Source organism: Phalacrocorax aristotelis, chromosome 7, assembly GCF_949628215.1.
Source record: "Phalacrocorax aristotelis chromosome 7, bGulAri2.1, whole genome shotgun sequence".
NCBI lineage: Eukaryota > Metazoa > Chordata > Aves > Suliformes > Phalacrocoracidae > Phalacrocorax > Phalacrocorax aristotelis.
In genome coordinates this window covers 23,151,142-23,295,320 of record NC_134282.1, presented here as the reverse complement: position 1 = coordinate 23,295,320, position 144,179 = coordinate 23,151,142, and the positions used below count along the sequence as shown (strand labels likewise).

Genomic DNA, 144,179 nt, shown 5'->3' with positions numbered 1-144,179 from the left:
AAGCCCGTAGAAGCATTATATGTAGCTTCATTTCTCTGTTGCAAAACCGGATACATTGAAATAAAAAACTGTTAAACCATAGAGGAACAAACAGCTCATCTCTACTTCTGCAGTAGAAGATTTAGAATTATTGCATATATAACACAACACAGTAAAGTTTAAGGAGTTTCTGAAAAAGTAATCTTGCTTTGTTCTCCCAAATTCATAGGCTAGACCAATACATAAGTGATTTAATAACAGTGCACATAGCTTCACTAACATATTTATGGACAGCTCAAAGAGTAAAGGAGACAAAACTTATTTCTAAGATCCATTTTAATACGCTACTTCTGGCTTTAAAGCATGCAGGCAAAGAGTGTATGTGTAAGCTCAACTAGAGACGGACAGAAGAGAGCTGGCACCATTTTTTTCACTGCCAAAGAGAAAATGGATGGAAACATTACCTCTGCAACTATATTTGAATTTTGGATTCTAGATGAGAAATTGTTGAGTCCACTCATGTGACACCAAAATTGCTGCTAACCCCAGTGACTGTAAGCCAACCTACCTCAGAAGCTCTCCCCTCTTTAGCTTTCTCATTCATTCTTGCAGTTGTCAAAAGACTGGTAATTCAGATTATTATTTAACTTTGTGTAGTACGTGTGGCTTCTCACAACCTGAACCAATAGCAGAACATTGTGGCGCAGGCAGAAAATTGTTTATCTAAATAACAAATAAAATATCCGTTATTCATCAATAAGCCAGCACTGAAGGATGAATACTCTATTACTCCAGTACTGAAACCAACTTCGAGGCTTTTGAGCCTGAGCATCTGTTGTGTGTTGTATTTTAATTGGAGCTGCATAAAATCTGGCTGGTTTGATTCCCAAGCACATGAGCAAATTTTTTTTCTTATTTAGGTTCAGACAGTTTCTCAGACAATGTAGGATTCATTGCAAATTCTTTTAACAACAAAAAATTGACATAGGATTATATTTTGAAGATATCTGCAGGTGTCCTTTGTAATTTACTATTTATAATACTTGTCACAGTTAACGAGATTAGTATATACGTTGGTTTTGTTTGAATAAGAGCCCACCATCCCAATACCCACAGAAAAATTATAAAAAATCTCTGACACTTGTCTTCTACTACACAGTGAAATTAAGACCAGAGATAGTAAATGGCAACCAAGCCAAACGTTCAGGGCTTTTTAGGAAATTTTGACTACATGTCAAGATTGAGGCTACATGAAACCATTTTCATTTTACAGACTGAGAACCTGAGGGAGAGAAGCTGACAACAGGACATCAGAGGTGGGATAAGAATACAGACTTTCCTCCTCTTAAACAAAAACTACCACAATAGGATCATAGCAAACACATCTTGTACATCTCCTCACGTACATATTTCCACAGGAGTAAGTAGAGAAGCCATGTAAATATATGAGGCATGCACAAAGTTCTGAATACAACAACAGGGGTGGAAAAGAACTTCTAACCCAGATTTATTCCAACAGCTAGTTATCCATCTATTCAGTTACAGCACCACTGTTTTACTATGTCTACACCTTAGAATTCCTGAGACCAATGTTCTGAATGTAACTGAGTGTTTTTCTAAGTTTTTCACAGTACCTCTGAAAGTAGCTTATGATCAGTCCTTTTCATGCAAACAGCATATTTCCTACATTCATTCAGGCAAGCAAAATACATACCATTCCTCAAAGTAGCCACTACAGACCATTTCAAGCTTCAGATCTTCCAGCTAATTTAGAGACACAATTAAAAAAGCTACAATGAGGACTAAATGTATGGCTATTTAGAGATCAGAAAAAAAAAAGGCTACAATGAGGGCTACATGTATGGCTATATATATGGCTATACCCTTGACTCCTGTGCAGTCAACACATAGCTAGACCAAGAAACCAATTATATTTCTTCAACTATAAAGCTTTTATTAATTTATGTCTGAACAAAATTCTGACACTAGTACTCTAAATACAGATGCAGCCTTAACATTTGTCTGGTGGATTCTGGGATAGTATAAGCAAGTTGCTAAGAAGTAAAGTATAGTTTCCTTCTTTTCTCCTTTCCAGAATAGTTTGCAAAAGAACCTGTTCAAACAGTAATTGGTTGTACAAAATGCAAGAAAATTTTGAGATAATTTGTGCCGTGTGACACTTCCCTTCTGAAGTGAGAGACATGCAGTATTCTGGGTGCTATTTTTTAATTAGAGCCGAAGAGCAATCTTGATAGATTTTTCTTCCAGTAATGTACAAGTCATCACCCACAACAAAGTGCTATGAACTAATTACCTCTTAGACAACAAGCAACTCCCAACTATGAGTACGATATGCACTTCTTCACTGCAAAACATGAATAGGATATGATTGATGGAAATATCTTTTAAGACAGTATTTTTCTCATCTCAGTAGAAAGAACTAGGTCTCTTCTTTCCTTCCCTTTCTTTTTTCCTATCTCTGAAGTTAAGCTGTTGAAATTCTATGTCAAGCACATATTATATAGGGGATCCTATACTACCTCTACTCTGCACAGAATGAAAACTCTGTGAGGAGGTTTATGATCATAATGCCCTGTTTAGCTTATTAGGCATTACTCTTATGAGAGTCTTGTACAAAACGGAAAAGCAAATCTGTTCTGGTTAGTTAGAATAAGACACTACACAGAAATAATAAAAAAAAACCCCTATTAGTTCAACTCATGTTTCTGTAACATCTAGCATGGCTTGAACTACAAAATTTTTGCAACAGCAAGGATAAGAACTCACCATAACCACATCAGCACACAAATTTTGCCAAAATGAAAGGTGGAATGCTTTCAACAGCTTTGCTGGATTGAAAACTGTTCTATAACATTTAGTATAACAGTCAACTTTTTCTTTCATTTCGACTTCCTGAACCCACTGGGGTTGTAAACTGGAATGCATGTGGATACAAGGCAAAAAATAGGCCAATGGCTTTGTGACATTTTTCTTCTATTCAGAGCTAATCCAGTGCTTCGAGTGTGTATGCTCTTTACTGAATCAGGACAACAACGAAGTCTGTATAAAGACTTAGAAAACAAATATAATGGGAAGAGAATTTATGATGAGCAGAATAACCATAAGGTAGATTTTCATTAGGATCTGTGTAGATAGTGAGCTAAGTCTCAGATTTTTTTCTTAACTTTCCATTCCAGAATTTCCCCTCAGCTGAGAGGTATTCTGTCCAGAAACTGCACACAAAACAGAATGATAGCCACAGTGAGAGCACTGCCTAATTTTTTATTGGTTTCAAGTCAATACCTTATCCTTAAAGCCAAAGTCAAGTTACCTACACTGCTTTGTATCTGCTGAAACGTTTCTCTCCTCAGCTTGAAACCTAGAAGATGACTCCAAAGAATGATACCTCATGTGATCTCAAAGGAGCCAAGTTGGGAAATACACCTTCTTTGACCACATGGCCAAGAAATACCGAAGAGACATGCTGATGAGCCAACACTGCAGTCTGCTGGAATTTGATAATGAAAATGGTGCTGTCAGACGCTGATGAACAGCCATTTAAATGAAAGGCAAAATCAGTAATTTTACAGAGACTTTTGTACTCAGGAAAAGGGATCATCAATAGCTTTCATTCTTTTCTTTTAATGTTTTGCTTTAATAATTGGTGTGTTTAGGACCTGTACCTCTCCCTGCATTTTTATTTCCAGCAGTAACAGGCGGTAACTTATTCCTTGTGCACCACTGTGCAAGGACAAAAAGTCAGACACAGCTCTTGTGACTTGTAAAAAGCATTTCCTTTTTTGATTCTTCTACAATTCATAATTGGTAACTGTCTCTTACATGACTGGAGGACTTTACACAAATAAAATTGAGGTCAGGTTTCACTCCTGTCTTTCAAATGGTCTATTTGGGAATCAGGTATACCAGTGCTCATCTATTACTATCAGGATATAAGCTAGTTGCTGTCATTTAGCAAGCTATTAAGAATTATACTTCAGCTTTACTTCAGTTGTTCTATCAGAAAGCCAGCCAGCCATCAACACAGAACCAATTGGTGATATTGATGCTGTTGATCTAAGGAGGTGGGAACAGAACCAGCAGCCAAGATCTATCTATACTATCATAACTTGCTCTAGGACATGAAGATTGACAGTTTATCCTGCTGGACCGTGGTCTCATTTGTTCATCCTAAGTTTCTTGGGGCAGACGTCATACAGGTGGTGCTCCACTGTTACCTATGTTAGACTTGCAGATCACCTTCCCTTCTAAGACTGTCTGCTTGTTTAGGTCTTTTTCATCAAATTCCTTCTTCAACAAGTAGAAGCTCTATTGCCTTTAGAGCTTTTTCCAGTTTTGACTGCATTCTTCAGGACCAGACCCTTTGCAACATTACTCACATAGGCCTAACAAACAGATACATGGTCCTAGCAGAGAAATGTTTCCCAAGCTTTAACGTGTTTCAGTCAGTCAGGACACAAGTGACACATCAAGGATGTGTTTGCCTTTGCTAAAAAGCAGTGACTGCCCCTGAGCAATTAGGATATTCCATCTGAAAGCTCCATACCCAAAGTGCTACTCCTCTTGCTGGAGTGGATGTCACTCTGAGCGTGTTCTACTGGCACTTTTGTATGATATCTCACAAACCTTCGAACTAACCTTGAAATTTGCATACGAACTTTTTTTTCATTTTATGTTTTTAATCTTCCTGATGTTCTTTATATAGCTGCTATAACAGACTTTGATTTGAAACGGTAAATTTTTTTGAGTTTTATTAATTATCACACTCTGCTTTATCTTTATTGGACATTTTAAAGACTCAACTGGACAGGGTGCTAAGCCATCTTGTCAAGACTGTGCTCTTACCTAGAAAGGTTGGACTAGATGATCCCTGAGGTTCCATCCAACCTGTGTTTCTGGGATTCTGTGATGTCTAAATGCACTGTGCAGAAGGAGAAGAACTGTCAACAGATTTCAGATGCTTCCAGTGTTGAACCGCAGCTAAGGGAAGACATAAAACATCTGTGTACTTTACTGCATCTAACTGTCACCATTCAGCGCATGACTCTCTTAATTTTGCTCTCTAGTCTGTCCTGCTGATAGAAGCCAACAAAAGGTAACAATAATTCTTGCAACAACAGCTGTAGCTTTTTATGTCTCGCCTCCTCTGCATTTGCTGCCCTGGGGATTTTAGAACTGTACATGGCCCTCTGACTACCAAAGTAGAAAACAGAAACTACATGTAAATTCAGTTATGAAGAGATTATCTGATTTTTATGCTGAATGGTTATCTTCTGACCTTCATGCTAGAAGAAAGCATTTAGAACAGTTTTTGTCAGGTACTTGAATTATAAAAACAAGGCAAGAAGAACAAAGGAAAAAATAGAAAAGAACAGAGGAAAAAAAAATCATTGTCATGAGCAAACCACTAGAACTTGGGTCTAGTACTTTCTGAAATCAAAGCAGTAACGGTTTACTTATACATTAGAAAAAAAAAAACGTTTGGAATGTTTAACATAAACATGATGGTGTACATGGAATAATCGGTGCAACATTGCAGACATATTTCCTGTAAAATTTTCCTTAAAATCTGGACTCTAGTTAAGGAAGATGGAGACAGTAGTGGAGACTAACACATGATGTATCTGGCTGGCTGTAACACATGAAAAACTTTTATTTGCCTAAGAAAAAAAAAACCTGCACAGATTTTGGGTAATTTCAGACACAGATGGTGACTTATATGTGTATTGTGACTGCAGCATGATTTTTATCCTATGCATACTTGTGTTAACTGCAGCTACAGACTACCCACCACTGCAGAGGCATATTTACATTTGTAATTGTTTGTGTACAATATTGAAAATCTGGACCCATAAATGCCTATCCTTCTTAAGAGTAATGGAAAGAGGATTTTGCTTTACTTTGTTAACATATCAGAACACAAAGTTGCAGCTTAGAGAGCGAAAACATTGACAAATGAAAGAATAAGCAATGACATGTCACTTCAGAAGAAAATTGGCCAGAGAGGATTCTATTTCATTTCTGTTTCATTTTTTTTTTTATTTCATTTTCCACTTAAAAAAATTAAATATAGGTAGTATTTGATTTCACTGAGAAGAAAAAAATAAAAAGGCAAAGAGGGAGGAAGACTAAGAAAAATTCTCCAGTGCTTAATTTCTCAATATGAAATATATGAGGTAGAGGGGGAAAAAGTCACTGGAAAAGTACTTGATTCTTACAGGCTGTTCAACACTTCTGGGAGATCAGACCTTTACTGGATGCTTAAGTAGGACACCTGAAATGAACAAATTTGAAAATCTGGGCTTGTGTGCTTATTCTAGCAAATTTCTGTTTTCCTCTGATATTAAGGAATGTATGATATTGGATGCAGAAAAAGAAAATCCCAAAATCCTCTGTGTTATAAAATACACAATAATAGACCAGAGCTATTACAAACACAGGGAAACTTCAGATAGATGAAGGGTAAAAAATGGGTAAATATTGCAACAGTAATTAATAATAAATTAGATCCCAGACAAGACACTTGCTTTTCTACCTTATGAGCAACACACACATTTGTAGAAATTCTAATAATTTGATAACACTGGGAACTTGTTTAAATTAAATTGCCTTTGTAAACAAAGAAAGAATTAAGTGACAGCTTTAGAAGGAAAAGCTTTCAGTTGTGTTGCTATTTGACCATATGTCTAGTAATAGAGAATTACCAGCAAAAGTGAATTAGAGAATATGTACAAGAAAACAATATAAATCTTTAGTTCCAAGTTTTAAGGAATTTTATGGGTCATCAGCAGAGAGTCATCATTCACGTCCATATCGCCAAGAACATTTACAGATGAGTGATGAGTTTGGGCTTTGTTACTTGTCAATAACACCTATCCAGGAAATAGAATCATCTGTAATTTTTAAGGTTCACATTGCAAAGAGGAAAAAAAATGTCTAATAGTTTGCCTCTGACATAGAATAAATTAGAGACAAGTCGGTTAAAATGTATTTAGAGGGGGAAAAGAGTTTTCTGATAAACATAGAGGTAGATAAATAAAAATAATAAAACCTCCAGTCTGGTCGCTTAGCTCTGCTTGAGGTACATTTTCTATTCTGGAGCCAGAGTTAGAATTGAATCTGATTCTAGGGCTGATATCACCTAATCTGACATCACACGGGGGCAAATTCACACAGTCTCCTTTTTGGAAAAATGGCTGGTAACTCAGGAGTGTGAGCTTAATCAGTTTGTGTGAAAAAAAGAGCCTAAACTGTCTGAGATGTTGTTTTGTCCAAAACTTGTAACACTGAGAAAGACAATCATCGGCAATGTTAAGCTGTAACAGAGACACTTTTGAAACATATGAGAAATCAGCTTGAAAGAACTATAAAAGAAGCAAGGAAATATTTAACAGGGTGGAGAGAGAAAAGGAAAGAGAACAGCATCAAAACTTGGTCTGAAAACACCAACAGTTGCTCCGTTGTCCTTGCCACTTCTGTAAATTGCTTGGATTAGTTATAGAAGGATGTTGAGAAATCTGTGTCTATTAACATTCTGTAAGCATCTCACATTATGGTTTATTATGCTGTATTTCTGATACTGATCCTGAATATACACTTCATTAATTGCTGGTTAATTATGGTCATTAATAAATCATTTAACTACTTTGATCTTGATTTGATTAAAACTTAAAAACTGAGCAGTTTTCCTCCTCTATTGGCTCTGGTAAAATATAACACATCTTCAAATCTGGTTATTTTTCTTCTCACTCTACATAAATCCCCAAAACTACATCTGCAGAGAAGCATTGGTAAAAATACTGGCTTTCCAGCTCTGATCCCATATCAGACTTGCAAGGAAATCATTATGCCAGCTTTACATGAGGAGCTGATTGTGCTTTGCTGGGATGCATGTATAACACAGCAAAGATCACCATAATGGGTGTATATAAGACTCGATGGGCTAGGGATGCAAGTCATTGGTGAATAAGTTTTACCATCTTTCTGGAAATACTGTAACAAACCAGCTTGATTTTCAGGAAGTGAAACAAATTACTCTTCACAGGTAATTTGATTTATTGCCCCAGGTCAATTTGTTGGTTCTTTTGCATTGTGTAGATTTGTATGTTGTTTAGAATGTCCTTTCTGTAAACCTCAAATTATCAGATTCTTCTCAACTGACATTCACTGAGCAGTAGACTGAGGACCAGAGCATCACAAAACCCCCTTTCCCTGCTCATTTACTGTTTATAAAACAAATTTTCTGAACCACTGTAGGACTACATTATGCCAGTGATATTCTGTAGGGTACTAGAAAAAAAATCCCTCTTTTTGATTCTTCATTATTACTAGTGTCACGATATTGACTTGCTCTTTCCATCCACTCTGATAAAGGCTGATTATTTGCCTTCAATAAATCATGTCTATTTGCAAGGCTGGCAACTTGATGCTGACTGCTACCTGTGATCCAGCAGTTCACGATTACCAAACCAAACTATTTTCTTCTCATCTCTCTCTGAAATGTACCAATAAAATTACATCATGGGTCAAAAACTAAACAAAAGGACGACTAGCCTTTACTATTACTTTATCTAATAAATAACCTTATCTGTTTTCAATATAGTTTTGAGTTAAAGACTGACACCAAAACTAAATTTGTTATCCTGAGTTTATTATAAACCACATCCCCATAAGATTTAATATCAGGTTTTTTCTACATAGTAATAAGATTTGCTTACAGATAACAAGAGGTCTTTTAGAAATGCAGTTATCCTGATTTCACAGAATAATAAAAGTTTGCTTCATATAGAAATATAATTTTGAAATTTGTTCAGTGTGTCAGCAGTATTTTCTAAAGAAAGAGAGATCATTTCTCTTCCTATAACAGTAGCGTTGCCATTTCACTGACATCTGGAGAACTTCATTGAGTCATGTTTTCGACCTTGTTACAAATGTCTCTGCTGAGCATTTGAATGAATTGAATTGTTTGTAAGAAAACAACAAAGATGAAGTTTTACTGTTCTAAGGGACAGACATATTTTAGAACATAAATACTTAGAAGAAAGAGAGATGGAGAGAAAGGATTATAATGTTCTAAGAGCTATAAAAGCTATAATGATTGAAGAACTAATCAAGAATGCTAACAAGTTGCTCTGCTAGATGAATAAAAATTCAGTCACTATTCCATTAAAAACTGTTGAATAAAGACTGAAAAGTGATCTTTGTTGTATCACAGAGTGAGTTACATTTCAAGTAACAGCTGCATTTAAGAATTCCCATGGTACAGAAAACATTTTTCACAGGTGGGTAAAAGTAAAATAGCAGGCTGATTTGTTAGTTGGGGTAAGTTAATATGGCCTCACTGACAAAACCAGACAAAGTCTAAGTCACTGAGTGAGAGATTTGGTGCAAGTCATGGGAAAAAAATGAACTGTGCAGTTTTACAGAAGCATCACAAGACCAGCACAAGTAGGAATAACTGTTTCAGTTTTTTCTTACAGATTTCCCTTTCTGTAACTGCCATCTGGGAACCTGCATCCTTCATCAGACACGTCATATGTATTACTTTGGTCAGGTAGTGGTGGCTGAAGTTGTCAGGTGTGGCAAGAGGAAGGGCGGGCTATACAGAGCACAGCAGCAACAAACGGGAATGCTGGAAGATAGGTGCCTCAGTATTATATTGTATCTGCTTATTCTACACTCATTCCTTAAGGAGACAAGTGCTGAACTCTATCCACATGGCAGTAGATACTGCTTGCACCAGGAAACTTCTAATCTCTGCCACCTTCTAGAAATCTTTTCCATGGCCTGATGTGAATTTCCTAAAAGACCTTTCACTCTCTGCTTGCTATGTCTTCATACACAGGTATGCAACAAAAGTCACAGGAGGCAATTTGCCCAAGTGTAAAGTTTAGCTAAGATCAACTTTATGGACGTTGCTGCCTAGTATCCACTGGTTCACTAGAATATCTCACTGTTCACAAGTTATACTAGAATCCTTTCAGAACCTGGAAAAGGCATTTAAGCACATACATAGGTTGCAGAAATCTAAGGATCTAGCAGAAATTCTCTCAACACAAAATCATACAGACATTTTCAAGAGCTAGAAATATTTTAAAAAGTGAAATTTGGAGCTAATTCTTCACCAGGTAATAACAAATAACAAATGCCTTTGTTCCTGCATCCTACAATTTTAGATTGCACATTCTGGGGTTTTTTACAATGAAGAGAAAATAAAACAGCTTAATTTGTCACAGAAATGCTTAGTTAAGCACTTCAACACATGGGTGAGAGAGAAATATCAGTAAAATGGGATGCAAAGTAAAGAAAGAGAATGGCAGCTCAGATGATGTAAAGTATTAATTATCAAAACAAAAGTACAGAGATAATGGGAATAAATCTCAGAACCAGAAAGGTTTTTACCAGAAGGTAAAGTGAAAACAGAAAGTTTTCCTTGCTCCTCAACCAAAAAAATTTGCAGCAGACCTACACTGAAGCCAAGTATGAAGTGATACAAAAAGAAGCAACAAGGAGGAAGGAGTATTTTAATCTGAATGAGTTGAGCGAAATGAAATTTGGGAGAGAGAGTAGAATTAAATAATTCCATAGGTAACAGATATTTTATTTTCTTAGGTGCAAAGGAGGTGCACGTATGTCCTGGGTTGTGCATGCATCTTTATTTCATATGCCAGTTGACAGGGGCATATGAGAACTATGCAGCTTCTGCTACTTAAAATTGAATTACCAGAATGACTTGAGGATGAAAGAATGGTGGTAGGGGAATAGGGCAAGGAGACATGGATAAGATTCAAATCCTGTGGTATCACTTTGTTAAACAGTATATGTCCTTCCACCTTTTTTTTTTTACGCGGAGAACATGAGGCGTCTTCTCAGGAATACAGTCCGAGGCATTGTGAAAGGGGACTACACTTTGTAGTATAGAAGGTTAATATGAACCTGTCTAAAAATGAAATGTGGCAGGTGTAATCAGTCAGCATCCAGACACGGCTATGCAGCAACTTGGACAGAATTTTCTCCAGCAGCCCACGCACACCCAGCACACTGCACGTGATGAATACAAAAATCAGTGTAGCTGAAGATCAAGTGCTTGTCCCTTCCTACGCCACCATGTGGCACAGCACAGCTGCATGCAACACTATACAGTTCAATGTGTGTTAAGCCGCCAGTGCTCTTAATTGAATTACTGAATTCAATGACATGCTGAAGTACCATTCCCTGAGCTATAACAGTCTTTCTTACAGTCTAAGATGGCTCTGTGTTCATAGTTGCAAAATTAAAGTCTGTTCTTTGGGAATGTGAAATGTGTACAGAGGATAGGAAAAAAAGAGTCCTCCTGCCTGTGTTTAGGAATTGTGGGTATGAATGTACACACAATGATAAGATCACACTTCTGTTTTCAAACAGGTCTGCCTGTATCTGCCATTCTGTCATTGACTATCCCATTACACCTGCAATAATTTCAGCCTGTGGGTGGACTGGAGATGAAAGACCCTGCACCCACAATGTGAAGAACCAACTTTAACCCTTCCAACTCACAAGTTTGTCAGATTTCTTGGAAACAATTGAGAGAAATCAGTGCTGCCTTAATATTTTTCTGTTTTAAAAGAGAGTAACAAAATGTTTTCAGTCCTTAACTATAACTGAAATTAATTTTTCAACTGAAGTGACTTGTGGATTTCCTTTGTAGTATATTATATCCCCAGTCCAAAACAGGGACTGGCTGGAGATCACAGTTCCCTCACAGCCATTCCCTGGGGAAACTACATGATCAGAGGATGATGCCTGAATGTGGCAGGACAACCCCCAAAATACAGTTCAGAGGGAGTTAGGTCTTCCAGTTTAATTGTAGCTGAGACCACTGTCAGTCCCAAGATGAGGTCCCAGGCACAATATAAATTATCATGTAATATCCATGCCTTCAGTGCAGGCCCATAACTTGGTTTAGAGTAGGATGCTGTGTCAAACATTTTTGAAAACTGTTCTGCCTCTCTTTCCATGCATTTTAGCAATCTTTCTTCTCCATATCTTTCTAATCTGTTTTTCTCACCTTCACCTGAAAGGTGACTGCTTTGGAGGGATGAATGATGAGATCTCTGTGGTGTCTGAAGACTATTTTGATGAAAGATGTTGCAGGAATACAAGTCATTGCCAGTACTGTATTTCTCTGTATTCTGGTGGTTTAGCCCTATTATATTGTCTGCTTTTTTCTTTGCCAGCCATTTGCATGTGTGATCTCTTCTTTCAGTCAAGTCCCTCTTCTCTACTTGTGTTTATGCTGCAATCAATCAATCAATCTCTTCACTACTCATTTCCTTCTTAAAAATCCACTGTGTTTCATGGTGATATAAACTGACAGTAATGAGGACAAGTCTCTAACTATGATCTGCAAGAGAAAACCCTTTGGTATTTATGAACATTTATAATACAGGGATCGCTTAGAGCAAAGAAGAGTAAAATATACAAGTATAATAGGTGTGGAACCAGGATGCCACCTACAAATAGAGTCATCACCTAGGGAGTGGTGTCACATGAAATAATTAGCTTTCATTTAAATTTTTTCCGGGTGACTGAAGATCATAATTGGTGTTGGAGCTCCAGTTCTGTGCCCAACACAAAAACCTTGTTCAAGATGTAATGGACAAGATACAGAGCAGAAGTAGTTCTCAACTCAAATTCTAAGGATCCTCATTTGAAAAGAAGGAGGCTTGGTTAGTTCTCAGCATAACAGATAGAACTATTTCCATATCTTAATCCAATGATGGATATGTGTTAGCACCAGAACCAATATATTCACTAATAGGTATGACCACTGTTCAATTTGAAACAATACCCATGACAGTCACCAAAACCACAAGGACCCTATTCCTTTCCAGGGGCATTTATTAACCACTTTATTTTTTCCTGTCTTCCACACCCACAAATGAGTATTATGAGACTTTCCTTGAAAAATATGCTATTTGTCATTTAGGCTCAATGTAGCAATCTTAATTATCTTTTATTAATTATTTGCTTGGTATCCTAAAAACTTGGAAATCTGATAATAAAGGCTCAGAGTGGAGGGAACAAAAAAAATCTGCAAGAGAAATATTTTTTTCTTCAACTCTAAGTATTTTGTCATCATCAACTTCCAATACAAAATACAGCACTATTGATGGAAATCTTCTGACCTACTCTCCTGGCTCTGCATCACAAGTGTATTTATGACTCCATATAGCCCCTAGATTTGCCCTAGATTTGGGCAAACTGTCAAGCATTCCTGGAGATAGTCTCCTTTGGAAATGTAGGGGAAACAGAATTTAACTCTATCTTTAAAGAACAGTGAAGCACACACACATTTACCAACTGTGGAGGAAGCCAGTTGGAAGAGAGTGTAGGCTAGAAGGCAGGAGGTAGATGCAGCAGGACATATATTTTCTTGTTACAATAAACAAGAAGAACAGTTTCTTCCTACACTGCATTAGATGCACATTTTAATGCAGCTGAACACTTTTTTCCCCCTTGCCTTCTTATTTAAGCAGTTTCTTTAGTTTTTGATGACATATTACAAATATTCAGAAGGGAAAACTTAAAATGCCATGACGAACAGATGATGGCTTTTGGGCTTTATTTCAATCCATTTCATCAGGTTAAAAACAAAACACAATCAGAAGGGAGAAAACACCACTTTCCTCAAAATCAGTGTTTCTCACTCTGGCCTCCTTACAGGTTTTCCCCGCCTTTTGCTGAAGCATTTGATGTCGGTCACTGCTGGCAAGGGCGTGCTGCGCTAGACGAATGACTGGTTTGATGCAATATGTCAGTTCCTATGCTCCCAAGTGATATAGTCAAGAAAGCAACAGGAGCTCTTGCACTCACAAATAAGATTGTACTCAAATAAACAATTCATTTTAATCCAGCTGCTAACTTCTCACTGCTAAAAAACACCTTCTTCCCTCAAACTGCCCTCAAAAGTTACGCATTTATGAAGATTGTAATAATCCTTTTCATATCACAAAGCTCCAATTGTACCAGATGATTTTAAAGGGGGCTGTGTGCCTCTCCTTAAATTAACAAATATTGCTGTTAGAGAGGAGGGATGAACATACAAGTAATCCTAATCTCACTTTAGGCTTAGGGTAGAGTACAAATTTCCTGTTTCTGTGTAGCTGTACACAAGTGAGCTCACTCCGTACTGCTGCTGCAACACTGTAGGTACTGCTCCCAGCAGTACACAAATCACTCTCTTGTATCTTGCTCTTCACATATCACTCCTCTGTAGATTGCCATAGGCTGAGCTTCACTCATGCATGGCAGTGCTGCATCCAGCTCTAGAAATATATCCCTGCTTTACGCATGAAGAAAAAAGAATAGTGAGGAGGGTAAGCCAGGAGAAGAGAACACACAGGAAGACTGAGCAGCAGGTGAGCTCTAGATGCAAGATACCTTAGCTTGAAAAACAAAGGAGGAACATGTGATAATGCTCTGTACTCTGCTGCTATCACCTGTAACCGATGTGTTTCACTGCCAAATGACTTCTGTAAGATGATAATTTTATCCCAGTGTTCACTGCAATTATGCCAAAGCATCCTTGACATAGGAAGGTGTCTGGTTTATAAAACGCTGTGACTGGAACCTATTTTTAACTGTCTAAAAGAATACGGAGCTTACCAAAACAACAACAATAAAAAAGTCCTGCAAACATCTTGTCTGAAAAGTTTCATCCTAATAGCTAGAGTTGGAGCTGATGCTTAACAAGGGATGATTTTGACAAGGCTTTGCTTTTCTGCACGCTGGGCAGGAAATCCATTAGAGGTTTTCTTTTCTTTTTTTAAAAATAAAAATTCAAAGAACAAGTAATCTCTGTTTTAGTGAATACTGCCATTTTGAAAGAGAATTGTAGTGTAGATAAAACATTGCAATCAGACCCGGAAGCCGGTGATAAAAGGAATAAAACCACCACAGCAACTGGCTTCTTTCAGGATACTGGGTAAACCATGTATCCCCTCAACACAGAAGTCTTCAGAGCTATGGTAGCTCTTAAATATAGCTTTCCCAACTATTTTAATTGAGTAATAAACGTTCCTCCCCTCCACTTCTTGCTTAGGTTATGAAATCCTCAGGACTGGCCCAGGTTGCACATTCATACAGTGCTTAGTCTATGTGGACATTTTCTTCTCATGATTTTGGGAGCAGAAACCTTGTACAGCAGGGCAATTTTAAAGAGTCTAAATACTCACAGATCTAACTTCTATTAAATGCAATTGTTTTACTCAATTTCTTGTGGTTCTTTTTGAGTACAGTGGCTGCAGAAAATATAAGTATTGACTTTGGGAATGAACAGGGGAATGGCCGGGCACTTGGACTATATGGTCATGTAGTTCCCTTCCAAATGAACTGTTCTATTTTATCTATTAGAATAATAAATTGGAATAAAATGTAGGTGGCGTCTAATTGCATTCTTATGAGCAGGCAAGATACCTGAATACCGAAACATTTTTATTGGACTAAGTAATGTACTAATTCATTGTTTCAGATAGATAATGGAAGCAAAGGCACAGATACAAAATAAAGAATTCCAAAGACATTATTTTTGTATTAGAGTTTTGTTTTCCAGCAGAGAAAGAGATGGAAAAATGTTAAGCTTTACAAGGCTCCTAGAAAATATGTATAAAACACACACACACATATGGGAGAGTATATTAATATTTTGATACACAAACATAATGATAATGCATATATTTACTTCATATGCCATAAAGGATACCTTTCTTCTGCTTTGACTGAAGCAGCATCATATTTTGCTAAAAATGAAATAGCCTTGTACTTTCACCTCCACACCATTAATCAAATAAATGAAGATGCACATTGATCTTTTTGAAGAATTGGGAAAGGGACCACTGTAATATTTCCAGAGGCTTTGGACAAAAGTGGACACACACAGGGCTTTGAAACACATTCACTTAGTGTGCCTCGGAGTCCCAATTGCCTTAAAGTATGAGATATACGGTTTTTTTTAAATACGATTTAGTAGCCACAAAAAAAAAAGAATGGCTTTTTTTGGAAATACAGTTCTTACAACTGACTTCCAGTTCTCATCTACTACTAAATCTTTTACTCTTTTAGTTCGTGTTTTTTACTACATAAGTAAAAACACCTAATTGAATGGCGTTTTCAGTCTTAAGAATCCTACACCACTTCATCCAGAGACCCTGTTTTCCAAATCAGTTTCATCTTCTCTTCCTTCTCACGTATTAATCTTGGTTCAAAAACCAAACTATCAGCCCTAGCTGTTCTTGCCTAGGTTCTCCTCCGCTCTCACTAAGAATTCTTTCTATCTTGTTCCCTTAATGCTTCTAAATACGTATAGCTCTCTACCATCCCAACTTCCATGGCATGTGGGCATTTTAAACCACAGTGTCTCAGTGCACCTTTGAACTCAAGCGCTTGTGAGCTGTCCTTCAAATGCAATACAGGAGCTGTGAGAGAAATATTCCATTGGGACAGTTTATCAGAGAAAACAAACCTCAAACTGATCCAGTACTTTGAGAAATTCTAGACTAAAATATAGTCAATTTCACGGTAAAAGTGCAATGACATGCTAATGTAGCAGTGATACAAAACAATCTCCAGAACTCAAACAAATCCATGTTTAAGTTGGAAGCTACAGGGAACTTCACTGTCTCACCACCAGGAGATCACATATTAGTCTCTAGCTAGCATGAATTCACCTGCTATGTGCTAGACAAGAAGAAAGTAAAGGAGAGTAAAAAAATCACCGCCACCAAAAAACTCCAAAACACCCCAGTAACAATTTACATTGTAGCTGGGTCATCTGTGGTATCTTAGCAGTACAAAATAACTAGACATATACTCTTTTTAAACAGCTGCTAGCTACATGTGCTTCCCTTCAAGAAAGTGACTGAACTGAACACAAAGCTGTCAAGTCCTGAGCATGGATACCATAGGAACACAGACAGAATAAAAAGGTTTCACGCATTTTACTTTCATTTTTGTTTGTGAGCTATGACACCTACTGTTTCTAATCCATCTTTCCTCTTACCCAGAAACTTATTCAGTGTATAGATACACACACACTCATGTAATCACAGTAATTATCTTTAAAAACTGAATAGATGTCCTTGAAATGGAGAGCTTTCATCTTTGTTTCATTGAACTGGGACTTTAGATAAGCAACTTCACATACCTTTTAATTTTCTTTAGGCAAACCATATTCCTTTGCAAAAGTTTTTCTTTAGACAACAAAGCTGTGAGGAAGCAGGCAAAGAATTGTGTGTGACTTTTTTCTGAGTTTTGTATTATTTTGAAAAGCCTCAGAGGAATTGCCGGGAAGGAAGGGAATAGCAAACAACAACAATATAATATTATAATGTCATTAAGGATATCTGAAATGACATTGTCAGTGTTAAGGAAATGTCTCAGAAGTGTGTTTTTAAAGTCTTATAATTTAGGAATGCCACTGATAAATTCTCATAACTAAATGGTACTGCAGATACAGCACTTTCCAGCTAGTCTGTGCACAAACTTTGCACCAATTGAAATTTGTTTTTGATACAATAGATTTAATTAGGCAGACAGAAACTATTGTGTACCCGTGAATAAATCTTCGTAATAGTGACTTTACATTGATCTTTTTTACACAGGCAAGAAATCAGGTTATGCTACATTGGTATAAATCAAATTATAGTGAAAGTCTTGGAAAATTCATCAATGGGTATGATCGATTTTTTTGTAAAAGTACATCTCTGTGGTGCAAATTTGAGCATCTTAGTTCAAACTGTTCATCAAAGAACATGTTAGAAATCATTCTGATTTCTTTCTTTACTTTTTCCTGTCCTGTCCTGGTTTCAGCTGGGATAGAGTTAATTTTCTTCCTAGTAGCTGGTACAGTGCAGTGTTCAGGATTTAAGATGAGAATAATGTTGATAACACATCAATGTTTTAGTTATTGTTACTTAATTCTTACACTAATCAAGGACTTTTCAGCTTCTCACACCGCCCTGCCAGCAAGGAGGCTGGAAGTGCACAAGAAGCTGGGAGGGGACACAGCTGGGACAGCAGACCCCAACTGACCCAAGGGATATTCCATACCATATGATGTCATGCTCAGCATATAAATCTGGGGGAAGAAGAAGGAAGGGGGAGACTTTCTGTGTAATGGCATTTGTCTTCCCAAGTAACCATTACGCATGATGGAGCCCTGCTTTCCTGAAGATGGCTGAGCACCTGCCTGCTGATGGGAAGTACGGAAAGAATTCCTTGTTTGCTTTGCGTGTGCACGCAGCTTTTGCTTTACCTACTAAACTGTCTTTATCTCAACCCATGAGCCTTCTCACTTTTACTCTTCCGGTTCTCTCTCCCATCCCACCAGGGGGGAGTGAGTGAGCAGCTGTGTGGGGTTTAGTTGCAGGCTGGGGTTAAACCATGGCATCTCAATAATCTTTCCCCCAAAAAATTATGGAACTCATGGAAGTCATATGTCAAGAGTACTATGATGTCAGTGCTGAATTAAAAACATTTTGCATTTTCTGTTCTAGTGTACTTGGTTGTATCTGACAGTATGTATTTTTTGGTATGTAGTGTTTTATGTCACCTCCATTTTGTGTTTCTTATACAAAACTTATATTTAAATCTTGCAAGCCTTCACCTTGCAAGGAACAAAAACAGATTACCAGATCTATTGTGGCCTCCAATTCACAAAACTCTGTAGATGTACGTTATTGTTAATAAAATCCTTATTGTTGTGCTGCCACTAGAGGAAACAAGTAGGGGCACAAGGTAACAGAAAGGGGCAGAAGGGTTACAAATACATGGCAAGAGCTAAAGGAACACAGTTTTCTTAGAGAATAAAAGGTGCATCTCTGTGTGATCTATCTGTTCCTCCTGCTGTCACCACAAGATGACCTCTGTGCTTTCTTTTCATAGTAAATATGCTCCAGCTAGGTTGATGTTATATGTCCGTCTGCAGGCCTCCCACTGAAACATTAGTTACAAAAGGCAACTCAAAACAGTAGGAATATTTTCTAAAACTACTGAGACAAAAACTGGGCTAGGAAGCAGACAACCAAGTTTTCACCTTGAGGTTTTGGCTGCAGCTAGATATTAATTACAGAGGGTTGAAAGATGTTATCATTTTTTTTCATTCTTTTCATTGCTACAATCTTTTGTTACTATATGTTAGTTCTGAGGTAAGGAAAAAAAACCCAAACCTAAACACTTCTCATTACTGTGCTATGCAAATGTTATAGAGAATGTGCTGCTTAGATAAGAAATGCTTGGGCTAGGCAGAATACATTGTGGGCAGCCACAGACTGCACAATGTATGTCTAGAAGAGTTAACACTTCCACTTTTCTATCTTATTCCTGCTACTCTGCATAGATGGGAAAAAAAGGTTTATTTCCTCAAACTAAGATTAAACACATCTTGTTTCTTTAACTGGGAAGTCCACAGAGTCTTCAATTTCTCAGACCCCGTATTACAACTCTAGGTAATCTCTTTGCCTTTACTTTCTCCTGGCAGTACAGCTCTGCCTTCGCCAGTTAACTTCACTGTCTATGGTAGTTTTTAATGAGGCAGAGGACTTGAATGTTCTTGTTAAGCCTGAAAAAGAGCACTTGGCAAGTCCATCGGTTTTAATGGAGCATGTCTTTGCAACCGTCTATTTCTACTCATCTGGCACATGCTGGAATTGTTCAGCATAAAAGCAGTATTTACTCTCTGCCAAAACAAAATTAAGTGGTACACTGTGATCTGACCCATAGTGAGGGATTTATGGTACAAGGCATTGTACAAAAAAAGAATAAATGACAAGACTGGAAAATTTACAAAGTAAAGAGACAAGATGAGCTAAGAAGTGAAGGAAGTGAAAGCATGTGTTGGGAAAGATTCAGGGGTCTACTATGGGATATTGAAACTGAATTGCCAATGCTTTAACAGTATTTCAAACTTTGCTCTCTGGCATCAAAACTGTTACTTCTCCACCTTTTTCTATTCTTTATGCATTCCCCTAAAGGGGATGATGATTTTTTAGCTATTAGGATAAGACATTTTGCTGAGAAACTCAGTTGTTTACACTTGCATTAACAAAAAATATTCTTCAGGTTAGGCCGTTTAACATATTCCACTTTCAGCAGCAGCAATCTGGCAAACTGTACATAATCATCCTCACCTGACCTTGGGAAAGGGATCTGATCGTTGAATCTTGACTTCTTCTCCTGAAATGCTTTCCACGTGGGTGGAATAGGATTCACATAAAAACCTAATAATTTCCATGGGGAACAGGTTGTAGCATTGTGCCCTTTGCCAATTTATAAGCAATTAGCCACTGCAGTGACCCAAGGTTATATCTATGCTCTGTTTGTTACACGTGAAATATTTACATATGGATGTACAGGAATTAACTGAATTAGAGGAATTTTTTTGACTGATCAGTTCATTTTTACTGAAAAAAAATAGTAAGAGATAAGTAGAGACAAAAAAGTATTTTTAAGAAACAGTCCACAGTGCAGGGCAGAAGGAAATAACCTAGAGAAAAAATAATTTGATAATGTGTATCAACAGTATTTTTCTCTTGACAAATGTTAATTGACTACTCAGAACAAGCTCTTCCAAGTTATTTCTCAACTTAAACAAATTGCTTCAGAGTAAGTTTACTCACCAGAACATGTTCCTGGTTTTGTTTTCTTTTTTATTATTATTAAATTTAATATGCCTAGATGATGTCCTTGTGAGAGTCTTTCTTACCCTTTCTGTGCCACTCTCCCTTAGAAAAGTGAAGGTATTAAAATGCTTGTATTTCTTATTTTAGCAAGAGCTGACAAGCTTTTATTTCCTTCCTTACATTCTGTCTTCTGAAATAAAAAATGGACAACTTTAATGAAAAAGAAACCAAAGCAAAACCAAGCTGTCTTCAAGGGTTTGAGTTCCAGGGCTAGGGTGGGGTAGCAACTGATGGATTCAAATAGGTGGACAGATGCAGTGAAAGAAGTTTGCCAAACACTGACATTCATTCCCTTCCTTTGGGGGAAGATGTGATATTCTAAAGAGAGTTAATGAACAAACATCATGGTTATGAAAAGAAAAGTTCTTTCATCAGCCCATAAGAGAAAAACTTGAGTGTTAGGAAGACAGTGACCGAAGAGTAACAAGCAAAAGTTGTATTATATGGGAGCAAAGAAAGTATGCTGAAAAGAAGAGAAACTACACTCTAAAATATTACCTTGCTCTAATTATACTGAAACCTGAAAGAGGAAGTGTTTGTTCTTTTGCTAATTTCTTCAGAAATCTCTAATAGATGTGGAACAGGTATCTGCTTCTATCATCCAAACATTACAATTAATGCACCGGTCAGTCTGAGAACACACCACAACGGGAATAATTCAGTAATGTCTGTGAAAGGGTAGCAGACAAGTGTCCCAGGATTATGCCAAACAGACCTTGCAAGTATCTAAAGTCAAATGAGCTTATCATACCGAAACCCAAAACAGAGCAACAAGTATTGTCCAGGAGTAATTCCATCAAAGAGGTGAACGGCAATTATTTCAGAAAATCTGCTTGTTACAGCAATGGCATGGAAGTAAAGAAATGTGGAGACGTTTTCAAATTATTTTTATGCTCTAACCTCTATTACTCATATTGTGACATAGTTTCTTCATGCACTGTATGCTGTATTAACTTTGTTGTCATAGAGATAAGTGATAATCCAGAGAAGAAAATGTGTACAGTCTGCTGTCACCTTCTAGATTACTCTACATGACGAGGTCTAATGACTCCAGAGGTATGTCATCGATTATGGACAAGGATAGGATAATGTGAACATTTCGCACTTTGGGTTTAAAATGAACCAGATTTAAACTAATCTTTACTTCATAACTCACTGCATATGTAGTATAAGATAAAAAATAATGTCTCACATCACCTTCATTCAAGATATTATTGAAGCCTTATACTCTTTTTACAGACATGCAGCTTTCTTCTGTGTACAAAACAATGGTTACAGACAGCAATTGCAATAAAAATGTCATCTTCTGTAAAAAGTTACAACACTTTTACTACTCGAAATACCAGAAGTTACAGTTTTCAGAGTCACTGAAATCCATAAATACTTTAAGATTTGTTATGTATTTCTAAGATATTTGGTATTTATGAAGTTTATCACACTAATAACTCTGAAAAATAGAATGTTCTATCCATGTATCCTTTTTCTTCTCCCCCACACCATAATGTGACTTAAAATATTTGGAACAAAATAGACTTTAAAAAAATATATTTCCATTATACAGATACGTATGCTTATACATATATGTGTGCCATGTGCAAAGAATTAATTTTAAATCTATAAATAGTATTTCACTGGGGTTTTTAAAGTAATTTATAACCTTATATCTTAATAGTTGCCGTGAAAAGGAATATGATACAGTATTTAATTTCCTTTGCCTCTAGTTTCCTACAAATCTTTCAGGTGGCTCTTCGGTTAGCTGAATGAGGTAGCAAGAGGTTGACAGATGGTTTCTTCCTTCCAGTCTTTTGAGATACTTCATTGCCAGGTTCCTATTTCTGAAAAGAATTATTCTGATTTTGCTCTAGTTTGATGGCTAGCTTTCATTCTGGGTATTCGCTGCAAACCACAGTATGGTCTTTAAGACAGTTATTAGGATACCAAAAGAGTAAATCTGGGAATTATCAGTTTTGCTGCCAAAACAAGAGAGAGGTGTGTATAACTTGGTATTTCAGAATGATGCCTACCAACAGGAATAGTGATTCTTCATTTACTTTACTGGGTAACGTCATATTGGCATACCAGTGAGATGATCTTGCCCAGACTCACTGTTCAGTGCCAGAAGTGATTTGAGACAGTGTAAAAGAGGGATGAGGAAAGTGTTAGTACGTGATCTGGTTCAGTAAGAGACAGGTCTACCCTCTGGTGATTGGGTAGCAGCTGTTCAAGCCTGGAAGTAAAACTAATTAAAATATTGTGACAAAATGAGGAGTTCAGTGTATGTTGTTGATGTTCATAAGAGTAAAGGTATGTTAAAAATAACACACAAAAGAAGAATTCATTAAAAGAAAGTGTGTTCATAAAGGAGGAAATTTCCAATGAAAGGCTGTGATATAGCTAATACCGTAGTCACAAGTAGACCTGACAGTGTCACTACCAGCAGAGCAGTTAAATCCCTCTTCACTGCAAAGAAAGACTGCAGTTACTATGCAGACCTTAAACCCAAATGTAAAAACTTACGTAGTTATTTCTTTGCAAGAGATTTCAAGCCAGACTTTGGATAATACTGAGGCACACAGGATTCATCACACACACACCACCATGCCTCTTCACCACTACCCCAGATAGGTACTCCAATGTACAGTTCCCCACATTTTACTAGACAAAAACAGCTACAGCCAGTATGCAAGGAGAGGAGTTAAATATCCTGAGATTAGTAATACTCCAAGATCCAGTCTCTCTCTTTACATAAAAATCCATTTTTTGGTTTGCCATGCCTTATGACTGGCAATGCTATTCCCAGATATTTAAACCTCACTCTTTCCCTAAAATTTCTAGAAAAGGCTTCAGTTTCTATGGACTATAGACACTATAAACACTATAAACTGCAGTCAAGATGAAGAGTCCAGCTTAGATATTGTGGGATCTGCGTCTATGCTTCTATGCTTCTATTTTAGAAACTGTTATGAAATACACTGCAGTTCACCTGCCTCTTTATATCATATTCAGGAGCCAAGGAATCACTAGTGTCAGAAATATGAAGTTGTTTCACCACTGAAGCAAAGAAATAGCTTTCTCGAGATCCACTGCAGTTGCCTACCACCTGTAGTGTTTATATATTTAGACTATAAATTCTTTGGAAGAAGGCCTGCCTTCCTGTTAGTAACAAAACTGGCAAAATTGGTCCAGCCTAGACTCATGTAAACAGACTGATAAGTTTGCTTCTTCACATGAAAAGAAGAGGAGTCTGAGGGGAGACCTTGTTGCTCTCTACAACTACCTGAAAGGACATTGTAGTGAGGTGGGTGTTGGTCTCTTCTCCCAGGTTACTACCAATAGAACGAGAGGAAATGGCCTCAAGCTGCATCAGGGGAGGTTTAGATTGGATATTAGGAAAAATTTCTTCACTGAAAGAGTGGTCAGGCATTGGAAGAGGCTGCCCAGAGAGGTGGTGGAGTCACCATCCCTGGAGGAGTTAAAAAAACATGTAGACATGGCACTTCATGGCACTTCAGGACATGGTTTAGGAGTCCTGGTGGTGTTGGGATGATAGTTGGACTTGATGATCATAGGGTCTTTTCCAACCTTAATGATTCTATGAAAAGCCTTCACAATAATTTTCTCTGCATCTTCCTAAGAAAAACCAAAAAAAAAAAGTTTCAGCCAAAATAAGAAGTCAAAATATTCTTGAAAACAAAGTAAGCTTTCATTCTAATCTCATTTTCCTTGCATTGTAATATTAGAAGTGTGTAGACAGCATTTTGGGGGAAGATATTTTTTGTTTATACAGCAACAAGAATTTATCAATCATGTGATCTATCCCTGAACTTTGCAAACTTAGCACAGCTTCTGAATGAAAAAAGATTGCAGTGATTCATCAAGAATAAATACAACATATGACACTGGCCATGTTAAAGTCTTCTACGACCCACTTTATTTGCTAGTTCTTCAAAAATTTGTTTTTGTTAATTCATTATCAACTTAAATTACTTCCAGTGGTGAATTATCTTCAGGTTCATACAATGTCCTAGTCTATGCCAGGACTCCCTAGACTGTCTCGTAGTATAGTTACTCATAACAGCTACTTACACAAAACAAATTGCTTTGTGCTTCACAGTTGCTTACACTGCCTTAGAGGATACATCCTACTGTAAAGTGGGACTAAGTGCTAAGCTGCCTGACATAAGCAGTATTTGGTGTCTTTAAAAAACAGGTCACCTGTTTGCTCTTACTTGGAATAAAGTAATATCAGATTTTTTAATAATGCATTAAGTGGAAATATTGCAACAGAAAAGAGGAGTTCAGAAGAGGGAAACCAAACTGTAGACAGAAGCTGAGAGAGCAGGAGGGACCTGCAACTTATTTGTTAAATGTAATCATGCATTGCCATAAAATAACAAAATGAGAAAACATGTAGATGTACGGATACTGTACGTGGAAGATGAGGATTCAAACTAAGACTTCTTTATGGAATGGGAAATAATGACAGATTTTAAAACATTCCCTAGGAGCAGCCTTCAATCTCCTCATAAGGTTGTCTGAAAACAGTTTAGGAAAGTAGTATGGTCTGTTGGTTTCATTCTATTGAGAATGGCATTAATTCTCAATTTATATTTGCTTTCCCCTTTCTTTATTCAATTTGGGGCCATTCTCCAAACATTTGTATTTATAGACATACCTCAGGACAATAAAGTTACTATATATGGTTGGCAGACAGTTCCAGAGGCTAAACACTGTAGAAACCTGTGTTAAATTTTCTGCCCCTTTCTGTTAAAGTTTCTCAGCCTTATGTAAACTAAAAGGCAGACAATTAAGATCTAAGAAGTAAGTTTTAAATATGATGGAGAACCACCTGTCAGTGAGGCCAAGGAGAACAGTTTTGGAAGCAGCGATTTTCCTGGAGTGGAGGCAAATAGTCAAGTCCCAACTTGTAATCACACACTACCTTAACAGAAGCCTGTGATGTCACCACAGCTCACACTTGAGCACTTATGCTGATTTAGCAGGGCTCTTCAAACCTATGTCCCCAACTAAAGAGTCAATTACACAGAAGCCAGTAGAGAACTTACATTTTTTTTTTAATTGACTTGCTAAATCAAACAACATGCATTTGTATTCTTGCTCTAAGCACTGACAAGTCTGACCCATAATCCAGCATTTAACCTATTAGCATTTACTAGTCATGAAAGATCAGAATACTGGTACGACACATTCAATACGGTGGGAAAATATTATTCTCTTAAGTTCCTTTCTTTTTCCATGTGTTAATAGTTTTTGTCAGCCATGTACCAAGAAGGGCAAACCACTGTGGCCCCAGTCTCAAGACAACATAATTACAGGGGTAAATACATAGAATTGTAAAATCATTAAGGTTGGAAAAGACCTCTAGGATGATCAAGTCCAACCATCAACCCAACACTACCATACCTCCTAAACCATGTCCCGAGGTACCATGTCAATACATTTTTTTAACTCCTCCAGGGATGGTGACTCCACCACCTCTCTGGGCAGCCTCTTCCAATGCCTGACCACTCTTTCAGTGAAGAAATTTTTCCTAATATCCAATCTAAACCTCCCCTGATGCAGCTTGAGGCCATTTCCTCTCGTTCTATTGGTAGTAACCTGGGAGAAGAGACCAACACCCACCTCACTACAATGTCCTTTCAGGTAGTTGTAGAGAGCGACAAGGTCTCCCCTCAGACTCCTCTTCTCCAGGCTGAACACCCACAGCTCCCTCACCTGCTCTTCATAAGACTTGCTCTCTAAACAATTTCTAAATATACAATTTCTAAACTTTTATACAATTTCTAAATAATCAATTTCCTTGGTGTCTAATTGCCTGAGAAAATAAGAAAACACTAGCAGGGCAAGCACTCTTCCTTTTTTACTTCTACAGTGAACAGATTTAACTGCCTGATCAACTGTGCCAACTACTGAAGTGAATATTCCTGTCAAGGATTTGAGACACAAAGTCCTATAAAGATCACATTTTTATTCTGAGTAGAGGCCTGATCATTGCAACTTCATGAGAACTTTTTTGTGCAAATTAGCTCCTGTCAAACAGATTCACTTTCACTAAATCACAATTCGCTGATGTTTCTGGCATATAGCTTTTATGCACACCAGTATTCTCACGTGAAATAAAAAGAAACACATATGTTTTGATTCACCTTCAGTTCTCTCTGCCATATGATCTTGTATTCTTGCAACAAAATGCTTTTAATGAAGAGAAAGTGTTGAAATCTATTTGCAAAAATCGGTCAAAAGTAATATAGTAAACCCAGATTGGGACTAAAGATAATAATACAAACATTACAGTTCTATATGAATTAACATATTTTGCTTTATTCTGTAACACGGGTTTCCATAAAGATACTTCTGCTCTAAAAATTCATTTTGCTTTCTTGTTCTGCAAGCTTGACAGAGATGAAATGAAAGAAACAGGTCTTGGTGATGTCAGGAACTTATTTTAAATACTGCTTTACCAACAGCTCAAGGGCGACTACTTCTTAGAGAGCCTAGAAAAAGATTTTTGTTTCAATTAATAAAATATTAGCTTTTCAATACGCTAACTACTTTTTTTTTGCAAGTAGTAGGTGAGCCTGCCCCCTAATTTCACTATCTTTTTTTCCTCTAACAGAAGGCTGAAAATAAGTGTCAGATTTTATCACAGACTTGTCATGAATTAGTGACACATACACTTTTCTGAAGTAGAACATAAAATGAGTCTATATTCTTAAATTGTAACTCCACAGAAATTAGCAGCACATCTACATACTCTGCAGAGAAAGAAGACAAGCTAGTATGCCTTTCCTGAGTAATATATACATTTTTGTAAGAGACTTACTGTGTTTTTTCAAATGAAATTATACAGTGAGCAGAACAATATAAAATTGCCATATATAATTCTAAGCTTTAAAAGCACTGTTTCTGACTGCTTCTCTACAGACTCTGCAACACAATTTCCAATTCACTGTACAATCAGTTTATATAGGAAAGTGCTGGACTGTAGAAGTTACTCCAAACTATTGCAATTTGAACAACTCTGTCACTTTAATACCTTGCTTTACAGTGACAGTTGCATTTCAGAGTAGGCAAAACCCACTAGTTTCTGTTCAGAGTCACCCCAGAAGCAGGTCTGCAGAATAGAAGTAAAGGTGATGTTAACTTGCCATTTTTATTCAAGGCACATTTTGAAAAAAATCACATTTACCCATTTGTAAGTTCAATAGACTGTAATCATAGTCTGAACCTCCAATAGATTACTCGAGTTAAAAAGATGATTGTAACTGGTGTCTGAGTTTTTTAGGCAGACCTGATTAATTTTCTGAGTGTGTTAGCAAAAACTTTGCTTTCAAATTTTCAAGAGAAACCACAGCAGAAAACAAAAGCACAAAGAAAGACTTCTTAGAAATAAATGAAGGTAGGTTCATATGATTGACATTGGTCTGATTTTTCATCTGCTGCTATTTAGATGGAGGAATACTCCACCATAATGTTCCTCTTTGTAAGGCTGACTCTTAGAGTATTTACATTTTTATGTGGAAAGGCAACCTTTTTCTTCACAAATCTCAAGATACTTCATTAAGATAATTTTAATAAAAAAAAGTCTGGTTAGGACAAAGGAAGAATTATGTTAATTCCTTCCTAGGGACAAATACACACTACTAAATGAGAATTAAGACAAAACCCTGATCTGACATCTGCTTATTAGTCAAGCTTTAGTACCATACAAACTGCAATTCTGGGGCAGTAACTTGCCTTGTTCAACATCACATTTTCTCACCGTCACATGTACATGGCAAACGAAGCACTCCCTTAACACAGAAAGAAGTGTCTTCCTGACAATATCCAGACTTACGCTCTGCACAAAAAGGGCTCACAATTTTACCAAAACTATCCTTACCCCATTGAACACAAAGAATGTCTTTGGTGATCCTCCCACTCCGTGGGGAGTTTGCAGGAACTTGGTTATAACTAATAAGGAATTTATTTCCATTAGGTACAACAACTTTTATTCCCCCAAAAAACAAAAGCTTTTACCTAATAAAAGTGAAGTTATACAAGGAAAGATAGGGAGGACTTCAATAAAATAAAACTAGCTGCAATTAACCAGAGTAATTTATAAGTAGTGAAGATCTCCAGTGTACAGTGCCATAGTGCTCAAAGACCAGCGAGGAAAGAATCCAGCTGAAAATACAGAAGAAAGTGTATCTTCTATTAACTAGGACTAACTGTGCTAGGGATGAAACTGACTATCAAAACATACTCTACTGCTTGTATCTTACTCAAAAGATCTGAATACCCAGTTTTATATCAGGTCTGCAAATAAAATGATTGAATACTTCAGTTCATAGTAATCATCATCATTCATTATCATGTAGCAGGAAAAGAGATCTTCCTTGCCTATTGTACTCTGCAGCATACAGCAACTTTTTGCTATTAATCCCTTTTCGCTTGATCTCCACTCTGTTGTTGTTGGTTGATGGGTTTTTTCAGATCAGCCAGTGAACATGAAAAAAGTTGGCCAGTAGCTACTTTGTGTAAGAACACAGGAGCAGGTTCACAAGCAATGAGATTATTTTTTCCTATTTGAAACAAAATGATTTATACCAGCTTTCATACTCTGTTCCTTCAAGATTCCAGTCATCAGCCAAATTTTTTATTAGAATTATATGGCAACAAGATAAAAACTGATTGAAAGAAAAAGCCAGCTGAAGGAAGACAAGTGAAAAACAATCATCATTGCTGGAATGGAAGGGTCAGATATTGGTCATGGAAAGGAACTGAGATATATGATACCTACCTAAATAAATACCTGAATAAAACTTAGCTCCTTAACTCACATAGGTTTGGCTTGGGCCCAAAACTATGTTGTGTTTTTTTTTTTCTTATTTAATAATGGGATTATGAAAAAAAAACCTTAAAGATTACAGGGACAAAACAAATGAAGTCACACAATTTTGTATGGCATTTCAAGAGCATAAAGTAAAGCTACAAAACACCGCAGTATAATACTGAGCCACATTTCCATTATTAATAACAAAATAATGAGATGCAGCCTCCTATGAGACTAATTGTTAATTCAAAAAAGGAAAACGTCAGGCTAGCCAAGCAATATCCCACGTACACACAGCCACAGAAAGACCTAGATTTGTGACATCTTAAAGTTTCAGTCTACTACTTCAAGCAAAGCATCCTGCATTGGACTATCAGTATTCTATTGCAGGATGCTCCGGTACCACTGAAAGCACTACAGCCTCCTCTGGGGATCATCTGGAAAACAACATGTGCATCTCAGGAGGTGAGCTCAGTGCCTAACATCTTCATTAAATGGAACAACTTCCAGCATTCATTGTTTAGCAAAAAAAAAAAAAAAAAAGTACGATTCAACATAAGGAAATCTCATTGCTTAATTTACTAAACTAGCCCTTTACATCTATATAGACCTAGGTCAAAGAATTTTGAAGAAGCTAAAGTATTAAAAATTAAGCCTTGCAACCAATATCTTAAAAGAAAGTTATGAACCAAATCTACTGCACAGCAAGGTTAAGATACTTGCTGCGGGCCACAGATCAAACTGCAGTTTGTTTTTCCATTGCTCACTTTGAACTACTGAGCAGCTAACCATAAGAGGATAGAGGAATTATTGACCATTGTTTAATATTGTGTTCATTTATAATACAACTGTTAGTACAGTACACTTTCTTTAAATGCCTCAGCTATACACTATTCTTTCTACTCAAGAAGCTCTGTAACAGCTTAATCTCTCTCACTGTTTGATACAGTTATTTTTAACCTAAAAACTATTTCATGCTGGTATGTTTTCCTGTGTCAGTTCTTCTGTCTCAGTGTCATGATTATGCTTTGGAACAGACTGCTCTCATAGTAAAATATTGCAGACAGTACTGAGACCAAAAGAAACCCAAATTCATTCCATTGTCATAATCTTAATAAGTCAACATATTTAAGAAGCCATATCTTTTAGCACTGCTATTTCAGTAAGAAGGTGGTAGCAATCAGGAAAACTGTCATGATGGGTCTGCAAATACAAGAACTAAATGCAGAGCTAAATGAAAATTTATTTTACATAGCATTTGTAGTTTACCCACTGTTTTAGAAATGCCCCCTTTTGTATCAGAACAGGTTCCTGTGTAAGCCAGACTGTATGCTACTGATCACTTAAATTTATTTAGAAAATTGAAAATTCATTTTCCTACTTGGAAAGTTTTATCATTCAGACCGAGAAGAGACAGGGAGAGAAAAAACTATGACTTAAGTGACACATTATGTATTCCCACAAGTAGTGCCTGCTGTAAGTGAACTGCCTGTAGACATAGTACACACTGAAGTTCACCATGCAAGTATTTCAGCAAATTCTTATAAATTCATTTGAAGAAAAAAGGATTTGTTCTATAAAGTTTCTTAAATGGAAAGCGTACTATGTTTATTTACACCAAGGAATGTGGATATATTAGTAAAAAGTCTTTCAGAAAATATGCTTAATTTTTTGCTAGATACTTCTGAGTATTTACCAAGAGATGGATGTTCAGCTTTTAGATCCCAGCCTCTGAACCTGGTGAGCATGGCTATGCCTTGAAGTACCATTTTATTCTGATAAAACAGTCCCTAGAATATGCCAACAGGTGGAAGTTTTTATTTCTTGGTGCTAAACTACCTTGCTACAGCATGAATAATATTATCCTTCTATTTGAAGGAGCTATAAGCTAAAATTCCCCAAAATCAACAGCAACCACCACCAAACTGAAAGGTCCACGATGTCTATGGAGCAGGTGCTGAGGCAGGCATGGACCACACTAACGAGTAGTTACATAGTATTTTCTGCAGCCAACAATGAAACAGCAAATAAAGTTAATTCCATTCTGATCACCTCTAACTGTAAATCCAATGATTGCAGATGCTGCATCATTTTCCACTTACAACACCACAGCTGCATTTGGGTCCCCTACTGCAATACAACAATAAAAACACTTTAGGAAAAAAATAATTTAAATAGTTGGTATAGCAGCTTAAGTATTTAGGCAGAAGCATTCACTCTCTAAATCCCTGAATGAAACATCATCAACAATGGAAAACTTTCTTCTCTCCTGTTGTGATATATTAAGTAGGACACAGGACATGTAAAGAGGGTCCTATGCATTTCCAAACACCAGACAGAAATATCCAAATCTTAAACTGGGAACAGAAGAAACAGCATAAGGAACAGTCTGTAATGCTACAAAATGTGGGACTTCCAGTGAGAAATACTATTCATCAGACTTGGGCATCCTTAACCTTGCTACTGATGAGAAAACTGGTAGAAATGAGCCTCATGCAATTACACAAACTTTTCTCTGGTTTTCGCATAGAACAGATGTATTCGGTTTCTGTGGCAAGGTTTTGGCAGTGCGGGAGGGGCGAGCTACAGGGATGGCTTCTGTCAGAGGCTGCTAGAAGCTTCCCCCATATCCAATACAGCCAATGCCAGCCGGCTCCAAGATGGACCCGCTACTGGCCAAGACTGAGCCAGTCAGCGACAGTGGTAGCACCTCTGGGATAACATACTGAAAAAGGGGGGGGGGGAAATGCCTGCCCAAGAGAAACTGCAGTGACAGAGAGAGCGAGAATATGTGAGAGCAACAGCTCTGCAGACACCAAGGTCAGTGAAGAAGGAGGGGAGGAGGTGCTCTAGGCACCCAAGCAGAGATCCCCCTGCAGCCCATGGTGAAGACCACGGTGAGGCAGGCTGTCCCCTGCAGCCCTGGGAAGTTAGCGGTGGAGCAGATATCCACCTGCAGCCCGTGGAGGACCCCATGGCAGAGCAGGTGGATGTGCCTGAAGGAGGCTGTGACCCCGTGGGAAGCCCACACTGGAGCAGGCTCCTGTCAGGACCTGTGGATGCGTGGAGAGAGGAGCCAATGCTGGAGCAGGTTTGCTGGCAGGACTTGTGACCCCGTGGGGGACCCACGCTGGAGCAGTCTGTTGCTGAAGGACTGTGCCCCATGAAAGGGACCCACGCTGGAGCAGTTCATGAAGAACTGTCTGCTGTGGGAAGGATCCACGTTGGAGAATTTGTGGAGGACTGTCTCCCGTGGGAGGGAGCCTGTGCTGGAGCAGGGGAAGAGTGTGAGGAGTCCTGCCCCTGAGGAGGAAGGAGCAGCAGAGACAACGTGTGATGAACTGACCACAACCCCCATTCCTCCTCCCTCTGCGCTGCTTGTGTGGGAGGAGGCAGACAAAATTGGGAGTGAAGTTGAGCCCAGGAAGAGGGGAGGGGTGGGGGAAAGGTGTTTTAAATTTAGGGGGTTTTTTTCCTCATTATCCTACTCTTATTTTTTTGGTAATGAATTCAGTTTTCGTGTGAGGGTAATTGGTGAGTGATCTCTCCCTGTCCTTATCTCGACCCATGAGCCTTTTGTTATATTGTCTCTCCCCTGTCCTGCTGAGGAGGGGAAGTGATAGAATGGCTTTGCTGGGCACCTGGCACCCAGCCAAGGTTAGCCCACCACAAGGGGTAAGCATACAGCAAGCACTGGGGCAGAAAGAAGAGTAAAAATCAGAGAGTTGCTAACTTGAAAGTACAACTGAAAGTTAACAGTCAATGGCACAATAGTTCCAGCACTCGTTCAAGTGCAAGCTTAGACACAGACAAGCAACTTTGCTCGAGAAGCTTCCTCACCTTTGCCGTGCATGTAGGCAGGCATATTCCCCATCATCTCTGAAGGCGTATACAAGCAGCAGGCACTGTCTTTATGTTTCAGTTAAAGATTGAATTAAAGTGTTTACACTTGTTGTTTTCCTTGCTGGGAGCCCATTTTTCAGAAGTTCTAAAAAGCACTTATTTTATTTTTCTTTTACATATATTATAAACCTTCTCAACCGGTGAGAAAGGGAAACTTCTAGGGTGAAGGGAAAAATTAACTCCTTCCCTGATTGCAGCAAACTTCTGCTTACCACAGATTTAATTCCCTATGCTATCCACTGCCTAAATCTATAAAGCCTTTTCTCTCACCTCCACCTACTTCATTTGTATTTTTCCCTCTTCCCCTAGGCAGTGCAAGTGATAGAGTGAATTTTATTTTTTTTTCATTTTTTTTCCTTTTAACCAGAGCCAAGTTTTTAACACATATTTCACTGCTCAGCTGGACCTCCTAAGCTAGTTACTGCTTAGAGCCAGGCTAATCAGGAGAGGAGTCAGGATGTCCAGCAGAGAACCAACACAAGAATGAAAAATAGACTAAAAAGTGAGGCTGAAGCTAGGTACTATGGTCAGGAAAGCAGATACACCAACGGAGCAGCCTGAAGGAGAGCAAGTGCCTAATCATGAACTCACCTAATCGCTGCAGACCAGGACAAAGATTTGGCATTAACAAGATTGGTACTATTAATTTACAGTTTTGTAGCAGGAAAGGATTTTTTATTTTTAAAAAAAAAAAACAAAGTCAAAGAAGTTTGGCTGGTTTGTAACCACAGACAGTTGTTTTACATGCAGTCCAGCACCTCTTAACGTAGTATGGCCTTAAATTTTAAAAGTGTTGTTTTGCAGCTGCTACATTTGTTCTGACTAACACTGCTTTAGCTGAAGTGCCCAGGCTAAAACATTTGAATCTCTCCTCTGTAGTCTCAATAACAGCACAGACACACTCACAGAGATTAACACCCTTACTCTGGAAATGAGCTCAGAAAGTCAGAGCCTAAAGAAAAAGCACCCAGACAGGGGGTGTGAGGGGAACGGAGAGTGAGCCAATCCAGCAACAAAAACAGTTCAGCCAGAGGAAATGCGTGCAGCCACCAGGACGAGGACAAAGCACATGAGGGTTGGAGTGGAATCAGACAGAGACAGATAATACATACCTAGTATTTCCAATCATTCCGTAAAATGCCCAAACTTTTATTTGTTCCAAACAATGACAGGTCTTATATTGTGACACTAATACATAGGCAACAAGGCTTCACATAGCAGGAATAAGAAATAGGTTGTGAAAGACCATGCACGCAGACCCATAGTGACAGTATGCTGTTGTAGTTTCTTAATATCTATGACAAATAAATCCTCTAAAGTATTTTGTATTCACTTAATACCTTTGAGATCTGTGCAAAGGGGCATGAAATGTTGTGATTTCTCTGGCACGCAAGCACTAGAAAGTCCTTGTTTTGTGGGAAATGTCTCACCCAAGATGAGATTAGATTTTCTTCTAAACTGTGTAATCTTAAATATCATTCAGTCCAGTATCTTTACCAACACTGTTCATCTGTATTCAAAAACTAATTCCTAAAACTACTGTGAATATTTCAGATATTTCTCTATATTCCTTGGTGAAGTTTATTAGACTCTTATATTTTGAAAATATCAGGTTTATTTAAGTGTGGTACAGCTTTTTTTTGTATATACACACACACACACACTAAACCATTCTTAGCTATATATTTCTGGTGCTAATTGTGTTACTATGTGATCTCAGTTAAATTTTTTAATAAAGAAATTTTTTAAAAATCATTAGTGAGTCCTTTTCTTTGGTATTGTCTGCTATTAGTTTGCCCTCTGGCTCAAATAATATACTCCCCAAATACAATATTTCTCATTACCAGTCAGTCATAACTGTTGTAATTTTTGTAGTGTATAGCACTTAGAAGTACTTCTGAAGTCAAAGAGAGTTTGAATGACTATAAAATCCACATTAGTATTACCTAGTCAAGGGAGTGACTACATAAATAAATCAGATTATACTCTCTTGTATATATAAGCAAAAAGTGGTAAAAGAAAATTTATTATCACTTTCCCTCCATTTGTTAATCCGTTGGTAAAGGCATATGGAGCTCAGTGTAATATATGTCATATAAAGCTTTAGAGCAATGAAAAAGCCCTAAGTTTACCATGTGTTTGGTGCTTTCTTGCTTTACCAGCTGCTAATCTTGATAGAAAACCATCATCCCAGATCTGTTCTGGCTGCTGTCTCCAGTGTGTCTCCACAGTAGCTAAACCATCTCAAACCTTCTACTCAGAAGAGGTGGAAAGCAACTATGGAGATTTGTATATCAACTCTGCCTTTTTTCAACAGAGCCATCAAAATATTTCTGCTACTTGAAACTTAAGGGTAGCCATTTAGCTGCAGGCAAAGGGTTGAGTGAAAGAGGAACAATGAAGCTCATGAAAACAAGAAAAAATGAATACTGTAAACCCCACTATTTCCCAGGCATTCCCATCACTAGGAAGTTGCCCTCTAACCTGTTTTGAAGTGATGGTGAAAACAAAGAACTAGAAACATAGATTTTTCTTATTAAGAAAGGACAGTGATGTTTTTTCCTTTCTCTTGCTAGTTACTGTAGGCAAGCCACAGCTAGCCAGAAATAATTATTTCAGAAGCAGCTCTCAATTGTGAATGCATCAATTTTGGGTTGTACCATGTCAGGCTTCTCATATTTCATTCTAAACCTTCCCCCCAAACCAGATATTTCTATGTGCTGCAGTCAGTTAATCTCTTAAGTCACTGCAATTTATTGAAAGAACTACTGTATCCTTTAGAAAGCTAATCTTGCTGAACTACATGATTTTATAGGAAGGGTCATTCCTTCCTCATCCTAAGGGTGATAACAGTTCCTCTTCCTTCTCTCCCTGAATAAGAAGCTTATCTTACACTTTGAGAAGCACTTGAAGGCAGCAGCAGATTTTTTCCTGGTTTTCTACATAGTAACATACAGAATGAACACGCTAAAAGAAATCTTTGGTACCATTAGCAGACACAGAAAAGAACAATGGAGTCAGGTATTACTTTCCTGTGTTAGAAGTACCGAATACAGAGAAAAAACTGTGAAATATTTTCATTAGTTTCTGTCTCTAATTTAAGGATGTCATCATGGCCTATGTAAATATGGAAAGAAAAAGGACTTTTATAAATAATAATTCCATGATTTATGTAGTGTTACTACATACACTAGTCAAGGATTAAGCCACTGATAGCATATGGTGTTTCCTCAAGCTTCTTTCTGCACATTACTAATCATTGTGCAACCTCAAATTTGTGGTAGAAATATCACTATTAGAAATATCGGTGAGGTATCTGGAGGCAGAGCAAAAAGGGGAAGAAAGAAGAAAAAGACAAAAATCTTAGCTTATCTTACAAAATAGAACAGAACAGGATAAATCGCCAAGTAGAAATTATTATACTGAGGTATTTATTAACTAATGGAGGAACAGCATAAATAACCATACCTAGATAATTCAAAGTCATTTCAACTGAACCTGTGTCCTCACCGCACTGTGCTTTTCTTTCTCTCATGGTTGGGTTTTTTTTTTATCTCAACACCCTGCAGGGTCAAGCCTATTTGTAGGTGAAGTCAACCACATCACAGCCTGGCTACCATGAGAACTATGACAAAAATGACAAAAATCAGATCAAACCACAACAGAGGCATGTGGGAACATGTTTGCAAACACTATTAAAAGTCTGTCAGTTTGGTTGAAGCTGTTGCATCTAATTAAGTTTCTCAGGCAGCCAGTCTGATCTTATCTCTCAATCTCTGCTAGAGAATAAACATATTAATGAAATAGGACCATCTCAGAACGGGCTGCATGCCTACAGGGAGTAACAGAGAGGGCCACCTATATTGGGAGCAACACAGGAATGAGGTTGTCAATGAAAGTAGTTTTGGTAAAGCAAAAACTGGAGCACTAAAAAGAGCAGAAAATAAGTTATGGGAATTATATGGGACAGAAGACAAAGTTGTCCAAGACTCAGTGAAAAAACAGAATTCACAGAGAACCCAAGGAAAAGAAATGTGTTGCTAAGTACGATACACGCACAAGTTAGTATTAAGCTCTGTATTATGTCAAAATGGAAAAGTGCGTCCAGGTGCACGTGGTCCAGGTGCACACGTGGCACACAAGACATACTTTTTGTTTCTTTCCTTACTCCCAGACCTTTCTTTCCTCAAAAAACCCCACAAGTATTCATGAATGTTTTGCAAAAGAAAAGCAGATAAGCATCACAAGATATATTTTTTCTAATGACTGGATTCAAAAGCCTTTCAATATCTCAAAATTAAATATGCACAATAAAAAAGCATTACTATTGATTAAACTGTAAATACAAACGGAAGAAATAACATCAATTAAAGGTCCAGGTTATACTATGGAAAGCTGTTCAGCACACAGATCTAGTACTTATGCATGAAAATCCAATTGGCAAAATAGGCTATAACATCCCAAAGAACCTATTATAGCCCATCATGTAAATGATTACATATAATGACACAGACATTATGGTCTTTAGGGCTCTGGATCAGTGAATTAAAATTTCTCTAGATAGAACAGACTTTGAGCAAATAGACTCAAAGGAGCTGTTACAATAAACTATGTCAAGATCTATCTTAGTAACTCCCAATTATATATTAACCCATTAACACAAGTTGAATTGGTAAATTTTGGAAGAATTTAGTTACCTACAATACAGAAGCCAGCATTAAAAGTTAATATTCTTAATATATACAATATAGATATCACTGCCCATTAGAGTTTCAAGTAAGAGAATAAGTTTTTCAGATGTCAGCTGCAGAGAACTCTTAGAGTAGATTTACTGTTTTAGAATCATAGGATCATTTAGTTTGGAAAAGACCTTTAAGATTGATTCCAACTGCTTACATATAGGCACTATAGTAAGCATGCAATATTGAAAAGCTCATGTATAATTTACATGAAATTTGTTTCTATTTAATATTATCATATCTATAAGTAGGTAAAAGATATTATACTGGAATAAATCTATTACATGAAAGAAAAAAGTGCCTAATACAAAGTAACTAAAGAATAACAGAAATAATAAGTCTGATATTGCATTTATCCTAGTGGCCAGCTTAAGAAACAGCAACACACTCAGTGGGAAAAGAGGCAGGTCCACAGCAAATGAACAATAGTACTGTACCTATGACCCAAGTCTAGTTATTTCTTCGAGCCTTGGGGGAATGAATGCCATACATTGTTCAAAAGTATAAACAGTGGCAGACAAGGGATTAAAATAATTAAGACAGCTACAAGGATATACTTAAAGATGCATCTCAAATATAAGGTTCTTTCATGTGTGCTAGTTACACTTAAAATCTTATAGACGCCTGATGAAAAACCTCTCACTGTCACTGGGTAGGGCCTGATTCAGGTGGTTTGCTTACAGCACCCAGCTGAGCCAACAAAATGCCTATGAAGTGTGTGGTCTGAACAAGATAGTGGTCTTAGAGTTTAATCCAAGTGTATAAACTCCCTATGCAATTAATGAAGAGCGAGGTAAATTCTTTAAAGGAATTCAGGAAGAACAATTAGAGTTATTGTGATGTATAGATGATGTAATCACTATATCAGGTACCTATGCATAAAATTCTGCCTGTGTCCTTATTTGCATATTTCACTGTGACATCACTTTCCAATTAGAATGAAGTGCGTTGCCACAGCACAGAGCTACCCAACAGAGCCTTTTTGGAGCTCAGTTGCCGTAGTGTGCAGAGAAGCTGAAATGATCAATGAATTTTCTTCCAAGTATCTGACAGAGGGATGGATGAAAATGGGCGTCCCTCTTTGATCCGGCCATGTTGCTCAAACTGCTGTTACCTGACTTGCCACAGCAGAAAGGAAAAATGCTGCTTGTCTTGGCGCTTCTTGTTTACCAGTGAGCAGAACTGCAGCTGTCTCCCATGTCCGTATGAAGAAAACAAACCTTGCCAGTGCTGCCACTGCTCATGTGCAGAGCACGCAAGTTGCTGGTGGTGCTGCTGCTCTTGTTCAAATGATCCAGAGTGCAAATACTGCTGCTGTGGTGGAGAGAATTCAGCATGTCAGTATTATGAAAGCAAGTGCTGCCAAAGCTCTGTCAATGAACCACATCACTCAAGAATACCAGGAACTGTTCAGTAAGTGGAGTTAAGGGCTCTTAAAATTTCTTGGTTTTTTTTTTTTTTTCTAAGTTACATGATATCTTAATGGATGTGTTGTATTTAGAAACATATGATCTTTTGGCATGTTGGAGTTATTTTGAATAACCACAGGGTATCATTCTTCTGAGAAACAGAAAAAGTAGTTTTATCCTGATATTAGTGAAATCTTATGCTTATTAATCTGACTGGGGCAAAGACTACTCCAGAACATCACTGTACTTTTAATTAGGACCACACAACTTCCAGACAAAATCCATGAATGACTAATATATATGCTTATATATTCTCACAGTGTAAAAACCTATGTGGTGACAAGAAGACAGACATACAGAGGACCTTAAAACAAGGAGGAAAACAGGAATGTGTTTGTAGCAAGGAGGTTGCAGGCAAGGATACAGGGAAAACCGGAGTAAAATAAAGAGCAGAAAAACTGCTGTTAACTGGAAGTGGAAGGAAGCAGTTATATCCAGATTAAGATAAAAAGGAGCCAAATAATTATAAAGACTCAAGAAATGCCACACAGGGGCTGGACAGAAGGCATAAGAACAGTCTTAGGAGATAAAACTGGAAACCAGAAGAGAAGGGGCTCATTATTACCTATAGAAATGCTACACCAAAGAGCACTCAAAAAAAAAGGGGGGGGAGGGGAGGGCAGAAAATAAGTTACCAGAAGAACTCCAGACTAGAATAGTACCAGTCCAAGAGGAATTGACAGGACCTCTGGAAATGCACAGTTAATTCCTACCTAGGCAAACTTTGAAGACCAGAAGGAATCCTCATAGCAACAGAAGATTCTATTCTCTGTAGTTTATTAGGATTTTTACTGTTGTTTAACATGACAGAAAAAGCAGATAGCATAGCTGAACATTTGGGGACAGAAGGTGGAAAGGAAAGCAATAACAATATAGATGCTAAAGAGAAGACAGCAGAGGGCCAGACTATAGAACCCTAGAACCAGGTGTTCATCTTGCATAATGACGCTCATGTCAAAGCTATGGAAAATATTCAAGGAGGCATTATAAAATTAATACTGTGTTTTTAAAAGGATGAAGTCCACAGGCTAAGAGGCAGTTAAGACTATCGAGATTTAAAGAGGATTGGCATATCCTGAAAATCAGTCCTCTTCTGGAATAAAATAATAAGAATAAAAAAATCCCCATTTGAGTCTTTGCAATTAATATAAAGAATCAATTATAATAAGGCTTCTACTAAAGCCAAGAATAAATTAATTCTAGAAATCAGAAATAATTCAGAGGTGAGTGATTTCTTAAATGAATAAAAATTAGGATGGTTATATGTAAATGTGTGTTATTATGTTAAGCAGAAATGTCTTCAATACTTTTTTTTGGAAATGGTGAAACACTTAGTTGTGCTACTTTCTTGAGGAAATATTCCATCTTGAAAAATGCAAAAGAAAAACATTTTGACATTTATTGTCTTACGTTTTCAATAAAAAGAAAATATTCTAAAAATATTACCAAAGTTGTTGTAAAAGAAAGCATTTCACAGAATCACAGAATGCCAGGTTGGAAGGGACCTCAGGGATCATCTAGTCCAACCTTTCTAGGAAGAGCACAGTCTAGACAAGATGGCCCAGCACCCTGTCCAGACGACTCTTGAAGGTGTCCAACGTGGCCGAGTCAACCACTTCCCTGGGGGGATTATTCCAATGGCTGACTTGCCTCAATGTGAAAAATTTCCCTCTCGTGTCCAATCGGAATCTCCCCAAGAGCAACTTGTGTCCATTCCCCCTTGTCCTCTCCGTGGGACTCCTTGTAAAAAGGGACTCTCCATCTTCTTTGTAGCTACCCCTTAAGTACTGGTACATGGTGATGAGATCCCCTCTAAGCCTCCTTTTCTCAAGGCTGAACAAACCCAGTTCTCCCAGCCTATCCTCGTATGGCAGGCTTCCCAGTCCTTTGATATCTTGGTGGCCCTTCTCTGCACCCCTTCCAGCCTGTCCACATCCTTTTTGTATAGCAGGGACCAGAACTGCACACAGTACTCCAGGTGTGGTCTGACAAGAGCTGAGAAGAGTGGGATGATGACTTCTTTCTCTCTGCTGGTGATGTCCTTTTTGATGCAACCCAGCATCCTGTCGGCCTTTTTGGCCACAGCAGCACCCTGTTCACTCATGTTGAGCTTCCTGTCCACCAGGACCCCCAGGTCCCTTTCCACAGAGCTGCTCCCCAGCCAGGTGCATCCCAGCCTGTGCTGCACTCCTGGATTATGTTTTCCCATTAAACCAAACTGTATTCTTCTTTTCATTTGGCCACCAGCAATAACTCAACAAATTCATGCAGACCTACAAGACAGATCTGGCTTCATTGTTGTTGTAGGCAATAGTATTCAACATATAGTGAAATAATTATGAAAAGGAAAAAAAAAAAAAAAGGATTCTTGATAGTGATACCCAATTGTTTAAATAAAATACCCAGTCAGAATAAAAGGATGGTTGGCATTTAAAGCAGAAGTACTTATGCTATAGTTTTGTCTCTTAGCTGGTACGGCAATATTTAGATTTTTTTTTTTTTAATTTCCTGGGGTTGTATTTTTCTTTTTCCAATTTTATTTAGGTCAAAAGATGTCACATCAAGATTTAAAACTAGGTATAATGCATCTGTCATGACACCAGAAAGGAACATCTCCAGCCACGCTTTCCGTGACCAGCTTGCCTGTCCGTTGTGTAAGCAATTGTTTCTCCAACCATTTATGCTGCCATGCAATCACTGCCTTTGTGAGAAGTGTATAACTAAAAGCAAGACCAAAGCTGAAGTAACTGAAGATTTTTATATCATCGTATGCCCAGTGTGTGGCAAAGCTCATTGCCTCCCCTACACAGAAAAAATTCAGCTGAGGAAGAATTACCTCAGAGCAAAACTAGCCAAGAAATACATGCGCAGACATGGGTTTCTAAGGTGGAGATTTGACCATAGTGAAAGACCAGTCTACTGTGAAACTTGCAGGGAGAGAAGAAAAGTGGGAACCAAAAGATGTAGAACATGCGGAATTAATTATTGTAATGAATGTCTGCATTTAAATCATCGTGAGAATGGTACTCAAGACCACATTTTCACCAAAGCACATCAAGAAGATTGTGAACAGTGGCACTGCTTACTGCACCGCAACTCAAACCTGTCTGAATACTGTCTGGACGACCACGAACTGATCTGTGGGTTCTGCAAAAACTCACTGCACAATGATCATGAGACTATTCCCTTGTCAGTCGCATGTTCAAGAGAGGCTGCTTCCCTCTTTGATACAATTGCAAAATTTAGAAAAGGTTTGTATTTCTGCTGCTCCTCCTTTACCTCAGGAAAGAAACTTGAACATATGGTTGACAAGATACATTAATTCTCTGCACAGCACTAGAGTCAGAAAGGTGGTGTGTTCCCCCTGTAGAAACACAAAAGGAACAAGCCAGTAGTTGTGGCATTGTGAGCCAAGCTCAACTATTAGAGAATGAAGGATCTGTATGTGGAATGGGAACGGAAATGAGCATCTAGGGAAGGTAATCTTCATTTCATACTGAGGGACCCAGCAAAGCATAAACATCAGTTATATCTGCAGAATAAAATGATGAATATTTTTTAATCAGAAATATATGCTTGAAGAGGAACTGCTTCTTCCCCTGCAGGCAAGTTATGAATTGTTCCTCTTCAGTTAGTTTTATGCTTATGCCCATGCTGACTATGAGGCAAAGCAGTCACGTTTTTTCTGAGGTAAAGCAGCAGTGCCACTCCTTTTAACTAAGACTTGATCCATAGCAGCTAAGGGGCTGAACACAGACTAGGATTTATTAATTTCTTTTAATTTTGATCTTTGCATATAACTTAATAAATATTGGGGACATAATGAGGTTGCATGGAAAATAACATACAGAAAGGCAAAGTAAACTATGCACAATTAGAAACAGCTGAAAGAATTAAATTCTCAATTTTGAAACAGTCTTAAATTTGAGAAAATAGGTGACACAGAATATTTGTGCAGGATTTTGCAAGGTGACATTGTTTCCTGATGTTAGCTGAATGCCACCGGAATTTACTATCAGCCTTTGGTATTTTTGATTCTGTTCCTTCACAGTTCACAATTTTTAGTGTCAGAAGAGTTAATCATACCTTCACATAATGACCATCAGAGGAATGTATCGTCAGCCTCAGACATAATGTGGACTATGCAAGTGCATTTGCTGCCATTATTCTAACTTCATACTGGCATAGTGAATTTTCAAAGATAATATAGAGCTACAATAAATTAAGCTTCAGGATTTCCCATGTAATGAAGTAAAAATTACCATGCCCGTTTTGGGGGAGATAAATTTGAGTAAGTGAGGAAATAATAATAAAGTAGCAATTAACTGCTGAATTTTATACACCCAAATGTGAACATTTTAACCCAAACAACTTCTCTCGGGGATTACCAGCAGCAGAGATGAGAGAAAAATACCAGAATCCTTATTCTTGTCCCATGTTCTACCAAGCCTAAAATTTTTTTAAGCTGAAGTCTATCATTCTGTATCTTGTATACACTACAATTTAATATGAATTTGGAACTACTGGCCTGATATTTATTCTCTTTCACAGTCCGCCAAGGTGTTGATAATGATCTAATGGAAGTTATCCTGTTAAAAAATAATTTCAAGACCTATAAGGACACCAAAAGGAAGGAGATCAGAAATGGATTCTTAAAATTACATATGTTTCTTCATGAACAAGAAAAGGAGATGATAGAGTTTCTTGAAAACATTGAACTTAAAAAACAGAAAGAAATTTCAGAATACATAAACTATACGTCCAGTCAGCTATCATATATGGATGGCCTCATTCAATACTCTAAAGAAGCTCTTAAGGAGGAAAGCCAAGCTGTGTTTCTGCAATCTGCACACTGCTTAGTGAAAGAAATAGAAAATGCAGTTCCTTCCATTTTCCAACCTAGTCCATGTCTGAGAGAAGATCCCTTAAGAAAACTTCAACTCAACTTTGATGAATATTTCTCCGTTTTACAGGGACTCATCCCATCCCTTAGCAGAATAAAGCAGTCAGAAAGTAAAGCAGAAAAATACCCCTATTGTTTTAATCCAGAGATAATGGTTCCAAGGCATGTTTCAAGCACTCAAAAATCCAAGCAAGCAACATTGTTCCGAAGCTCATCTTTAAATTCCACGTTTGATTTAGGTGTGCTGTCTAAAGACACTGTCAGATGACCAAAGTCTACACCTCCCCATTATCCTACACAGAGTAATGAAGTGTGTGCATCCCAGGATACAGCTTATGAAACTCCAAGAAAAGAAAGAAAATATCAGACTTTTAACTTTTCAAGTCCAGAACCTATAGACAATGAATCAGTCCCAGTGCCAGGACCTGTTGTTATATACCAGAATTTTGTTTACCCAAGGTCTGCCAAAGTAAGACATTAAAAAATTCTAAATATATACAAGAGACGATTATATTTCCAGGCTTTTGGAGAGTCTGAAACCCTACGAGTTTGAGTAAATAAGACTAAAATATTAGTTGAAATACTTTATTTGTAGGAGAAAATGCATTTCAAACTTGCATTTTTGAGATAAACTGAAGCATAAATTGAATTGTATCCCATTCCTACTGTAGTCAGTAAGTTTGTTGTATTATTACATATGTGATAGAAATATGTTACCTGGAAAGGTGCAATGCAGAAACAAACAGATGTACCATTTTTGTATTTAAATATCTGTATGTCAGATCAAATAATTTGATCATGGCTGTGGCCTTCAATGTGATGACATCATATCCATGTGACTTTCCTCACTATACCTTTCATAGATGCTAAAAAGATCAGGATGCCAGTTGCATAAGATCCCAAGTCCATGTTGCAAAGTGCTGACTGCTGTCAGCCTGCATTACTTCTAGTGTGTTAGAAGAGGGTCCTACAAAATTCCCAGGAGGAAGCTTAGCATTTTCCAATTAAGACTGCAAGCTGCATATCTTCCGCACATACTTCATGCTATGGTTGGAATTTCAGCTCCACTGGCATTGCAAAATTAAAATCTTCCAAACAGGGGCCTTCCAGAAAAGCAAAAGTGAAAATGAGCAAAAATAAAGAGTACTTAATTGTGTACTACAGATTTTTTTCTCTTCACAGATTTACTGGACTTGTCCCACAGAAGAGGTGGATTTCTTTGAGGTAGAGTTTTATGAAGTTGCCAGTATTGGTCCTGATAACATTGTCTAGACACAACTAGCTGGCCAGCTAAGCAAAATACAGCAGCAGAACCTTGAGATACAGAATCTGGATCCAAATACAGAATATCTTTTTAAAGTCCGTGCTGTCAATGCAAGTGGTCGAGGAGAATGGAGTGAGATCTGTAAGGTATTGTAGATTCTTCCTATACTTCATAAAGTTGCCTTAACTTTCTTGCCTCCACAATTGTTTTTTACCCCATCTATTTATGAGGAAGACTGCTTAAATGGAATATAACTATTCACTTATGTAGGTAAGTGATACTAATAGTTACGCTGAATTTTTCCATACATTGTGGTTCCTAGCTCAGTTTGCAACTGAGCAATTGACCTACATAGAATGTTTCTCATTTTTTCTAGCAAGGATGCTGTATCATGGGTACATCAGGCAAGTCATTGTAATTCATATTACTTCAGGACTGAGACTGCCTTTGCACTAATCTCTCTGAACATAAACAGTAAATGTATGAAGAGTCAGATCCAAAAGCTTTCATTCTAGAACAAGGCGACAATCATTGAAAGAGAGAAAACAAACAGAAAAATAAGAATATTCTTTGACACTGTTGGACATGAGTCTGCTTTTAGTATGGTTTTAGAAGAGAAGGAAAAGTGTTGCAAGGATAAAAGTTAAAAGGAAAGTATTCAAAAAGGTGACAAATGTTAAGACATTTAATGAATTCATTTTAACATCCTTTAGGTATTCCAAATCTCTTACTGAAGTCACCTTTAGTTTTTCATGTTTTGCTGAAAAAATACACACTTAATTAATGCTTTTTCCACAATAAATTTTCAGGAAAGGGTGCATAAAATGCAGATGGATTCCATGAAAAACCTAAGTGCTAGTCTCCCACATTTCACCCTCCTTTTCCTATATCAGTTGCATCAAGTGCTGTCCCTTTCCAGGCCTCTTGTCACATTTAGAGAGTAAAAGTCTTAACTTTGAAACAGCATTCAGACATCCCACTCACTTTGCAAGTTTTAATGACAAATGTCACCTTCCTGGGCTGCTCCACTTCCTATACTATAAACACTGAGCACAGTAGTTTATTTATATTTTTTTTTTTATCTAACACATTGGAATGCTATATTGATTTTTCTTCCAAAAATTGTTCTTTCTGCATGCAGAACAGTCATATTAACATTCCAGAGAAACACAAACTCACTTAACATCTGCTGTAATTTACAGAACCAAAGAGTTTCATAGCAAATGAAAATAAGACAGCACATATGACAGACTTTTACAAATCTTCTTTTAAAAAATTATTACCTCCCTTCCTTTTGCATAATATCAGACTATTTTACTTTACCAGTTACACTGCATAGAAAGTTTGGAAGGACTTTTTTCAAAAGAAAATATGGCATTGGATTTTAAGTAGGGAATTTAGAGCAATATCATTCTTCATCTGTAACAGCTACTAAGTCTATTAGGGAATGTAACTGTGATGGCTGTGAGAGGTCACAGGAGCCCAGGCATCAGGCTATGAAGAGAGGGTAAGTGACAAAAAGATTTGTTAGACAGCAGCTACTATTTCATTCTTTGAACTAAAATTGATGCCATGCCACTGATACCCTGAAATATCAAGTCCCACATAAAAGGTTATTCAACCATAGGGTGTTATTTAACATTATAAGCAGATTCTGTATGCAGCCGTCATAAGCAAACCAGAAAACTGTTGTCTCCGTGCTTTTAGGAGTGAGGGAACTTCTCTCTTCTTAGCCCAATAGCATGGTGTTGGCCTACAGCTGAATCACAGCTTCCTCAATCTCAGCCATTTGTCAGTGGGTGAAACACCATGGAAGCACCACTATATCCTTGTTACATCGTAACAGAAGCTGCTACAATGGCACATTCTCTTTGCCCAAAAAGAGTTCAATGCAGTAGACTCAATATAGGCTCCTATTGCCTCAGGAAGTACCCGAAACTATCTAACATATCTGCACAGGGCTGGCAGATGACGTAAGACTCGGAGGATGCACTTCTAGAGCAGCAACTAGGAAGAAGACAAGTTACCCTCGAACATCTAAACTGGCAAAAGGAGTTGATGATTTGGGCAACTGGATCCTAATTTAAAAGTCAATTGAAGGAATTACACTGCACTACCCTGGGTAGGGGGATGGACGATATAGAGGATATTTTTCCGTTTGTGTTGATGTTGTGGAAGATCTTGGATGAATGACAGAAACTGAAGGTTGCCTTGTCAAGACAAATTGCTGTATTAAACAGCCCTGGAAAACCATGCAGAACTGTGCCACAAGGCAAGTGACAAGGAATCCTCTAAGGATGAAATTCAGAATTCAGTGCTCCCTGGAGACTTTCAACAGAGTAGCCACCAAATGCTGGAATTCCACAATCGTTGGTCTAGTTGCTGCCAGTACCATCGTTCTTGGACAAGGTGCTCCCCCACCCCTTCTTTTCAATGACAGCAGCAGCCTGTAATTTGTCACAGTGGCTGGCCAAAAAAGCTGTTAAACTTTGGGTTCCTTAAATTGTCTTTTGAGACTGTCAGCCACAGAAACAGGGATAATTATAACACTGGTTTTGTTGCTTTTTAACTTTTCATCATACTCTTGTCAATTAAACCTTTGGAAGGAGGTTTTTCAAAACTACTTTGGAAGCCAAATGCAAAATGACTTTTAATAGGATGTGGGCTTCTAAATCCTATGGTCATATCTGAAACTCTTTCCCTAAATGGCCCACGGCCAGGACCTAATGGCTATATATTGTATTAATCACTGTAATATTTGCCACCAGATAATTGCTTGCTTTCAGTGTAAATTTTTTTAAGGCGTTCAATTTCCATTTAAACTCCAAATTAAGTACTTAGAATTTCCAAAGTTTAACACAAATGAGAGTTTGACTGCTTTGAAAATACATCTGTGAGTATCAAGTTCTTCTGAAAACAGACACTAATTAAATCCTATCCCCCAAAAAAATAAATAAATGTACCTCTTCTATACTTTAATACATTCTTCTTTTCTACTTGCAGATAATCACTTCAGACAAATATGGGAAAAATCAAAGACAGGTGGGAGAAGCAGAAGAGTATTCAGGGTGCTCTGCATACACTAAATAGACAAAGAATGAAACCAGGAATTTTTTTTTTTTTTCTGAACTGGGAAATGTGTATGCTTTCTTATGCAGTATCCCATTTTCCACTGAATTTAGCAGCCTGAAATCTAGCAGTGAGTTCTTCAGACTATTATTGCTTTCTGGCAAATAATAATAAAAAAATGCCAGTCTTTTCATTAGCTTTTCTTTTTCCAGCTGTAGCACCAAGACCTAAGGAAAATGCTATGCCATACATAAAAATATAATATAAATCCCATTATACTTGAGGGACCTTTGCAGCTTCAAAAGAAATAAATTACATATTTGCATTGTAAGTTAACATCCCTATTACTATTTTCTATCAGGCTATTCAATACCAGTTCATAAAGAGCTACAGGAGCCTATATCACACTTTGTATATTTTTAAAGTGCAGAATAAGTTATTCTGTACATATACACTTTTGGTCTCAGTCTCACTCAGCTGAAGTACCACATGCATACACACATAGAAGGTACTGGCAACAGGCAGGACAAGAAGCACAAGAAAGAGAACAGAGGAAATTTTACCTCCTTATGCACTTACTTAATAATGGTTAGTGTTACTTGACTGTTGTGAAGGTCATCTACATGAGTTGAAGAGTATCACTTTGTTAGAAGTAGCTGCAAGTAAAATCAGACATCACAGCAGCTCTGATCCACCGAACAGGAGTTAGTAGATCAACATCAAGTTACTGTGCTGAAATAATCAAGAGTAATAACTAATACCCTTCTCTATGCAGGCATGATCTTGCATTGTTCCTCTCCTTCACTTCAGCCATACCAACAAGATAAGTATATCTAGCTGTCTATCTATATTTTTCCACACACCACACACATGCATATATCTATTTAAACATATTTACAACTCCCTTTGCCCAGGTCCTATCAAACAGGGCATTTACATGGGAATGGAAATAGGATCAGGGCCACTACTAGCTCTTTTATACCCCTTCTGTGCATTTATATGTTTGTGCCTTACCTTCAGCACAGAACGAATCCATTCATGAGTTATGAATACTGCCCATGACATCTTGGACCTCCTGCTGCCTTCCTTAAGGCAAACAATAAAACTTGGGTATATATATTATTAATATATCATTTTTCTATTGCACATTTTACTTCTGAAGCTCCCATTTAGCTTCACATAGTTGCTGCAAGGTAGTAATATTCTACCTACTTTATGGATGGTTAATGTGACAAAAGAAGAAACTGAACAAAAAGACAACAAAGCCAAAATCTGAACTCTGAGGGCACCTAGTCCTCTACATTCTGCTGGCCAGTGAGCTATTAGTGATGCTTCAGTTAATATGTATGTTCTTGCCAGTATGTCTGTGCAGTCTTTCCTCGACAGCATACTCTTCTCTTGACAAAGTCTCTAGATAGGAGTATAGGCTACTGAAAGTAAGAGGTTTGCATTTTCAAACCTACTGAACAATTACAGCAGTGTCTGATTTTGAGAATCACAGACTCACAGAATGGCAGGTGTTGGAAGAGACCTCTGGAGATCATCTCGTCCAATCCCCCTGCTTGAGCAGGCACAGCCAGAGCAGGGGGCACAGGAAGGCGTCCAGGTGGGTTTTGACCGTCTCCAGGGAAGGAGACTCCACACCCTCCCTGAGCAGCCTGTTCCACTGCTCTGTCACCCTCACAGGAATGAAGTTTCTTCTCATGTTTAGCTGGAACTTCCTGTGTTCTAACATGTGCCCATTGCCCCTTGTCCTGTCGTTGGGCACTATTGAAAAGAGGCTAGCCCCATCATCCTGATGCTCTCCCTTTAGATATTTATAGGTATTTATGAGATCCCCCTTTAGTCTTCTCTTCTCCAGGTGAAACAAACCCAAGTCTCTCAGCCTTTCCTCATAAGGGAGATGCGCCAGTCTCCTGATCTTCTTCGTAGCTCTCCGCTGGACTTGCTCAAGCAGTTCCACATCCTTCTTAAACTGGGGGGGCGCAAAACTGGACACAGTAATCCAAATGTGGTCTCACTAGGGCAGAGTAGAGGGGGAAGATAACCTCTCTCAATCTGCTGGCCACACTCCTTTTCATGCAGCCCTGGATACCATTGGCCTTCTTGGCCACAAGGACACATTGTTGGCTCATGGGCAACTTTCTGTCCATCAGCACTCCCAGGTCCTTCTCAACAGAGCCACTTTCCAGTAGTTCAGCCCCCAGCCTCTGCTGGTGCATGGGGTTGTTCCTCCACAGGGACAGGACCTTGCACTTGCTCTGGTTGAATTTCATGAGGTTCCCCTTGGCCCAGCTCTCCAGCCTGTCCAGGTCTCGGTGGATGGTAGCACAGCTTTGTGGTGTATCAGCCACTCCTCCCAGCTTGGTAATATCAGCAAACTTGCTGAGGGTACACTCTGTCCCTTCGTCCAGGTCGTTGATGAATATATTGAATAGGACTGGACCCAGCACAGACCTCTCGGGAACACCACTAGTTGCAGGCCTCCATCCAGACTCTGCTGTATTGATCACGACCCTCTGAGTTCTGTTGTTGAGCCAAGTCTCTGTCCACCTCACTGTCCACTCATCCAAACCACACTTCCTAAGCTTGTCTGTGAGGATGTTATGGCAGACAGTGTCAAAACCCTTGCTGAAGTGGAGGTAAACAACATCCACTGCTCTCCCTTAATTGACCTAGCCAGTCATGCCATCATAGAAGGCTATCAGGTTGGTCAAGCATGATCTTCCCTTGGTGAATCCATGTTGACTGTTTCTGATAACCTTCTTTTCCTCTACGAGGCTGAAGATGATCTCCAGAACAAACTGTTCCATCCCCTTTCTGGGGATGGAGGTGAGACTGACAGGCCTATAGTTTCTCACGTCCTCCTTCTCGCCGTTTTTGAAGATTGGAGTGACATTGGCTGTCCTCCAGTCCTCAAGTACCTCTCCTGTCCTCCACAACCTTTCAAAGATGATGGAGAGTGGCTCAGCAAGAACATCCGCCAGCTCCCTCAGCACTCATGGGTGCATCCCATTGGGGCCCATGGATTTGCGAGGGTCCAGTTTGCATAGGTGATCTCTGACACAGTCTTTCTCAGCCAATGGTAAGTCTTCCTTTGTCCCAATTTGTTCTGTCTTCTCTGGGGGCTGAGATGCCTGAGGGCCAGCCTTAGCAGTAAAGACCGAGGCAAAGGCGGCATTCAGTAACTCCACCTTCTCTGCATCCTGTGTTGCCAGGGCCCCTTCCTTGTTCAGCAGTGGGTCTACTGCATCCTTAGTCTTTCTTTTACTGATGATGTATTTAAAGAAGTCCTTCTTGTTATCCTTGACATCCCTTGCCAGATTAACTTCCAAGTGGGCCTTGGCCTTCCTCGTCACATCTCTTCATACACTGACAACATTCCTATATTTCTCCCAAGTGGCCAGTCCCTTTTTCCACATACTGTGAACCTCCTTCTTCCATCTGAGTTTCTCTAGAAGCTCTTTGCTCATCCATGCAGGTCTCCTGGCTCCTCTGCCTGACTTCTTCCTCCTGGGGATGCACCGATCTTGAGCTTAGAGAAAGGGGTACTTGAATATTGACCAGCTCTTTTGGACACCGTTGCCATCCAGAGCCCTAACCCATGGGATTCCTCCAAGCAGGTCTTTGAAGAGGCCAAAGTTGGCCCTCTTGAAGTCCAAGGATGTAACCTGACTCATAGCCCTGCTTCTACCTCGCAGTATCCTGAGCTCCACCATCTCATGGTCACTGCAGTCAAGGGTACCCCCAACTCTTACATCCTCAACCAGCCCTTCCTTGTTTGTTAGGATAAGGTCAAGAGGCACATCTTGTCTCATTGTCTCCTCCATCACTTGTGTTAAAAATTTGTCCTTGATGCTCTGCAGGAACCTTCTGGATCATGCATGTCTCGCTGTGTTGCTTTTCCAGCAAATATCAGGGTGGTTGAAGTCCCCCGTGAGGACCAGGGCCTGCGATTGTGAGGCTACTTCCAGCTGTCTGTAGAAGGCTTCATCAACTTCCTCTTCTTCATCAGGTGGCCTGGGGCAAATGCCCACAGCAGTGTCACCCATATTTGGCTGTCCCTTAATTTTTACCCACAAATTCTCAACTTATTCTCCTTCCACTCCAAGGCAGAGCTCGATACCTCCCAGTTGCTCCCTCACATAAAGAGCAACTTCTCCACCTCACCTTGCTGGTCTGTCTTTCCTGAAAAGCCTGTAGCCATCCATGACCACGTTCCAGTTATGTGAGCTATCCCACCATGTCTCTGTGATTGCAATGAGATCATGGCCTGTGACCGCACAAGACCTCTAGTTCCTCCTGTTTATTTTGAAGCTTATTTTTAAACATTTTAAAGAGGCCTGATCATCACACATTAAAAGAACCTGCAATCTAAAACTTCTGCTAGATTTTTGCAGAAATCTAAACTTTGAGTTCTCCAGATAGTAAAGCCCAATTATTCCTTCAATACTTATGGCTTTTTAAACACCTTCCCCAGACAGTAACATTTTATACCTATTTCAGGGACATGTGAGTTTTTGCTCATGGTCTATAGTTACCCAGAAATTCACCCATCTGGTATTCCATATAGTATATTTCTCTGTAGATGGATAATACTCCAATTTGTATCAACTGTACAAAATCCCTATGCACCCCCTGGCTATCCATTGATAATAGCAGCCTTTTGTACCCAGCAGTTCTTAAGAGATGCAATTTGCAGTACACAGTTCTGTGCAACAGCCAAGCAAAGCCCAATTCCTGTTTCATGTAAACAGTGACTCAGATCACTTGAATAGGGCAACATTTTATCAATATCACTACAAGATCAGAATCAGCCCAACGCTGAAAGCTTTAAGATTTTTATTAATTATTGTGGGGCTGCTGGAAGCCCATGTTTCCTTTCAAACAAATTACCTTTCAAACATCTCTATCTCAGCTCACCCTGCTCTTTTTCTCCAGTTACCTCTTTATTTTCATGGTTGAAAAATATGTGTTAAGTTCTTTATATACAGTTCAGTGCCTGCCTATTGTGAGCACAGCCAAATCCCATGGTGACTGTCTACATCCCAATTTACTGCACCCCTCCTTTCAATAAGCAGGCAAGGCAAAGAATGGAACAATTTTGCTTATCTACTGCTTGCTGCTCAGTTGCAACAGTGGGTGAGGAGGCAGCACCATCTCTTACCCTGTGCAGACATTTTTCAGCTGCATGCCCTGAATTTGAAATTTTGAGCTGTTTATAAATAAATAAAAACCTGCCTGTATTGAATGCAGTGTGATATTTGCTTAATTACTTTTCAAGGTAATGAGTGTAACAGAAGCCAAAACACAGAAGGTTGAATATCTTTAGAGCAGCCTTTGCCAGCAAATAAACATAGAACCCTTGTAAGTATCAAATTGCAGAGCAGTTTAGAACCAGATTAATTTATTTAGGGAACAATAACCATCTATTTGCACTGGGCAGGTCGCCAAGGTGAAGAAATGAAAGATGTATATGGAATTGAATATTAGATGAGCAATCATTTCACCACCATTGGTCTCTTGGAATATCTGTAATTAGCCCCGCTGAACAAAATATTAAAAAATAAAGGTGGCTGTCAAACTAAATCCTCCAAATGCAAGCAAACCACTGGGCTGAAGCAAATAATGACAATTTGTAAGCAAATATTCTGAGATGGTGGCTACCTACTTTGTTAAGTGATGAAATCAAGACCAACATCAGTTTAACATACAGAGATCTATTCAGTGGCATCTCTGCCTTCCTGGATGGATCATAAGTTAGCTTGAAGGTAGGACATAGGTTGGAGATGTAGCTGGCTAACCTATATTGACACAAAGCAACTAACCAACCCACCATGCATTGCAAACCCCAGAGATCTGCAGGCATCAACCATTAAGCCAAGTTATTACGATGTTTTATCATCCACTTGCTGCGTAACTCACCAGGAAGTAATTAGTACCAATATTATTCAAGGGTCTGTGGTGTCTTCTTCAAGAATATTTCCAGGACCATTATAGGACTTTGGAGAACACTGGCCCACCTGTAAGACATTATTTGTACATGAGAAGAGGCAGTGGTCTTTGGGGCCCTACGTGTTTAACTGACAATTCTGACTGAAAATGCTCCCAATGTTTTCTAACATCGCTGCTGCTCATAACGCAGTACGGCTCACATTGCACCTCTGTACAATGAGTAAAAGTGACTTGAGAGCTGAACAGAAATTCTGAAGTACACAACTGCAGATAAGTATTATTTTAAGTCACAGCACTTTAAGCAAATAAAGCAGAGCAATAAATATGTAAACAAACATAAACACAGCCTGTTAAAACTGTTTTGTTTTGGACTGTAAAGTGCTGCTGAGAAACATATTCTAAAAGCTAGGAGGTTCTGATTTAATTAGGAGAGAACAAAAATTTTAAAAAGAACTAATAAAGTGATTTGAACCAAGTCCATTTTCTATTTTATAACCCCAAACCCACAACTTTTAGTCCCCCAAAATGCTGCTTAAGTTAAAATAATCTGAATAATAGAGAGTTTGAAAATATAAGTAGACCTCAAAAAAAAAACCCAAAACCAACAAACACCAAAGACTAGATACTAGCAAATAAAAATAAGGGAAACACATGTCCATAAATGTAAAGCTTTTGACTACTTGCTCCTGTCCTAGAAAATAGAATCAGAAGTTATATGTAATGAACAAAATTCAGGCTTAGGCATCTTTTTACCTGAAAGTTAATGGTAAACTGTTGATACTTAAAGACATAAATTAAATTATGGGAGATCAGAAATGATTCATTTACTCAGTAAAATTAACACTGAGCTCATTCTGTTGTGCTGGTGAGGACCTTAAGCTTTCACCAACTTTATCAGGAATGTTGTTGTATATCAGAGGATAAAGGACTCAAGATCCAGCTAAGCGACAGCAGAGGAAGAATAAAATAACAGCCTGCCTGAAAGGTGTAAACATCTAAGAAGAGGAGGAACAACTTATCAGGTAGTACCACATCACAAGAGCGTTCTGAAAGGACTGCTTTGACCTAAGCAGTTGGTGTTATACAAAATTTAAATCCACAGTGAATATGTTACATATTGCAAAGCTTTTCCAGGGACAAAACTGATTCCAAAGCACAAAACAGTATTAGAGAGAGTCCATAGGGCAACTATCATCAGTCTCATCAGTAAGGTACATTTCAGCTTAAAGAAGACAAGGAGGACTTTTTCTTCAAAAGGACATTTACTGGAGCATGGACGTCACAGGAAATGTAACCCATCAGCTTTGAAGCACAAACAAAAATGTGTTGTCCCAGTCAGTGACTCAACAAGAAAAGTGACCAGAGGAGTTTGACCAGACCCAACTGGGGTCTATAGCCATATAGCCTATATACAGCCCAAATACTCAGGAAATATTTTTGCTTTTGTTTCCTGGCATGAATTCTAGCTTTGTAAAATGTGAATGTCTTGCTTTCTTGGCTACACAGAATTTGTGTTACAATCATTTCTTTATTTTGCTAGATCCAAAGTACTTCAAAAATTCATAAGAAAATTTGCTTCCTTACCCTGCATTTCTTTGTCTATACATATGTTAAACAACACTTGAGAGAGAAATCTCAATTGTCAAGAGTTCTCGCAACAATGCATCAATCCTTTTAATAGAGTTCACTGGGTTTCCACCCCCCCTTCACAACAGTAACTAAGACAGAATATAAATTCTGAGATTTTGGTCTGCAAATAAAAATCTCCTGGTTGTGCCCTTGCATTTATAAATGTGTTAGTTACTATGAGATTTTTGCGTTTCTTACTCATGGCAGGAAAAAAATCATAGTAAATCTAAGATCAAGTTATTAATTCTACTGCAACTCAAATGCAGTAAGAATATTTCACAAGTCTCACAAGCTGAAGGGGAAAAGGTCTCAATTTTTCTTTCTTAAAAGACCCTCAAACTTTGCCCTCTCCAAAACATTAGATACGTCAGTGACTTCCCTGGGATTTATTCTTTTTTCCCCCAGCAAACACTTTGAGCAGAAATGACATTGCATTTGCTGGCAACTTCACCCTTTGAAAGGTTCAGCTTTTCATCAGAAAGCCTGCACAGAAAGTATTACTCCTTTATTTAAATGTTAGTGAATATATACCTGATTTGCACAGACAGCTCTGAATGGGCTAACTCTTGTTCTCCCAACACTGTTTTTCTGAAGTTTAGGAATCAAAATGGGGGTCATAAGAAAACCTAACCATCCAGGAACCAATTTTTCAAAGCAATTTTTGAACCTCATAAGACAATACAAACTAACAATGCAGAACTCTATACTCCAAGAACTCCTCTGAAGCTAAAGAAGCAGTGGCTATTGGACATGAACTCTAAGCAGTCTGGACCCAATTTACAATAGGTGTGCTGAATGAATTGTCTTGTATTACATCTCACAAACTGATCTATGTAACAATAGTCAGGTTAGATAAAAGCTCTGCCTAGTGTGCTATCCACTCTCTCTAACAGTGACCAGCAGCAAACAGAAGAGTATAAGAACAGTGATATTCTCCACGTCTTCATAAGGTATGGTTTAAAGGTTTCATTAGCCACAGCTAGCCTCTTGGTATCCACTAGCTCACAAGCGTTTTCTTTAAATTTGTCCCCTCCCATCTTGAGACCCTAACAACTTTTCCCCTGTATTATATAACTCTATGGCAAGGGGTTTCACCCTCCTCAGCAGCAAAACCAAAACTGAGTTTAGAAGTTCATCATACTGGCCTTGTGCTTAAAGTTTTTCTCTACCAGATAAATCACCTAATATTGTCTAACCTCTCTAGAAATATCTACAGTCAGGTTAAAATATTTAAAAAAAAAAAAAAACCCTCACATGGAACTGAAATAAGACATCTGCAAAGGGACTTTCTAACAAGAGAGCCAAGTGAATCTAGGTAAACCTTTTGTTAAAAACTTATGAGGGGCAGATTTAGAAACTTGAAAGAAAAAGGATAATATGCATTATAAGAGCTAAACTTTTCCATTAATTGCCCGGGTTGATGTACATTTACACGTGCTTGGGTGATCTTTTAAAATATTAGCACTTGCCTAGCTTTCTTTTGGGCAGTTATAGCTTCTCAATTTTTCCAAGATTTATTCAGAAGTACATTTGTGGACAAGAAAATGCTTTAGATAATTCTTTTTAAAACTCTGCAATACAAGTTACCTTTACCTGCTAAATCTTAAAAGTTTCATTTTAGTGAATAATGTTTATCATCCTTGTTATCACCAGTGAAAAAGAAAATAGAAATCTCTCTGGAGGATAAATCATGGAGTAGTCTCAGAGACAAGCAGAAGTTCTGCATTTCCTGTACTTCTATAAACTGACTCCCCCTAAGGGTGCATTATGGTAGGAGATTAGAAGTGGATAAGCCCATCACACTGTGGAGCAATTTAGTAAAACTTCTGGATATTTTCTCTTCCAGAGCTCCTTTCTCATCACACATTTTCCTAGTGAATTATTCACTCAGGAGTAAACTTCAAACAACCCCTCATTCATTTCCTAGCGTTGTTATAAAACTAGAAGTCAAATCACCACAAGATTTTCCAGCCAAACAAACAAACATCTACTTGTCTAAGTAAGTTAAACACATTAGAGGTAGCTAAAACAAAATAAAACATGGAAAAAAAGCCCTCACAGCTGCGTTTATTCTTAATTAAACACAACAGACCAACTGTGCTATGCACCTTGGGAAACTTCAGGGGCTACAGGAAGCTCCAGATTACATTACTGTATATCATTCAAAAATCTACCAGGAATTTTGCCTGGCTACAGAAATGTTTTGCTTTATATTTCCACATGGAGTTTCTTTAGATGGTCAATCAGAGGCAGAAAATTCTGCTCACAGTTTTCTTACCCTTAGCCTCTTCTGAACCTTTTTCCCCAAAGTAAAAAAAAATGAGTTATTTCTAAGCAAGGAAGCGAGATTGAGAGAGTGATTTTAAAAGTCCAAGGTAATATATATCCAAAGGTTGGGAATGTTTGCCCTCTCTCAAACTCAAATCAGTTCCTGTTCCCTGCTGGCAAATGTATTTGACAGACAGAGGCATCTGTGATATTTAGTGCAGCACTTGAAAATGGTGTTTTGAGGACTACATTGTAGAGCTTTTGTGTCCCAAGGACCACAGGTTTTAGGGCCTGCCAAACAGAGGTACAGGACAGCACCTTTCCAAGGTTGAACAGGAATATATAAGAGGAGGAGGTACATAATTTGTTAATTGTGTGTAGCTAGGGTAGAGGTGTGTCTATTCTCGCTATCCTCAGAGACACAGTATTAATACAACACTAAAAGCAGGCTAATAAACCAGCCTATTCAACTGGATTTTCTAAACTCGGTATTATGCTAATGTAATATTCGACATTTTATTAACATGACAAATGGCAGACTTCTGTTGTGTCTGCTAAGACCAGAACTCTCTCAAGCCTCTTGGAACCTATTGGAGGATAGACAGAACAAACACATAAATAATGGGAAAACATGAGTTCATCTACTCAGCCAATAGAAAGTTTACTTATTTCTTATTTCCCAGACTTGGACTGGAAAAAAAAAAAAGGCAGGCAAGGAAGGAAAAACAAGACAACTTCTGCCACTATACAGACAACTTCTGCTACTGTAGTACGAATTTTTCAGATGACTTCAGGCTGCTGTAACCTCTGCAATGCTATAGTGTCCTTACAGTAACATGGAAGAGGGCCAGGTAACGACCCTTCTTTCTTTCAGACATACCAGAAAGTCCCACAGTTCAAGATCTCAAAGTTGCAGAAGGGCGTAACTATGGCTAGGCTTTAGAGTGCAAACAATTACAGAAGAATAAGAGGGTTTCTGCATCCTTCCTTGTCACTGTCTGCACAAAGACCAGAGCTAATCTGAGCCTATAAAATTTTGAAAAGGTACATTACCTCTGGCAAGTCCGTAGAACTCAAGTTTCACTCAGACCTACTTATAAATTATTTTAGTATATCAGGGGCGGGAAACCTTTCGTGCATGGTATAGCTACATTTCCATTATTTCCATTTTCTTCCCTGGTTAGATGGAAATGCAACTGGAAATCTGCGACATTTTGCAAAGTCCAGAATTTCAGTGAAAAGAATTTTCAGGGTAGACCTTGAGCAACCTTAATCACAACTTATCTGATCAAAAACCTGCAACTAAAGCTTTGCAAAAAAGGCTGGATGCAGCTAAAGATAAAGCATAGAACATTCATTTAATCACCCAATAAAAGCAGTTGCTAGCCAGCTGTATCATTAGTCCAATTTCAAATGCAAACCTTGGTGGTCAACAAATAAGAATAATTCTTATTTCAAGGGCTGTTTTGTCACCTCCTGCCAATGTGAGATTAGTCAGCATGATGTTGATTGGAGGAAGTGAAAGTGCCAGAGATTTGGAAAGGCAATGGATGACGATTTCATGGTAAGTGAAGACTAATTATACTTCTCTAGCAAATAATCACTACACATTCAATGTTTCTTTAAAAATAAAAAAGAATGGACAAAACTGCCTTCATTTTCCTTATCATAAAACTGATTAAAACCTGATAAAAATATAGATACATATCGCCTCCTGCCTGCTTTATACAATCCTCCCTTCCTCAGACTCCTAATTCCTGCCCACAGGTTACGTAGCAGAATATACACTCACTGGTCTGGGCTGAGTTCTGCTGGGCACAGGGTACCTAAAAAGTAGATATTTGAACACCTGCACCTGTTTTGTGAAATGTGCCATTCTGTTTATTATAAATTCACTTATCCCAGGGACTGTACGGTTAGCCAGGGCAGATATAGGTTAAAAACCTGCATGTGACTTTCTTTTCAAGAGGCAGGCATAACCTACTTTGTCTCATGACTTTGTACTTTTCAAAAGTAAATAACCTCAGCTAGAAAATCTCTCTGAAAGCACATTAGTTGGCTCCATTTCATTGACTAACCAGGCTTGCTGAAGAATATGTTTTAATAGGCTGCCATCTGCAACTTTCCCTTTATAGTTTCTTTTCCAGGATGTGTGACATGTGACAACTTTGTTAAATGCATATAGGAGTAATCTACCGTGCAACATTATTTCAGAGAGGCACAAGCTGGAATTCAAATTATGCCATTCCTTTCTAGAAAGCAAATGACCATAACTTCAAAGAGGAAAGTAATTCTGAGAGTTATGATGTATTATGATGTATTTGAACCTAAGTTTACGTCCTTATATTAAAACCACTCAGAGCACTCAGAGGAAAGTGATGAAGCAAAAAGGAACAAAAATTTCCATGCACTTGGAACTTCCTTAACAAATCTTGCTCGCTGTTGCAGGGGACTACGAGCTCAGTGTTTCAATTCTCTTCTTTTTCCCACAGCTACTAAGAATAGGGATGTCCATTAATAAGTAGAATCACAGAATCATTTGGGTTGGAAGCGACCTTTAAAGATCATCTAGTTCCAACCTCCCTGCTGCGAGCAGAGACATCTTTCACAGATCAAGCTGCTCAAAGCTCCATCCAGCCCGACACTGAACACTTCCAGTGATGGGCATCCACAACTTCTCTGGGCAACCTGTCCCAGCATCTCAACATTCCCATTGTAAACAATTTCTTCTATTATACTTTCAATGGCATTGTCATTTCTTCAGTACCTTGGTTTTCAGAAGTCATGGGACTCGACAGTTATCCTGAGAAGTGCACCTGAGCACTTCATTAACAATATGCAATGTGCTTTTTTACTGCACTGTGAATTAAAGAAGCAGAACAGGGAAATTCTACATTCTTCCTCAGAATACATCTAGGAAAGGAGATATATCACCTCTCCTCTTCCCTTTGAGGAGGATTGCTTTGCTTGTGCTCTGAGGTCCCAAATCTAGAAGTAAACTGCAGAGGTGTGCCACAAAGTCTAAGACCTAGACCTGTTAAACCCCCACTCTGGAGCTTATTCACTCATACCACTGCTGTCATATGGCTGTTGGTGGACTGGAAAATAGAATTAATAACAAAAGTTAAATAGATCGGTTTTAGTGTAGAAATAAAATAACCATTCTGATAACAGAAACTAACCTTATTTGTATCTACTGAGGTCGTAATGTTCTCAAACTTATTACTCAATTCAGTGACAAAGATCTTTTAGCCTGCCACAAAATTATGTAGATGTCATCACCAAAACTGTTTTGTATGTATTTTTAAAGGTTAGTGTTCTCTTTTGAAATACATAGGATAATGTGGCCTAGCACATGTTTCTTTGTTCTTCTCTTTCTAAAACCAACCCTGAGTTTCACTGAAACATGACAATATTCTACCATTGTTAAAATCTAGACGAATAAGTTAGAGGTATTTGGCATCAATTACCAGATGATGAAACATGTCAGATCATTTTATTACACAGGAAGGAAAGCAGATTTAATTAAAATGTCATTCCTTGGATATCTACAGATGTTTCTTATCACGCATAAACCAAAATAATAATTTTGGAGTTCCATGAAAGTAGACAAGCTAAGAATATAAGATTTTTACAATGTATGAGAAGGAAAAAGGAAAAAGAGACCTGTTACAGCAACATGACATGTTGCTAATTTAGGACAAATTTTGGACTGATAAGATGCTTCATATTTAAATATTCAATTTCCTTTACAATAGTACTCCAAGGGATACAACATTCACTGAAGAGGATCATACCTGCTTCAGAACTAATCTTTCTGAAAAAGGTGCAACACAGATATTGGAACAATCCAGCAGATGTAGAGAATTTCTGAGGTGTGACTTTTGTGGATATGTGATGGGGGAGGGGAGGATATGGATATGTGAAAAAAGGATATGGATATGTGAGAGGAGGGGTTGGGGAAGGTTGTTTTGTTTTGTTTTAAAAATTCCTCTAAAATGTTGACCACTAAATAGTCAAAGCAAGAAACCTCATGAAGGAAGTTTTTCATGGATAGAAATACCAAGCTTGGAAAAAGCAAATTGAAAGATGCTTACCTGAAAAGAAACAAAGATATTCAGCTCAGTGCACAGAAAGCGATGATTGACAAAATTTATTTCAATCACTTTTTCAAACTGAACAGAGCTGGAGGCCAAATTTCCCACTTTGTAAATAAATGGACTTGGAATAAAAGAGTTACACTTCGCTGTCTTTTGGTTGTGAAAGGACTGATGCAGTTCTTATCTTTTTTTGTTCCCCTCAAGCTAAAAATCATAGTTTCATTTTATATATGTTTTTTATATATATATGAATTATTTAAGTGCTAAATTCTTTCATCCAAATCCTGTTGCTTTCACTTTGGAGTCAAAGTGATAACTTCCATCTCAATCAGAATTTTTCTCTCCATTAAGCATATCACAAAAATATGTTATTCCTAACATCCATGAGTTAAAGCAGAAGTTGTTTCAAGTTTTCGGTACTTCTTGTGGTAAAATGTGAAAGTGAGTTGAAAATCCATTACACTCTAGGTTTCTTACTAGATAATATTACAGACATTGATTTAGTATCTTCAAATCCTACTTTGCAACATTGCATTCTCTGAAATTACAGTTAGGTTTCTGGGAGGATTTTCTTCCCAGTTTATAGAACACAGCTTCCATAAGAATTTTGAAAAGTATTTCCTTAACAGCTCTTTTTTGTTCCTTCACAGATACTAATTAATTTTGTACTGGCTTGCAAGAATGATGATTTCATTGCGGAAACATCAACAGGTCAATAATTAAGCACAGAGAATCTACTGTGCTAGGTGCTGTGGATGAATAACATGATGAAAACAGTTTTTCAGAAGGAAAAAAAGAAAGTGAAAGGTCAATATAGCACTTAACACCAACATTAATTTCCTCATCCCATTTAACTATGCAGATCTCAAAGTGCACTGAGGAGATAAAAATAGGATTTATGTTGTGAAACTTGGAGTCAAAGCCAAGGACCATACTCAGCCAAAATGAACTCTGAAGCTAAGTTAAAGACCTGGCATGAAAGAAAAATAAAAGGTATAAAGCAAAATAAAAACTGCAGCAGGTCAGAATGATACTTGACCAAACAAATAAGCTGCCCTGGGAAAACATGTATTTTTTACTATTAGCTGGACAGCGTATTAACAGAGAGTTAGGAGAAACTCTTTCCCTTAGAAGCTCTTCCTCACCCTATGCATTAAGGTATACTTGACATCAGCAGTGATATGAGCTCAGAGATCCCCCTTGTGAACTGCTACCTGGGGAGGCTACTGGCCACAGGTTAGGAAAATGAATGTCCTTATGGATCAGTGAATAATAGCAATCTGATTATTCTCACAAGGTGTAATGAAAGTTAACATTTAGAAACGTGCAATTGATTTTAATTACCATCCCCCATTATCATCTGTTGTTAAAAATCTTCCACTTAAAATGATATCAACACTCTCAGAGAAAAAAGTATTACCTTTAACTTCTAAATTACAGCAGTTCCTCAAACAGTTTTTTTAGGGGAAAGCTGGAGTTCTGACTAGTTTTAACTGTGTGGTTAATGCTTACTGTGAGGATGTCCAAACACATCTAAATTAGAAACTAATTTTGAAAATGGCTTACTCTAATTTCCATTTAGGTCTCAGTATTAGATGCAGATTAGCTGTCAGACTTTAGGCCCCTGAGGAGAAAAAAAAGGATTTTCAGTAACATTAATACTAGAATATAGTCTTGCACTATTTTTTTTCTACTAACACTTTGATGAAATGCAACATTGACTGAATGCAAGCATGGATTTTCAAAATGTTCCTAGTTCTGTTAACCTATGATGTTATGCCTCAATTCTAACTGAATTCTATTCACACAGTGCTCTCAACATTTCTTTGTTTAGCCATATAATGACTGTTTTTGCCAATAGTCATTTAAGGGTACCTAAACAAATAAGGTGAAGTCCAGAATGAAATGGAGCTAATATTTTGGGACCTAAGGATCTAACATGAACTTGACAAACACTGATGAGTGCTCACTCTGCCTTCTTCTCTTCTCCATCTAGAAAAAGAGATCAGCCACAATCTGCTGTTAGGTAATCACCAATGGTGAAGATACTCCAAAATGCATTTCACTTACACAAGAAAGGAGAGCATCGAGAGAAAAAATATTAGACCATCAGAGCTGGGCTCCAAAACCTTTGCCCAGTATCCCATATCTCTGAGGATATGGGAGGCTAGGCATGAAAACCTGAGAGCCTTTTCTTCTATACCTCTGTGTAATAAAGAATCTCTGGTTAACATTAATCACCTGAAGGTGCATTTCCCTTACAAGCTCCCTGTGTTACTGACACCTGCACTGTTCATGCACCTTAGTGGAAGCATACTCTTGTATGAATGGTACCACTAAGGAGTGTGTATGTGTACAGGCATAGTGAGAATAGGCCACTACCTTGATCGCAACACACTGGTTTGGAATGAAATGCTATCCCAGAAACCGGCATAAACAGCAGATGAAGTCTAGGACAAAAATGAAGATATAACGTACTGATACGATCCAAACATAGACGATGCTGTTACCAGAGATTTAGAAACAGGCATAGAGAAAATAAAAGGAAAACCATGTGTTTATTTATTATATGTTTTCTTGTATTTTATAGCTCTTATGTCTTTCTGCCACCAGCTATTAAACTATTAGGACACCTAGACACAGGAGAGCGCAGCTCAAAATCCTGTATCCTGGAACTTTGCCTCTATGGGAAAATGGTCTGAATTCAGGGTGCTCACCTCTTCCTTACAGTTCTGTTCATATTCAAACCTTTACCCTGAGTCTTATGGATTTTTTAAAACCTCGGTTTACCCAGTAGCTAGTTTTAACTCTTCTTCTAAAAGATCAATAACTGTCCTTTCCTCTCTGGAGAGGTAGCGTTTTACCCACCTCTCAAGAATGAGTAATTTCCTATACAGACAAGAAACAAGACCCTGTTAACACTTTATCTGTCCTCAGTTTCTCTGTATAAGCATTAATCTGAGAAAACTTTTCTTTTGTTCTGAAGCGATGTTCAAATCTCAGGTGAAGGAACTTTCAGATGCTTAAACTACACTGTTATGTAAACATAGAAGTTACCAGCCATAACTGTAGAACCACTTGAAAGGGATTTCTGTATGATGTTAAACATCAGCCTAATTAGATATGGTAGCAACAAGATACTCTGTGTGAGTAAGGTGGACCTTACTCTTAGTTCAAGAGTGCCATAATACTGAGTTTAAAGTTGCTGTTCAAAATCAGTCAGAACAGGTATTTGGAAACTGATACAACTGATGTAATTGCATTAGTATTTTTATTGTTTAATGAGAAAAATATGTTTTATCAGAGATACACATCTGAAGAGACTTTCTGTCCAAAAGCTCTGAGTTAAGGTGCTAAATTATTCCTAGGTACAAATTATTCAAGCCAGAAAGGAATCAAACTTGCAATCTTTTTATCACTAGTCAGACACTTTATTCATTGAATGGCTGGCAGAAACATCTCACTCCTTGGCATTTGCTCCTGGTTAACTTAGATACCTTCTGCTGTCATGATGTTTCTGAGAAACCAGTCCTATGCCTTTTTTCAATTATTTTAAAAGGACAAACTAGAATCATATTCAGAGCTTTTAAATAAAGTTTGTTAGGGAAATGCAGGGCTCATAGTTAAAATGGCTGAATATTTTTCTCTTTCGAGCCTAAGGCTGCCTGTATACTACACAAATATCATGATTTTCAGAAGTGAAGATGGCAAAAATACAAAGCTGCTAAGCTAGCATTCAGCTAGAACTCAACCCATGTTCCACTAGTCTTTATTAAATAGGAATAAAGATCTTAGATAAACTTTTAAAATTAGTTAATCCATTAACTGATTATGCTATGGATCGGTCTTAGAGAAAAAACAAGTCTTATTGTCAGACAAGTCTTCCAAAAGGTTAGAGATCATACATGGTCCTCTTTAGACAGCAGAATTCAGTTTAATGAAGGGCTTGTACCATTCATGCTGTTCAATAGATACCCAACTAGTTTCAGCTCTGCTTGCTGCTCAATACTGTGCACCTCGCTGAGCAATACTCAGTAGCAATTAAGGCTGAAAAAGCAGCAACCACTGAAACAGATATTTGAACTGCTAGGCAATCAATTTTCAGATGACATTGATGCGATGGACCAAAAGCACAAGAGACTGTCTAGCAGTCAGCAGGGCAGAAGGTGACAGGACTTGCATGCATAAGGTAAATCACATGAAAGTAACAGGATCCTGAATATCAATGACCAGGTCAACGAGCCACTGAACTCCCTGTAGCAAAATCTTCCTGCTGATGAGCTGGAGATACAATTTCTCTTCTTCTCTAGACTAAGAGTTAATTCTAACTATTCACAGCAAAAATGCTATTCAATCGCACATGGCGTGACTCGAGCCAAGGACCTCTCTCCTTGCATGACAATTTCACAGCAAACAACCCGGAGGAAAGGTCTGTAGATGTTTTACAGGCAGCATAAACTGCAGCCTCTAAATGGATTTATGATTTGGTAATTTGATAGATTATTAACATAAGCAGGCTGCACCACTCTTACATTGATACCTGTATCAACAAAATGGATCCCTGAGATCTTCCAAGGTTTGCAAATGTCTCAGCAACACTTAAGTTATTCCTAAAGATCTAGCAATATCTGATTGAGAAGAGTTAGTTCTGTCAGTGGGTAGCTGCCAAATAAGGACAAGAACGGTTAACTTTAGCAAAACATCCCTCCTCATTTTAAAAACTTAAGAAGAAGAAAAATTACACAACCTCAACTAGTAACTTAATCTTGCCTGTAGAAGTGGTACCACATACAAGTTACCTCAGTTTATTTCACGTACTGCATTATTTTTTTTCTGGTGTGTTATCTACTGTAACAGCCAGTATGTTATAACATTTTTTAAATGATATTTATAAAAGCAATAACTTATGCTAGATTTTTTCTGAAATACAAGTCACACTAAGATGGAGTGTCTCCTTGAAATCAGGTTCAGAGAATGTATTGATTATCGATCAAATCAGCTAAATTCTACCTTAATTCATGTATGGCAATGTGAACATGCATTTTACACACATTAAAGTGATCTCTTTATTTTTATTTCTATTCTACCTGTCTCATGTTTTAAATAGATTATAAGTAGTTCCAAATCCCTGTAAATAAAATAGAAACATAACAAAAAAAATATTCCTAAGTGTTCTCATAACCCAATAGTATCTTCTCTCACAGCATTATCTTCAGTATGCAAATTAATTATATTGCACAAACTCCTTTGAAGTTTCTGAGTTGATCTCCTTCTCTTAACCACTTTGGTTAAGCACAGGTAAGTCTCGTAAAAATAGGGTTCCATATAATTAAACTGAAAGCCAAAAATCCTTTGCTGACAATGCAAGAATGACAAGATTTTACTGACCTGGTGAAGTGTCACCAGATGTCGGATGAGATGATGATCTCTTAAAATGAACACCTACAATCTTCTACAGAAGTCAGATATTCAGAGCTAGTCATGGATAGAACTATAACATAATCTGGGCAACAAGCAGCACTTAATCATGTGTTTGAAGTCTGTACTTAGGAAGCATTCTTCCATGAAAATAGGAAGAAAAAAATTATACAAAAAGGTAGCTGCATTAGCTATAGACCAAGAGTTGACAGTGGGTTATAGCACTGAATGAAAAACAATGGATCCATTTACCACCACTGGAAAAGGTCTCTCACTGAGTAGTTCCTTGGATTATGTTATTAAGTAATTTGAAATTCTAGTTTAAGTAAACTGTTCACCATAACCTCGTATGTTATGAATGCAGCAATTTATTATAGTCTCACATGCAATACTAACATGTCATCACAGTTCAAATTACATTTATGGTTGTACTGAGGTGGTTTGGATTAATCTATTAGGACTAGAGAAATACAGTCATAAGATCAGTCTCTCTTCAGTGAGAGACTTGCTTCTAATAAAAGACAATGAGCGTGTAGAACCTAGATGATCTCTTAATATTTTTCCTTCAATATTTAGTTTATAGAAAGACGTCTAAATATGACAGAAGACAATACTATCCTGGCTTTCCAAATACCACAGCTTTTTCATTTCACCCTTTTTGCATTTTTGAAATCCATAGATTTCCTAAACTGATACTTTTTCTCTGTTTTGTACTACCTACAGACTGTACACAATACTCCTGAATCAAATAGAGGATATATCAATATAAATGTTTAAGGAAACCATATGTCAGTAAATTTAATTAATCTACTTCAGGTTTTTCACTATTATTTCACAGCAAATTATGAAACTGTATCAGGATATGTGAAAAAAAAAGAGAGAAATAAGATGCTCAGGGAAAAGTAAATCTTCAAACTTACAACTTTCTCAGAATTGGGATATAACTGTCTTAATACCAGACAAAATTTTAGAAGTAGGAAGCAAATCAGACAGCTGATTTAGTACCAAGAAAGATATTTACAGACTCTTAAACATGAAAGACTCATAGGAGCTAGGGATTACTATAGCTGTCTCATCTGACCAGCACTATAATACAGTCTGTAAAATGTGTCTCAATCTTCTTAAGCATCAATTTTATTTTTTAGATTTCAGTGGGATCCTTCAATTGCTGAACATTTCTGGTGCTTAATTACATATACTACTGATGGCAAACATGATAAGGTCTCAATGCTTAGCTGCAAAATCTTGAGGTATTTATTACCTAGGAGAATGAAAGTCATCATCTTTCTCAAGACTGATATACTAACATGCCCATCAGCAAATACTTGTCACAAAACGCACGCATGGCTTTGATGCTTAAATCATGTCATCCTTTACCTATCATGTACTAGATTAAACTCAAAGCCTCATCACAGTAGAGATCATTAAGTTCAAACTAGCTAAAAAATTGCCACTGTCTCCTGGCTTACTTCTCCCAAGGCAGCTGCTTTCTTTGGGTAGAATGAAACTCTGAAAGGATGGGGTAAGGCACATCAGAGTCATCCAATCAGTTATTGCAAACCACATCAAATAACTCTAAGAGTAATAAAATCCATCCTAACACCAAATGTGCTCACGTCCCCTCTGCTCCTGTGGATGGCTGCTCCAGAACCTCATTCCATTCATAGTACTTAATTTCCACCATAAATTTATTCAGGGACACTGTATACTCATTTTTTGTTATGCCAGCATCATTCATCACCTTAAATAGCTCTTCCACCTCCACAGTGTTCATCCCTGAAGTTTTTCTAGAAAATCATAAGATCTTCTTTCTACCTCTGTTTTTTTGGCAAATGTCAATTTTAAACATGAAGATACTGATCTCCTTCCTGCCCCTTTCCGCTGTCTTTCTGTTAGAGGGGAAGAGAAAGCAAAATCTTTTCAACAGCTGCCTGTGACAATAGGACTCTCTTCTGAAATCATCTCCTCTAGGAACAAACCTGACTCCTCTAAGGACAGAATGAAAGATACATTTCCTTACCATATGCTGTAAGAACATATATGCATGCACAAAAACTGTAATGCAGCCTTTAAGAACTAGGCTGTTTGCCTAGGTGTCTTTGCTGCTCTAGCTTGAAAATGTTGGCTATCATATTTGTATTTTGCCATGAGCTAGGCTATGCTTTCAGAAGATACTATGCAATTGCAGGGAAAGTAATTAGGATGGATATTACCACTAGTTGTTCAGCTCACTTAATCACACTTTTCTGCTTTGAGCTAAGAATGATTTATCATAATTTATTTTTTTACAAATTAAATATAATACATAGTGTTTCTCATTTTAAGAAGCAGGCTTTTTCATCCAAGTATTTATCTCTGTCTGAAATGTTCCTGTTAATACTGAGTCTGCAGATGAATCAACTTATATTGGCATGGATAATATATGATTCAAAATTGAAGCTACTCTCATTTTGAATCTTTAGAGAAATATTTTATTCTGAAATACTAATACTTTCAGGTTCTACTTCTACAGTAATTTTCCAAATTAATTGGCAGGTCATGTTTTCATTGCACTGCAATCTAAACAGAATTTTTTTTTTTTGCATTCTTACAAATGTATTTTTAAAACCATTTCTAAAAGCTTACATCAGTATATATAATTAATTAAACCTTGAATCCAACTGGCTTCTTTCTGTAGTATAGAAGTGATAACAATCCTTCTGAAACATTATGTTGCTGGGTAACTCTATTACAGCTGCATGGGAGCATTTCAAATTAATTCTGTTTGTATGTGAAAATTAGTATTTGTTATTTACATATGCTCCTTTTGCTTTCCTTGTCAATACAATCATGAATTTTTCTTTCCAAACTTCCTAGCCCTCTAACATATTCTTCCTATATAAAGCTAATGTAGCTGAGTGCATTATGCAGTCCATAGCCACGAGGTACATTAAGTGCCATATTCACTATAGTGGGTTACCTTTTCTTCATGTTGAACATTTCAGTAATTCTGGCTCCCAGTATATGTACCAATGGTTGCAATTAATGTTCCCTTTCTCGATAATTAGTAATATTTTCTCAGAGCTGTGATGCTTCAGAGCTTGCTAGGAACTAAAAAGTACCTCTACTTCTTACTCCTTGTACACAGGACACATTATTGCTTTTGCTGTTTGCTCTCCCTGATAAAAGGCATTGCCTTGCTAACCAGCACTTACCACAGCATTTGCCAGCCCTTACTTTCAGCTTCCAGCTTCCCTGCGTGTGCCCCAGACACTGCTGTCCCTGCACTGCTTGTGGCTGGACACCACTGTCCTAAATTCACACCTGTGAGCAGCATAAATTCGTCTGTTTCCCACAGTCCATCGTGACAGCTCAGTGACAGAACGGTTTAATACTAAAATAGACATGAGAATTACTTGGCAAGCTTCAGAGTTAGGCTTTTGGGTTTAAAAAGCTGAAGAAGAAAAAGGGTTGTTTTACAGAATATAAGGAAAATCATTCCCAGCTTCATCTGACAACAGAGCTCATTCCTACCTTCTCAAAGATACTTTAGACAGGAATCCCTTGATATCACCTAATACCTGAGAGGAGTTGCTGGACTCATCTGATCTTCTGAATTATCCCTAATGCCGGGTCATTTTTACTTTTTTATAACCTTCTACAGATATATTGGTATACACTGTTGAATGTTACAACCACATATACAAAGAATTTCTTCTGCCGAGTTCAGAACTAATCATCCAGGAGATACAGGAACTATAGAACACCTTTGCACTCTCCTGGAAGCACTTTTTTCTGTTTGTCTATAGAATAATTATCTATTAGTCTTGTTCAGCCTAACAGCAAACAGCTCTTATTAAATACCAGTTGCTGATATAGTTTCTTACATTGGTCATTTCTTTGATATTATTACTCACACAGCCTACCAGAGCAGCTTTTCTTACCCCTGTAGGCTTGGCTCCCAAGCTTTACTGTGGAGTACCTGTGATACAGTCCTATAGCAAAACCTATGACAAAAATCGATACTTCAGAAGAATGAAACCAAAGAATCAAATCTTTAGATTCTCTATAAATTGATTCCCCATTTAGCTCTCCTGCTGGAGAACTTAACAGCTGTGTTACTACCTAGCAGTTGAGAGAGGAAGCTTTCTAGAAATACATCCATGGGAACTTTTTTTGGAAAAGAAAGACAGTTTTCAGAGGATCAAATCACAGCCTAAGTTCAAAGCTGAACAAAAGCTAGAAAATTGGAGAAAGCCGCTGGGCTTGAAAAGGTAAGCGATTATTATTTCCAGAAATTTCTGAATGAAATAACAGCCAAAAGAACTACTTTCAAGATTATTTTAAGATCCAGTACTGTTTTCCATATTGACTGGAAGATCTTACTGCAAACTTATAAATAAATAAATAGATAGATAGATAGATAAATAAATAAATAAATAAATCCTACATTTATATAGCTTATCCTTTTTTCTTTTTCCATAAAAGATTGCCAAAAGCCCTTACATACACAAGTTAAAGACTAAAATTGAGATATGCAAAGCCCCCAAGTATTTCCTTACTTTTAACATCCTGCATATATTCAAATGGCAAACAGACTACAGATAACATATGCGAAATTTATGTTAGAATTCATTATAGCATATATATTCATATACTCATATATATATTATATATAAATTAGAATGGTTATCTACCACAATACCTATTTTTTAAATTTTTTGTTTTGTGAGGTTTTTTTTCAGTAGTAACCAAAGATGTGTTAGGATTCTTACAGGCCTAATAATATTTAGCTAGGAATAATATTTAGTTTATTGTAGAAATAATGTTAAACTTAAGACAAGCTAGCACAAGAAAGAACACTTAGATCAAAGACAAACATTTCACAGCTTACTGGATCTGATTCAAAGTCAGCTGGAAAGTCCATGGAAATATTCCTATTTTCTTATAAATAGGCTTTCAATCAGGTCAGTGGATAGTACATTGTGTACTAAGACCCCTTCGTGACAACTTCATTCAGTGCTGCTGGTCAAAAGAATAGCTGTTGCTGGCTTGACAGATTTTTGCCCCCGTTTTTACTAGTTTATGTCAAAATTGTAATGTTTTCCTGCATGTTTATTTGTGCACCTACTTAGTTACCTATGCCATGCATTTAATTTGAAACTACTTATGATTAAAAAAGTGTCTGTGCAATTACTTCAAAATGAACAACCATCAGAAACATTATCAGAGGATTTAAAATTAAGATTAATTACTACAGTTAAGACATCACATAAAACCACACCACCCTGTACCGATATTAATTCCAGAAGCCATTCCAATACTTATTTGTAGCAATTCCAAAGGCCACAAAAACCCATTAAAAATATTTCCCTTTCTAGAATTATTTCTTTTCTTCCCAGTTGGCATTATTATGTTCACTTGAAAATTCTTATAAAATGTTTTGCAATTGTAGATATCTTCTTTTAATTAATTCACCAACAATTGATGTCCTCTTTTCACAGTAATGGACTGCTTTAACACTCTCTGATGAACTGCATTTATCCAAATTAAGGGGTGAAACTCTAGATGAGAAAGGTAAATTTAGGTACCAGGGAATTACTTAGAAAGTATTCATGAATTAGAACAAATACTTGACATAAATACTGCATAAAGAATGGCACTATGCACCATTTGTATTTGATTGTATTATGTTTTGGTTTATTTGACTTAGTAATAACCCAATTTCAATTTTAGGACTGCTGTTTTGATAATAAAATAGTTTCGTATGTAATTTAGGCCTGACCTTAGTTTCCCCTCAGACATATAAAACACAGTATATAAAGGAGATCAGTTTTAAAAATAATCTTGTACTGCTCTATTGATGAAGTGATCTAACTTCCTAATTGATCCAGCAGCTCATTACACACTTTATATTGCTCAAGATGGATTAAATGATAATTGCATTTGATGTAGGTCTTATACCACAAAACAAACCAAAAAATGATGAGGCTGCAGACTGGACAATCGATTGATCCATGCAACATTTATCTCATACTCTAAAATATATCTCATGGTCTGAAATATCAGAAAACTGCACTACTTGGGCTGTTAATTTTTAACCCCTTCCTGTAATAATTGTAGATAAGAATATTTACAAGATCAGACATGCTGAAAGGATTACTTTCCTAACACTTTCCAACTATCATTGAAAAACAGCAGTTGTTCAGATTACTGAATGCCCAGGCAGATGAATTTGGGTCTCATTTGAACACATGCTGACATTTCAAGTGACAAAAGTAACATGACAAAAACAAACAAACATCTGATTTTTCAGTTACTTCTGTTTTCATTGGCAAATGATGCTCCTTCAAAGTCAACGTATGGGAGTGCCAGGAACATGACTTTGCCTTGTCTCCTGACTACTGAAATGGTACCAAAAAAACACTGCAAAAGGCAGTTATACAATTGTGTCCTCTGGCTTGATTTAATATTCCTCCATTGATTAAGTGCTAAGAAATAAAGCTCAGCACACTAGATCTCTTTCCCCTCCCTCAGAGGTTGCTCGAAGCTGGTGCAGTCTGGCCAGTGCTACACGAAGCAGCTGTAAAAAGTGAACTATTAAATCACTTGTCTGACACTTTCATCTTCCTTTATTTGCCTGTAGTTTGATCATAACCGTGGATCCAAACAATTGTCCTGATTCCATGATATTGCAATCATAAGTGACTTATTTTGGGATGTTAGGTAGTTCAATAAAAAGAAGGAAGGGGGAAAGATTTACAAGTGATTGTGAAGAGACTGTAAGACACAACAGAATTTTAAAACAGAATAATTAACCACTGTATGGGATATTTCATATACCTGTTTTATATACCTGCTACATCTGAAGTATTCTTTGCACACAATGATTTGTATTATCGGTGTCTCAAAGCTTCCATTCCTTTTGAAACATTAAGATCAATGGAATGGGGCTTAAAAATGCCAGCTGAGAATTCAACCCAAGAGCTTTTCAAATAGCTATTTTTCTCCAAAAAATAAACAGTGTATCAAGAAACTACCTGTTGTAGGATCTCATTGATTCTCAAAGTGTTGGTATACTGCTTTGCTGCAGATGAGGTACTATTATTGTGTCATATAAAGCATGGACTACTAGTCTAAATCCACTAACATCAGTCAATAACAAGAGCTGCTCTCAAAGAATGCTTTTATCTGCAGAAACCATTTTTTTCAAGGTAAAAGTACATTGGTGCTGCATATTGGGAGCAGCTAGCGCTCTTCACAGGACAGTGAAAACCTCAAGACGGACGGGTGTAGAACAGAGGAAAAAAACAGAAGCAATAGCTGAGCTAGAGGAACTGAAATGATTTATTCTGCATCCTGGGTGTATTTTTTTATTTTTTAAAAAAAGTATTTTTCCTGGTCAGTGTTTAGACTGTATAATATATTCAGAAAACTAAGCAGAAAAGGTTTGCATTAGTTCAACTCATTTCAACTTATCTCTAGGTCTATAATTTCCAACTGGACTGCAAAATACTTCCAGAAATACCAACGATCTGTGTTAACCAGATCAGATAAAATAATCCTAGTTTTAGAAAAATCCTATTAGTATGTGAACAAACTATTCCAAACATTCCTATGGTAAAAAAAAGACCAAACAAACACACACCAAAAAACCACACAAAAACCCTCAAACAACACAAAACCCCCCAAACCAAACCAAAAACAAAACCCAGGACATGTTGCTATGAATGCCTGGCTATTGCTAGGACAGGGATAGGGAGAGCTATTTGCCAGGCTCCAGCTCACAATCCTCTTCCCAAATGATCTCAATAGCCCCCTCACTTCCTTTAAGGACAGCGCACCGGCAATTTACCCAGGAGTAAAATCTGGGTGAAAAAAACTAACAAAGCATATCTGAAAACCTCCTGGAAGAGACTATTGCCCTGTTTTCCCTTCTAGGAAAAAGCTATTCCTCTGCAGTGTTCAAGGGACAGCCTAATCCATTGTAACTTCTCATGAAGTGCGACAAATGTGGTCTTGAGCACTGGGCTACTACTTCTGGATGCAAGACTTAAGAGAATTAGGTATAGTTCTACCCTCAAGCAACCCATTTTAATGTTTTTCTTAAATTTCCCAAACCAATGGATTAGGCTGACCCTTGCTGGACACAACTCTCTGCTAGAAGGCCAATTAGATGCAATTTCATATTAATTATGCTGCCCAAAAAGCCTGTTGTTTCTCCATTGGAACCTTGGCCTATTCATTTCGAATACAAAGATGGACAAAATTAAGATTTCTTAGTCAATCCCAAATGGTATTTTCCAAACTTTTAAGTGTTGCCATTACAATCTGAATATATTTTTATTTTATATATATATATATATAAAATATAAATTATATATATGATTATATACACCATTCCTTTTAATATATCAGGAGAGCCACGTCTTCTATGGCCTTTTTTCCAACTTGAGATCACATTCCTCTTTGCTTTTACCTCTTCTAGTTTTGTAATTTTCCCGTGACCTTTGTCACATTTAACCTTAGATATTTTTGCTCCTGTTTACTTTAGTAACGTTGCTTTCCTCTGTTGTAAGTCTCCCATATCTTCAAATGGAAACCACTAAGAGCTAAATATCAATTACTGTTGGTATTCAAAAGCTCCAGCTCTTAGCTTGGAATTGAAGAGATGGAGAAACTTGAAGGATAAGGTATTTTTCATTGTTACAGTCTTTGCTTGAACATACGTAACAAATGTGCTTGACAACCCAAGTATGAAATTGCTACAGGCAAAGGGCATTAACAAATTGGCAAATCTGGTGCCTTAGGGAAGTGAGCAAGATGAAATTGCCTATCTGAAACTGCTGCTCTGTCACTGTCTAAAGACACACTTTCTTCAAGTGCTGCAGGGTGTAAACTGGAAGCTGTAACTTGCTGAGGGGATGCTGACTGAATGCTTTGAAGGAAACTTCATTTGTGATGGCAGAGAAGTACATCAGTGCACTCCAATGATATACTCAGCTGAAATTTCCTTCATTTTTAGAACCCTGTATCACAGATCTGTATGGAGTATCTTGTCAAACTCATTACATCTAGTGTAACTGGAACTATTTATAAGGCCCAGCACATTGAACTACAAATTGTCTATTTCTGCACAGGCCACAAGAGGTACTTCATGGTCTTTTCCTGTCTCATTCATTATACAGTATACACTAACCTGTTCACATGCATATTAGTCTTCCTTATAAAGGATATATTGAGATTGATATCAGATTGATATGCAAAGCAATGAGGCAAAAGTATATTTTCAGACTAATAAGCAAAACTTGTCCACTTGGTAAGAAATGGCATAAGGTGGAAGAGTTTTAAGAAAGTAGAGGGTGGAGCAAAGTTCTGAGACCACTCTAACTGGAATTTTGGTTAGTGGTTAATTGTGCTTATAGCTATGTGTGGTAGAACATCATCCTTACTTTAGCTCTAAATAAATACATGAGTAAATAAATGCTTTACTGCTACTGCTGGTGATATTAGCAAGGAATGTAGCTGCTGTCTGCCATGCACCATCAAAGCTGACAGGAGTTACACAGTCACTCATCAATGATTTCTGGGAGACTTTGGAGTGGCCTGGTGTTCAGCCTTACAAGGCTCTGGTAAATTTGCAACTTCAGACAGATTGCAGCGTTAGTGTTACTGACTTATAATGGCAGAAAAATTCACACAACTGAGGTGAGAGCACAGATCGTTTCCAGGACTTTGTGTGAATTAACAGTTAAAAACCTAAGAGCAGTATTTCCTGAGAAAGGCGAGAACTACTGCATAAAACATTTCAGACAAGGTTAGGCACAGCTGAGAAAACAGGGAATAGCAAACACTATTCAAACATGAAAAGAGAAGCATCTTAAAGTGTGATGTAAAAGTGCAATTTTTGTAAGTAATATGCTGTTCAGTGGGATGCCAGGCAGCAGCGATCTTTCAGCACTTGAGTATACATTCATTTGTGATTTGAGCTGTATAACCTGGTTATTTGCTGTATTTTGATTCTTTCAGAACTTGCATAAAATACCCCCATTAGGCAGTATTACATGTCCTAATCTGATTGTTGCTCAGGCAGACAAAACAGCTCTTCCAACAGACAGAAAACTAGGATGTCTGCAAAACAGACCTTCAGTGATTAAGGATAAAGTTTCTTAAAGATCTATTAAAAATGGCCATTGTACCTCCAGTTTTAAAAGTTATATTGTAGATAATGAAGTCACCCTCAGAACAGAAGCCACTGACAACTTTCTAGCAAGGGATGTCAACCACTAATTGGAATTCGAGGGTGTTAAACTCTGCTCTCATCTATACTGCAGAAACCCATAAGAAATTCCACTGCATGCAGTGGTATTCTCTGTCAGTAAAACCAGTGCCACCGAGAAGAGTGGCAGGTGACATAATCAATTGCAAGGACTCTTACTCAGATATCCAGTGGTAAGTGCATTTCCATTGCCCATGGTAACCCTAATAATAATAGTCTGAACACTATTCAGTCTCTTGAACAAAATCATTATGACAAAAAGTTACAGTACACATTTTACTTCCTTTTTTAACCAGCCAGATCTCCTACTACAAAGGGATCCAAGGAGCCAAAGTAACAAAATAGAAGAAAAATTTAAAATTACATTATACTTCTTTCCATTAGTCTGTCATCTCTGGAATACTTCACAATGTGACACATGTTGCCAGTGCCAATCCCAAAGCTTTTCTAATTTTAGGTCCTTCAAAATTTCAGTTGATAGAATAGTATTACTTCTACATTGTTTTCGTTTAGTCAGAGGCCACGCCACATTGTTTGTTTAGTCTCAGCACAACATGATGCCAAAGCTCAGCACCTGAATTCATCGAAGTGGTCAAGAATAAACCTTAGCAGAGCTAAGTAATAGGTACTATTACAATTCTTACTAAGAAAAAGGATTCATCACTGAAGCATCAAATATACAGCATAGTAATATTCTAATGGACCTTGGGAAAATGAAAACTAATTAATGAAGTTAATCTGCACCATAAAGTAACTGCTGTTGTCACTGATGCAAAACTGCAAGCAGAGGTAAACTGTGCATATCCAGAGAGCAAGAGACCAAGTGGGTACATACAGAACTACAGTAAAGAACAAACACATGAAAGATATGTTGCCTTTGCACTTTTAAAATTACTTGTATGTGTGGTTGAGCAGTTGCCTATTAAAATCATGATTGTAAACCAACAGTTTCATCATTAACAGTAATCATCAAAGGATCACCTTGTACAGCTCCCAGTTTTAGAAAATGATGATTGTCCCACCCATGGAAAAATAATGACTTCAATATATCTCACACTGCCCGTAAATTAAGGCAACAAAAATCCTTTGGTTTTTTTGTGGAAGAAAACTGTTTTCAGCATGTATCTGTGGAGAGTTTGATAAAAATCAAAAGCAGCAGCTGTTACTGTCTCAGAGCTCTATGATTATTGTATACAATTAACTAGTAACCTCAGTGCCCTTACTGGATAAATACTCACAATAACCAAAGGCATATTTGGCATTGTGAGTGGCAGCCATATTAAAGCAGTTGATTAAATCACCATACTTCTATTCCCTCTGTCAAAAAAACCTGAATCTTATTTCTACGTGGGAAAGTACTGACTGCAATGTATATGAATTCTGACTGAATCCATTTCAAATATTTAGAGCTGTGCAAACGCTCATTTCCTCTTCATCGAGTTGCAATTGCAAAAATAAATCTGAGAATGGTGATTTTATTTTTCTTTAACTCTATGACTTTTTTCCTCACTCCTGGTGCTCAGCATGTTTAGGAGAATCATCTACTGGAAATTTTGGTGTCTAGCTTATATCTAACCTGCTAGGGACATATATCCAGGCAGTTTAGGTGTTTGATTGCTTGGATGGAATATCTAGAAATGAGAAAACCACTTACAAGACTAGAGATATATAAGGCAGCAGTATCTGATGTACTGTATATCATAAGGAGGTTTAGAGATCAACCTAGCCCAACAAAAAATGGAAAGTGTTGATCAGACTTGTAATTAGAATTTGTGGCAGGAATAGCAAGAGATTAATTCCCTCAGCAGGTTCTGTTTGAAGTCATTTCTGAGTGAGCTAAGAGTTCCATATTTCTTAAGAGAACAGGGTCATAAACTTTATTTTTCAGAAATACTTACTACCTTTAGAGATATTAAAGCATCAGTGCAACGCCTTACCCACATGAGCAAATACACGTGGCTTTCTAAGAAGGATGTCAGAGGTTACCTATTTCACCATTTTCAGAGAGTTAACAAAGTCCATGTCTCTACCAACTGTTACTGTTTAACTTGTGGTTGTAACGCACATATTCCTAGGTATATTTCTTTTAAGTAATCTTGCTCAGAGAATCAATCTAAAAATACAAAACGAATAAACAAAACCTCAAAGTTTTTAGGCCTTTCATTAGAAAAATATTCTTTTGATTCTAAGCTAAACATAATCATCTTGTTTACTGAGACTCCTGTACAGTTACTTCATTTCTATAACTGGCAGTGTTTGAGCAGACGAATTATAGTGCCTTTCAACGTGGTGGTTAAAAATTAATAGTAAGCTAAAAAGCAAAAAGCAAATGCCAAATATGTAAATAGTGCTCAATAAACCATAAAAAATAAACCACTTAAATCAACACAAATTAAATGGTGACAAAGTAGATAGTGTTCAGCACTGTAACCCCGACCCATGACCCTTCAAACAATGCAGGTTATACACAACATTTATGTACTGCTCTGGAATAAAGCTCTCTGAACATATAAGATCAGAGCAGTGGCACCCCACATTCTTTCTGTATGGGCAGAAGACTAGCAAAAGGATTTACATTTTAATCTTGCATAACATTTTCCAGCAATCCTCTGTGGAAAGTCACGTATGAACTGACTTACGGTTGAAAAATAAAATTTCTCCTTGAGATGGTCAACCAATTTATATTAAGCTATACACATGTTCACTACAAGTCATACCTCCAAGTATTGATCAGCAGCTGAAATATTGACTGGCAAAATTAAAAATGACATTTAGAATGCCAGAAGCAATGAATTCCTTCAGAAAATGCCCAAATAAGTTCTTTTTTAGTTGAAATAACTTCAACAGATGCAGCAGAAGGAAGAAGATAAAGGCCAGTGCAACCTATCTGAAATTATTTCAGGAATCAATCACAAGTAACTCAGAGAAGCTTTATGAAGCAGCATAAGGCCTTCAGCTAGTCCTTCTATTTATTTAAATCAGTGAAACTTGACTGGTGAAATCAAAAATGGAATAGAGGAAAATTCAGCTCAAACCTCTCCAATCTCTTAACAGTCAGTAAACAGCATTTGAAAATGTAAAAAAAAATTCAGATTGTAAACATAAATGTGTGTGTATTACTGATCACCTTGGCCTGCTTGTTTCTGTTGCATCAATAGGTGGCTCTTTTGAAAAAAAAAAACACACCACTTTTTTTCATTATTGAAATATAACTTTTTATTGAACTTCAAGTATTTCAAGGAAGTATTATCTGTTTTGACAGACTTATTTGGAATAGAAACACATTCAAAACAGCTAGAAGATTTGATAGTTTAGGCACTCTGACAAGCAAGGGAGGACCCTGGTCCAAGTCTCTGTTCTGTTATTCAATATTTTGGGAGAGAAGTGCTAATTTTGTTGTCAAAAATATGAAAACATTTCTGCTGCCTGTGACTGCACTGAAAACACATCTTTTGTTAAAAGCAAAAGTCTTTTTCCAACCAAACTCCATTTCTATTGAAATGACCAATGGCAGATAGCTGGATCAACATTTAAATTGCCTTCCAAATCAACACCCACCAATATAAATAGCATAGTATTTGTTTAATCTATTTGTCTACCTCAATTCATTCAACATCACTGCTCATATTTTATATTTTCAGTGTTTTCTTTGTTTTTATAACTAGAAAGTAAATTTTACATATTTCCCATATTAATCAACTGACGAGGTACATTTTTTAATTACTTAAAAAGGTCAGTATAATCTCATAGTTTTCCTGATGATCTTGACCCCAAGTTAAAGAAGAAAACATGGAAAACATATTATCAAATAGGTACCAAAAGCAGATGAAATGTGAAAAATTGATATGATGAAAAAAAATATTAAAATTTGTAAGAGACTTTTGAGACAGTTATACATCTGGCACAAAGGCTTAGCTTTGGGAAAAAGCAACAGATGTTTTTCTGTAAGAAACAGCGAAAATGAAGAACTGAAGACAGCTATTCATAGCTATAACAGGCCCATATGTACTGAAGAAGGAAAGAAGATCTGTAAAGATACAAGGCAGTGGCCAAGAGGTTAGTGCTGGTATTACCATCACTGCTGCAGCACCTTGACAGTAGTTCTCTTCAGTGCTATGCTCCTCAGTTTTCATCTCATTTTGACTTACAAGAAACCAGTTGGTGCCAACAGAAATTACACTTTTCTCACCATTTCTTTGTCTTTTTTTTTTCTAAACAGTAATGATTTTTTACCTGAAATAACCCCATTTTTCTCTACAAAATAACTGTGAATTAGGTACCGTCAGTCATGGTAAGACAACAGAATATGGGAAGACACATAAGACACCATAAAGTTGAACCACTGCTGACCATGCAGCTTCTGATTCAGCCCATGAAAAAGGCTCAAAAAATCGGGCTCAAACCCAAAAGCTCTCAGAATAAAGCATATTAACTCCTTGACCTTCACCTGCTGCTGGGCTCTGACTCACAAGATTGTGTTTTCCCTTGTGGTGAACATTTGTTAAACCTCAGCCTCATTTATCATGAATGCTCACACAGACCTTTCACAGAAAAGAGCTAAATGCCAAAAATGAATTGATCTTTTTCACTGGGCACCTGGGCAGACATTACAAAAATGACACCTGAGGTGGACCCCTCCTGTTATTTGGCTTTAACCACGTTCCTCTTCCATCATCTTGTCGTAAACAGAGCACCTGCCTGGCAATTTACTAAAGGTGCCACTTAAAAGAAAGGATTGGAAAAGTTGTTAGATACTTAAGATTAAACTTAACATAAATTTCTTGTAGTTTTTTATAGTGATATAAAGTGACGATGAGAATAAAGGACACAAAAATTTAGCATTGAAAAAAATGCTGTTTCTATATGCTAGTAGTTCCCAAAGTATAGCCTTTGATAATTCCTTTTCAGCTGGTTGCCCAAAAGGGCAAGTTTTGTCTTTATTTCCAAGTGCTATATCACATATATTAGGGGCAAAGTTGCAGTGTTTTCCAAAAATCATCCTTCCAAATAGCATTAGAAACTAGGAGATAAAACAAAATGGAGGCAATGTCTGCTATCCAGACTTAGAAGTACAGCACTGGAAGCATGCACAGGTAGGAGGGAATCCTGTTCTTTGAAATATACACCTCAAAGAGTGAACTACTCAGAAAAAGAGGTTTCAATAACTTTTTTTTTCCTCAGCAAGAGGACCATACAAGGCCTTTGTTGCATTAGAAGACATTTACAACATTCAGAGTTTTAAAAATTCTAGCCCTGGTTGAATACCCTTGCTTGATCTTAAGTATAACCAACCAAGTCACAGCATCATTTCCTCTTGTCAGGCTGGCCTTTATCACCCATACCGGTCTCACCAACTGTGTTTGAGGTTCACAATAGCAGTCAGGGAAATGCTTACAAAAGGCACATGCTGTGAGCACTGGATCCTCAGTAACAGCAGTGTCACTGCACAGATGTGCTCTTATTATGCCACATTCATGGTAACGTAGATACAGCCTCTATCATCCTTCTGACCCCTGGCTCAGTGAATTTAACATGAGCCTAACAACTTCTTAATGCATGGTTATCTACCAGTACTTAAAGCCTGAAATAGATTAGCCATAAAACAGATTGTCATAGAAGACATAGACTGGATTAGAATAGGCTTTTGCAGGCTGGAAATGTAAAAAGCACCATGAAAAAGTCAGGTAGCAACTGGAGCTTCTTGTCAAGTGAATGGAGAGAGAAAGCTGGGTTCAGTCACAAGAAGTGCCTACTTTGAGCAACTGCAGTCACACGGGATAAATCACCCTCAGGAGGCATGTATTTCCCATCAGGGTCTGTAAGAGGAATAGATGCCTAAAGTTGGGTGAAATACATCCAGCTTTTAGAGAATCTAAAATTTTACTTCTAATCATAACATGATGTGTGCTTAGTTTTTCCACTACCATACCACCACCATCCCTGTTTTTTAAAAGAGTAACTTTTTAGTTTAAATGTATACACAAAAAGCAATGGGCCTAATTAGGGGAGCATAAAGCAATATCCTGAAATGGAAACGAAAAGCAGAATTCATCAGCAAGTTAGTTATGTCAAACCATCTGCTGAGTTTTTAAAATAACATATGTAACAATACTTCTCTACTTGTTCGCATAGCTCCTGCACCATGTATTCAGCTCCCTTTGTGTTCCCTTGTTTTGTGCTTGTCGTTGTGGTTATCATTAAAAAACATCTTCCTTTTTTATTCCTATGGAGCTTTTGGGAGGTTTGTATGAAAAATCTTGTGTTATGTTGAGCACCATTAGATGCAGCCTTCCAAACAGTGGTTTTAGAGTATATAAATGTATAACTTATGAAAGTGATCGGTTACGTGACATTCCATTATATTACATACTTAAATTGGATTCTTTTCTATTATAACCTACACTTTCTAGTATCTAAATTGCATTCATGATGACTTGCGCTGATTTACCGTCATGTAATTTACACCATTTATGACACCACTAAATTTGGCTCAAGCAAAGCTCCTGCAAGTGGCAGCATGCTGTGCTACAGACAGATCTGCTGGGCTGGACCAGATGGTACAATTCTGTTTTGTGATTGTACTGGGAGGTGGGGGGTGGAAGTGACAAGACAAGAAAACAAAACAAAAAAGTTCTCACAGGAGAGAGACTAGAAAGCACTAGAAACAAGGAGGCATGGTTAGAAGGCAGATTAGCCATATTTACGGAGCCCGTTTAAATAAGGAGGTTCTGTTTCCTACAGTAACTCCTTAGAACTAAGCTTCATTTACTATAACAAGTAGAAGGTATACAAACAGGTATTAGTTCATTGAGATGATGTGAATAATAGCTATTAGGCAAATCATATCTTTCATTGAATAGTTCTGGGAAAGAAGGGAGAAGAGACCTCTCTGGCTTAGGTCATCTGCCTAGTACAGGGGAATTCTGATGCCTAATGGAGGACTTTCTATACTCAGTAAAATACTTAGAAAGTGCTGATTCTGTCACACAAAGTATGCAAGCTCAGTGATATTACTGGGATCTGAAATTCTCAATGTCTGAAAAAAAATGCAAAACAAAAAAATTCACAATTAAAACAAATCAGAAAATAAATTGAGAACTCTTTTCCCTTTGTTAATGGAAGTACTATAGTTATTATCGACCTAAACAAAAGGTTAAGAGATCTCCCATTCCAGAAGTTAAAATTCTTATCACAGAATCACAAAACGGCAGGGGTTGGAAGGGACCTCTGGAGATTGTCTTGTCCAACCCCCCTGCTTGAGCAGGCACACCCAGAGCAGAGGGCACAGGAAGGCATCCTGTGGGGTTTGGAACATTTCCAGAGAAGGAGAGTCCTCAACCTCTCTGGACAGCCTGTTCCACTGCTCTGGCACCCTCACAGGAAATAATATTTTCCACATATTCAGGTAGAACTTTCTGTGTTACAATTTGTGTCCATTGCCCCTTGTCCTGTCATTCGGCACCACTAAAAAGAGTACAGATCCATCCTCTTGACACCCACTGTTTAGGTATTTATAAGCAATAATAAGATCCCCCCCTTAGTCTTCTCTTCTCCAGGTGAAACAAACCCAAGTCTCTCAGCCTTTCCTCATAAGGGAGATGCGCCAGTCTCCTGATCTTCTTCGTAGCTCTCCGCTGGACTTGCTCAAGCAGTTCCACATCCTTCTTAAACTGGGGGGGCGCAAAACTGGACACAGTACCCCAAATGTGGTCTCACTAGGGCAGAGTAGAGGGGAAAGATAACCTCTCTCAATCTGCTGGCCACACTCCTTTTCATGCAGCCCTGGATACCATTGGCCTTCTTGGCCACAAGGACACATTGTTGGCTCATGGGCAACTTTCTGTCCATCAGCACTCCCAGGTCCTTCTCAACAGAGCCACTTTCCAGTAGTTCAGCCCCCAGCCTCTGCTGGTGCATGGGGTTGTTCCTCCACAGGGACAGGACCTTGCACTTGCTCTGGTTGAATTTCATGAGGTTCCCCTTAGCCCAGCTCTCCAGCCTGTCCAGGTCTCGGTGGATGGTAGCACAGCTTTGTGGTGTATCAGCCACTCCTCCCAGCTTGGTAACATCAGCAAACTTGCTGAGGGTACACTCTGTCCCTTCATCCAGGTCGTTGATGAATATATTGAATAGGACTGGACCCAGCACAGACCTCTCGGGAACACCACTAGTTGCAGGCCTCCATCCAGACTCTGCTGTATTGATCATGACCCTCTGAGTTCTGTTGTTGAGCCAAGTCTCTGTCCACCTCACTGTCCACTCATCCAAACCACACTTCCTAAGCTTGTCTGTGAGGATGTTATGGCAGACAGTGTCAAAACCCTTGCTGAAGTGGAGGTAAACAACATCCACTGCTCTCCCTTAATTGACCTAGCCAGTCATGCCATCATAGAAGGCTATCAGGTTGGTCAAGCATGATCTTCCCTTGGTGAATCCATGTTGACTGTTTCTGATAACCTTCTTTTCCTCTATGAGGCTGAAGATGATCTCCAGAACAAACTGTTCCATCCCCTTTCTGGGGATGGAGGTGAGGCTGACTGGCCTATAGTTTCTCACGTCCTCCTTCTCGCCGTTTTTGAAGATTGGAGTGACATTGGCTGTCCTCCAGTCCTCAAGTACCTCTCCTGTCCTCCACAACCTTTCAAAGATGATGGAGAGTGGCTCAGCAAGAACATCCGCCAGCTCCCTCGGCACTCGTAGGCGCATCCTGTCAGAGCCCATGGATTTGTAAAGATCCAGTTTGCCTAAATAATCTCTAACCCAATTCTCCTCAACCAATGTCTTCCTTTCTATAGATTTTCTCTCTCACCTCTGGGGGCTGAGATGCCTGAGGGCCAGCCTTAGCAGTAAAGACCGAGGCAAAGGCGGCATTCAGTAACTCCACCTTCTCTACATCCTCCATCACCCAGGTACCCCACCCTCTTTCTGCAGTGGGCCCACAGTTGCCCCAGTCTTCCTAATACTGATGATGTATTTAAAGAAGTCCTTCTTGTTATCCTTGACATTCCTTGTCAGATTAAATTCCAAGTTGCCTTGGCCTTCCTCATTACATCTTGGCGTACCTTGACAATGTTCTGATAGTCCTCCCAAGTGGACAGTCCCTTTTTCCACATACTGTGAACCTCCTTCTTCCATCTGAGTTTCTCTAGAAGCTCTTTGCTCATCCATGCAGGTCTCCTGGCTCCTCTGCCTGACTTCTTCCTCCTGGGGATGCACCGATCTTGAGCTTAGAGAAAGGGGTACTTGAATATTGACCAGCTCTTTTGGACACCGTTGCCATCCAGAGCCCTAACCCATGGGATTCCTCCAAGCAGGTCTTTGAAGAGGCCAAAGTTGGCCCTCTTGAAGTCCACGGATGTAACCTGACTCATAGCCCTGCTTCTACCTCGCAGTATCCTGAGCTCCACCATCTCATGGTCACTGCAGTCAAGGGTACCCCCAACTCTTACATCCTCAACCAGCCCTTCCTTGTTTGTTAGGATAAGGTCAAGAGGCATATCTTGTCTCATTGTCTCCTCCATCACTTGTGTTAAAAATTTGTCCTTGATGCTCTGCAGGAACCTTCTGGATCGTGCATGTCTCGCTGTGTTGCTTTTCCAGCAAAATCAGGGTGGTTGAAGTCCCCCGTGAGGACCAGGGCCTGCGATTGTGAGGCTACTTCCAGTCGTCTGTAGAAGGCCTCACTGACACCTGATCAGGTGGCCTGGGGTGAATGCCCACAACCGTGTCACCCATATTTGCTTGCCTGTTAATTTTTACCCATAAGCCATCAACTCATTCTTCCTCCACCCCTAGGCAGAGCTCAATACATTCCAGTTGCTCCCTCACATAAAGGAGCAACTTCCCCACCTCACCTTGCTGGCCTGTTTTTCCTAAAATCTATGCAGCCATTCTTGGCAGCTTTCCAGTCACATGAGCTATCTCACCATGCCTCTGTAATTGCAATGAGAGCATGGCCCTGCGACCGCACACAAATCTCTAGTTCCTCCTGTTTATTCCCCATGCTGTGTGCGTTGGTGTACAGGCATTTCAGAGAGGTAACTGAGCCCACAGGTCTCCCTGGAGGGGTGCACAAGGATCCACTATAGCCATGCACACCCTTGAGGTTGTTGGTCTTCTGATTGTCATCTCATGAGGCAGCTAAGGCATCTTTGTCACTGCTCTGGTTGGCCTGGCTTATTCCCCAATTGGATGAGATCATATTAGCATTGCCACTGTGGACCCAGCCCCCTGTGTTCTTCAGTTTAAAGCCCACCTCACTGAGTTGGCCAGCCTGCTGCCAAAGATTCCCTTGCCCCTTCTAGACAGGTAGATTCTATCCCTCCCGAACAGCCTATGGCTCCTGGTGAATGTCCCATTGTCATAAAAGCCAAAACCCTTGCAACAGCACCAGCCGTGTAGCCAATAGTCAGTTTGCATTATTTGTCCATTACTGGCTATCCATTTTTCTCCAACTGGTAAAATAGAGGAGGACATGACTTGGGCAACAATATTTTTTCACTATTATTTTATATATATTATATAAACATATATGTAGACTTCAAATATCCAAAGTTCTTTAAAAGCAAGAATGAGGAACTTTCTATGTATGTTTAAGGGCAAATTCAGGTGAAGGTGACCCGTGTTGTTTTGACTTGGTATACAAAAGATATAAAACAGATTTAAAATTTATCATTCTTGCAAATAAGAAAATATGAACAGGCTTGTGTTTTCAATATTCTTGTTAAAGGCATAGTTCTACCAACAAAAAGTAGAGTTCCATGCATTAACCCTTGGCTAGGGAAAAATGACAGTTTGGAGTTCAATAAATAGAGCTTTTACCACTGTTGGATTCAAAGAGCTAGTGATGTACATTACAATTCAATACAATTTTTGTTGAATTTGACTAATTTCTCAAAAAAAGTGTTTTGAAGTGTTTTGGTTTTAAGGTGACTTTTTGTTGTTCTTGTTGTTTTGGTTGGGGTTTTTTGTTTGTTTGCTTTTCTTAAGTGGAAGAGATAAAAATTTTGAATCAGACTCTGTTGAGAACTAGGGGTAGTTTATCACTGTCATCAGTATCGAACTCATTTTGTAGCATTATGCAGTAAGCACTAAATGATGTGTGAAATAAAAAAAATTAAAAGAAAGAAGAATGCCTGGATGATCAGAGGAGCAGAGTTCATAGACAGCTGGATGCTGTGGTGGTATCCTGTTGTGCTGGACAACTCACTGTAATATTCTTTTCCAATAAGAAGAAAATACCTATGAGGTTCAGAGGTCACAGAACAGGAAGAAACACCTACACTAATCAAGTTTCCACTTTCAGGATTTCTTTTAGGTTTTTGGTTTTGTTTTGGTTTGTTTTGGTTTGTTTTTTTTTCAGTACTCTCCCTCCCTTAACCTTCTCTTCCCCATTCAATTCTTTTTTCTCCTCCTTACAACATTCCTTGTAGTCAGTGTAGTTGTTCACCTGAATGCACTCGGGTAGAAAGGTCTTCCATCTGTTCATTTAAAAAACTTCACAGCTAACAAGCACAGAATCTATAAGTAACATGTTTTAAAGAAACCTTTAAGAAGACCAGTTCTCTTTCCTTGTTTCTTCAGTCACAGAGATGCTGGACTGCTGTCTGAGAACTGACATGAATTAAAATGGCTATGCATCACTGCCAGGATTCATGGCAGAGGAATTATCAGATAGAGATAAATTTGTTAAACAAAGTCGTCACAGTCTCTCTTTTTCACCTATGCTGCTTTTCCCAAGCTAAAAATTATGCAGATGACAAAACGTGTATCCTGTAGTATAGTGACTGTTAAAAAAATGTCACTTATTTTGCAGAAATGTTTGGTCTGAAATTCCTCCCTGCAAAGTCATATTATTTCGACAACAAAAAAAACCTCCTGTGTTAAATTTTTATTTCTTTAAGGGCCATAAAATCCATATATAAAAGATAAAAGCATGTTTATTTTCCACATTGTGGAGGAAAAATTATATGGACAACGTTGCCAGCAAGTAACTCTTTCTAGTAATTCCGCATTTTGAGTAAACTTATAGGAGCATACAGTGGTGCCCGGTCCTACCATTCTATCATAGTTCTCACCCTATATGGTGGAATTCATTATTAAATATCTAAAATAAATGTTTATTGTATTTATTGTGATATTTTTATTGCATTTAAACCATTTTAGTCCTGTAAATAAAACAGACTTTTTTTATTTTGGACTCTAAAGAAACTGGAACTGAGCATAACTTTTAGTTAATTATGTAAACAGTCACATCAGTTAAGATTCTGAACACTATATGGCTGTTTTAGAGAAAGAGTAGAGTAAGTATGGCTTTTGTAAATTAATTTTTTTGGTCTTGATATTTTGATATTAGTAGATACAAATCTCATCTTTTTGTTTTTTTCCCCCTGAACATCCTAAACAGACAGCAGTGATTTTTGTACAGTACCTGGATAATATAATGGTGATTAGAGCTCTGGAAATTCAAAGACCAAATGCAGGACATTCATGGTCATAGACCAGGCACACTATACTTGTCTAAATTATTAATCGACAACCCACAAAATAATATTAAATACTTCCTCCGCTTGCTGCCAGAAAACCTGCCAAGATGCTGAACTGATCAGAATACACTGCTATACTCAGACAACTGCTATGAACATGCAACTTTTAGCTATGCCTCTAATGTACAATGCAGCCTTCAGAAAGCAAAACATCATTGTGGCTGGGTTGAAGAAAACCAATAATAACTCTTCACAGTAAAACAAATAAATGTGCCAAGACACCTGAATGAATCTTTTCAGAAACAGGGCATACATTGAAAATTATTTGTTGTAACGGATTAGGAGCACCACACACGTACACAGAGGGGATAGGAACGCAGGAAAATACAAAGGCTATATTCTGAATTTACATAATGAGTTTTATTTTTCCCTCTCATTCCAGAAATGGGGAGGGAAAAAAAGTGATCAGGTATAAAATTCATAGTTTCAACAATATTTTCAACAATACAATAGTTTCAACACTATTAGATAGATATTATGTACTGTGCAAACGTTCTGTCCCTTTTCTTAAAATGGTTTCTGTATAAGAATGTATGCATAGAAGAAGGATATTAAGACAAAACTTTAAAGATGTATTTTGTACTAGAAAATCACACACAACTCTCTAAGATGTGTCCGGAGTTATAGAGATGTAATCAACAACCTTACTATGAAGTCTTTGGAAAGAACATTGGTGTTATGTTCCTTTTGAAATATTAGAACTCAAAATGCCAAATACTGAAATGTTACATTTTGCAGTTAAAGACTGTCATGGTTTTAGCTGGGGTAGAGTTAATTTTCTTCACTGTAGCTGGTACAGTGCTGTGTTTTGGATTTAGTATGAGAATAATGTGGATAACATACCGATTTTTTATTTGTTGCTAAGTAATGCTTGTACTAGTCAAGGACTTCTAGCTTCCCATGCTTTGTTGGGTGTACAAGAAGCCAGGAGGGGAGGGGGCACAGCCAAGAGAGATGATCCAAACTGACCAAATGGATATTCCATACCATATGATGTCACGCCCAGTGCATTACCTGGGGGGAGTTGGCCGAGGGAGGCAGTGATCACAGCTCGGGGACCAGCAGCATCAGTCGGTGAGTGGTGAGTGGTTGCATCAATTGTTGTTTAGTTCCCCCCAACCCCCACTCCAAGGTTTTGCCTCTTTCTTGTTATTTTCCTTTTCATCATCATATTATTGTTATAATTATTATTACTATTACTGTTTTATTTTAATTATTAAATTCTTCTTATCTCAACCCATGAGATTTCTTACTTTGGCTCTTCCGATTTTCTCCCCCATCCCACTGGGGTGGGGGGGAGTGAGGGAGCTGCTGCATGGGGCTTAGTTGCTGACTGGGGCGTAACCACAACAAAGACAAAGTAATATTAATACACTAACTTCTGTGATCATATAAATATAAGAAAACTCATTGTCAAATGTCATCCAAAAAGTAATATTTTCTGCATAAAGACATGGCAGTATAATGGTTTTGTACCACACTTATTTAATCTTTTACCTAAAGTAATAGCATGAATCTCATCAACTTTTTTGTGTGGTTATGGTGGGTTACAGTAGAAGACATGCATTACCTATTGCTGACTTGAAATGCTGTAGAAAGCTGACAGCAAGCATTTAATCTTTGCAAGTTTGTCTATATTTTCAAAAAAAGAAATGTCCCCACAGCCTTGCTTTGGATATTTTCACATGCAAATCAGCAAAAGCAGGACTACCATTTGTATGGCAAGGGACAAGAAGAAACTAATTTCTAAATGCACAGTCCTTGTTGTTCAAATATTCACTACAACCTGTAAAATATTGTATCACAATCTGAAGTTACACTAATCTCATAAGGGATAGTTTTCAATTCAGCTTTAAGTCTTTTTACACCAGAAGTACAGAAAGTAGGGAAATTGTTGTGAAGATACAGTGTTTCAAGAAATAGGGCAAGATGTAGGCAAGAGGATGACAGCAGACCTAGGAAGAGAGGGTAAGACCACAAGGACGATGTAAGGCAGAATGAAGAAGGGAGATCTAGATTTTTCAACATGCCTTGTAAAATAGTCTTTATATTAAATAAACTGCTGGATTATCTAACAAAGTCCTGCAGTGAGAGGGGTGCAAAACGGCTACAATTTGGGAGCTATTCCATGAAGAAAGGAGAACCATGCTTAATAAAGCTAAGGATTTTCTGCCTTAATCTGTATGGAATAAAGCTCTATTCAGAATTTTTGTAAGAGGGTGCAGCAGAGGCTACTTAGTGTGTCTGCTCTAATCCAGTGCTAGCACCAGGCATTTTTTGTATTTATTACAGGTATTGTAGAGGCAGGAAGCATTTCTGGCAGGCTTTGTCTATTTAAATTAGTTTATTACCCAAAATTGTTTTTATAGAACTAAGAAAAAATGTCAGGGTTATCATTATTCAGGCAAATGTTGGGCAATAACAACGCACACACTATTTTAAGGGATGTTGAACACATTCTTTACAGCAAAAGAAACTGACACCTCTGATGTTTCTTGTTAGAAACTCAGAAAGCTTCTCTAGAATTTATGGACCCCAAAAACTACAAAGTAATTAAAGCAGTTCACAAAACTTGTGAAACTAATTCTAACTTCCCCCACTTTAAAAACACAGACAGCCCCAAAGATTTATCAAGACCAAGGAAAGGATCCGTTACATGCTCATCAGGACCCTCGTATCCCAGTTCTTCCTGGGACTGCTCCTTATTTATTGCCACCCTTCATATCCAATCTATCATTCATCCAATGCTCTTCTTTCTTCATCTTACCATCATTTCCACACTACCTCCAGAAGACTCCTGGTTATAAGCAGCTGACCGCCACCCACATTTCCTGAGCTCCAGAAGTCATTTTAGCCTCAGGGAGGTCCCTTCCTGGTAAACACTGTAATTAGGGGTGTATTGATCCTCAGAGCCAAACATGTTCCAGAAAAAAACAGGCCTAGTGCTTACCGGATACAGTATTTGAGGAAAGTCATAGTACATGCCAAGTAAGCTCTCCTTTCTTCGGTTATGTGGTTGCTCAAAGTTGAAAACAAACCACTGCAGAAGGAAAGGAAAAAAGTCCTCCCTAGTAGCTCAGCCAACTTTTTCAGTACAGACATTCCCTTTTTTATTTATACAATACTGGCTTGGAGGCAGAACATCACGCCCATTCATTTCTTATTGTGAATTGTAGTTTAAAAGCCTTTCTTCAACAGTAAATTACCTATTTCTAGCATAAACACAACCCACATGACATGGGTTAATTGAAAGGATGTTTCCTAAGGCATTGACGTCCACTGTGGTGGAGCATTTTTATTGTCAGCACTGTTGAATGGATGTCATTGGGAAAGAGGAATACATGGCAAATACTCAGACTGAGAAAACAGACAAATGATCGCAGGCAGAAGCTGGGAGCAGGACAGTATCTGAATAGCTAATCAGTTCAGGAGAGTACTAGGGTAAAAAACCCTGCTGAATTCTTTCCTTTGCGTGCAGCAGTTACGATAACATTCTTTAGCTTTTGGGGTTTCCTTGATGAAAACTTTTCACTAGTGCAGATTTCCAGGCCACAAATGATTGAAGGTTCTTCCTTAAATGATACGATAGTAGCACGTATTTTTAGTGTCCTTGGCAGTTTGTACCTTCACAGCACCTTTCAGATAACAGGTAAATAATCTGATTTACGCTACTGGAAGAAATTCTAAAGTCGTTTATCAGACTCCCATTGAAAGGCAGTGAATACTACTATCTCTTTTATAGAGGTGTGGCAGATTACTCAACCTTTGTACACCTTTCTAAAATTTGGCACTTTTTTGCAAACATTTGAGGAATTTGCTCAACTATAGCAAGTGGATGTGAGCTGAGATGCACAGCAAATTAATTCACTACTTGTTCTCTTCTGCACATCTAGATGATTGATCATTTACTGTTAGCCTTTAGCACATTTGACTATGCTGAATGACATAGTGATGCAAAGCCTTTGTTCAGGTTTGGGATTAGACTGTTATTTTGCACAACTATCCACAAAGTACTAGCAGCTAAAAACAATATTATGAAATACGTTACAAGAAAATAGCATGAAAATTAGCCAACAACAAGCTGAATGCCACAGTGTTCAGGTCTTAGCAATTGAACGCATGGACTTAGTAGTGAGAAGTATTTGTCTAATATTACAGCAAGCAGCCTCAGACTTACATTAAGAAATAGAGAAAAATCAGCTGCAACTTGACTTCCAACCCTTGCAAGGATTTATTCGCTTGTCTCAGTCCTGGGTTCATGATTTTTCTTCTAGTGACAAAAGCAATAAATACTAGAAAGAAGGATTTCAGTATTTACAACAGAAGGCAACAGGGCAGAAGCTGTTAAGAAGGAGCAAAAGAAGATGGTTAAGCCACCTTCTTTTCTTGCTTCCTTGAAGTTTAAGGTTCTGTTCTCTGGAGATTTTTCAGGTGTGAAATTTTTAGTAGTTTCCTTTCACTGGACCATTATTTTAGGATATGAAAAGTGCATGGAATCTGGCAGCACTTACAGTTTTAACGCTTGTTTAAGCTATTTAGCAAAAATGCAAAAAGTGTATTTATTTTATCCTGTCAATTTTTGGGAGTACATCCTGTCAAATGTGTCTGGGGTTATACCAACACAGAGAATAGGCACATGACAGCTCGTTTTGAAAAGTGCAGAGAGATGTCAACCTTTACAAAGATCACGTGCTCTTGGACAATAGTGGGTCATCTCAGCTATGGACAACTGATCTACACTTTAGTAGTTCAGCAGGCAGCTTAAATACTGCAGTCTGCAATCTCAAAGATTGCAATTCCTGCAAAACTGTGTATTCCTACACAGGTTTACCACACAGATTCTAAAAGTACTGTTGTTCCACAGAACCTCTGAGTCATATAATACAGGCATAACCCAGAGTGTCCCAGGCAGCCAGTGCCCGAAATACAGCTCAGTTACTGTTCATGATAATCATCTATGACATCCTGAAATAGAGAAAGCTCTGGAGTTGGGTGTTTCTAATTATGGTACTACTATATCATACAGGTAAGGGGCCTGAAGTGTACTTTGTGCCCCCGGGAGTCTTTGCTGCAATCTTTAAGGTAAATATGACCACTTAACTTTACCAGGCATTGCTATAGTTTTCAAGTGCCTCAGGAATATCCCTGTTACCAACACACAGTGTTTTGTTTATAGTTCGCATGAGTATTTCAGCTAGCCTGCCTTGTGCTTGCTTTCAATAGTGAGTGGAATAGATACAAGGGATTTATCTAATTTATCAGGGAGGGGCCAGGTGGCTAAAAGATCTATAAGATACTTTGATTTCCCTACATTTAACTTTTCATTGCCAGACCAGCTTCAATGCTGAAAAGAATAAGAATTAAAAATAACAGGATGATTGATTTTATGACCTTCATAAAAAGTCTTAGTTCACAAACTATTACTTGGGTGATTTATTTATGTCCGGTTTGCAATATTAACATTGATAACTCTGCAATCATTCATAAAATTATTCTGGAGTTATGGTAATGTAAACTAATTATTAAGGAATAGAGATGAGATTTTCTTACTGATGAACAAATTTATTGATGTCTATGATGTATCATTAGAAATTATGATCAGGTGATTATTGTGTTGGTAGTGGTAAAAAGCAGCATAATTTGGTTATTGGAGTATGGCTGCTTTCCGTCTTCAAATTCTTGTTCTGTTAATATTGTCTGTTGATGGGATGTGTGAAAAATAACAGGCATTACCTGTCTGTATCTGAGTGAATATTGGTGGCCTAAGTCTCGGAGTGTTTTAGACCTATTTTTGCAGCAGCTTTCTTAAATTTGCTCACAGATTTGCTTCATGGGCACTTGGAAATTACCATCATGACTGCAATATAAATCTCTAGAGTGCTGACCCTGTGCTGGCTTCTTCCAGCCTGTAAAATGGCAATAATATTACCATCATGGAAAGATATACCAATGCACTGTGCAGTGGCCACCACCTTAGGACACGCCAGCAATGGAATGGGCTCTGCAAGAACCTCTCATATTACTCATATAACACACTTCTTTCTCAGTACTGTTAGACAGGCCAACAAAATTCAAGACATAATTAAAGCAACGTACTATGATTCATTTCTTACTCCATTTGGTGTCACTAGTTGACTTAATAATCACTCAGCAATTTTGAGAACCTGTGATTGGCATTTGGTTAAAAAGGTTTAATCTGAAAGAGATTTGTAAGAAAGTAACATTAAAAGCAACAGCTGCTTTTAATGGTAAAAAATACTTTTAAATTTACTAGTTTATAACTTTATTCTCACTCTTTCTGAGAAATTTGGGAAATGTTTGACAAGCATATTTTTCTTTGAGTTTGGAAAACATTATTGTTTACCAAAAAGGAAAAATCTTTTCTAATACCTTTGTACACCATAAAATATAGTCCACAAAGGCACACTGTAAAATAAATCCTTAGAGGAAATGTAACAAGCAAATGCTGCCTCCTTTTGATTATAAACATTCAGAACAACAAAATTTTATTATGACTGCAAACAGTTCTAAAGAAGACATAATTCCTATTTTTGGAAGCACCTATGACAAATTGATGATTTTATACTGAGACCTCTAAAAATCAGGTCATCATCCCAAGATTTATTACTTAAATGCTATCACAAGATCCCACTTTATGACAACTCTGGTAGTCATTCATGTGAACTTTTGTTTGGTTTTAGGAGCTCTCCATACCTCTCTCTCATTTCTGGCTTAGCTAAGTTTGTGGGAAGGGCTGGGGGAGACAGTGCTAACTTTAGGATTTAAAAAATTAGACCAGGGGATCCCCAGTCTGTGCAGAATGTCAAGCAGGTGATTCCACTATGTGACCATGGGTTTTCAGAGACTCTAAGAAAAGATTTGTACAGTCAATTCCAATTCTTAAATAGCAAAACCTCAACAAAGTAATATTAAAACCAAAACAGTCATGTCTGATATTTCCCATATTCAATATTAATCTACAAAACTGAATTCCCATTACATCACCAAATCCCTTCACAAAAAACCCAAATGCAAAAAATATATAGATATATAACCCACATGAACTCAAGTATGCAAGAAACATACTGTTCCCTTTAGTTTGGATGGCATCTCACATCCTACAAGAATTTTTACTAAAAAAAACCAGTCAATTCTGACTTCCAGCTTTTCTTTGAGATTTAGGAAGAAAAAAACACCTTTTCTTGTAGTTCATGACACATCCTTCATTGAAAAATATTTCTATGACTTATAGTGGTAAACCTGTCTTATCAAATCTTATGACAAAATCTTGTAACAAAACTTTAACTTGACCAGTCTTTCATTCTGATTACTAAGACGTGGCAAGTTTAAGTATGGGTATGCTTAAAAATTATTTTTAAACTTTTGCACTTTAGCAAGTGTGAACTCTAAGAATTATCTGTACTTCAGTTCCAAACTTATTAAGGCATGACCCTAAGGCTTTCATTTGTAACTAAGCTGAATAACAGTTGACATTAGAAGCTCCAAGAATTTTTTAAAAAGGTGACATTTTCAGACAGCTTAAGTGGGGCAGGAAATAAGATAAATTCTCAAACACCTTGACCCTTTGCATTTATTCCTGGAAGAGAGAGATAATTGAGTGCAACTACACAGATATATAAAAACTTCCATAATAAAAAAATTTACAGAAGCCATGCTACATAGTTTAGGCAAATATTAGCTAATCAAAAGACAAGAGATAAAGTTGTTTCTATTTTTCAAATACTTTCATAAAAACCGGTCTTTTCATTTGTGAAGATGCATACATTTTTCGTGTCTGAAAAAGACTGCTGAAACTCTCTGCAGGAAAATACCCTATTGAGAAAAAAAAAAATCCATTTCCCTCATGTCACACACTGGCATACTCACAAACTTAAAATTCATTGCCCCGGCTCTAACATCAGTTAGTATACATTAGTGCAGATCACAGCAAAGGCTTGCAGAGATAAGCTGTTGGTGATGAAAATGCAGTATCCAGACTATATATGTTTTAGGGATTTTACTTTGGGATATTTATAACCTGAGTCTATCACCTGAATGCTCGTTAATGGTTGCAGCACATCAGGTGAGCTCTTTGAGCACATCTTCTAATTCAGTTTCATCTGACAGCAAACCAGCTGCCACGCTCTGAAACAAAAGCACTTGAGATAATTAGGAAATTCTCTTCAAAAGCATGAATCCTGATCCAAATTAAAGCCAGATTCATGTATACCACTCAGCCCTAATTTAAGCAAAGGCAAGCATCACCAAAAGTGAGCATGCTGCATTGTAAACTCCTGAATTTCTAGCCAAAGGGGTGACCGGATGGATGAACAATGAGCTTTTTTGAAAATGTGATTCTCATTTCAAATGGCTACAGCCCTCTGTTGCCTTCTCCTTGCCCTTTCTGAAATACCCTCATGCTTGATGCAATAATTCTTCACTAAATGTGTATTTTTTACCTATATAAGAAATTACCTATTGTGTAATTTCTTATACTTAATCTGTAGTATGACTACAGCCTGAGTTTGAAATTGCTGGGTCCAGTCTGCTGCTGCAATTAAGACTAAAATTTAACACATTCACTTCAGCAAATATTCCTGAAAAATGTATAAACATTTAGTTTAAATTTTTTTGATCATGAAGCTGTGAGTTCACATTGATTCCTTTTTTATTTTATAACTGTGGCTCATGAAATGTGTTTCCTAAGCCAGACACAAACTCATGGTTGCTTTCTAAAGAGTATTTGGCACCAAGCTTTTCTATAATCACTACTACTTCTTTATACTTCGGGGGTCTTCCTACTATTTGGGGGTGTGCTACTCCCAAAGTATGCTGGCATTTCATTGCAGCCTGATGTTGAAGTCACACACCCTTTACCTGGTACAACTATTTTGCAATTTTTTCCCCTCTGCAATTTAAGAAATCTATTGTTACATACACCAAAAAACTTCAGGGGGTTAAGATGCAACGAAATGTATTCATGCCCTGAAGAACTGTATTATTGAATCAGAGCCTAATCAATACAGTCAGAAGCTCAATATGGAAGTAAAAATGCTACCAACACGTCTTCAACTTTATTTTTTAAATACTTCCCACAGTTCCGGCTTAATGGAAAACATTATCCAAATCTCACTAGCAGAAGCAATTGTAGCAGCCATGCGTAGCCTCTATAACTCAGAAATAATCAAAATAACATGCAGCTCATTGCATGCATTTAAGTGCTCTGATTCTGAGATAATTCCTTGTCCTAAAGCATAGAAGATCCAAATATTAACACTTGGGGTACGATTTGAAAGATACTTGCTTTCCCTCATGTGCTGAAATTACAGTTTTCTCAAAAGATAAACTAAACCCTTTGGTGGGGTATCATCCACTGGTGATTCACAGGTACCACCTGCAAAGACCTTTTTTAAAGGGAGAAAACATGTAGGGAAGACAAAACAGTAAAAATCTCTTGTTTTAAGAAGCTAATATAGCCATTTCATTTGTATAAATGGACCACCTTTACATTATCTCTGCTTATATTAACAGGATGCACACAAATTATTATCAGACCAGAGCTATTCTATAGATAAATATAAATTAACATAGAAAATCCACTATCATGCAATTTTAATATCCTACTCCCCCCCCCCCCCCCAACCAGCAGAGCTGACTAACAACTAGCTATGAAGAATCAGAAATAAATGACTTAACTTTTATAGCTGGGGGAAGAATGCACCAGTAAATAATTAGGAAAAAGCGCCTTGGCCTTCTGCATACGTGTACACACATACACAGAGTGAATACCAGTCAGGAGTCTAGTGCCTACATTCCTAATCTAGAGTGCTGGCTGAGTCTACATTATTTATCATTATTATTCAATACTGCTGCTGATATATGGAAACATAAGGAGAAGAGATAAAAAACTAATAAAAATAAAGCTATGGGGAGATAAAAACCTGTTTAGCTGTGCAGATTTTTTGCTCTCTCTTTGCAACCTACCTTAAATTAAGATGGTGAGGTATGATATTTTCAACAGAAGAAATGGCAATGTGGCTTTATACATACCGCAAATTATGTAAGATGTGATTCATAGGCATCAGAGCTAGAATTCCCCCCCTCCCCCCCGGTAGATGATTACTACAGGGTGAGGTAAGGTGAGTAAGGATGACCTATATAAAGTACTTTCTGGTTAGATAGTATTTTCTATGTGTAAAATAATAATAAAATCACAATCCTCTCTTCAATTACAAACAGCAGGATAAGTGTGAATGATTGTTCTTATCTTCCTTCAGATGTTACTAACTTTCAGAGAAATAAATGTGAAACTGGATGGTAATTTGGGTTAGAAAGCAAGGAGTAAAGAAGGTGCATTCTACTGCAGTTTTTCCTAATCACACCACAAAAGATGAAATAGGTATATCAGCAGTGAGAAGGCCTAGAAGACATAGGCCATAAAGGTGGTACCTGATCCTGTAGTTAAATGAAGGTTCTCAGGTGCCATTCCAAGACAACTTATGAAAAAGAGGGCTGTTTGAGTTTGATGAGGTTGAATCCATGCAATCCAGAAAAGTGAGGTAACAACAAAAACCTAGAAAAAAATATATATAATAATATAATTTATGATTTTCAAAACAACAAATCAGTTACATATATATCTTCCTCTTAAATATCTGCAATTTTCATATTATGACTTTCCTTGAAAGAAGAAGAAATTACTAGAAGTTCTTGGCTCCCTCAAATATTATTTTCTGTTGTTCTTTTGAGATTTCAAGCAAACTACTCGGAATACCTTAGTGAACCCTGAAACCACCACAGTCATCTTTTTTAAATGCTGTTTTCTCAAAATTATAAACTGTGACAGTCTTACATTTGTACCCCATCTCTTTGCTTTCTGTGAACAATGCACAAATATTTACAGAAAGCAAACTGCCAGGAAACATATAAAAGAGCAGACAGGTTTCAAAGAGAATTCTGAAAATTGTTTTGCTCCCATTTAAAATAAAAATTCAATACTTTTCCTTGTTCTCCACAAAAGTATTCCTGACAGGTTGCCTCAGAGCCAGAGGGCTGAAAGCCGTACTGTCTGTAAAACCACAGCAGACTGTGTCAGAGCAGATCCAGGCAGCATGTCAGCTACAAGCAAGACTCTACCAGAAATTTTCAGCCCTGTTTTCTTAATGAAAGCAGACTTACACGATCACATCATCTGTTCATCTGTCACACTCACATGCATTCTTAGTTTACTGGCCAAATCACAAACTTTGAAAGAGATCTCAAAGGCAGGCAGGATTTTGGAGAGTTTGAGGTTTTGTGACTGGTTTGGTTTTGTGGGGGTTTTTTTTGTTTTTTTTTTGTTTTTTTTTTTTTTTTTTTGTTTTTTTTTTTTGTTGTTGGGGGTTTTTTTTTTTTGGGGGGGGGGGGGTTAGGGTGTATTCATTTTTGGTTTGGGGTTTTTTTTGAGCTTTATGAAAATCTCCAGATGGATAAAGGGAAGAAATATGCAGCATAAGATCCACTGTTTGATTAGCTTTTCTTGCTGGCCTGTCAGCACATGCATAACGCTAGCCAGGTACAGATGCCTCCTGTCCAGAGAACAATGCAGGACATGAGAAGGAGCATAGTATCATACAAGATTCAAGACACATCCTAGAGAATGTTGTGGGGGAGTTTGAAGGCAGTGGGGTGAACACTGGAATTTAATGGGGGGATTTATAAAGGAATGAAGTTTCTTCCATAGGAACATAAGACAAATCTCTAGAAAGCTAAGCTTCATTAGTTCTGTTGCTTACAAAAGAACATTTTTAACTTAGCTATCACTGTGGAACATTGTAATTACACCTAATTAGGAAGTTCTGGCAGAATTCTGATAAAACCTTTTTCTAGACACCACTGATGAATTGCAAGTAGTTTGGGCCACTGTAAGCACCAGAAGCAGAAATAAAAAAGAAGCATTTGAGGTACCTAACTAATCTTACATTATTAACATCAAAACTCAAGCACTTTCAGTAATTAAACATGTTTGAATGGTGAACACACTTCTGACATTTGCAATCAATTGATAATTCATTATTAGAAATAAATGTCTATTTCTTGAATGCTGCCTGGGTCATAAAAACACAGAAACACGAAGGTGGTCGAATTGAATCAGTCAAAAGTCCATCTTCCTAATACCCTCCCTTGACAGAGGTCAAATGTGAAGGTCCAGACAATAACATAGCAGCAAAGGAAGTCTATATGTTGCTTCCACCCGTGTACTTCCCGGAGTTGGTCTGGAGCTTGATATTTTATCCCTAAAGCACAGTATGAATGGGTGGGAGGGTATTTTTATTGAGCTCCAGTATCAATAACGAAACATAGGGTATTTTCCAACTATCAACAAAAACTACTTGCTTCTGTGAAATGTTCTTTTAAAGGACAAATGAAGAAGTAATGGACAAGAAAATTGCAGACAGAATAAAAGTGGGGTAATAAAATGGATCTTCTAAGACACAGTATGATGAGGTACTTAGAGATAAGAGAATGTGGCGCTCATTACTGGAACAGTGCCTGGTTGAATGAGAAGACTCTGTATAGCCCAAAAGAATAACAATATTGCTATGGCCAAATTCATTCTTTCCAATTTCTAAGTTTGCCAGCATTTTCACAGCTCAGTTTTGCTATAAGCTAGTTTCCTAATAATGAGAGGGGCTGCTGAAAAGAGACTCTCTTCTGTTATTGAATACACAAAATGTACAACAGAGGTCAATTAGAAATGAATACTGGGGTCTCTCTTTTAAGACACAGAATTAAGAACTGTGTTGAGACAACTTATTTCCGAGTGGGAGGAAGATGTCTTCACAAAGTATTCAGAGATTTACATTTTTTTCAAACTCAAAACCATTTTTATTTTTCTTAAATAGCAGTTTTCACTACATTAATGTCAGTGCAGCAATAATCAATAGCAGACTGCAAACAGGGTGCTAAACTTGCTCTGTGTAACTAGCTATAAGGCAACAAAGAAACATCAGAGTGGTAATGATTGCCTTTTGTTTAAATTATTGTTCACAATCTTCCAGGAAAATCAATTTTTTAACCATAAAGCTGCATCAATACTAATGCCTAAGATAGCAGGAGAGAGACTTAATTTCTCACTCTCTTTTTCCTGTTATTGAATGGCTGTGGAAAAATAAAATATCCCTTTCCCCATAGCACCTTGGGGGAAAAAAAGGAAGGTAAAAAAACAAATTCCAGCTTTTGTTTCCAATCCCTACTCCAGCCATCTACAGCATCAGCTTAGGTGAATAGGTAGGGTACAGCATAGATGCCATGAAACATTCTTCCCTATGTTTGTAAACCAAAAACTGATTGAAAAGGCAAATAATGGGGAAAAAAAAAATCATTTAATCAAATAGTTTTTAGTAGAATACATAACTTATCACTAGGGGGATTTCCTGACCTTTACAACCAGAAGTGGCAGCAAATGTTTATATAGACAGAATATCCAGAGAATTAATTAATGCTAAATAAATAAATAAGAAATAGAAATTATATTTAAATACATGTTACGATGTCCCAGTCTCCAACTGGGGCTAGGAGTCAGTATATTATCCCATGAAAGGTAAATCCACACTTACTTTTATCTGCCTCAGTCGACAGACACTCATTTCACATAACAGGATTTCCCCTTTCATTTTGTTCTGCAGTGAGTAATATGTTGAATGATGGATGTGATAGAATTTGGAGATTTTCAGAAGTTTGGATTCAGGAGCACAAATCACAGTAGTAAAGAGATGTAGGAGCAAAGTGGCATTTTTAAAAACTCTCTTTTGTGGAGCAAGGTCTCTCACTTTGGTCTTATTTTTACTGTTTTATCTTGAAGCACAATTCTTTTCGAAGCTTAAATAGTTTTACAAAAGCAGAACGTCAAGATTTAGGAATAAGTTTTCCAGGTACACTTAGTACACTTATGCCACTAACAAACCTTGTAAAAATAGCTTTCAAAAGCTTTCAGCAGACTCAGATGGCACTAAACAATGACATGAAGGGAAAACTGCAATTAACTGGGGAAATTCAGGGAGTAGATTCTCATTTACAAGCTACATTCTTAGGCCCTCAGTCCAGATGCCAGCCTTCACTTTCAAATAGTCCAGTCATTGGAACTCTACCAAGCCAAAAACATAACAGGACTCTGAAGAAACTAAGATACCACAGCATGAAATGTCAATACGTAACACTCCTTTACTTCCATTTCCTGCTTTCTCGGTTAGTTTGTAACTTAACGGGATCCAATTCTAGTCCACAAGAAATCAAATCTTTATGGAAATGCAAAAATAACCCACAGAAAATGCATAAAGACATAGATTTTGTTTAAAAATCTCATTGTTATTCCATACGCTCTATATACTGTTTTGTAGCTCCGCAAATCCTGAGTATTTAATGACAGACCTAGCCCTCCCAGAACTGTGCCATTGTAAGAAGGCTAAATAGCGCCTTTATCATAGAGTACTCGGGAATCTTTCACCTGATGATCCTGTCATCAGTTAATTTTGCCATCTGCAATTCCACTCTGTTTACAAAAAACTGAGATGTAACATAAAAGAAGAAAAAGTTAAAGCCTATATTCTAGAGGAACTAAAGATGCAGGATTCCAAACTATCTGCTGACTGACAGAATACCTGATACCTTTCTTCTTACTGGTGTCTGCAGTTAAAGGCTATATTTTTTTAAGCACATCTTATTAAATACTTGGAGATAAAGGTCTACTGAGACTTGATTACAGGTGTACACTGAATTGAGGAGAATTTGTCCTCTCAATTTTCTTAACACATTTTTCCAGCACTTTAAAAAATATTGTGATTTCTTTCTATGTAATATATAATTCTCAGAATTGTGTGGTGAGTATTTAATGTCTCTCTCCAGAAGTTTTTCCTAAATCTTCAGTGTTTTTAAGACAAATACACTTATGGTGAGAGCACCATGTATTTATTTTGAAAACTCCTTGTTACAAAAGCAAGATCAATCAAAAACTCAATTACATCTACAAATTAAGATGAAATTAGAGTATTTTGATTCTTCAGACATTGATGGAGGTAGTTATCGGTTTGTCTGTCTTTTGTAAACATTACATTTCACTCTGCATTTCTTTTTGGGTTTGGGGTTTTTTTTAATGTTGTATTTTCTTGCCTCACATCCAAGGGGCCAGAGGAGCAACACCCAAGACCTGGAACCATCATACGTGCCAGGGCAACAGTTCAGTAATGGATTCAAAACAGAAACTGAGGATCAAGACAAGCAGCTGGAGCCAGGATAAAAGTCAGGAAGTAAAAACCTAGATGAAAGCAACAACATGAGTGTCTAATTTTTGCCTAACCAAGGACCAATTTTTAATTGTGTTAGATGGAGCTACCTCTTAGCAACTCAGAGTGCCTATGTTTATAAGGGCCTGGCTTAAAGGGTTTGCTTATATGTCATTGTACAGAGAAAAGAGAGCCAGACTCTTCTTGGAAGAACACAGCAACAGGGCAAGAGGCAATGGACACAAGTTGGAAATTCCAACTGGAAAATTCCAATTATACCTATGGAAATTTTTATTTATTTATTTCAACTATGACACTGGTCAAATACTGGAGAAGGCTGCAGGATCTCCATCCTTGGAGGTTTCAAGACAAGTACCTGCACGACTTTGTCTCATTAGAACTGTTTGAGCAGGTGGGTTGACAAGAAGTCCTTTGGAGGTACCTTCCAAACCAAATTATTCTATGATTGTAAAACAGAGCAAACATTATAGCAAAAACACTAGCAGTAATAAAAATATATCATAAACAACAGTGAAATGTTTACCCCAAGTTCTAAAATATGCATTCTGGAAAAGATATCTGTAAATCAGCAGCAGCAGCATCTGATGAATCCCACTAATACTGCAGCTTGCTCTCATAAGGGAAAAAAATTATCAAGGTTCCTACTAGAAGACTTGTGTGTGAACCACACTTTATTGCCTTGTGGTCCCTTTCCAATTTCTGTTTGTAAGAATTGGGATACCTCCAGCTCAGTCCTCATAAATTGATAGCATTCCTGTATCAGTTACACTTGCCCCCTCTTGTTTGGCTTTGGTTTAGCTACCTCTAATACAACTCAGAAACTGTAATCAAGGAGGCAAAACAGCCACAGTATCCATATTAATTCCTTATAAATCTTAGTAAGAACAGCTTCTCCACTAGTTTCATACACTTTCAGGAGGAGAAAGCTAACAACCTTTTGGTGTGTCTACAGATTACCCAGCTGCAGAAAGCACAGAGAATACCAACACCTCAAGCTTTAAGACAGTTGTATTATTCTGATACAGTAGCTAGAGACATTATTCCATTCTTTGTAAAGCCCTCCCTTGAAGACTGGACTGGCTCAGCATATTCTTTTGTTATCAAACACCATTTGTGTTACAATACGTTGTTATTTCTGTTAAATTAAATAATCCCCAGAGAATGTGGATTTACCTTCTAAGAACCTAAGTATCAACTTAGGTTCTTTTAATAACCAGATGGTTCCCCCTTTTTGAATTAAATTTGGTTAAATAATTTCTACACTTGAAGTGTTCTGGTTGTATCATCAAGGACCATGTCCCTTGTTCACTTCTTCGTCTCCCTTTATTTTATGTAGAAAAGGCTTCAAATCACTCACTAAAAATCAGAATTAAAATTATTCACATACCATTTCTCCTTAATTTCTACATGGGATTTTATTAGCTCATGTCCCCAGAGCAGAGAAGGTGAAAACAATTGATCCTCAAGAGGTTTGAGTTCATAGGGAATTTTCCTACTATTCTTTGTTATTGTGCAGCTTATTAATGAGAACAAAGCTGAGTTAAACACAAAGCTGTTCAGAGCTTGAACCTATTCAGAGAAACCAATGTTTCCAATGCCTGTGGAGAATTTCAAGTCAAATCAATAAGCTACAAATGCAGAGTTCCCTTAAGACCTTGCCTTGGATTCATTGACAGTATGTCACTGAGAAATATTTCAACTGAAATGTTTCAGGTTTATAAAACAGAATTTTCTGTTGATTTTTTTGATTGAGAAATTTTCAACCAGTTCCAACTGAAAGCACTTTTTCTAAACATATTGCCTACCCATTGTGTAAGTCAAATAAGCAGAAATCTGCTGACTCAATATGCTCCACACTTATGACATTAGATTGTAATTTCCCTTCTCCAAGCCCACACAAAAGGTCACTTATTAGGCATTAAGCCTTTAAAAACCAGTATTTTGGAAAGATTTTTAAGAATCTAGTATACTGTTTGTATAGTAATTAGGAGGATACTGAGAAGACTACTATATGTGAAATGTTTCTCACACTTCAATATGGATATTGACATTAATAGATTTAGTCATAGGCAAATTTTTGTTCAGTATCAACTACGTTCTGGCAGCCCAGGAGAAAATGGACACCACCTATATAACACCAACTGAGCAGGAAAACCAATTATAGTTTCAAAATTGCTTGTGAAGAGAAGGAGGAAATCAAGCCCAATTGATGAAGGATAGCTAAAATGTCAGTCATTTACAGGTGGAATCACCTACTCATACCTCTGTTTTAAGAAAAGGTATAGTTGGCTTAAAACAGGCAATACATTCTGTAACATTAGTCTCTCCCCTTTGAGGAGAAGTTCTGCTGGATTATGATAAAGAGTGAAAAGTGAAAAGGTATCACTAAGCTGGGAAAAAAATTTAAAAAGAAACACTGTGAGTGTGGATAGACTTATTAAATGATGGAAAGCCATGGAAAGCCACCAGCATTACCATTTTGTAGTATTCTGCTGTAGGAGTCAGGGGGTTTTGATGTATATGATCTACATATTACCATTTCTATTTTCTTCTGCAGCAAGTTGCCATTTCAGTGAAAAGATAAATTACTGTCAGCTTCCATTCGGCAAAGACAGCTTCTTCGTGTGCTGTCCTATAAAAGTGTCACCATTAGGCTCTTCCAGATCTGTCTCCTTGTTTCATTAGATTTGACACACATTCTTCTCTGAAGTCAGAGGTTAAAAGGCTTTTGAAATCCATCAATTCCTTCCTCCTCCCCACCCCATTCTTGATTGCTGCCTCTCTCCTACAGACAGCTGAAGGCTCTGTCACAGTGCTGCTATTCTCCCTTTTGCCCCTTAGTACAAATGAACCCAACTGAGCTTCTACATCATGCTGCTGTCACAGGCCCATACTTCCAGACTCCTAAATAAACTGCATCTGACTTGGCAGCTGTGCTTTCCAGCACCAGTGTCTTGGCAACAAACCTAGGATGCCCTAGAGCTTCACAAATATTTGCCTTAGCTAGTACCATTCATGCAGAGATCATTGCTTGTTGCTCTCCACAAAGAAAGCAACCAGGAAGACTGCGGTTATAGGTTGTTGGCTTCAATAGCAACTCAAATTTTATGGTATACTCTGGTATGTTGTAACAGTTCTACTTCCCTGTGGAAGCATGCAGGTTTTTTATCAATCCAGTACAAGATCCTTACAAATACATGCTGGTAAATTTTAAAGGGATGTGAAAGTTTGAGTACTTGGCTAAAAGTGCTTGAACTTTAAAAGCCAGTGTCATAACAGAAGTGTAAAGCAGCCTTGAAGTAGGCAGTTGTGCTAAGGACTGTTCAGTAGGCTTACTCTAAAGCAACTTGTGCATGTATTCAAGCCCACAGCTATATACAAAGTAAAATCTCATCATCTAATTAGTACCATATGTTTAAAGGAAAGAATATACTCATTTTTGACCATGAGATATGCGTCTGTGCCAAAAGTTTACCAGTGCCCAACTTTTTTTGAAAGGAGAGGTCACTTATTTATTGCAAGGAGAGCAAGCTCAGCTTTCCATTTGCAGAGAAACAGTAGGAAGAAAGGGAGCAACTGAGTGTACCAAAACAATTAATCTGACCTACAGTCCACTCTCACAAACTGCAGGTATAGAATGTGCAGATTGATGCAGAGCAGCACCGAGCAATATGGAGGGAAATAAATTTCCTACCACCATGTAATTTACCATTCTTTTGTCCAGGGTGCCGTTTCAGGAAGAAGAAAAGTAGTGGGTTTTGCTGTGGAATTTTTTCACTTCAGGACAGACACTATTTCATAGATCTACTCATAGCTGTAGCTTAGAACAGGTGTATCCTCAGCTGCTAAGACATCAGTTCATTCATTTCATCAGAGACAGATTTCTTCGCAGTTCTCTCCCCATGAAGACGAGGCAGCGATAAGACTTTGAGGTCTGGCATGATACCCCAAGATTCCACTTCCTACTTTTCCTTTATGTGCTGAGTTTTATTTGGTTTTGTTTTTACAGTGTTCTTCAGCCTGCAGCAAGGTTGGTGTTTCTGTTATTGAAATACTTGCTTAACTGAGCCTTCACCATTCCTTCACCAACTTTCAGATGGACCTGTGCATGTCCATCTGAAAGCATGATTACTGCTTGAGTAAATAATTAACATTATTTTTATAATTTAATCATCTAAACTAGTCTTCCCAACTCCCCACTGTTTGCAACATCCTGCAGGATAGTAGAGGCAGAACTGAAATCATTTTAGCTATTCTGTTTTGTCCTTAACAACTTCAGTCCAATGTATCCCTCTCATAGAAGTAAGCTGTATGAACTCAAAGCCTCTTTTTGTGGTGAGACTTAAGAGACAGTACAACAATGATGATGTTCTTAGTCTCCTTGAGCTCAAGAAAAGCTAGAAGTACTTCAAGAAGGTAAAATTGTCACTCAGTGAAAGAGAGGAGGGATCAAATACAGCCTCAGGAATGAGGGTGATCAAACACACAACAGAAGAACCACAGCTATTACACGAGACAACGGGTCACAGACCACATTATTAGAACACCACAGACTTCCTTCATGTGAAGGGTATAAAGTCCTTTGAACAGAAGAGTCTTTAAATTTAAAAATGAAACATGAACATGGTGTTCCCAAATCTAGTCTCTGTCCTCCTCCCTGCTTCCTTACCTTCTACATCCTGTCCTACCTCTTGATCCAATTCACATGCTCTGCTTCCCGGGCTGATCTTTCACATAATCTGGAACTTGTATTTAGTGTCCACTTACACAAGCTAGCAATCTGTGTGTCCCCACACAGGCTTCTCTGACACCATTAACCCCATCATAACCCTCCTGCTTCAGACCACCTTCATCCCTGTGCCGTTACAAGAATCGCTTTACACAGCGCATATATACAGGATTATGTTCATCCTTAAATTTCTGTGTTATCAGTCACTATGAGATATGCAAGTTGGAAAAAAGTTTTTGCAACAGGTTTCTGACAAAGACAGGTGGAGCTGTCATTCCACTTTGTGCATTGATTTGGCTCATACACATTCCTATCCTCCCAAAGTGCATAAACCTTGGTGTCTTGGACCTCTGACTGCAGAGGGTTGGGTATGCTCTTTAGGAGCCATTCCCATGCCAAGACAACAAAAGAAGGATAAGGAAAAATCAATTATAAAGAACGCTCTGAAAGATGATTAAAGTTATAGACATTCTAGCAGCTTGAGACTCTATGACCCAATAAAGGATCAAGAATGTTATTTACAGTTTGTGGCTATTATAATTGTTATTCATATATTTACTTAGTTGCTGCATTTTAGTTGTTATATCCATATTTCAGTAACACAGAGGAATCCCCATTGTGGGCCACAACTGACTGCTATATGCAAAATACAAAATTAAGGAAAATCCCTTCCTTGAACACCAAAAGTTACCTTAGCATATCTGAACAAATACATCCGCCCAGTTAAGTTTTGCCCAGCTCCTTCCCTTCCTGCCTTCTCACAGAAGGCAGTGTCAAAATTCTTATATTCCTAAATAATTGAAGGATGAGGCTCAACATACGCCAATTTGTTTGGGCCTATTCCCAACAGCTGGTTGCCCTCTAAGTATTGTCACCAGGGCAATTCTAAAATAGATTTTATCATTCCCATTATCTTCTGTGGGCTGCAACCACTGTTGACACCACAGATAAAAAAACCACAAACTCCCCCCACTTCTGGTCTTTGCGCTGTTCTCATAGTTTATAACTAATTCATAAGGGAACACAGCACTAACAACCTGTGTGTGCATGTTTCTATCTGCGTAGGGTGGAAAAGCAATTTAGATGTGAAAGATAGTGTAAACTTACTTGGCACTGTACACAAAAATATTTTCAGCTTGTCTGCCTGCAGATAGATCCTAAATAATACAATTCATTCTGAATGACTGATTATGGGAATCCTGCTCATAAATCCCAGACTTGACATTTTAAAATCAGATTTTCTTTTCATTTTTAAGCAATGAAATTACTTCTCCATCTTGACGTGATTTATCATTTTCTGGATGAACTAGCTAACTAAACAGGCCAAAACCTCTAGCTGCAAGGATTCATTATACATTCTCATCCTCTATTTACAGCATGCATCCTGTTTCTTCATATTTGTCTTAAAGGAAACAGATAAACATATATTTATTTTAAACATACTATGTTGATTCCTTTAAGGTTTTAATTCATTCCAATAAGCTGCATACAAAAGGTGCTACATAATACATAACTGAGTGCATATGGGAGCATGGAGATTTTTATATCAACTTGAGGAAGACAATGACTAATTTAATTTTTATTTTCATATAATAGCCTGTGTGAAAATAGTTGTTCTGGCCTGACCTGTTCCCATAGGATGTATCTCAGCAATGAGTGATTTGCACTCTCACTGCAAGTCTCAAGAACAACTTTACGTTTTGCATTGATTTGGAGACTTTTTTTCCCTTCAGAGAATGCAATGTTACTCCCGTTAGAGCCATTCTGAAAAAATACACAAAGGATGACTTAAGCTTATACAGATACAAACCTGCATCAAGTAAAAGTGTGCCCATGCCTAAATGTCATGGAATTGTAGGACTTCTTGGTTTTATCAGCACTATTCCTGAGCATCTGCTCCTGTTACAGAAGTCTTTAATCAAAAAGTTTACTTCAGCCAAGTGAGTTATACAAAATAATAAATCCCATCATACCCAGAGCAGAAAAAAACTTGCCTCAAGAAATACTTTAAGAAACTTTGCACATATAGGTCACTACGTTATTAAAGGGAAGAGAAAAAGTACTGTGGCACTGAAGGCTGAAATATGAAATTTATTTTCCAGTAGTTTATAATTTGGCCATGAAAAACTCCTTCAGGCCAAATTTTTACTACAGAGACTTAGCTCAAACTCAGGTTCTCTCTGAAAGCCTAAGATCCAGTTCAGACATTAAGAAGATTAGTAGAAGTTACAGAAATAATGTATTTCTCAACAGAAATTCCATGACAAAATCAGTTGCATCAGGTAGGCAACTGATTAAATTGTCAGTGTTTCATTTTTCCAGACTCATTCTCAGATTATCTGTAATTTTTGTATACACTTATGCAAACATAACTGTAGACTGGGAAAACACAGCGCCCATGGGCCCAACACACTATCTGATATTCACAATCACACATTTGAAAATGCAAGTTTTTGAGAAAGCTGTATACATTTCAGTGACTATAAAGCACATCTTCTTATCTTGTAATGGAAAGACCTGAATTTTAAAAACTTTCAAATGTATAGCCTTGCATGACCCCAGACCTGCCTCCAAATAGTAGGTGTCAGCAGGGCAGACCACAACAGTCTACCATGGACACTTACCATTTCTTTTGAAACAATATGAAACCTTTAAGTAAACCTGAAAGAACGCCAGACTAATTAGACAATTGAGATGACATTTGCTGCATTTTTGGTTGTGGTTTTGGTGGGTGGTGGCTTTTTTCTTTTTTCTACTGGTCTTGGTGTTTGTTTTCTTAGGGTAGATACAAAATCAAGGATTCCAAAACCAGATTCATGTTCAATGCAAAATGATCAAACAGAGCCTTTCTCCCAGACACACAGAACCCTCTTTCCATCAAACTGGACAGCTGAAGGCTTCCTCCTTCAGACTCACATGCAGTAGTCTGTTACTTAAGACCTCATTAATTTTAGGACAAAATACAGACAGAAAATGCAAAAATTTCTGAATACAATTTTTCTGTGCATAATTTGTCCCAATGTATACTAGACCACAGGTAAATGGTCTCAAGTGTGGCAGAAAAGGTATTTTGACATTCTTCTTTCAAAACAAAAAAAAATGTTGACAACAGTACAGTCTTTCTTGAGTATGAGGCAAATGAATGCTATGAAACTAATTTAGTTCCAGTAAAATAATATAAGAATTCTTCCTGAAGGACAGTAGTAGCTCTAATGGTATTAAGGGCTGTATTCTACCCAAATGCTAAGGACTGAACTGCATATTTAAAGACTATATGGGGCTATTTGGTTGATCAGAGCAGTAGAGTTTTCCTGGTTTAAAAGTGATCTAGGCTTTCTCTCCAGTAGTAATTAATCAGCAATCTGCCACACCTTTGTACTTCATCAGTCAATTTTGCGAGTCTTGTATCTGTGCAAATCATTTCATCTCACAAACCACTGCAAACTAAACAGAACCTAGAAGGCCAGGCCTTAAATTGCTGTGATGCTGTACAATGATTAGAAAACCTCTTCATCATTAAGATTTCTATCATTAAATTACACTTAAAAAACCCACTAATTTAATTTTAATTAATTTAATTTTGGATCTAATTGGTGTTGCTTTATCTTATATTGCCTACAAATACTGACAGAAACAGGAACATAGCAACTTGTGAATTTGAATTAGTGAGCTTCTTAAATCAGATAGAATATTTTACAAAATTACCCTCCAATGTAAGTAACAAGGATTAGTCAGAAAATATACCATGAGATAAAACCTGAGGCAACAGACCTCAGGCTGCTTTCACTATCCACTTTTACTTTTTCATCTAGTGCTCAGATATTTTACCCTAAAAAATAGGTACCGATTTTGCTGTTTATGGAATGAATGCCTGGATATCTTTATCAGCAAATTATTTACAAGTGAAGATAGATGAGGAAATAGAAGGCCTGAAGGTCCAAAATAAAGTATAAAATGCCTAATCTGTATTCCAGTGTGAATGGGACTTCCTTGGCAGCGTCCTGGTTTCTAACATTGGCTCCCTATGCTGTTTTAGCATGCAAACCAATTAATTTTAAGTTTAAAATGTTTAAGCAGCCCTTGAGGTCCAGAAAAACTTAATCCACTCCCTTACTCTTTCAGCTTTATAGCTATCAACAGTATTTTCATGCACTTTCCAAATATTAGTTGAGTTCTGTAACATAAATTTTTGTCCTCTCTTAGGCTAATCTCAGAATGATCCTTTAGCTTCAGTGGGCATTCATAACTGGCATTACTAAGCCAGAAAAAAACCCATGCAACCCTCACTCAGTATACCTGAAAACAACAGGTATTGCTTCAAACTACCACTTGCTAAAGTGAAGTTCTGCTTTTGTTAAAGCAATTTTCCATCTTCTATTTTGGCAGCTTATCACGCTCATGAGTTGCTACATAACATCCAAACTATTTTCTCTAACTCTAGCAGCTATTATTGCCTATGGAGAATGTTAACAAATGCAGAGACATACCTATTTCTTTACTGCATTCACTTAACAGAACATATGTATCTAATTGCCTATTTGTGTGAAAATCCAGTGGCTCCTGTGATTGGCATGGGCACAGTGCAGTGGCAAGCTCAGGCCAACAGGAGAGGTGCTAGAAAGTATGAAGTGTGGTTTCTGACAACTGTTAAATTCTCTGGGGACTCCTTTCTCTAATTTAAGTAGATTACACAACTTTGGTGAGATTATAACATATCAATGCATAAACATTAGCTCGCAAACTAGATTGAAGTAGTTCATATTCATATTAATCTCCTGGTGATACATCTTCTGTTGCTCTAACAGTTTAAATCTGCTGGAGCGATGGTGGCACCCTGTGGCTAGAAAGATATGCCTAAAAGCTGTCTACTGCTTTCTGTCTGCTGCATAGCTCTTTTGCTGCACCATTCTCACTTTTCCTGTCATACTTAGAATGATGTTATGAATTACCAGATATAGCAGACAAAAGAAACACTGGGTTTCATTACATACCAATAGGTCAAATATTCTACTTAGTCATCTTTAACTTGATTTCCAAGAAAAGGTAGGATAGACTGCAGTCCTAGAAATCACGAAGCAGCAAGTACTCAGACCTCAGAGAATCTCTGAAGAGATCAGCAGGTGTTCAGAGCCTTACAACCCACTCCGTCGTCGTAAGATGCTGAGGCAAGGTTCACCTACACAGCACCTGGCACTGTAAGATTAAGCTACATGCTAGGGCCTCCCAAATGATTACTCAAATACTAAAATTATTAATCTCATTAAATAACTTTCATCTTTGGCTGTGCATTGGGTGTAGGTGGCAAGGTGCTGGTGGGGGGCCGCAGGGGTGCCCTCTGTGCCAGGGCCCCCCCCCCGAGAAGGACAAGCCAGTTCCAGCCCGTTGCACAGCAGCCCCACTGCAGGACGCAGCCGAGGCCCTCAGAGGAGCCAGGGACACCTCTGGGACAAACACTGCCCAGCAGCTGTCCTTAAAGCTGTACGAATTAAAGTATCCCAGAATTTTTACTTTTCCCTCCTCTCAACAAGAGAATCAAAGTCGAGTTAGCTGCTTTTGGAGCAGAAAGGCACAAATCTTAATAGAGGCATCTAATTACCTTCTTATGATCATTAATCCGCAAGCTGTTAGAAAAAAGCTACATGACAAGAAATTAGAATGGCAGGAGCGTGGTGATATTTAGGATAAGCAAATACCTAATCTTCAGCTAAAGGGAAGATGAGATCATGAGCAGAAAATGGCTTGCTAGCTCTGTAGGAAAACAGTAACCACAGTCTTGCAGCTTGATCATCCATTTCCTGTGAGAAACAGAAGCCATAAATGAGGGAGGACATGCTTCCTTTGTTTTGGAGGGGATCAGGAATGCTAAGGGTAATGATCAGTGAGCTCATACACTAAATAAATCCCCCCGGAAATAAACTAAACTACTACACTAACTAAATCCACCCAGTAACTGCCTGGACAACATTTTTTTGTTTTCCAGCAATAGGTAACATAAGTAGCAGCAGACCTTTCTCAGCAGCATATAGAAGATAGAGAATGGAAGCATTTGGAAAATGAGAAATGGAAGTGATATTAGTATGATGTTGGCTAAGAAAACCCAGCAATTTTAAGAAAAAGCATAATAATCTCACCTGTCTCAGTCATTTAGATAATTGTGACATTTGCCTTTGAGATTCTGCTTATACTTTTTATTAACTTATGGTTACTGTGTTGCCTGTATTGGAGCACCTTGTGTTTCATGCATAACTTTTTTTTATTATTTTTAGAAAAAAATTCACATTGCTCATCTATGGAGTCAATGGCTTTATTACTGTGCATTGATTCTTCTTTCTATTCTCAACCAGTTCTATCTTTTCCCACAACATCCCATTCCTGGAGGATGTGCGCTGTATACAACAGTATTTGCCATCCACTAGCAAGTGACACAGCCTATGTTTTCTCTTCCCAGAGGGCTAGAACCTTTTCCTTGAGATGTAACAGTCTGCCACACGACAAGGTCATATCCTTTGGCAATGCTTGGTAATATGCTTGAATTTAACCTTTTCTATGTGACAACATATAATCTTGACAGATATCACGTGAATGGAGTTTGGGAAAAAGCTGTTTCTCAAAAGAATTCCAGTGTGCCAAAGTTTCAAAATGTACTAAAGAGGATCTAATAACTAATGGCATCTCATGTTGGAGAAAGAGCTGGCAAACTATTAGTTAGGGAACTATTAGAAAATAGTACATAAATACTGGCAATTTACCTCAGTTTGACAGTGTGATATTTTTCATAGAGACAAAAGTTCCATACCTGGTTTCCATAAATTTGTCTGAATAAATATTTAATAAATTTTAAGGAACATGGCAGAGGAATTTTACAAACCTGAACACAAAACAGGAATATCAGATTCTTGCCAATATTACATCTAATGGCATTTGTTCCTTTGTTATTGCTGCAAGCATGAGGAGATTTACAAATAATGAGCTCATAAATGTTTTGCAAAATAAAAAATTACCATGAGTTTATAAATGCTGCTTTTTGCAAGTTCTGCTACTGCTACTTACAGATATGATAGTTCAACTTTCCAAATGATATTTCTTCATTACTGTTGACCATACTGGAAAGAAGCAATGCAGATTTCAGCAGTGCACTACACAATTCATTGATGAGACATCAAAACAGCCAACAACAGAAAAATGCAAGAGAACAGAAAACCCCAGTCCAAAACTTTACGAGCAGGGTCCTATATTCATACTTTCCCAAATTGATAGCTCCTTTCTCCTTTGCTTTAATCTTCACATAACAGATTATAAGGAAATGAACTATTTTTCTTCTTATATAAATCCCAGAAGCCTTTGCAAATTTCATAATACATGTGAACTGAGATGCTAGTGTTGATTTAGAAGCCAAATCTGAATTTGGAAAACAACTGTTATGTAGGAGTCTGTATAAAACCCCAAAATGCGTTAACACACACCAGTGACTAATCCCTTGTGTTCATTGCTCACACTCACTTTCTTTAAGTAATTGAAATAGCACTTTGGAAAAAAGGGAATCTGGGGGATATGGAAGGAAGTGATGTTTCTGTGTTGGTTTTGTTCAGCATCATAAAAGCTGAGATTTTTGTTAGTGCTGGTTTCTATGAAAGCTATCCAAACTGACAATTCAGTCACCAACAACCTGGTTGTAAAATCTCTCAAGCTGATGTGTGGAGACTCTGCCTAATTTGGTGCCTTGGCCAATAACGGTTCTCTGTCTGGAACAAATAAGTAAGTTTTTGTAAAGATCCAATGGGAGCTGGAGCCACATCACTGAACTGTGTGATGACCTGAGTAAGACAGAGCAAAGACTTTTCAAAAAGGTCAGTTTTGGAACCGTTACGCTATCCTCATTTATCCTTACCACTCTCGCTCCTCCTCCCTCATCTGTAAAAATTCTGTTACATACCAAAGAAAACAATTTATCAAGAATTTATTCTGTGCTTTTTAAAATCTCAATAAATGCAAAATTTCTGCTAAGAAGAGAAAAGTTAATAGAAAAATGTCTAAATTTACCAGCTACATTTTTTTTTACAAATGCCTCATAGTTCATTCACTATTTGTTTTAAACATGGTTGTCTCTTTACAGTCCTGAACAGCAGCCCTTTGTTGTTTGCTAGGCTGCTGATTCACAAAATGAATTAAAGAAAACACACTACTACTGGCAGTTGTGACTGTTGACATGTATCCTAAGAAATTCTTAGCTATTTACCCAGTGATTACATTTCCCATAGTCATTGAATGACTTCTAAAATGTGGCTTTTCCAATACAACAACAAAAAACAATCAACTCTAGATGGATCTCAATGGATGGTCTGGAACAAATTAGATTTCAAATGAGCTTTAATAAACCATTTTTTGCCCTAATCTTTTCCATTATTTCCACTGACTTGTTTCTCTCAAAAACAGGTCCAATGGGTGTATCCTTTCATGATGGTAAACACCCAGCAGATCTACACGGTGACTTGTGCCACAGTGTTTTTCATTAGCTCACAACACAGACAGCTTTTGCTCTCCTCCACAAACCCATTCCTGAGTAAACTTTTTGATCTGAGTCTAATCTTGAAAAGAGACAGTGATAAAGTTTGTTAGTCAAGGGCTGATATCAGAGGTCTGCTTCCACACAGAAACGGAGAGTGCCACTGTCTCTTTAAGTTTTAAAGAAATCGTTCAAATCATCTATTGGCTGTTTCCATTATTGCCTCAATGATAGCCTGTTTGTGTAACGCTGGAATCTTAGCTTAATGGTTATGAATAAAAAATTTTAGATCTGAACCTTTAACTGATGGAGTGCAACAAGAATGTAAATAAAATACTGTAGCTGGAATAAGACCACCACTGCTTGAAATACACTTTACATCCCAACAGCCTCCATTTTTGTTTTCTGATTTCACTGTCTCTGATTCAATTTTACCAACGTGTCCCATTCCCACTCCATTGGTTTTTGTGTGTGTGTGTTTGTGGGTTTTTTTGTTTGGTTCATTTTGTGTTTTGATTTGGTTTTGGTTTTGTTGTGGTTTTTTTTTAAATAATAAAGTACTAGAAATGTTGGAGTATCCTCTACACACCAGGCACATGGACCAGCCACAAAGTTTGCCACAATACTCTATGCCTGCACTCACTGGAAGTATACTATACCACAAGAAATTAGCAGGAGAGACAATACGATGACCAATGCCTTAAGTTACTATAATTGCAAAGAAAATTTTGAGTAAAAATGCCACAGTAAACTTACGAAGTGAACTGAATATCATGATACATAGGAAGATGAAAAATTAATCCTGTGATCCTTGACGAATGAGACACAGGCTAAAATTCTTTCTTTACTCTTAAATACAATGACCAGCAAAATACAACAATCATGTAACTCTACAGATTCTGCCTGGTCTCCAGTATGTTACTAAAAGTTAAAAGAATCCATACTTTTATACGTTATGCTATCGCTTCTCAGAAGGCATACGTGGTCTTGTACGTTGCTATGTCCTGTGAGTACCCTAGGATGAAATATCTGCCTCATTCCATTTCAAGATCAAGACAGTGGCTCTCTTTTAATGGGCAAAACACCAGTTTAGTAGGTATGATTGATCTGAGGTTATTCTCCTGTACGAAACTCAGTTGCACAGCAGGCCTTTGGTACCTTTTGTTTTGACACATGGAGTGCTTTCCAGTGGATGCTTATCTGACCTGAGTAGATCATCCACAAAAAGAGAATGAAGTTCTGGTTATACCCAGAGAAATGATGAAGCATTCACTGACTGCAGTGATGTGCAGATTTCACCTACCTTGGACACCTACATTCTGGTCAGATGTAGTTAATTTCATTTTCAAACAGCAAATTGATACTCAAAAGAACACCAAGTTTTGGTTTATGTTGTTAGATAAGCTAATAGCATTGGCCCATTGCTGAGAAATGAGATGTGACTTCATTTCTAATTATTTTCTCTTTACACAGCATATGTCACATTCATTGGTCACTGCCCAACTTAATAATTGCTTATCGCTTTGCACGAATTTCTTATGATTGAAATTCTAAAAACATCTGCCTGAACTATGCCCATAAATCTCTTGGCATTTCATCTTAACACAGTTGTCTTAAAAGCCAGCTTCTCTTACAGCTATTTGGTGTTTTATTGATAGTAAGCTATTTGTCCTGTCTAAAGGATAGGAAAAAAAGCAGAGTATCTCTCAAAACTAATAAAAAAGTGCTTCTTCATTCACAGAAGCTGTATGCATAAGAAAATAATTTTTAAAAAAATCATACATCAGCAATTTGAGTATTTCTCAAAATGAAACTACTAATCCAGGTCAGACAATAAGACTAGGCATTTCAAGCAAAAAGTATAGTATACAAAAGGCAATAAAAATATTTTATGAGTTTGTGACATAATTGTTTTCAGACTGACTGTCAATAACTGAGTGCAATAGTTATTCTTTCAAACACTTTGACATGTTAATCATGTATACAAAACCAGGCTTTGTCATGTATCTCACTAAAAATCCAGACCTGTGTAAACTGACAGATTTTTCCAGAACAACTAATGTAAAGAAGGATTTATGGAGGTCAATTCAATGCAATTTATTTAGAGAGAAGCATTTGGAAGTGTCAGCCCTGAAGATATCATATATTTCACTTATCTCTCACAGCCCAAAGTGTTAGTCTTGAAGCATTTTGGAGTCTTTCCAGAGCATGTTTCCACTAGCACTGGGTGGGAGGAGGGAGAGAGGGGACGAGAGAGGGAGAAAGAAAGAAAAAGAGTGTCTAATGAGATGTAAAAGTGTTTGACCTACCTGGTGAAGCCTTGACTTTTCTGTCAGTGTTTGCAGTTTGGCATGACTGATAATAAACAGAAAAATGCTTTCTGTCATCGTCTTCTAAACTGTCTCAGATTACACTGTGTAAGGTGCTGATGAATTGTATAGATAGTTTGCTAAAGAACGACACTAAAATTTTTTAAATAAGAGGTTGATACCAGTAAGAGATATTGTCTTTCTTAAATACCCCTTGAACCTAAAATTGCAGTTTAGAAGTCAGTTGAAGTGGACTGGAAGATGGACATGACAGCATATTTTGGCTTCAGAAAAATACTGCAGAATAAGACTACTATAAAAGATGTGTTTAATGCAGGATTCCTCTTCCTTTAATCACAGCCTGGTGCAGGTGTCCAGGATTTATTAGTTCACATTTCTTATATCCACCAAAAAAAAATTTGTAAGGAAATGGGTTGTCTACACAAGTGTTCATCCACCAGCCCCAAAATTCTGGCAGTGTAGTTGCAAAACAAGGAGCTAGGCTCTTGTCATATGTTAATTCTGCAGTTGTTATTCCAGAAAAATAACACATTACTCCATAGCACTGCTACTCATGCACAAAAAACCTAACCAGCCTCTGATCCAAAATGCTGTTATCACTTAATATTGTAGAAGTTCCTTTTTTTTTAAAAAAAATAATTCTTAACAGTGATTGCTATGAGCCTTCAGCAGGTTCTCCAAGATGCCCATTTAATGCAGAATATGTGCTATGATTTTGAACCTTCTCACACCAGTTTTGTTGCTAAAGTCAGGTTAGACTTTAGGCAGTGTTATCAACCACAATATATTCCTTCCTCTACCCAGGCATAAGATAAACTTGTTCAGAGAAACAGTTTAGCTTACAGCACAAAATCTCATCTAGTAACAGGTAGACATAACCACTTACAGAGAAGAGCAAGGATTAATATAATACATTCAAGACCACAGTCTTGTTTCCCAAGAAAGGTTAAAAGAACCCTACTGAGAACAGTATCAGATGCTTGTTGACAGACGACAGTAAAGGGATTATCTATGGGGTACAGAAACTCTATCTATCCCAGAAAGATATGCTGTGTGCTATATGGTATTGTTTTATTTTATGCTAGACTAAACTCATAGTAAAGATCATGCACTCCTGCTTTGAATGCCAACAGCAATTGCATTTGCATTTGTCCCCCAAAGAATTCTGGGTTGTTCTGTATCACAAATTAGTATGAAACAAGGGAAAACAATGAGAATGAACTGAATTGCTCTGCAAAAAATAATTTAAACTAATTCTAATGAATTGAGTGTTTTGTGAAGGAATCTCATTACCCAAATAAAATTAAAGAACATTTAAAAAGATTGAAGAGTTTTGAAAGGCCCTTTTGAATGCCCAAGAGCCAAACCAGATAAAATTAACAATTATTTTTGAAATTAACTCAATGGACTGTTATGCAATAAGATTGTCTGATAAACACTAATTTAATCTAAAATGAAATTTCTTTGACTCATATTCCAGTTGAATACCTTCAATAGCTTTTGTGAATGAGAAACAAAATGTAACCAGGAAGAGAAATAAACAGTAACTATTCCTTTCATGAGCTATAATATTTATGACTATTCACATGGTCTTGTGACCTTAGGAGTGAGCAGGATCTAATCTCCACGTAAGAACTAGGGATTGTACACCAATGGCACAAAAAATTAAAATCTGCAACAATTCAATTAAAAAAAGAAGATATTTGAAGCTAAATCTGAAATACCACAACTAACCTTTACACTAAAAATCTGTTGCAGCAGATGAAAAAAAACCCATGCAGATCTTAACAGCATCTCCTTTATGTCAAAATTTAATTGCCCTCTAAAATTCCAGTTCTGAAATTTATATCTTATTTTACAGCAAAAGACTTAACCAATGCATTTGGTTTCCAACTATAAAAGCTACCACAGCTCTTTAAGGCTGTAATTCTAGTTTCAGTAATGAATGGATTTTTCCCCCTCTGATCAACTGCAAGTTAGTCAATGCTATCAGGCCAACTAAACCCTTCAAAGTCAAAAGAAAACAGCAGTAGTCATTAATGATGCTACCAGCTTAATTTCTAGAGATAAATTAAAGTGGGAAATATGATCCAAATTTGTCTGCCTTCACCAGCTCATCCATTAGCTATATTTTGCTATATTCAGTGGACAAGCTGCTAACTTCCTTTATTTTGTTTTCAACTCTGGTTGTTTCTTTGATGTGCTGTTTATGTAAAACTGTTTCAACATGTTTGGATTTTATTCTTTATTATAAATTCCTGTCATACTGAAAAAGGCTAAAATGAGGTTGACCTGGTATATACTTTCTCCCTTTACTCATACCCCCAAATTTGTTTATGTGTGTTTATATATAGAATCATAGAATCATTAAGGTTGGAAAAGACCTCTAGGATCATCAAGTCCAACTGTCAACCCAACACTACCATGTCTCCTAAACCATGCCCTGAAGTGCCACGTCTACATGTCTTTTAAATACCTCCAGGGATGGTGACTCCACCACCTCTCTGGCAGCCTGTTCCAGTGCCTGACCACTCTCCCAGTGAAGAATTTTTCCTAACATCCAATCTAAACCTCCCCTGATGCAGCTTGAAGCCATTTCCTCTCCTTCTATCACTAGTGACTTGGGAGAAGAGACCAACACCCACTTCACTACAACCTCCTTTCAGGTAGTTGTAGAAAGCAATAAGGTCTCCCCTCAGCCTCCTCTTCTCCACACTAAAACACCCCAGTTCCCTCAACCTCTCCTCATAAGTCCTGCTCTCCAGACCCTTCACAGGCTTTGTTGCCCTTCTCTGGACATGCTCCAGCACCTCAATGTCTTTTTTGTACTGAGGAGCCCAAAACTGAACACAATGTTCAAGGTGCGGCCTCACCAGTGACAGAGTACAGGGGCACGATCACCTCCCTACTCCTGCTGGCCACACTATTCCTGATACAAGCCAGGATGCTGTTGGCCTTCTTGGCCACCTGGGCACGCTGCTGGCTCCTGTTCAGCCAGCTATCGACCAAGACCCCAGGTCCTTCTTAACTGGGCAGCTTTCCAGCCACTTTTCCCCAAGCCTGTAGTGTTGGACGGGGTTGTTGTGACCAAAGTGCAGGACCCAGCACTTGGCCTTGTTAAACCTCATACAATTGGTCTCAGCCCATCAATCCAGCCTGTCCAGAATGTATAGGATGCACACATACGCACAATAGTAGCATACTGTATAATATTCATTATTATAAAGGGAGAATCTCTGATCCAATATCAAATTCTTTTTTTGCAGACATGCTATTGCATATTGGTATCATCTAGATAAACAACCGCATCAAGTATGGGTATGGTATGAGAAATTAACAAAATAGTTTTTAAAATTACTAGATTAGTATTCACTGAAGTTTTGGGGTGAAAGGTTGATTAAATAAGGGCTGGTCATGAATAAACCATAGCATCTGATAGCTTTAAACAGAAGATGGTCCATTTTTTTTCTTTTAATTTCTTTTACTTCACTGTACAATATCAGATTCTTTGAAAAGTTAGAATTTGGAAACCAGGGGTAATACAGAACCTAACATTCCCACAGGTATTGATCAAATCTGACCTAAATGTCTAACTCTGCTGCTAGAAATTTTAGATTTGTCTTTAACAATGATCCCATGAAGCAAAGAACATATCATCTATTTAGAAACGAGGCACATGAACAGAACAGTAACTTGCTCAAAGTTCAACGGAAGGAAGCATAAAACCAAAACACAGGCTATCTGACAGTTATTTAAGACCCCAGAATAAAAAATGACTCTTCCTACCAAGTCCAGAAAGGATTAAAAATCTCCAATATAGTTCATCTGGGGAAAATTTCCAGCCCATTTTTCATCTGCCTAGCTCTATTTTGGATAAACACCCAGATTTCTGAGCACTTACTGAAACCAAATTGAAATCTTGGATGCTCATTCATTATTACCAAGTACCATATGTCTAATTTTATTTTTGGAATTGTCTTTGGCAATAACACACTCTGTTCAGAAGATTTGTGGCAAAGACTCAAATCTTATGGTTGAGAGGATGAGATTTTAGGTGGGGGAAGTGTGCTGCAGATACTCAATAGAATATGATGTGTGTCTTTTACCTTAGCTTTACAGTGTGTTTTGTTGACCTGTAAGCCAAGAACAAGCGCAAATGTGAAGAGGTACAGAATAAAAATCTTTGCTATGACTCCCACACACAGGTGGAAGTTACGAATTTTGGCAGACAAATCTAATAATGTAATTTCCTGTTGTCTAAGATTTTCTCTTCCGTGTTCTTCCAGAAGCTGGCTTATTTGGCTTTTTAAACTTGTAGCCTGTTGAGTGTCATTATAAATGCATACTACATATTTTTGTCAGGTTCACACTTAAAAGACACATTTCTCTGCTTGGGCAGTTCCATCATCAACACTGTCTGCCTTGAGTTACTACAGAAATTCCCCTGGGCTCAGATCCAGGGCCTCTCTCTCCTCTGTCACCAAATATGCCACGGCAGCTTCTACATGGAGCTTCTACATTTTTTCGGCCATTTCACTCAGACTATCTCAAAGTGTTTCATCTAATATACTGGTATCACAGGGACTTAAAAGCTGATCCCTTTAAGAAACCTTATATTTGCAGATATATATGGCAGTCAGTATGGTGGGTTGACCCTGGTTGGATTCCAGGTAGCCCCCAAAGCCACTCTATCACTCCCACTCCTCAGCTGGACAGGGGAGAGAAAATATGGTTAAAGGCTCATGACTGAGATGAAGACAGGGAGAGATCACTCAGAAATTACTGTCAAAGGCAGAACACATTCAACTTGGGGAAATTAGTTTAATTCATTACCAATCAAATAAGAGTAGGATAATGAGGAAAAAAAAACCCTAAATTTAAAACACCTTTCCCCAACCCCTCTCTTCTTCCTGGGCTCAACTTCACTCCCTCTGAGAAGCGCAGGGGGATGCAGAAGGAGGGTTGTGGTCCATTCACCACATGTTGTCTCTGACACTCCTTCCTCCTCAGGGGCAGGACTCCTCACACTCTTCCCCTGCTCCAGCACAGGCTCCCTCCCACGGGAGACAGTCCTCCACAAAATTCTCCAACGTGGATCCTTCCCACAGCAGACAGTTCTTCATGAACTGCTCCAGCGTGGGTCCCTTTCATGGGGCACAGTCCTTCAGCAACAGACTGCTCCAGCGTGGGTCCCCCACGGGGTCACAAGTCCTGCCAGCAAACCTGCTCCAGCATTGGCTCCTCTCTCCACGCATCCACAGGTCCTGACAGGAGCCTGCTCCAGTGTGGGCTTCCCACGGGGTCACAGCCTCCTTCAGGCACATCCACCTGCTCTGCCATGGGGTCCTCCACAGGCTGCAGGTGGATATCTGCTCCACCGCTAACCTCCCTGGGCTGCAGGGAGACAGCCTGCCTCACCATGGTCTTCACCACAGGCTGCAGGGGGATCTCTGCTCGGGTGCCTGGAGCACCTCCTCCCCTCCTTCTTCACTGACCTTGGTGTCTGCAGGGTTGTTCCTCTCACATATTCTCACTTCTCTCTTTGGCTGCAGTTAGGTAGCTTGTTTTGTTCATCCTTCTTCAATATGTTATCCCAGAGGCACTATAACCATCCCTGACTGGCTCAACCTTGGCCAGTGGCTTTATTGGACATGGGGGAAGCTTCTAGCAGCTTGTCACAGATGCCACCTCTGTAGCCCCCTCCCATCACTACAAAAACTTTGCCATGCAAACCCAATACACTGTGGAAATAACCTAGCTCATATATTTATCCCACGATTGTTTCCTTCATTGTAATTAAAACTCAGTCCCTGCAGAAAGCTTTCTTAGTGCACAAGTCCCTCTCTACGCTACTGCTGCTGCATGGTGCAGGAGGTTTTGTTCCACTTGCTAAAGCTGAGTGTTGGTGGAAAACCCTTGTTGCTTACAAAATATCTTCAGCTCTTCTGAAATTCCTCTTGGAACTTTGCTGTATCATTAGACCCTCTGAAATTTTTTGAATGAGTGTTAATTTCTGCCCCAAGGCATGCCTGCAGTATTCCCTTGAACATGGAGGTTCCCTATGCAGTTTTAGAATCAGAAGTAATCATATTAAATCCAATAGCAAAAACACACCAGATTTATCTTCAGCTGCAGCACCATACTAGCAAGGTACTGCCAGGATCCAGTATACAGCTGTACATGGTACTGTACTTTGCCATGAAAATACACGGCAGTGCACCGTACTGTGCTGTGAAAATACACCTCAATACATGGCAACATTTTGGTTACTTATGTCAGGGTTACTAACTGTTTGGCAAAATGTCCCATCCTGTTTACTGCATTTTAGAACTCTATGTGAATAATTTCAAAGAAAACCTATTATTTCTTATATTATGGAATGGCTTAAGAAATATTATCTACTGTCTGAACTTTAAGCTATGATTAAAGATTTCAGGTTTTCTTTCATTCCACATTTACTACTTTATTTTATTTTTAATGTCATATCAGAGCTGTATTATAATTGTATGATAGTCAGTGTTAAATCAAATGCAAAACATGCAGCAATGTTTAAAAAACTTACCATCCAAATTCAAGTGAATATTTATGTATCTTTTGTTCATGGAACATCTATCACATCCCATTTATGACTGTAGCTGAATATTAAAAGGTTCCTTGTCAGTGAAATAAAGATAATGTTGAGGCCTATCATCTTTCTTCATTTCCCATTTTCTCTCCCTAGAACAGCTTGAAATGCCTTTCATTGGAGCTACTGCCATGAAAACTTTGGCATTTCAGTAATGAATGTTCTTTTTTAAAATGAAATACAACACCAAGTTAGTACATAGGCTGCAAATGTACCCCAAAGCTATTAACAGAGATAAAGCACAAAAACCATTTCTGTATTCTTGGATGCACAAAATTTTTTACCCAACGTAGGAATTGTTTAAGCAGATACTGTGTACTTATGTACATGGGAGATGAAGGCAAGGAAAAACAGGACATACATAAGGTTGTTTTTCTTCTAGAACCTCCAAAATTCATAAGAATGTAAGCAAATTTACACCACCTAGTAGGACTCATTTGTTGACAGCACTAATATGGCTATTGCTAAAGACAGCAGAGAAGTAGTACGTACACAGGCAGTTAACATGGTTCAGCTAATGAGTTGCTACAGCACATTCTCTCGCTCTTCTTTTTTTTTAAAACTAAATTAAATAGGAAATTCAGAAATGTTTAGCATCCAGTTCAAGAAAGCACTCTAGAACAGATACAAAGTTAAATATATGTTTAAGGCCACAGGGCTCAAAAAGGTCAAACTGAGGGGAGAATATGGGACAATAGTCTGGCAAAGACATCAAGTAGCAGAGTGAGGAAGGGACAGGCAGTATGCCCAAGTAATGGCCGAAGCCTAGGGAACTCCTACGTGCACAGGAGTTTGCAGCCTGTTTAAACTGTGTCCTTGACACAAACATTTTTCCAGAAAACACATTGACAATTATTACTTTATAAACATTATTCTCCAACACAATGCCTATTTTGATTTTGAGGACAGCATAAAATATTTTAAAATTAATATGAAAATAGAAAAGTCAAGGAATTCACAGTGCTGGACTGGTAAAGACAACAGTCAAAACAACTCTCTGGCAATAACGCAGTCTTTTTGTAAAGTCTAGGTCAGCTGTGCTTAAGAACATACTAGGCCTTGACTACAGAGCCGCAGCAGAAAATTACAAGCAGGAAATAAACTATAGAAATTAAACTAGGCAGCAACTTGTCACAGTTGTTAGAAACAAGAAGTACTTCTAGTAATGCCCGACACCTCTCACCCAGGAAGGAAGATGAAAGGAACATTACTATCAAAACACAGTTTCAGCACTGCAATGCCATGGCTGCTCTCCTGTGTTACTACTGCTTCAGAGATTCATTAGCAAGTTAAAGAAAAACCCAATTCTGTACAACTCATATTGCCAACAGAGTTATTTTTTAAATATTTCTGTGTCTATTTCTTCATGCTATTGTGTTCATTTCCTTTTCTCTCTTTATGTTCTCCCAGTTTAGATAAACCATTGCTCATGAATAGACTGAAGAAGACAAAAAAGTTGTTTTCAACTGCTTCGTCTTCCACGCTGGTGATTTACCTGGCTGAAGGATAAACAAACAATAGCTTCTATTAACAAACATTAATTCTCCTTAAAGTGGATGCAAATTCAACCTTGTGAAAACATTACACCAGGTAATATTGTCTACATTAGAAAGTTTAACATATGGGATTAAAGATATTAGAAGAAAGTTCTAAACAAAGCTGTTGTATTAATAACATAGATTTGGTCATGCTTTAGTTTACGAATGCTTGTTTTTTTTCATGTAGCTGCCTTTGCAGTAATTTAGCCACAGCAGTGATATTCAAGTAATTTTAAGTGCACAATGCGACCTTTTGAAAACAAGTAAAATGGAACTCCCTGCTGAAATAATTGACTTTTCAACGAATATCAAGGAGAATATTTCTGCAAAGCAAGCTAGAAAAATGAAGCCAAGACTTTTCTATGGTACAGCAAAATATTTTATTCAAAGCATATTGAAATAATTTTCCACTTCAAAATCCAAGATCTGTTTCCTAATGTAAACATGTGCTTCTGTATTCAAACATTAGGAAAAGGTGGCTGTGTTCTACTTATCATTTAAAGGAAAATTACTCAGGAACTCCTTAGCGTCAGACATTCCTTCCAGCAACTTACAAGATTGTTATCTACTGCTGCTACAAAGTGGCATTGATAAAAACCAGGGAGGCAACTGACCCACAGGAGACAGACACATTTGTCTGTCTAAAGAGCAGAACAGAAGTGGGAAGCAGCCACAAGAAGCACCAGCTTCTCTCAGCCCTGATCACAGGTCAGGGCCCTCAGCCATCTCCAGGGGCTTGAGCACCCAACCTCGCTAGCACTTGCAAGCTGCTAGCAGTCTTTTGCATTGAAATTAATTTACTGGGGCGCAAGTCAGAGTTCAGCACCATGAACATTTCATAGAGTGTTCTGCATCCAAGTCTCTTTCCTGCTTAATTCCTGATATGTGTGAGGTTATGTATATATAATGTACATTTATATATAAAACATCTCACATGCACTTTCAAAAGCTCCCATATCACCTATTTACTCCATTTGCAGACGCATTATGATCTCTCAAGCAAATAGTTAATTACTTAATAGTTAATTAAATACTCACTGAATTGAGTAAATATGTAATTAAGGGGCTACTTAAAATGTGCATTATAGATATGACAACTGTGATGGCCTTCGTGAGTTTGGAGCACTCTGCCATTATAGCATCCCCAGAGAGACCTATTGATGCTGCATTTGTTCCAAAAGATGATGATGCTGCCTATTCATCCTTGAACTACTTTCACTTACTTGGCCATATCAAGGGAGTTAAGCGAAGGGTCACCACTACCATCATTCCATGGCTAAAAGATAAAGCTTAATATTGCCTCAGAGGGAAAAAGATATATTACCTTGGGATAATTTGATAACTGAGGTACACACTATATTTTGTAACCCTCCCTAGGTAATGCAATACCTTTAGCTCAGAACAGCCACTGCATATAGCAATACATTGACTGCATAACATTCACCTGAAGTAATGGTGGGCTTGTTAGGCTTGCCTCACCTCAACCAACACTTCTGAAATATTTTTGTCAAACTCTTAGAAATTAAGATTAATATAAAAATAATCTGTCCCTCCACAGTGGGCTTCTCAGACTCAGATAAGTAGGAGGGGCAAAACAAATGGGATATACAAATTACCTATTCTTTATGTGTCAGTCCCAGATTGACGTGACTTCATAAACAGGGGCCCAAACCTGTACAGTAGAAATATTGAGAAAAATAAAAGTTGATCCAGAGTTAGTAATGTAAGGAGGAATGTGGAAAAGCACAACTTCTCACTTGACTGCAAAATGTATACGGAATTTCACCTTCCTATTTTTTGATGAAGCTGAACTCTCGGCTCCCCCTCCTCCTTGAATGCTGCAATGTAAACTCCCTCAGTTTATTAACTACTTGAACTATATTCTTCCCTAAGCAGAAGGGGTGCTGGCTTGGCAGAGTTGCAAGGAAAAGAGGCCTCACTGTAATGGAGAGCTGGCACTACTGACTGAAGAGAAGAGAATGACTCGCACTTAGTCTTTAATGAAATAATTTAAATAAGTCTGTTTTCCTTGTTATGAAACAGGAGAAAAATCAATAATGGTTGATTGCCATTCCTATCCACTATGATTTTTCTAGAATGAACCCACACAGCTGAACTTGAAGTAAGGCAGAATTAAGAATACCAAATGTGTTAATAACAAAACAAAATTTTAGCGGTAAGTAAATATCAATAAATGAGCATTCCATCTCACTGTTACTTTATAATTTACACTAATGTTATTTCTTTAAGTAGTCTTAAAAGGTAGACAAAAATCAGTTGACAAAAAGATAAATGTGGCAGTATACAGATCTATAACATGTACTGATCACCTTTAAAAAGTCCACAAGTATATTACTTAAGATAATAATTGTTTTATTCACTTTTCTTGGCATGGATTCGTACAGGTCCTTGACCATCTCCCTTCCCTAGTTTACCCTGATGTAATTAATTATTTTGCCATTACTGATGGAAGCAAAGTCTGACCATGTGAGAGCGTCTGAGGACAGGGAGTCAGGGATTCCCATAACATTGGTTTATATAGGAAAGCAACCATATATGATGTTCTTCCCTTTCCTTGCTTTTATGTGCTTGCATTCTGTAGAAGATATGATAGCTTACCAGATGGTAAGATTGATAAGCAGCAATCTTAATATTCAAAAAATTAGCCTTTGTGACCTTTTTTCCCTTTCAGAAATATCTGAATTCACAAGTTCTGAAAGCAGGGGTGAACTAAAGGAGAAAAATGAAACTTTCAGAAGTTTGCAGAAAGTTACTTTTAAATTCAAGTGAAGTGTATGGCAGCTCCCTATGTTGTCCTACTAGTAAGGCTACAGAGAGAAAGAGAAGAAAATAGTCTCAGATCTTACAGAATCAACCTGTAGTTTTCTCTCAAAAAATATGAGCAAAGGTTATAGACATAAATATAGAACAGGAGGAGATGGCTTAATCTAATCACATGAGCACTTAAAGAATGGCAGAATTGGAAAGGTAATGATGTGATGAGATTGCTCACCTAAGTAGGAGGTGTCTCCCACAAGTGATAAAGTTGAATTTAATCTGAAAAGGTTTTTTAGCATTCTACCGCACTCCTTTCTGACTTTCTTCTAGAATGATATTCCTGAGTCGTTACCATACATAATATATAAATGATCTCTGCTTAGCATTGCATTTATAGCAATATGAAGTATTTAAAAAGTTCATCATACGCTACCTCATAGTAACATACTGGGACAAATTTTAAAATATAGATCCCCTAGGTGACTTTAGAAGAAATTCTGTTGTGCATATAAATGAATGATTAGAAGGAGCTGCCAACATAACCTAAATCTTTGCAAAAGCAGAGCAGCTTTACTTTTATCCTACAGACAGGCTCACATTGAAATGTTTGTACCTGCCCCCTTCATGTCATGGCATTTAAAATCCAATCCCAAAGAAAGGATTTTGAAGGATATTTGGATCTGAACATTTTCTCAGGACAGTTTTGATTTTTAATATAATTTCCATTCAAATTATCTTTGGCAAGCTTTCTAGCCTTCAGAGCGGACTTACTTTCAAATGACCCTCTAGCAATCTGATATTGATAGAAAACCAGAACGATTCTCTTTGATTTCAAGACTTGGTTCAAACAAGGAAATTAAAGCACAATGCATGGGGCAGCAGTTATTTAAATTTTCCTTTTCCTAACAAAAAAAATTAATATCATATTAGAATAAAGGTAATAATGCCTTGATAATAATAACCTCTAAAATACAAATTATGTCCATGCATTTAGGAGAATGCTTATTGCCAAAGCTTTTCTCATTAACATTGTGGGTCACTACCAACAGTGCCATCAAAAAAACTTGCAAAATGGTCTATATATGCAAAGTGAATGTAAAAACGAAATATTTAAAACTAAAATATACTGTGTATTTCTGGTTGAGAACTTGAGTATGGAACAAATTACCATCTTTCTCCTTGCTTTGTAACCTTTGTGTATTTTTATAATGTGCTACACTTTTGAAAGAGATAATGTCCATAAGCTGACCCTGCTCCCAAGTACATTATTGCTAAACTTGCTGATTTCCATGGTAGCTATTTCAGATCTCCTGCATTGAAAACTAAGATCACAATCAGGAAAATTCATTATTTTTGACAGAAACTAAGTTTAGTGGTTCTTCCCACTGAGTTCAGCCAGTTTTCCTGAAAAAAAATTGAAAAGGTAATTTAAATTGAAGTAATGGCTTCACAATTTGCCTTCAACATAATAACCAATCTGCTCTAACTTGTCAATTAAATTCTTCCTTTCCATATTTTAAATCATTCTCAAAATAAACTCTCTCTTTATAGCCTACACCACGTAACACAATATTAGCTAATATCACGTGTGGAAATAAAAGCATCCATTGATCTGACTCACAAAAATACACTTGTCTTTTAAGATGTAGATGGAGAGTTATAATTTGAGGAACTGTCTGTGGAATGTAACTTCACAATACGCCATTTTCGCACTTTCTCTTTTCTGTTACAAATAATATATCAAGCACACACAGAGGGGTTATTGAGTTCTTTTAAAAAGGGATAACTTCATTGATCCAGAAAACTGATGAAACCTCTCACAGATTTGGAGAAAAGGAGGCTGAGGGGCAACCATGTTGCTCTCTACAGCTCCCTGAGGATGGGATGTGGAGAGGGAGGTGCTGATCTCTTCTCCTTGGTATCCAGTGATAGAACACATGGGAATGGTTCAAAGCTGCACCAGGGGAGGTTTAGACTGGACATTAGGAAGCATTTCTTTACCGAGAGGGTGGTCCAACACTGGAACAGGCTTCCTAGAGAGGTGGTCAATGCCCCGAGCCTGTCAGTGTATAAGAGGCATTTGGACAATTCCCTTAATAACAGGCTTTAACTTTTGGTCAGCCCTGAAGTGGTCAGACAGTTGGACTATATGATCATTGTAGGTCCCTCCGAACTGAAATAGTCTTTTCTATTCTATCTTTCAGCCAATAAATGCCACCTTCAAGTCAAATGAACATTACATTCTAGTAATCTGCTGTAGTACTTGAATTATCACACCTGAAAGACTACCTGTAACTTTATATTCATTTCAGCCAGCCTTAAACAAAGAAGTTGAAAAAGAGGAGAAAGACAACCACTCAGATACAGTTAAGTTGGGATTAAACACCATTGGCAACCAAAACCTCTCTCAGATAAAAGAATAGCTTGAAGATTCAGTTCAGCTATGTACATACACACAGAGCAATCCCTAAACAATTCCAGTGAAGTCAGTGAGTCTGTTAAGATGCATGGCCATAAATAAACTAAGCAAAAAGGGAAGAAACTTATAATTGCTACCACTTCATTCTTTTCTTAGAAACCCAGCATCTTGCCTGACTTTCTTCCTTTCTCTGCTTTCTGTATTCCCAATGCAACACCACAACCTAAAGTCCAACAGCTTTTTCTAAGCTTTGTATATTCCCATTACAAAAGATAGGAACAGGTTCTCTCACTTTAATTCTGAGTGGTTATTGAAAATTTTGTCCTTCCAATAAAACAACAAATCCTTTTCTCTGGAGTAAATTTCCCAACACAACACACTAAGAATGTGACTGCCAGTTACATTAATAACCCACCTGCATCTTACATTCTTTTCATCTACCCAAAACCAGTTTCTAATTTATTTTCATGTACAGTGAAAATTCAGTCACAGTGGGGCATGAACTTATTATGAGGAAACACATTCAGATACTCTCACTCAGCACAATTCCTTTTGATGTAAGTGAAAGTTTTGACCAAGTGAGAAATAACAACAAAATTATTCATTGTTAAATCTTTAGGTTTAGATTTTTGATATCAGGATAAAACAGGACAGAAAGCACTCTGTCTTTCCAAGCAATATGCTAGTTAAGGTGATTTTTGAACAAAACACTTCTACTGGAACAGAAGATTTGGAAGAGACTGCCTTGACTACAAGGTCTCTCTACCACCACAAATAATTACATCATGTAATCTCTTTCACAAACTGATCAAGCTCCTCCTAAAAACTAGTTAGGCTTTTTCCTCCTGACTAAAAGGCTGTTCTAGAACCTCATATGTCTGATGATTATAAAGCTTGTTCTGATTTCCAGACTCAATGTACTCTCAGAAAGTTTACATATAATTTATACTTTATCTTAAACAGTTCTTGCTTATTGTTGATTTTCCTGACATTTTTATAGAGTGCAGTAACCACCTCTTTCACCTCCATTTCCTAGACTAAACAAGCCAAGACTTTTAGTGTCCCCTTGTTACATAGGATGAATAAATGATGGAAAGCTGATTATTAGACAGAAAACAGAACTTTGTCTTTAGTGCCCTGGTTGGCATACTGGAGAATCGCATGGTACATTACTCTTTCCCATCTTGACAAAGGGGCCTCAAGTAGAAATATATCTACCTCTGACAAGTTTCTGAGTCAGAATGCCTCTTCTTTTCTTAACAGTATGCCACATATAGCCCATCATGCAGTGCCGTACCAAATGGTAAAACCTCAATTTTATAAAAGTAAATTACCTTCATGGATTTGAACATAAATTTTTATTTACTAATAAGGCTCAAAAATTATTGTGAAAAATGGGCATGGACAAGCATTAATAACACACACACTTTTATATATAAAAAGAAAATTTAAAAGTTACATGTTAAGAGTAGTCATTATTGTGTAAATTCTTCTATAAATTAGTAAATGCACAGAAAATTAGTTCCAGTATTTCCCAACAAGGATGTGACAGTGCAAAGGAGAAGAGGTGATGTGAATACATCAGCACCAGCAAGACAAAAGGAGTGGGTTTAGAGGAAGAAAGTGGATGCTTGAAATACAAGAAATGATCTTCCACTCTGAACATAAGCGGTAGCCCAGAGAAACAAATACAAATGAGCCTGTGAGGGTGAGACACAGAAACAAGGCAAGAGTACAGTGGAAACAGTAGAGGTCAGAAATAACAATGTGGACAACAGTGTAATTTGCTTTAAAAAGGGCTTGGGGAGATTGAATTTTACCAAAAAAGTAAGATGGGGCAAATAAATCAATGTAGAAAGTAACTGTACTTGTTTTTGAACACCTGCTGAGCTCTAAAATTAGCTTGCATTCACGACAGAATATTGCTGTTCACCATGGAACAAAAAGAAACATCACCTTGTTAGGGAAGAACATATCAGACAAGGTTAACCCATTTATTTTTATCTGCCTGACATACTTTCTGAATCCATCACAGAAACAGTTAATGATCTGCCTTTAGAAACCTACAACAGCCAGAGGGATATCAGTGGAACCGGATTTTGCCCTTATTGCTAGTCTGCAAATCTTCTCACAAAATGTTCTTCAGAAGGTACAGATTATTCCAAACTAAACTCTTTCCCAGGAACATACCAAATTTGACTGAACTTGGGAAAGGTTTCTGATGAGCAGGAACTAAAATATAAAAGGGTGTTATTGTAGCATTTGCCAATACAAGTTTCATTTTGTCCTGTAAATTACTTCCTCTTTCCAGATCTGCCTGCTTTCAGTAGTTTATTTACTCTGGGTTACTACTTCATTATTTAAAGTAATTTGTAATAAAACTAGAAAAAATTATTTTACCCATATTTAAAATGATGTCTTTCAGGCTTGAGAAAAGAACATTGACGGGGAGGTAATAGTTTTCGCCTATTTGAAAGCTATGGCAGGAACATGGGTAAGATAATGTTCTCCCCTGTCCACAGGGGAGGGGACAGCATGTAATAAGTTTATGCAGGAAAAAGCTTTTAGGTCAGACACCAGAAAAACCTTCCAGCTAAAGAACTGAACTTGATTGCTACAACTCTGTTGCTACAGATTTTTGTAAAAGAGTTAGACAAACATCAGTTGGGAGGATATACTGGGTACAGGTTATCCTGCCTGCAGGCAGAGGGGTAGACTAAGATGAGCTCTTGAGTTCGCTCTCCACGCTTTGTGCTATGGTAAATTCTGCTGTGTCAGGAGTGGTATTTAAGTACATAGCAAGTTGAAGCAGATAGTGGCCATGCAGTCCTATTAATTTTTCATAACAAAGAAGAGGTAATGGAAATATCTCGGGGATCAATATGTTCTCTCTCCATAACCAGTGCTGAATGTCTGCCTTGCAAGATTCTTTTCTTTAGGGGCAATAATGGAAAATCCCATTGACTTTTCTGCATACTCCTTTTTTAGGACATCCAGCCATAAGAATCCCATTTTCAAGAACCTTGAGATGACAGCTTCGTATCACTTTCCTCTCCTTTAAAACAGCCTGCAACAGCATTACACGGTCCTGATCTTAGGAAAAGTTACTTTAAATGCTGATAAGCACACTTAACCTCCAACGACTGATTGGAGAACTTTTATTCTTTTTATTCTTTAGAGTGATAAACTGAAGTTATTTTGAAGTAAAATAAGCATCTGAATTACTTTTTTAAATTGTGATGACCCAGCTGTAAAGAATATAATGCATAATATATTTTCAAATTAAAGAGTGAGGATGATACAGTGTTATATACCTATTGTCATTACTTTTAACAACAATAAGTCAAACCCTTAGACTGAGTGCAATTTAATCTATCTGGGCTGTGACCCTTTTGTGTTCAGTTTAATACAGCAATATAGCATCAGTTCATCCCCTGTGGTTGAGTAATTGGAGAATGGACAAGCAGACTTTCCACAGAAGCAAAAGCAACGCAAGTTTGATGAAATAACCTATATGTAAAATTACATCCCCACAAACCACTTTTAACACTGAAAAGGAAAACCGATGTGGATTGCTATACAGAATGCACCTTTGGAAATTATGCCATTTAGCTGTAACTCTGAGACATATTGTTTAGAAGCCGAACTCAAAGAGTAAACCACAGGACAGACTTGGGCATAAATCATTTGGATATAAAAGCTATCCCACAAGTTATCAAATGCACATATGTGGTGCAGAGACAGGAATTACTCAAGAAATCCCCTAGCAGAAAGGGTTTGGCTTTCTAGCAGTCTTGAATTTTTATTACAGAACACATAAACAGGAAGTTTTTATTATAAAAAGAAACAACATGGAAATGTTTCTCTGAGGAGGGCGGTCTGGCCTAACAGCCACCATGTCCTACCAACCTCCAGGTGCCTGCTTCTAAAAGTCTGTTCTTTGGGTGCTAAGCATGTCCAGCACAGCACCATCATGCACTACAGATAAGCAATATTAGGCCACATTTACTACCTTTACACAGGCCCTTCCTGCTTATGTAGCCCGAGGGAAGGAATTGCTTACCAAATAAGGAATTAGCAAAAGACAACAAGGATGACAAAACATCACCTGTCATTGCCTTCTCTTCATCACGAGTGAGTAAATTGAAAATCACATCCCCATTGCGAGTAAAATTTTGACAACTGCAGTCAGGACTGATTGAGGTGAATTAAATGCAAAGGTATGCTTTGGTACACTTTGTACGCTTTGCTTCTAAGGCACCATTTCATTTTAAGCCCCAGAAGTACAAGGCCTTGAAGTACTCTGTCCTTCTGCATTAGACAGCAATGAAAGGAGAGTTCTTCTTGCACATAGTTCTCACTACATATTTTAAAAGTTAGTAATCCCTACTGGCCAACATCTTTCAGTTCACTGTCTCAGGAGAGGTTACATACTACAAAAGCATAATGGCTCGTGACAGAACCGCTCAGCAGTGCTTCTCATCTCTCTCCCTATAATGACATGGCTCATGGTATTTCCCTGACCTGATTGCTTCCTGCTTGTAGCATCTAAGTGTCCCCAAAAGGAAATTACATTTTACACCTCATGTTTTCACCAGTCGTGAAAACATGAGCTGCAAAGGAAAATAACATGAATACCAAATATTACATGGGACAGGTAGCCCACTGAAGCGACAGGATCAGTCAGCATTACAGCATGTTCTATGAGATCTGCTTCTGTCCATCAGCCCTGCCATTAGAGCTTAGTTTCTTCTCTTTTTATAACAATAAACTGTTTACCATTTTTCCCCCTGATTAATCAAGTTCCACTGTGAATGATATCTATGTTTCTAGAGCAACTTCCACTTTTTAAAATACCCTTGCTGCACACACATTCTATGATAACCTGAGTATTTTGCTACAAAACAGGAGAAAGGCTGTTAAACACTGAAGAGAAGACCAATACACAGCTCTACTGTGGAGAATCAAGTCACCCTGTACTTCAAGTGCAGCTGTTGAGAATAATACACAAATGGTTGTTTTATTTGGAACATGTTAAGTCAGAATGAAATTGGGAAGAAGTTCAAACAGTTATGGATTCATTTCTTGTCATTTGCTGTGCTCTTTGCAATTTCTGTCAGAAAAATTATGTATTTGAAATTGAATGCTTCATGTATTTTGTAGATTATCACTGTGAGCTGCACTGCATTGACCTTTTCAGTATGCTGTAATATTATTTACTGCCATGACTATTTAGGCTCTTCTCTTCTGTCTCATGCTCTCTAAACTGCAGGTAATGGGAAAGAATGGTCAAGCAGTCAAACCAAAAAGTGTTTAAAAATAAATTTCAAAGTATAATAGAAAAAAAAATCTGTATACTTCACAACAGAAACTTTGGATTGAAATTTTGATGCATCATCCCAGCATTGAAGTTGATGATGAACACAGTGTCTGGTACCAGGCATACCTATTCATCCAGCAAAACTTGTAATGACAATGGTATGTGAAACACGACTAACTCATTTCAGCTACAACACTAAAACACTGTCACACCACTTTGAAGTACTAAAATGGCATTGGGAAGAGTCACAACTTTGCCTCTTGTTGGGATTAGGATCTTTCCCTATTTCAAATTACTCACAACAGAATCTGTCCATGGTATTGACTGACTTTGTTTTTCAGAGCAGTAAAGTTTATATTAATAAAACAGAAGAGATGCCTTGACATAACTGGGGGGGCGGAGGGCGGAACGACAGACATGACAACCAAACCAACAAACAAAAAAACCCAAAACATTGAAAGGCATGACTACTTTCTAAATATATCTATTTATGAAAATTAAAGAACTTGAAGATACATGAGTACAGATTCATGCTTTGTAACTTGATCTAAACAGATCCTTTATTAAAATCAACATATTTGATATTCCTGGATTACCAGCTTTGCCCTTCCTTTCCATTGAATAAATATTTTTTTTTACCATTTCACCTTTAAGTACATTATTAATTATACCATTGATCTTTGCCATTCTCTGCAAAGTTCATAACATTAACAGTTGCATAAGTCAAGCACACGATTTCTAATATTGTTAAATGCATGAATGCATAGTCATTCTGCAAATTGCAACAGTTGCTCAATTATACTTGCATTTTAAAAAAAATAAATTGTTCTTTCTATGTAAGATAAAAGGCCCAAAACGTAGTGTAAGACAACATGGCTGTCTAGGCACCAGCTGCTTGATTCTGTACATCAGCATTTAGAAATATTAATATGAGCAAAAGCAGTTCAATGCCTTCAGTTCCTGTTTTGCCTTCAAAGCAAGGCTCAATACATCACTCCTCTAGGGAGTAAGGAAGGGTATAAGCCGTGAACCACTGGAAAATGTATTTATTAAAGAATGTTCACTATTTCTATGGAACATACTTCAAGTAAATCATTGCACCTTGTTTTCATTATCTTGCATCATTTACACCTGGTATGATTTTACAGCCCTTCTCTTTACTCTAAACGTACCATCAGCATATCTGAGTACAGGGCATAGCAGACAAGCATTTTGAAGACATTGTAGAAGATGGTGGAGAGTTGCTTGGAGCTAGAAAGTCAGTGGCCTCTAGATGGAAGTCAGAAGGGAGCAATAAGCACAGTAAAAGAAGAAGCAGAACACTCGCAAAAACAACCAAGCTGGGATATTTATTTGTAAGCAGAAGACAGAAAATCTGAAAAGGAAGTGATGTATTGAAAATGTTTTTATTTATGCCTAAGTGTATCACAGCATTCTCTACATTTGCCAGACTACCATATTTTGTCATATCACAGTCATCGCTTCACAAAGAAGTAGAGGAAAATGGGGAGCATCTATTATAATTTTCAGCAGTGAAAAAAAGTGTTTGAATCTTCTGTCAAGTATCTAGATTATAGTAACTGTCCTGGGTTACTTAATATAGTAAGATGACCACAGTTTGTTAGATACACAGTATGCCTACCATGTATAGTTATTTCTTGGTAACTTTCTCTTTGCTTATTCAATAAAATTATTTATTTCTGATAGAGGTACTTTGGGAATTCTTGGAACAAGTTGTAAATTGTGTAAGATTGCCTTACAGAAAAAGGGCTCTTGGAGTCATCCGATTCATATGCTTAATGAGGCTGTGGTAAGTAAATAAGGTGAGAGAAAAGCAGCTCAAATTATTTGTTTTTCAATTGGCAAACTGTTTTTCATGTTTGTGCTTTCATGGGGTTTGGGTTTATTGGGGTTTTTTTAACACTTGTCTGAACCTTTTCAGAAGATACCAGCGCTTATAGCATTTTTCTGAAAGTATGGCTTAGGTTTTGGTCCCTGCATGAATGATTTTTCTGAGCTAATGCAGGCTATCCCACAGGCAGATCATATGGTTGCCTAGAGCACAGGTGGGAGGAATATTCATTCCACTGAAGAAGAATCTGTTTTGGTTCTTTTTATTTTAGAAAATTGGAAACCAAGGATTTTGCGTAATCATACTGATGTCACATAGTAAGATCACTGAAAGATTCTGTTAACTTCATTTAATTAATAATTCAAGGCAATACTTAGTGCTAGTTGAAACAGCTTATTATCACCTTTTTTTCAGTTAAGAAACTACACCTCAGTCATGTATCTCCTAAAACAGCCCCGAGAGTGATCCTGAACTTAGAAGTGGTGATGGATGAACTGTCTTCATGAATACTGCTATGACAAAGTATAGGCACAGTGCTGAAAATTCAGCTCAGTATGAGCATTTTGTGGAAAGGAAAAATATCCTTGCTAGTGAAAAAATTTACTTTACTGGAGAAAAATCTGCTTCAGTGTTATCAAGGGTATAACGAACACAACTAATGTTTTTGTATGTCATGCTTCTGTATGTCATGCTTTCATCTGAAGGAGACAAATGAGACAGCTGCAGACGAAGACGACAAAAGTATATATATCTGTGTCTGAATTTTAAATAAATGTACATCTGTGCATGCAGGGGGAAGAGAGAGAAAAAGGTCACAGGGACCAAAGAGAGAAAAGTCAAACAAAGGGAAGGTCTGACAGAAATGAGACAAAAAACACTAAAAGAGTAATTGAAAATGAAAATTTCTTTTATATTACGGGAAAACATTTATCAAGGGAGAAAAATGGCACACTTCACAGAATATCTGTGAGGAAAACATGGGGGAGAGTGGGAAAAAAAACAAAACCCACAAGGTTGAGAGCATGTGCAGGTATGAGAAGAAAAAAGCACAAAGGCCAAGTCCCTTAAAGATGTGATTACTTAGCAAAAAAAAGCTTAATGACAGCATGAGTAACAAAACAATAGGAAGAATGAGCCATGAAAGTAGAAATAAGCTTAGAGAGGGAACAGCTAAAAGAACTGGCACGCAGCTGCCCACTTGGGCTACGACTTGCCCATAGGCAGTTCTGCTGGTGAGTAGGGAGACTATGGGAGGGATCTGATTGTACCGACTCTCTTCATAGCATCTGTCAGCATGTTATCTGAGGCACGGACTGACTAATCCCAGTTGAGCACTAGCCCATTATATTCAGAGGCTAAAACACCAACATGAGCTTTTCCTGCTTTATGCTGTTAACAGGTCACTGCATCTGTATTCAAACTCATTATCACCACCTAAGGAAGAGCTGGGATGCTGACTCTGTCAGAAGCCAACAAAACTTCTGCCACAAACTGCAATGGAGACAGAATATCAGTAAAGTAACTATATAATGAAGTGTTTTACCTCTAGGTGCAGTCCAAAGGAGAATGGTATGACCTTCTCTTTCCTAGAATTTCAGTATGCTTCTTCTGTGATCCAAATATTTTTTGTAGCTCTCCCAAGACCAATATATCTTCTAAAAAGCAGTCTAAAAGTTATACTAGGACTTATGTAAAATATGTTTACATTACAGTAAGTGCTACCTCATATTTTAT

At 37.7% G+C, this 144,179-nt stretch overlaps 1 protein-coding gene across 1 annotated transcript; it reads left to right on the top strand.

Moving 5' to 3' along the window:
• Window positions 1-39,218: 39,218 nt before the first annotated feature.
• TRIM42 (tripartite motif containing 42) lies at window positions 39,219-131,370 on the top strand. Its single transcript, XM_075098370.1, is given in 7 exon segments — window positions 39,219-39,605; window positions 42,206-42,912; window positions 44,213-45,033; window positions 45,747-45,974; window positions 48,832-48,864; window positions 48,866-48,887; window positions 131,165-131,370. Coding segments are annotated over 7 exon segments (2,373 nt in total). The 5' UTR covers window positions 39,219-39,249.
• The last annotated feature ends 12,809 nt before the right edge of the window (window positions 131,371-144,179 follow it).